The 123,960-nt window shown below is 42.4% G+C and overlaps 1 protein-coding gene across 1 annotated transcript; it reads left to right on the top strand.

The window, feature by feature from the left end:
• Nucleotides 1–12,199: 12,199 nt before the first annotated feature.
• plcl1 (phospholipase C like 1) lies at nt 12,200–104,260 on the top strand. The gene is made up of 12 exons (XM_089003396.1): nt 12,200–12,937; nt 69,779–69,853; nt 73,529–73,816; nt 76,642–76,920; nt 79,315–79,706; nt 81,913–83,020; nt 83,566–83,742; nt 96,136–96,498; nt 97,619–97,822; nt 102,333–102,408; nt 102,555–102,664; nt 102,985–104,260. The coding sequence occupies exons 1-12, from the start codon at nt 12,767–12,769 to the stop codon at nt 103,183–103,185; spliced, it is 3,444 nt and encodes a 1,147-aa protein (XP_088859522.1). The 5' UTR covers nt 12,200–12,766; the 3' UTR covers nt 103,186–104,260.
• Nucleotides 104,261–123,960: the final 19,700 nt, after the last annotated feature.

Genomic DNA, 123,960 nt, shown 5'->3' with positions numbered 1-123,960 from the left:
CTGATGAATCAACCAAAATCCCAACAAAACAACAAAGAATCAAAAAGGGAACATTATGTATAAAACAAAGTAATGACCATTCATCCAGCTCAATTATTTTATTTTAGTTCATTTTAGTTATTTGAGAATTGCATTCTCTTACTGAACTCATTCTGTTGAAAAATCACAAATGAGTTGTCATACTAGTCATGAGCAAGTGCGGGGTGTGTTGGTATTTTAGCAGTGCATAACATATGAGTGTGAAGGGTGAGCAGGGTGCACTAATGGGCCTCACTGGCTGACCACATTCCACAGCTGTGTGGCTCAAGGACTGACACATACTGTACTGTATCTCCTCAGTTTTGCAAGAATTCCACAGGACCCACTCTTGCATGCGTTCAAAGACTTGTTCTAAACAAAAACAACAATTGCTAACTGAATGAACGATAAAAAATAGTTTAAATGTCCCTTCCTTTGATTTCCTCAACTCTGTCTGGTTGGTATTCCACTTTTTATAGCTTGGGTCATTTCTCTATCACATCTCCAGAGAATGAATCCTTGAAAACTGAAACATTTTTGGATGGTTCGCAGGCATTTAAGGGATATTTGAACATAGAAGCAACTAACTGGCCCCTTGAGAAAAGGAATCCATGGGAATCTTTTTAAAAATATGTGTTTTTATAGATTTGTAGAATGGAAATCTTGTATGTCCAATGAAAAGGACACACTGTTTCCAAATGTTGAGAATTTTTAATTGTAATCAATTACAAAAATAACAAAAAAATATATAATCATTTTATGAAATGACAAATGGGAGACCCGGTAGTCGAGTGATTTGCACATTGACCTCACAGTGCAGAGGTCGTGGGTTCAATCCCTGCCGCGGCCTCCCTGAGTGGAGTTTTCATGTTCTCCCCGGACTTGCGTGGGTTTCTCCGGGTACTTCGGTTTCCTCCCGCATTCCAAAAACATGCATGGCAGGTGAACGGAACACTCCAAATTGTCCCTAAGTGTGAGTGTGTGAGTGAGTTCACCGTTTTCAATCCGCTAGCAAAATTCCAATATAGCTTCTCCACACTTCTCTTACTAAACCAGCCTAACATAAAAATGCAAAGGACTGCCCTCTCTATATGTGTGTTTTTTTCATCAGGAAAATGACATGAGCTTGGATTTTATCTATTTGTTTTGGAGAAATCCGTAACAATAACTAACTATTGTCCAATTGCCTTCTGTTAAGCCATAAAGCCATGCTCTGTCCTGCTCCCTTTTTCTGGGGAAGGGAGTCAGCAGAGGAAGTGGATATCATTTGTCCATTCAACATCTTCTTCTTTTCCTTTCGGCTTTTCCCTCAGGGGTCGCCACAGCGAATCAATGTCCTCCATCTATCCCGGTTTTGTGCATCCTCTTCTCTCACACTAGCTACCTTCATGTCCTCTTTGACCACATCCATAAACCTCCTCTTCGGTCTTCCTCTCGGTCTCCTGCCTGGCAGTTCAAGACTCAGCATCCTTCTCCCGATATAGTCCCGATATATGTATATATATACAGTAAAGTCTCGTTATATCGATATCGGTTATATCGATAGTACCGCTTATTACGATACTATTTCTATGAACGCAAGGAAAAAATTACATGCGCGCAGGGTCGGACATATCGATAGTCCCGGTTATATCGATATTTTACTGTATTTTTACTTATCGACTTTACTATATATATATATATATATATATATATATATATATATATATATATATATATATATATATATATATATATATATATATACATATATATTGTTATGCGCTAAGTGACGTCACGGGCGTTCCCTCCGTGACGTTTTATTTTATTTTATTTTTCCCAAGATGGCGGCGCGTGAACACGCAGCGGCTCTCCTATCCCGGCAAATTGCCGTTTTCATTTTTATTATGTTTGTTAAAGTCATTATAAGTGCCTTGCATGCTGGGTCCGAGAGGACAGTAATTTAATCTGTGCTGTATGTCATGCATCTGTCCTTTATTTGACAATAAAGCTCACTTTGACTTTTTGACTTTGACCGAGAAAGCGACACATAATGCATTTTGGGTACCTTTTTTCGTCTGAAAACACCGTGTTGATGGCGAAATTAGAAGGAAAACTACATAAATAACGCCATGGTGAATCGTTGTGTTTTGCAACCAATTGCGGTAACTCTTTTTTCTCATGAGCACCTTGAAACAGTAATTCATGCCTTTGTCACATCTCAACTCGATTACTGTAATGCACTTCACTTTGGTGTCAGCCAATCATCCATGAAGGATCTCCAGCTGTTCCAGAATGTTGCTGCTCGCCTCTTAACTGGCACTCTTAAAGGACAACCGACGCCTCCGAACAAGTTGTGTCCATAATTTGTAAAATCACTTCAAATGACTTCTACTGAGCGTATTTTACAAAGATTCCACCGCATATACTGTAGCTATATTTTACGTTTTAAGACTTGCGCTGAATATTCAGGAAGTCTTGTTTTTAGTTGGTGACGCTACCTACCGTGACGTCACTGTAGGTATTGTCACTGACCAAGAAAGCGACACACAATGCATTTTGGGTACTTTGTTTGTTCTGAAATCTTCGTGTTGATCCGTGTTGATGGCGAAATTAGAAAGAAAACACATAAATAACGTGATGGTGAATCATGTGTTGCACCAAGACAACGATTTGATACGAGCTGACACAAATTCCCAGCAGATAAATCAGCCTATTTCCAACGGAGCTTGGGCGCCATCTTGTGCATTTTCTGGGACGCTACATTTCAGTCCAGATGCCTCAAAATGACACGGAATGACTTCTTTAATCAATTGCAAACATTTATGCTTTCCTCTTCAGAACTATTTGAATCATATTCATAACTGGGTGAGTAACAAGAAACCATCTTTCCGAATCTGAAGCCATTGTTTTGATTCTCGAGCAAGGCAAGACGTCTTGGCGTGACGTCACGAACAAGGGGGCGGGGACCTTCTGAAACTGACCATTTCCGGTTTCATTTTGAAGTACTTTTTGGACACTTAATACAACTAGTTTTTGGACAATTTAAGTCATTTTTATTGGTGTTTTTCATTTGACTAAAAATATCAACCTGCGTGGTTTGGGTATTTTAGATGCTATAAAACATTTTTCTGATGGCAGTTAGGAAACAAAAAACTGGTGTCGGTTGTCCTTTAAGAAGTAGCACATAATTCCAACTCTGGCACTCCCTGGTGCTTTCCATTAACTTTGTGATGGCTTTATTTCCTGTATACGATACCTGTCCATGTTAAGCGCTTTGATGCAGCTTCAGCTCGTGTTAAAGCGCTAAATAAATGTACAGTAAAGTCTCGTTATATCGATATCGGTTATATCGATAGTACCGCTTATTACGATACTATTTTCATTTCCCTTGCGCATTTCTAGTCTTTTTATGTATAATTAGTACCGTTTAGTACGATACCCGGTTATGACGATAATCCGGTTATTATGGTGCTCCTTTTCATCCCCCGCCGGCCATTTTTGTTGTTTATATCGATATATCCGTCGCGCCATTGGTCAACTTGGTCACGTGTCTTGTTACGTGAGCCGCCCTCGGTCGCGCCATTGGTCGACTTGGTCACATGAGCCGCCATCGGTCGCGCTATTGGTCGACTTGGCCGTGTGACTTTGTCACGTGACACGCCATCGGTCGCGCCATTGGTCAACTTGGTCACGTGTCTTGGTTACGTGTCACGCCATCAGTCGCGCCATTGGTCAACTTGGTCAGGTGACTTGGTTACGTGCCCAGCACCCGTGTAGCAGAGCCATTTTCATTTTCAGACGCTAGCTCGTGTGTAGCAGACGAGATTGAAGTGTTTGTGTTAAAAGGTAAAAATGGGAAGCAGAAGAAGATTGATGACTTTTTTAAATTGTATACATAATACAGTAAGATGTAAGCGTTGCAGTTTCCCTGTTGTGTTATGTACATGCCCACTGTACTGTATATGAATGCAATCGTTTTTTGCAACAATGTTTCTTGTTTTGTCTGCTGAAGCGCGATGATTTTGAAAATTATTAACATTCCATACTGTGTATTAAAGGACAGCCGATGTCACTTTTTATTCAAATGCAAATAAAAATGACTTCACGCCAAGACGTCTTGCATTGCTTGTGAATCCAAACAATGGCTTCAGATTCGGATAATATGCTTTCTTGTTACACATCCAGTTATGAATATGTTTCAAATACACTGTAGTTCTGAAGATTAAAGCATACATGTTTACAATCATTAAAGAATTATATGTGCCATTTTGAGGCAACATTGGGGGAACAAAAAAGTGGCCAGCTCCGTTTCTTATATGGCGCTTGGCTGCCCTCTTTTGGCGGCTTTTGTTTAATGCAGTTCGGCGCAGGGTCGGATATATCGATAGTCCCGGTTATATCGATATTTTTTCGGACTCCCTTGAATATCGATATAACGAGACTTTACTGTATATGTGTGTATTGTATTTTCAAATTGCTTGCTGTGACTTCGGAATTTATTTGTGATTTAATTTAGACACGTTCCTCTTATTCTTACGAAGTCAAGCATGACCACTCATGACAACATTGAGATCTTGAGGATAATGTGTATCTAGAAAGCTGCATTTTTCAGTCCTCATTAAATTTAGAATTGTTTGGCCGTGGCTCTGTTCTACACCCCTCTGAAGTTGAATTATATCTAATTGAAAGGTCATGTACCTTTACTGAACGAGTAGAAATTGCTTTTTAAATGATAATCATCCATAATACACAGCAGTTTTTAATAAAATTCACATTGGATCGTGTCGCTAATCTATAATTTTGAAAGCATATACACAATTTAATTTTTTTTTCTTCTTGAATAACATGCATTTACACAATTCAATCCAATCCAATCCTATCCAATACAATACAATACAATACAATACAATACAATACAATACATCTTTATATTGAACTTTCACACTGCTCCAGCTCTGACAAAGCACTTTAGACAGCACTTAAAATAAAATACAATACTATAACATCAGACATGCATGGACAACAATGCAATCATAACCATATTCCAGCATACGCCTTATTGTTTGAAGCTGTTATGAATGAAAGAGGAGAGAATCAATGCGTCCTTTCATCAGTGGATCAGAGACGTCACGCTCCAGATCTGCACCTGTCAGCTACAAGCTAAGAATGTAAACAAGATCTTGCGGGCATCTGCCAACAACACCATCATCTTGATTCATTTTAGTATGTGACTTTCTATAGTGTTTGTTTTGATGAGCAAGTCTGCCTCACAGTTGTGAGGTACAGTGTTTGAATATTAGCTTCCTATATGTCCTGCAACTGATAGCCGCAAGTTCAGGGTGTATTGTGGCTGTTGCCAAAAGCCAATTGAGGCAGACTTCAGCTCCCCCACGGGTCGCTGAAGGCAACCAGTATAAAAAATGGATGTTTGGAATAATAATAATATAAACAATATATTTCATTTATAAGCGCCTTTCAAAACTCTCAAGGACACTTTACAGCATTTTATCTGCGGGTGAGCAGCGAGAGCCCCACGCGCCAGCGTTCACTCAACTAAATTCTGACTCTCTTTTCGCGACCTGTGCTTTTAGGGGTGGGAATCACCACATTTGGAATATTTTGCCTCTCATCATTGGTTGTACGATCTTTGTCAATGCCCCATTATGTTCTGCCCCTGATTCATTTTTTGTCTTTTCTTTGTATGTTGTCATCTGCGGATGAAAATATAGTACAGATTGCAGATAGCTCTTTGAAAAAAAAATTTGCGAGAAAATTAATATTCCAGTAAAAACACACACACACGCACACACACACGCACACACACACACACACACACACACACAAATCACACACAGACACGCACGCACGCACGCACACGCAAACGCACGCGCACACACACGCACACACACACACACACACACACACACACACACACACACACACACACACACACACACACGCACGTGGAAAATCTACGTGGGCATGCAACGATTTGTATTTCGGTTCTTCAGACCAAGTATTTGTACTTTATTACTTCCTCCCATTACAGAAAAGTCAAATTTAATATTTTCTCATGGCACACTGATTGCACACAGTAGTTAGGGATCACTGCTTTAATCGACAAACTATTATCTTATTAAATTGTGGATCAGTGACGTGCGGTGAGGTTCATGGCTGGTGAGGCACTGACGTCATCATAGTCAGATTTACAAACATATGAACTCTACAGAGTAGTTTATTCACATTTGATTGGCAACAGTTAACGTATTTTGTTTAAAATTTCATGTCAGCATTCTTTATATATACAAACTGTAGCATAGAAAAAAATAATTAAAAAAAACGTTTTTATCGTGTTACTGTGGCGGGCACTAGGACCAGACATCTCACCCAGCAGGTGTATGGGAGGGGGCGGGGTTATATCACATATATTTCACTGCAGTTTCCGTTTTGGTTCTCTTTCTACTTGTTAGCAGTTGGAATAAAGACGTACTCCAATCGACCGTGTGTTCTCATTCCTCAACTGCTACACTGGTGACCCAGACGTTCGAAATGTTCATGGCAGCAGACGAAGAGATATCTTCCACGGCCATGCCGCCACGACCGGCGCCTCAGCTCGCAGCTGCCGCCTACGCCGCGAAGCTGCCCGAGTTTTGGAATAGCGACCCGGCTTCGTGGTTCCAACATGTGGAAGCGCTTTTCCACCGACGGGGTGTCACGACAGATGAGCCGAAATATTATCTGGTCGTGGCGTCTCTCAACGAACAGACGACTCGTCGTGTGCTGCCTCTCTTGCGTGCACCTCCACCGAGCGAAAAATACGCAGCGCTCAAACACCTGCTGTTCCGACGGTTCACGTTATCGGCCTCTGAGAGAGCAGACAGGCTTCTTTCTCTTCCCGGACTCGGCGACGGAACAGCAGTGGACCTGATGGACAAAATGTTGTCGCTACTAGGTTCGGATGACGGCGGATTCCTGTTCCCCCACGTGTTCCTTCGCCAGCTACCGGCCTCTGTGCGCGCCGTGCTAGCCAACTCGACGTGCCTAGCCACCGGCGACTACCGAGGATTGGCTGAAGAAGCGGACCGGGTGCTTCTGGCGACACGAAGGTTCGCCGTGCGAAGCGTGACGGCCGAACCCCTCGGCGGAGCGGCAGCGAACATCGACCCGACCCTAGTAGCCGGAGTGGTCACGCGGAAGCGACACGAGAAAGCCCTCTGTTTTTTCCACCAGCGGTTTGGCGCCAAGGCCCGACGCTGCACACCACCCTGCACCTACGAGGCTCCGGGAAACGCCAGCGCCGGCACCCAATAGCGGCCGTGGGTGCCGGCAACGAAAGCGAGCTGCTTTTTATCACAGACTCCTCGTCAGGTAGACGTTTTCTGGTGGACAGCGGGGCACAAGTAAGCCTGCTGACGCCCACGGCCTCGGACAAGACAGCAGGTGGATGTGGGCCTCCCCTGCGCGCAGCTAACGGCTCGCCCGTCGCCAGCTTTGGCACCAGGTCGGTAACTGTGTGTTTCCACGAACGAAAATTCGAGTGGGACTTTATTGTGGCCTCGATTACAGTTCCGATAATCGGCGCGGATTTTTTATGCGCTCATGGACTGCTTGTGGACATTGCTAACCGTCGTTTGATCGACGCCATCTCTTTCGCCACTTTCCCATGTGAGGCTGGAGGGCTTGGAGCGTTGACGCACGCAAATTATTTAACGTCAGGTAACGTTTATGAATGCCTGCTGACCGATTATCCGTCGTTAACCACACCCGCCTTTTCCAATGCCGATACAAAACACGGGGTACAACATTTCATTCCCACGGTTGGCCCGCCAGTTTTTGCCCGCGCTCGTCGCCTCGACGCGGCAAAATTGGCAATGGCGAAAGGGGAGTTCGCGACGATGGAGCGCTTGGGCATCGTGAGGCGTTCCAACAGCCCGTGGGCCTCACCATTGCACATGGTGCCCAAAAGTGACGGTTCTTGGCGGCCGTGCGGTGATTTTCGTCGGCTTAATAATGTAACCACACACGACCGTTACCCAATTCCGCACATCCAGGACTTTTCCGCACGTTTGGCCGGAGCCGTGATCTTTTCCAAAGTTGATCTCGTTCGCAGTTATCACCAGGTTCCGGTACGGGCAGAAGATGTGCCAAAAACTGCAGTAATAACCCCTTTTGGCCTCTTTGAATTCCTCCGTATGCCTTTTGGCCTGAAGGGGGCGGCACAGACCTTTCAGAGACTGTTGGACTCAGTCTTGCGAGGCCTAGATTTTGTGTTCGTCTACCTCGACGACATTCTTGTGGCCAGCCCTTCACCAGAGGAACACCTGTCGCACTTAAGGATGGTTTTCAAGCGCCTTGATGTGCATGGCCTTATCGTTAACCCTGTGAAGTGCCAATTTGGTTTGCCCAAGATCGATTTCTTGGGGCACCGCATTTCTCCACAGGGTGCCATCCCCTTACCCGCCAAAGTGCAGGCTGTGGTGAATTTCCCCGGCCCAGTCACAGTTAAAGCTTTGCAGGAGTTTTTGGGCATGATAAATTTTTACAACCGGTTTCTTCCTCACGCAGCCGACCTCCTACAACCCCTCTACGGCGCCTTGAGAAAAAAGAAGGCTAATGACCCCGTCGAGTGCAGTCCTTTGAACGAGCCAAGGAGGCTCTTGCGGGTGCAACTCTTCTGGTCCACCCGATCTCAACCGCACAGGTGGCCTTGACTACCGACGCGTCTGATGTTGCCGTAGGGGCGGTGGTTGAGCAGCTTGTGGAGAACGAATGGCAGCCCCTTGCATTTTTCAGTCGGAAGCTGCAAGATAACGAACGCAAGTATAGTGTTTTCGACAGAGAGTTGTTAGCACTCTATCTTGCAACGCGCCATTTTCGTTTCCTCCTCGAGGGGCGCCGGTTCACCGCCTACGTAGATCATAAACCCCTTACATTCGCCATGTCCAAGGTGACCGAACCGTGGTCGGCCCGACAGCAACGGCATCTAGCGGCTATTTCCGAATTCACAACAGACAATCGGCATGTGGCCGGCAAATGTAACCCTGTGGCCGATTGCCTGTCACGCACGATCGTGTGTCCAGTCCAGCTCGGGGTGGATTTTTCAGAGATGGCCACGGCCCAATCTGAGGATCCGGACATCCACGAACTCAAGGCAGCAGGCACGGCCCTGAAACTGGAGGAGGTGGCAGTGTGTGAAGGGGGTCCCGCTCTCCTCTGCGATGTGTCTACGGGTCGCACTCGTCCCGTGGTTCCGCAGGAGTGGCGTCGGCGAATTTTTGATTCAATTCATTCCCTTTCACACCCTGGCGTCCGGGCGTCAGTCAAACTACTTGGGGCCAAGTTTGTCTGGCCTGGGTTAAGAAAGGACGTCAGGAAGTGGGCAGCTGCATGCGTGGTATGTCAGCGCGCCAAAGTCCACAGGCACACCCGGGCGAACCTCGAAACTTTTCCGATTCCGGCCAGGAGATTTGACCACGTCCATGTGGACCTGGTCGGGCCCCTCCCTCCTTCGCAGGGTTGCACACATCTCCTCACTATGGTCGATCGGACCACTAGGTGGCCGGAAGCTGTCCCCCTGTCCTCCACAACCTCGACAGACATTGCCCGCGCATTTCTGTCATCCTGGGTCGCACGTTTCGGCACGCCGTCCGATATCACTTCGGACAGAGGCCCCCAGTTTGTGTCCGAGCTCTGGTCGGCCATGGCGCAGTCTTTGGGTGTGCAGGTACACCGCACTATGGCCTACCACCCACAGGCTAACGGGATGTGTGAACGTTTCCACCGGTCACTTAAAGCCGCGCTACGGGCCGCGCTACGGGCCGCACTATCGGACGGTAACTGGGTTGACCGGCTTCCGTGGGTCCTGCTCGCGTTACGTTCAGCTCCTAAAGAAGACCTTAACGCCACTCCGGCAGAGTTAGTACTCGGTCAGCCACTCCGCATCCCTGGTGAATTTCTGCCTGAAGCTTCGGGTGCACCTTCTTTCCCCCTTTTGCCAGGGGAGCCCCTGGCTCCAGCACCATTTCACCACAGCGTCCCCAAAATATTCGTTCCGTCTGCTCTTAGGTCAGCCCGTTTCGTCTTCGTGCGTCATGATGCCCACCGCTCTCCCCTCCGGCCGCCGTATGATGGCCCGTTTACAGTGCTCGAACACGGGGAAAACAGTTTTGTGCTCGATATGGGTGGGAGAAGGGAGGGCATTTCAATAGACAGACTCGCCGGCCCAGGTCCCACGTCGCGGACGCCCTCCAAAACCTCCAGCCTCTCCGCGGCATGCCAGGGTTGAGTGTCGTTCCCCCACTCAGTTCTCACCCGGATCACCTGCCCGAGCAATTTCACCTTCACCATCGAACGACGGGCTGCATAGTCGTTGTGGCAGGCTGGTCAAGCCCCCTGCAAGATTTTCGCCTTGACTGTCCTTCTGGGTGTTCTGGGGGGGGCTGTGTGGCGGGCACTAGGACCAGACATCTCACCCAGCAGGTGTACGGGAGGGGGCGGGGTTATATCACATATATTTCACTGCAGTTTCCGTTTTGGTTCTCTTTCTACTTGTTAGCAGTTGGAATAAAGACGTACTCCAATCGACCGTGTGTTCTCATTCCTCAACTGCTACATTACCTTTACTTGTAAATGAAGTCCATGCGCCGCTCCTTATGAAGAAAGGCATCGATAACTTCTTTGTAGAAGCCTTCCTTATCTTTCTTCAGTTTTAAAAGTCTCTCTGTCTCAACGGAGATCACTGCCAGTGAACAAAGTCGTCCTTGATCAGTCTTGTTCCGACTGTATGTTTTCAGTGCTGAGAATGACAATCTCGTCTACTTCTACAGCAACAAATGGGGCTGCACCGATCTCCTTTTTAATGTCATTTCTAATGACATCACCAACTGCTTCAATGAAATCGTTCTGTATTCTGTTTCACAGGCTAGAAAATATAGTGGATGTCCCAAAATGACTCGCTAGCCTGTCATCTTTCTGAGCGAAAGCATGTAATAGTTCAACATAGTTGCCACGATGAGCAGAGCCTTTACTCATTTCCACGAAATGCCAGCTGTTGTTTGGCAAGGAAGCAGGTGGCATTGATGAGATCTTTTAAAATCTCCCGGTTCTCCTTTACCTTAGCATTGTGGATGCTGATGTTGAGTCTTCGCTCATTCTTGATGAGGCTCCGTTGTAAATTTTTCAGGTCACAATATCCCATTTGAGTCCAGACATTGTCACAAGTTGAGAACAGAAGGCAGGAAAAGCAGAAAAGGCGGTTTCTTGCTGGACATCCACACAGCCAGCCTTTTCGTGTGTACCAGTCCGCCTGAAAAGAGCGAGTATTCTGTCCCGTTGTCTGAAGCAAACCTTTTAGCTCCGGTGTTGGTCTTCCTTTAATTATTACCTCCTACTTCGATTGAAAGTCCAGCTTAGAAAATTATTTCAATTTAGATATGTAATCCTCCATTCTGAAAGTGAGGCCAAGCAACACGAAAAAATGACTGCAGGGTTGCACTTTACTTGCTAACTGTTTACTGTAGCTTTCTGTCTCTAATTCTATTATTCTGCAGACGTGGAGTAAGAAGTATCTCTGGAATCACAAGCGCCCCCTGCCTGTCATGAGGCGGGAGAACTGTGTGCCTCACCTACGCACAGCGTTTTGATAAAAATAAAACACAATAAACACTGGAGTACAGTGTTTATAATGTACAATGACTCTACATTATATACACCAGCTAAACTGTAGAAATTTAGTTCATATACGAAACGTGTTTGAACGCTTTAATAGCGATATGCAGAAGGACAGCAATGCGGTCTCACTGCAGAGCAAGCCAGCACAGTAAGCATAGTGATTGCGCAATCCATGGTGAGGATCAGCCGGCTGGTGCCTCACCACTCGTCTCTACTTAGTATTTGAACGGTAAATGTTTTTTTTTTTGAAAAAAATCCTAAAACGGTGAAGTTAAATGGACAAGAACTTTAAAGTACAAATCACTAAATACATATAACTGTTTAATTTATTTTTTCATTTGATATTTCCATGACAGCTTTCCATTATGACAGGTGAGGCACTGCCTCACCTGCCTCCACTGACTGCACGTCACTGTTGTGGATGAATTGTGCTTATTTCTTGAGGAATCATGCCCATTGGCCAAAATACACGTCAATCACGATTGAGGTCACCGTTAGGGCGGGGTTTGAATGAAGCTGGAGAGGCGGGCGCGTGTCAATTGTTTCGCTTTGCTGTCAAAAGTCGCTCGCTGGTGCCGTCAACCGTGCAACCGAGTCGGTACCAGCAGTACATTTTTTGGGCGATGGGAATCGTGGCCATGCACGAAGAGGAGGCAGAATCGCACCTTTTTCGACTTGTTTCAACTTGGCTTTCTTCGTGCACGTTGACATCGGAGAGGACGCCACATCGCCTCGCGCGGGGTTCAGAACCCGTTGGATCGGATCCACTCGCAAGTGCACCGTGACAGACGTGGGCGGGTTTTGACGCATACTCTTGGACCCCCTCCTCTCCACGATAAAGGACTGAGAGGACTTGTTGCGCTTCAACAGGGGCGCGCGCACCAGTCTGGTTTGCTCAAAAAGACCCAAACACTTCAAGCCAGTCAATGTAGTTGTGATTCAACACAGCGCGTGTGCGCATATTCACACTCGCTAACACACGCTTAATCGTTCTTCTTTCTTTGAACATTTAAATGGCATTCAAGCACAACCGAGCCAAACTTTCCATCGGCTGATTCATTTCCTTTTTCAAATCACCGACACGAGCTGCATCAGCATGTCCGAACGTGATGGACTGTGCAGCGACGGAGCGTCGGACTCTACACTAGCTAGAGTGTCCCGCGGCCGGCGCAGTGGTGTCGTCCTTCCCGGCGGGGGCGATCAGGACCCGGAGACCATTCAACTTGAGTCCGTGAAGGCAACGCCGCGTCGTAGCAGCATCATAAAGGTAAGAATACATACATATATATGACTTATTTTATCTAAGTTGAGTTCGTGGACAAAAAAAAATCTTTATGACTTGAAAAATATACATTTTTAAAATTTGGGTGATAGATGATTTGCTTTTTATTGAATACCGACAATACACATTGTTGCAAAAAAGAAACTGATTTACATATGAATTAAATGGCCTCCAAAAGGTGAAATATATGCATTTAAGTGGACGATGATTTTGTCGCAATTTTTGATAACGTATACTACGACTACCACAACAAATAATAACAATGTGTTTTCATCTGAGAAAAGTGTAATAATGAAATATCGCAAAAATATGGGGATACGTGCTTTTGTTGCAAAGTGGTTAAGATGTCAGGAGCCCCCAAGGCTTGTATGTGGGGCCACTTTAAAACCATTGTAAGCACCACCAAAGCATGCTCAACATGTGGTGTTTTTTATTGAACAGTAGCAGGTTCTGAGCCATCCCATTAACATGCTTGTTTAATTTTATCATAGTCGAAACCTTTTCGTGTTTGGGGAAAAAAGTCAATTCATCCTAATTCATCCAACTTATTTCATGTGGAAATAAGTTATTATATTGGTCGGTGTCAGGCGTAAGACACCGACCGACAGTGCTGCTTTATAAAAACATGTATCACCAACTTTGTGTTTTATCAGGACAACATAAAAATTAATTTCACATTTTTGAAACAAATACGATCCAGTAATTCACGAATGTCTGAGATCCATGCTCTTTCTGGGAGTATCGTACTGCGGTAAATTGTGGAGATAGATTAAAACAGTGAGTAGCCACTTCAAAACTGCTCTTACTTTGCAAAATGGATGCAAAAATGTGAAGTATTAATTAACTTTGTTTCTTTTGAATGTAAAATTTTGTTGTGAGACTTTGAGATTGATGTGTGCGCCATATACTGTATGGGGGCACTTTAGTCTGTGGGCCAATGTGCACTTTGGTAATTGATGAAAATGTTGCCAAATGGTGTAATTTGACTAGCCCTTATCTTTACAATGTGTGTCATTGATGCTTAATTTATTTGAAGCCTGTAAGGGTGGAATTGATCAACTGCTCTTACTGGCTACATGTGGCCCACAAGGCCTCGGTAGCCTAACCCTGGTAATGTTTATTGTCTGGTGGTCCAGTTCCAAAGCTCCCACCTCTTTAAAGGTGGCCACATTCACATTCATCCGTACTCACGTCACAGGTTAGTAAGAAGAAGGGTGAGGAAGTGGGGAAGCGGATCATGTTTGGCCATCATTACATTTCATGTCAGATCCTCATTTGTCACCAATATAGCTCCACTCAATCCAGAACAGAGAGATCTACTGTATGTACACATTACTGCAAATGGCTCCAGATTAAAGGGTTGCTATTTGAAGAAACCCGCTTTATTGTTTGTCATACATCCATTTTCCAATACTGTTTATTTCCATCACGCTTTGTGTAGGCTAGCGCAGCCTGGTAGCTGAGTGGTTAGCATGCCAAGTTCACAGTGCAGAGGTACCTAGTTCAATCCCAGCTCTGGCCTTCCTGTGTAGTGTTTGCATGTTCTCTCCATGCTTACGTGTTTTTTTTTCCAGGTTCTGTTATTTCCTCCTACATTCCAAAAACATGCATGACAGGCTAATTGAACACTCCAAATTGTCTCTATGTGTGGGTGTGGGCGTGAATGGTTGTTCATTTATGTGTGCCTTCTGATTGGCTAGCAACCATTTTATGGTGTCCCCTGCCTATTGCCCAAAGAAAGTAGGGAGAGACTCTACCCACCCCCCGCGACCCTACTATGGATGAAGCATTTCGGAAAATGAATGAACGTGTGTAACCTTTCCCACTGACTTAAAACAAGTTGCAGCCACCCTCAGCAGCAATGACTGAAATCACAAGTTCTCCAAAACTGGAGTTTTTCTCATCGCTGCGCCAGTGTATGTAAAGGTTTTATGATTTTTTTTTTTAAAGCATGAACAGACTTTTTAAGGTCACGCCACAGCATTTTAGTACAAACTTTGAGGAGGCCATTGCAAAACCTTTGTTATGTCTTCTTAAAACATTTAGAAGTTTTAATTGCTGGTGTGTGTTCAATCATTCTCTTGCTGCACAATCTAAGTCGGCTTTTCTATAAGGTCATGAACTAATGCAGGGGTTGGGAACCTTTTTGACTAAGAGAGCCATAAAAGTAAAATATTTAGAAATGTTTTTCAGTGAGAGTCACGCACGCACGCACACACACACACACACACACACACACACACACACACACACGCACGCACACACACACACACACACACACACACACACACACACACACACACACACACACACACACACACACACACACACACACACACACACACACACACACACACACACACACACACACTCACTTTTCAGCAGTGTCAGAATGTATTGTATAAAATAACTTTGTGATAGTACTCACCATGAATGGTTTTCCGTTCCTCGTGATTGGTAAAAATCCAGCCAAACGATCGGAATGAAAGTCAACTTGCCGGGTCCATACGCAAAGTTACTGCTAGCTAGCCTGCACATGTCTCATTAGCTTCCACACTTGCTTTCTGCTGTCTCTCGCATAAGTATATTGATGCTAACGTTAGCATGGGGCTTGTCAAAGTGCCACTAACATTCGACTGTTTAATCGATGGTATTGTTTCATTGCAAATTAGAATCAGAACCTTTTCTCTCCACAAAGGCGAATTCTTAGGTCCATTCAACCAGAAGTGTACGATACTCGTCATTTTTTTTACTCGTCGGGTTTATTTAAAAGGGGCGTTTACCTGTTTCAACATGAACGTCCAGTATCATCGAATTAAAATTGCGCTTTCCGCCATCTAGCTCAGTATCATCAAATAAAAATTGCGCTTTCTGCCAACTGCTGCCCAAACAGGAAATGAACAGCAAAAAAGCGAGAATATGGATTTTGTTTCGGTGAGCCATATGCAATCATCAAAAGCGCCATATATGGCTCGCGAGGCATAGGTTCCCGACCCCTGAACGAATGGATGAACATTCTCCTTTCGGATTCTCTGGTAAAGAGCAGAATTCATAGTTCCTTGTGGGGTGAGAAAATGAGAAAAATGGCCTGAAATATTTCAGGAAAAAATTGATCACATTTTAAATTTGCTCTTTGCTCAGATCATTTTTGGAATCAATAATCAAGCAAATATATGTTTCTCTTATTGATTGTAAATCGTTATTGTGACTTGAAACAGGACAGAAAATTGGTAAGTGACCTGCAGCTCACATTGTTGCGCACCATAACATAGGAGGAGCTCTTGTTTTGTTGAGCATTTGTGTGCTATATTCACTACCCCGTCCCATTGAGGGGCTGATCAGGTTCCAAACAAGCTCGGCCTGAATTAACTGTACCCTCTGCTGGTTGATGCCAAGGAGCAAATTCCATTATGCCTGCAGAGGTTCTCCATGTTTTTACAACACAATAATTCCGCAAGAATTATAAAAGCGTCAAAATCATCAAGACATCAATTTATGATGCCTGCTCTTAATGCAGGTGTTTCAGACCATTTCGGCTCATTTCACACGTAAAGAAAACATCCGTCGTCATAATACCCCATCAACGGTCCGTGACAGCAACCCGTCCATCTGCAAGAGCCAGATGAACAGATCCGCTGTTCTCAGCTCCGTTGACAGAAAGTGGCGGTGAGAGGCGCCATGTCGGTGATGGGCTCAGTCATCTGTGACAATGTTGCCCCATTGGCACCCACTGTGAGGTGTTACCGCGTCATATCACTGTCAATTGGAGGAGATGATCTGGTTGCATGACCAGCCATAAGTTTAAATGTGTATTTTGTGATTGAATTGGCTTTTCAAAGTGTTATTTAGGTGATTTATTTGTTTGGCTTATCACACGTAAAGCATAGTTAATCAAATAAAAATAGAAAAATAAACATCAATCAGATAAATCAATGTGATCGTTGCTGTTTGTGAATACAAATCAAAATGATTAAAAATAACATTGCAAAGGTACTAGTAACAAAAATGAAACCAACAACAACAAAAATACCTTAAATAAATGAATAAACACAAATGTTTAAAGGAATAAACTTTACTTTAAAAAATAACAGATACTTTCTATATTTGTAACCATCTTTTCATAACTAGCAATTATACATTTTGTTATGTCATTAAGTATTTATTGTTAATTGGAATTTGTACTTTGGATTGTACATTCATGCCTAGTGGTTTCAGAATTAGAATCAGAATCAGAAAGCCTTTACTAGTCCCACAATGGGGAAATTTGCAACAGCAGCAAAATTGAAAGTGGGGGGCGGGGATTGTCGCGGTTTGCAAGGTGGTGATGGCGGTTGTGGATCCCAAAATAAGCAGGCAGGAGGGAGCAGCAGGTTGTATTTGAGTAATTGTATTAAAATAAAGTCAGCAGGAACAAAATCTAAAACAATCTAAAACTGCAATGGGGGAAACATCCATTCATCCATCCATCCATCCATTTTCAGTACCACTTCATCCTCATTAGGGTCGCGGGGTGTGCGGAAGCCTATCCAAGCCATCTTTGGTGCTAGGCGGGGGAAACCCTGAATTGGTTGCCGGCCAACCGCAGGGCATACAGAGACAAACAACTGTCCGCACACACACTCACACTTAGGGACAATTTAGAGTGCGCAATTAGCCATGCATGTTTTTGGGAATGTGGGAGGAAACCGGAGGACCCGGAGAAATGCCCCGCAGGCCCGAGGAGACGCAAACTCCACACAGGGAGGCCGGACCGAGTCTTGAAATCATGAGCTCTCCACTGTGAAGCCGGCTTGCTAATCACTCAATACCGTGCTGCCCATGGAGGAGTGCTGCCCATTTTTACTCAAATTGCAGGACCCACAAAATATTGAGTTACTACATAAACATTCAATGCAACCTTAGACTCTCTTCTATCATTCAGAAAAAAATAGTTCATTCCTAAATTATGTGCGTCTTGAGTTATATGAGCTTGAAATGAGGCCGGCTGTCCAAAATACAATGCAATACATACATATTGGTTCATATCGGGTTTTAACAACTTCTGAAGATGAAACAAAGTGCTGACATGGAAAAAAGGGAAATGCTGCCCCTTGTGGAAAGGAAAAAAAACATTGCCACTGGCCATGGCGAGTGCTTTATCGGCACCCAAACAAAAAAAAAATAGGAATATACAATCCCAGCACTCAGTCTTGCATGCATCTTGTGCCATTTTACAACCCCTGTTCAGTGTAGATGAGCTGTTGGAAGGAGCTCTTAATGGTACTCTGTGCGCTGAGCTACAAGATTTTCGTACAATGTGTGCAGTTGCCCTTTAAAGGAAATCTATTCAGGAGAAAGGGTTGCAATGCAGGGAAAATCTCTGAGCTGGTTTTGCGTTACTGCGACAACATGCATGTCTGAGATACCCACATACACACACCGCATGCGCCCGCAGAATTGTTTGTGTCGGTTTTAAAAATGCAAACATGAAAATAAAGGCATGGGCAAGTAGCATCTTCATAAATTTTGAAAGATTTTTCTGTAATTCATGTTTCAAGTTTGTCAGAAGTGGCAATGACATCATCGCTTCCTTTGCAAGCCACGTCAATATGGAGAATGTTATCGTTGCCAAGGTCAAGAAATACAGACTATTATGAAGAAATCTCACAATTTTCGACAATATCTGCAGTCGTTTTCATTGGACATAGGCTCTCTAACCTTCTCAACTCTGACTCAGACTCTCAGGAATGTTTTAACATGATTCTGATCTTACGTAACTCGATGAATTATGAACACTTTTTTGCTGTTCCCGTCTGTGCAACATGGCCAACACCATTTGAAACCACTCAAAGTTTCCAAAAAATGGTCCAATTCGGTTCTCCATAATACAAAATGGAATGCTGGCCGAGTTCTGAGGTGGCTTGATATGCAAATTGTCTTTAATTTTCATGAAATAATTGTATGTTTTGTTACCTGAGACATTTAGCTTATGTTTGCAAAAACAATATGACATTCCATCTGTGTTCACACATGACATGCCCACTCGATGTCGCGATGTGGCCTTTCACGCAAATTGGTGCCCTCCGTGGACAACAAAGCCCTATGCACTATGTGTGTGTGTGTGTGTGCGTGCGTGCGTGTGTGTGTCCGTGTGTGTGTGCGTGTGTGTGTGCATGTGTTTCCACTGCGTGAAGGGAGCGGGGGTTCTAGCCTTAGTAGCACTTGCGTTCACTGGTGAAAAATTAGGGTGCTAAATTGAGTAATTCCTTCAGTTTTAGGAATAAGCATGCATTCTATTTTAACAGAATCATAATTGTCCAAGCAATGCAATTAACCCAAAAATTAAACTGAATGTGAAGGAAAATCCTGTTATGAGTAAGCAGCTGCGTAGGACGATGGAAATTCCACCGCATCGGCTTGTGTAATTTGCGCAGGAATGCTTATCTCAATAGGGTTAAACATCGCAGCTCAGCTTCAGTCTGTCATATCCATGCGAGCCAACGAAGCATCATTCAATTAGCTTGCCATGCTTGCATGGAAACTGCCAGCAGGCAAATATGGCGACAGCTACTGGTAGCACGGGATTAACAAGTACAGTATTAGGGCACAGAACACAGACTGTGAGAGAGTTCTTCACATATGATGCTCTGTTGTTGTGGTTGTGTGGATAAGACAAACGTCCTTGAAATAAACTCTAGACTGAATTTAAAAGGGCTTGTGGTAATCCAATCATTTTGTCATTGAGTCACTTGAGGATTACTAGTAGCTCAGTATGTGATAAAATATATGTTTGTGTGTGTTCAAATGTCACCAGCTCAAGCAATTGGTAGGAGGGCAGTGTGACGTTGATGACATCACTCTGACAGGGTTTTGGATGCCGAGGAGGCATGTGAGGGTGGATGTTCTCTGAAACATCTTGCATCGTTAAGCCATCTGCCGATATGTGGCATGGGCCTTGGATTTGAAGATGGGTGACACTTAAGGGAGGGAACCATTTTCAGTGCCTCAGATATAGATCAAATGACGTTGCTAATGTGTATTATACTCCCCGTATGATACATACAAGCACCATCACCGGCCTTTTTTTCCTAAACCTAAAAACAAGCTGATGCTTTGGAAGCTCTCTTCAGTGGACTATTTGTGAGTCTATATCCTAGTCTATATCCTAGTCTATATCCATCCATCCATCCATCCATCCATCCATCCATCCATCCATCCATCCATCCATCCATCCATCCATCCATCCATCCATCCATCCATCCATCCATCCATCCATCCATCCATCCACTTGAGATTGGTGTATTTTATATTTGTGAAAACACATTCAAAAGTGAGTGGCCCAGTGATGCAGTGGCAAGCGCATCAACCTCACAGTGTACAAGTACCACGTTCGATTCCAGTTCTGGCCTTCCTGTGTGAGTTACTTCAGGTTCCTCCTTCATTACAAAAACATGTATGGCAGGCTGATTAAACACTCGAAAAATTGTCCCGAGGTGTGAGTGTGAGCATAGATGCCTGTTCATCTGTGTGTGTACTGTGGTTGGCTGGCAACTGGTTCAGGGTGTCCCCCACTGACTGCCCAAAGATAGCTGGGATAGGCTCCAGCATGACCATTGTAACGATAAAAGCGGCTGCAAAAAATTAATGGATGGACATCCAAAGGTTAACCATACCGAAGACTTAAAGTTGACCTCGGTTTTGTACAAAAACACATTTTACCAGACATTTTAAATTCTTTATTAGATCAGATAGATAGTATTTGATTAATGATTTGTTTTCACATTTTTTTCACTTGTTTCATTTGTAGTCTAAATTTTCGTGGGTCTTTTATTATTTTAATTTCTACACAATCATTCAACAAATTCTAACCTCCTAACAACATGTGAATAGCTTCAACCAAGCCTGGGATTGTATTTGCATTCCATGTTGGTTATTTCGATGAAAGTGGGGCAGTCAGGGGGAAGTGGGGCAATCAGGCCAGTCGTTAGTCAGCACAATAGGAACAATCAATGGAGCTACAGGGACCTATCATAGCAGTATCCGGCACCGCCATGTCTGGACAGTAGGGATATATATAGGGCCTATACTACCAGTAAGACTTTAGTTCGCTGGATAAGAAGCGAAACGTCCGACACCTTCAAGGAAGTACAGATGACGCCTGAAGAAACCTTTTCATCGATGGACCACTCCTGTACGACTGAGAGCTTACACAGACAGACATGTTGGTTATTTGTTTGTTGTGTGATTTGTGGATTTAGTTCTTTATTTTTTACTATTTTATTTTAGTGTATAGTAGAGACGCTTCCCGACTTACGAACATTCGAGTTACGAACAATGGTCGATAGAAACATTTTTGTCATAACATACTATATATAGTATTCTCTCCAGTTGTGTGTATATCTTTATAAAGCATATATTTTATTAAATGTTTATTTTTTCGGTACAAACCAATACAGGTTACTTATACAAGCCTTAAACATACTTATATAAACCTTAAACACACTTATATAAGTCTTATAAGATACATTCTGTTCGGTTTAAATTCTTGTTTCTTTTCTGGTTCGGTGTTAAACGAAGTTCAGTGATAAAAATATCAGTGACGATGATAGATGGTGAACAAAAAACTACTTTATCATACAAAATATAGCACTGAATTAACTTATGAATGAATTCACTTTACAAATGACCGTTCTGAACGTATCTCACTTGTAAGTTGGGGAGCGTCTTAATTCCAAATTCTGTTATGCCCTTTTGAATGCTTATATACCTTATTTACTTTTTCTCACTTTATTGCATTCAGTCTAGCTCTTGTATCATCTCCCTCAGTGCCAGGCAAAGAGTAATCTTTTTTGTTTACTTGTGGACCTCGTGGACCGTGGTCAACAGTGATGACTGTGTGTGTATGTTTGTGTGTGTGTGTCTGCGTGTGTGCGTCTAGTGCATGGATGCATGCAAAGCAATGCTGGCCACTGAGGGCCCAGTGTGAGTTGGTGTCATGCTGCTGCTGGTGCAGTCACATCAGGTCATCCCAGCTGTTGACTGTTGGGGACAAAGCATCTTCTGTCATGTATGAGGATATCACTTTACATAATCACAGGGCGCAACATTATATATACCTGCATATTCTCTTTTCACATTCCGTTCTGGTTAGTCTTATGCAAATTGAACACAAGGCAGTATATGTCAGCCTACCAGTTGAAAAATAATATATCTGTGTTACAGTTTTAATGATCATTAATCAGTTATCTTACCCTACCTTAGTTGTGCCAAACCTGCTGCAATTTTATGTATACATTTGTTTGAGTTTAAAAAATACTTCATGCGTAATGAACGACTTTGAAAAGTTCCCCACCCCATTCAACCAAACACTGAGAGGTCCTTGATAGTTTCCATAATCATGGATGTGAGCTTCATTCATGACTAAAATGTTTTGAATGCTTCCAATGGTTGCGACTGATTGTGAACATTCAACTTCATTTCTTCTTCTTTTCCTTTGGGCTTTTCCCTTTAGGTCACAGTGAATCGGTGTCATCCATATTCAGAGATTTGATTCGCATGTTTGTTTTGGCCCTTCAACTTAATTTCATTTTATTCATTCATCGATGAAAAGGTTTCTTCAGCCGTCATCTGTACTTCTTTGAAGGTGTCGGACGTTTCACTTCTTATCCAAGAAACTCCATCAGCAAACTAAAGTCTTACTGGTAGTTTAGGCCCTATATATATATATATATATATATATATATATATATATATATATATATATATGAGAAGGTTTCTTCAGCCGTCATCTGTACAAAAGTGAAGGTTTCGGACGTTTCGCCTCCTATCCAAGAGGCTTCGTCAGCGAACTAAAGTCTGACTGGTCGTATCGGCCCCATTTATATATCCCTAATGTCCATACCTGGTGGCGCCGGACACAGCTATGATAGGTCCCTACTCTCAGGTTGGGGGAGGCGCGGGACCCCCCCCTGTGGCCCCACTGATTGTTCCTACATTCCTGACTAACGATTGGCCTATTACACCCACTCCCCCCGGTATCACCTCATCAGCATAACGACCCTCATCAGCATTGCGAAAGTTGCCTAACCTGTTTTGCCTGAGCAGGCTATTGTATGAACGATCCAAATTGAACCTCACACCACCAGACCGGTTTAATGAAGGATTTTGTTGTTTTATAAGAATCGCCTCTTTTACCCCCCTTTCAAACCATCTATGTTCTTTCGCTAAGATTTTAACCTCATTGTCGTCAAATGAGTGGTTAGTAGCTTTTAGGTGCAAATGTACTGCCGATTGAGGCCCACTAGTATTATCCCTGCGATGTTGATAAAGTCTTTTTTTGAGAATTTGTTGAGTCTCCCCAATGTACTGCTCTTTACAATTTTCATTCTTACAATGTATGGAATAAACTACATTACTTTGTTTTTCATTTGGTAGCCTATCTTTTGGATGCACTAATTTTTGCCTTAACGTGTTTATCGGTTTGAAATAAGTAGGAATTTTATGTTGCCAAAGGACTCTTTGTAATTTTTCAGAAACCTTCTCATCGATGGACCACTCCTGTACGACTGAGAGCTTACACAGACGTATATATATATATATATATATATATATATATATATATATATATATATATATATATATATATATATATATATATATATATATATATATATATATATATATATATCCCTACTGACCAGACATGGCGGTGCCGGACTCTGCTATGATAGGTCCCTGCTCTCAGGTTGGGGGGAGCAGATGACTACTCCCTGCAGGTGCTCCACTGATAGTTCCTTTCATTCTGACTAACGACTGGCCTGATTTCCCCACTTCGACCGGTATCACCTCATCAGTATTACTAATCATATGTTATCTAAGCAGGCTATTGTATGAACGATCCAAATTGAACCTCACCTCACCAAACCGGTTTAATGAAGGAATGAAAATCCTTCATTAAACCGACCTGAGAGCAGGGACCTATCATAGCAGAGTCCGGCACCGCCATGTCTGACAGTAGGGATATATATATAGGGCCTAAACTACCAGTAAAACTTTATGTTGCTGACGAAGTTTCTTGGATAAGAAGCGAAACGTCCGACACCTTCAAAGAAGTACAGATGCCGACTGAAGAAACCTTTTCATCGATGGACCACTCCTGTACGACTGAGAGCTTACACAGACGTTTTATTCATTCATTTTCTAAAAAACTGAAAAAACACTTTTAGTTTTTGCTACGTCAAATGCAAATATGATGTCGCTTTTTGTGTTTGAGCAGATAATATGTAATCATGTTTGCAGGAGAATGAGGTTGGGAATGAAAGCGTGTTTGGTTCTTGTATCAGGATGTTAATGCAATTTATGTTAGGTTTATAAAGTTTACCTTCACCCCTTCCTCGCTTATGACATGGAATTAAAACACCATTGGTTAAAAGAGGATTTGGGAGTAAAAAAAAAGTTAAGGTTGTAGTGCGGCAAGGACAACTGAGAGACAACAAGTTGTTTATCTGCAAATCACTTCCTGTCCTGACCACTGTAAACGCATCTCACTTCGTCCTTGTACCACCACCACCACCACCACCACCACCAATTCACGCACTCTCCTTCTCTGTCTTTGTGGATCTGAAGTAGAAAAGAGGATGACAACCTGACAGATGTGTGTGTGTGTGTCTGTGTGCGTGTGTATGTATGTGTGTCTTGCCCTGCGGGCTGAAACTGGAAAGGACAAAACAAGCCGACATGCAGTCTCTGGAGTTTCCCCCGATCTATCCACCCCGAGGTTAATGCTACGCACAGCTGACATACGTGCACACGCACGCACGCACGCACGCACGCACACACACACACACACACACACACACACACACACACACACACACACACACACACACACACACACACACACACACACACACACACACACACAGAGAGGATGATGTAACAGGCTCCCGTGGTTGTGGGTCAGACTGCTGTGTCGAGAAAAAAAAAACATTTGTTTAGATTTCACCAGTTTTTTCCATTGGACAGACAGGATAAGACATTGTACCAGTCAGATTGTCATATCATGAACTGTGGATGGAAATTGAACATGAATATTATGTAAATATATAGCACGAGTCCTTCACGTATAAAAGTAATTGTCTGTAAATAATCAGCTAAAATGAGCCCCCCCACACCCATATCATCATCGCACTAATTCTAACAATTTGACACTATCCAAAAATATTCCTCTAGTTATCACAATATGATAGCCAAGCATAAAATGATACATTGGTGGTTCTTTTTACACTGAATAAAATGGATTCCACCCTAAAATCTACGGAGAGATACATTTGGTAATGACGAACTGCAAATATGTAGAGATGTGTAAACAATGCAAGTCTTTAAAAAATCATTAGTACTGCACATTATTTGTTAGCATAAGAATAACAACAATAACAATAAAAAACCTTTATTCCTCGAACAATGGAAAATCAATTGAGTTAACAACACACACGATTTTTAGAAAAATAACATCCGAATATTAACTAATTCTATATATCTTAACCATATATATATTAACTCGGCAGACGATGTGCAAAAATGTGTCCACTCCAGTGCCAAGGTTTTTGTCATTGTCATTCAAATTGCAGGCTCACAGAATATGTTTAGGACTATATAAACATTCAATGGAGCGGAAGAAACCATTGCCTCGCTTCTTTCATCAGAAAAAAGAGTTTATTCCTAAATTATATGGGTCTGGAGTTATATGAGCTTGGAATGAGGGTGGCTGTCCAAAATCCAATGTAATACATACAGATTTGTTTATAAAGAGCTTTAACAACAGCTGAAGCTGGAACAAAGTGGTAACATAGAAAAAAGGGAAATGCTGGCCCCTAGTGGAAAAATATTACCAGAGGTCATACCATCGCTTTATGGCACCCCTGCAGGAAAAACCAAAACCTGAACAAAGTTGGAAATGGCGCTCCACATCATATTTTCAATTCCCAAATAAATTCGGAGATCGCAGTGAATGAGCTAACTGCCACCTGAGTGTTAAAATAAGTTATAAGTTCAACATTTGGAAGGAAGATGAGTTGCCTTACACATTAAATTTTTAAACCAACGGTTTCATATCCCAAGAGGCTGCTTTGTCCTTTTTCATCAAAGTAGCTTCCTGTGTACAATCTGTCATGAATCACGAAGTGACCAAGCAATTCAAATGTTTGTATGACGGCGGCCTATTGGTCCAGTAGTTGGTGCGTTGACTTAACAGTGCAGAGATCATGGGTTCGATCCTGGCTCTAAAACCATGCGTGGCAGGCTGTTTGAAAAGGCTCTATCGGCCACCACGACCCTTGTGAGAATGAAGCGGATTGGAAAATGGATGGATGGATATTTGTTTGACACTTGAAAACTATGATTATAAACCAATTAAAAGCAACGGTTTTTTTAGTTAATTTTTTTTATTTTTTTCTCTCTTCTGTTTTTTTTCATTTGTTTTCCTTTTATTATAGTATAAAAATGGTTACATAGTTGTATTATTGAGTACATTACTAGTCCTTACATGTATTGTATTACTCACCTAGTTTTGGTTATTTTAAGATGGAACTACTCCAGAGTACTAATAGATGTAGAAGCGAGTTGTATGCTTTTTCTTTTCATTGACTGTATGGACCTGTGAAATCATAATAAACGTTAAGTTGGAAAAAAAGCAGCATTGACTAATTGTGTGGTATTGTTGCAAAACTAAATTTATTACAATAACACTGCATGATTGGTCAACTTCCACTTGACCAAAACGTTCGTATATGTATTTAAAAAAATATTTTGGATGAACTGGAGTTCATGTGAACCTTAATGCTGTGACAAATCAGGTTGGACGTTTCCTACCCCAATGAGCTAAACAAATTCCCGCATTCCTGCAAAGCCCTCGCACCCTCTCCCTGCGTATACACAAACAACAACTGGTCCTTAGCAACAATTTAGATTCGGTGGGAGAGGAAGAACAGATAAAATGAGACAAGATAAAAACCTTTATTTGTCTCACAATCTAGAAATTTACAATTTAAGCAGCAAAGAAGAGGGGAAGCGGGGGTTTGAAAATTGACAAAGAAAAAAAGTATTGCATGCACAACGTTGATTTTTTTTTAAGAAAAATGAACTGTACATAATACGAAATGTAGTAGAAAACATCAAATATTGTATTTGCTCTACTGTGTTCATGAATGGACAAATGGAGCCACACACTTTAATGTCACAGAGCATCATGCAACCATCCACTTGTGACAAGCACTGATCCTCATTGAGTTTGTGCGTAAGATGGATCCGACTCAAGCTGACTTTGGGGAGAGAGCAAAGGTACATTTTGAATTTGGTGTAGTTCTTCTTTTCAAAAGAAACTCTCCAGTATTTTTGATGCACTGTTGCAAGGGTTAGTCTTTATTTCCACTCCATTCACAGATGATCAGGGGTTGGGAATTCTTGTTCTTTTTGCATTTGCATTTTTTGTTTCAGCTTTTCTCCTGAAATTTCTGAAAAGTTACTTATTTGCTGTTGATTTGGTGATTTGGCCCAAGCAATAATAGTAGTATTTTTCTCATACCATCTTGTGGCATCTGCATATCAAAAGCACTACTATATGTTGAAATGATTTGAGGAGTTCCATTTCGACAAATATACTGCTTGTCACTGTTCCGGAGTCCTCTGGTAAAGAATCAGTTTCCAAAATTGTCGATACAGATAAGGGATGATGAAATGTTTACCGTATTGAGGAAAAACAAGGACAAAAGTACAACAAAAGACACTGATAACGAAGAACCATAATAAAAGAAGGCACCAAAAATGCTTGCAAAAGACAAGTACAAATATAAACGGAAATTGCTTGTCACAAAAGGACATGTAAATCTAATGCATTATAAAACAGACCAAGAATAATATCACAATCAAAAAATAAATGAAAATACAAGAAAAATGTGACGAGAGAGAGTCGAGGCAAAAATTAGCAATGTCATACTATACATACTTGGAAACCTTTTTTGGGCTTTCTGCTGGTGCTCTGGTTTCCTCCCACATTCCAAAAACCGGCATAGCAGTCTGAGTGAGCATTCTAAATTGTCCCTAGGTGTGAGGGTGAGTGAGTGAGAGTTGTTTGTCGCTGGGTGCCCTGCGATTGGCTGGCAACTAATTCAGGGTGTCCCCCGCTTCATACCCGAAGACGGCTGGGATAGGCTCCATCACCCCCTGCGACCTTAAATAGGATAAAGCGGTTCGGTAGATGAATGGATGAATGAATGAATGAATGAATGAATGGAGAGTCGTGAGAAAGGCTGAATAATCCGACATGTTGTCGGATTATTAAACTGTGAACATGGTCTGTTGTAATTGTGTGATGTAATGCATTCGTAATTTCGATGCGTTATTAATTTCATTGCTATTAGATATTAATAACTTTTACATTCAGTGAAAATATTTGTTTAATAGATTGTTTTTTTTATTTAACATTGTGGATTCTGTTGTACTGTGTGAAAAGGGCAGCTGGGATGGGGTTCATTCAAGTAACATAGAATACCTTTGTATGATCTGACCTGCCTAGGTGGGATAAATATGATTTGTTTAAATGTTTACATTTTAGTACATGGTCAATACTGGTATGTGTGTGCATGCATATCTGTATCTGTGGTTGTGTTAGCGCCCAAGCTGATGTGGTTTGAAAAGGGTTCAGGTAACTTTTATTTGCGTGCAGGACAGATATAAACTGTAGAGGAACACACAAATTCTTGCTATTTGTCTCTGGTCTACTTTTTATGTTTATGATAACTAATTAGTGATAACATAGTTGGTGTAGCTACAGTTCCATATATGATTAAAAAAACACGTGAATGAGTCATCTGTCGCATAGGAATGAGGTGAAATTAAAGACGTTGATGCACAAATATGATAAGTAATGGCTAACCCCGTAATCTTTATGGACACAATGTTATACAGGTAACATCTGATTTATATGACATATGGGTCACGTTCCAACCAAATGGTCATAAGTCAAAATGGTCGTAAGTCAAAATCCATTCAAAATATTGAATAGAGACTAAATTAAAGAGACTAAACTAGAGTGCTAAATGACTTGCAAACAATGTGATTTGGACGTGGCGGGAGGGCGTGGGTCTGGGTCTGGGTCGCCGGTGTTCGACCGGTTGCCTTCTCCCCGGCCGCACGGGACCGCAGTGACGTTAACGGCATCGGTGGCATTGCATCGGCGGCATCGTGTCGCCGGCATCGCGTTGGCGAGAATGCGTCGGCGAGAACGCGGCGGCGAGAATGCGGCGGTGAGAACGCGATGTGGAGAACGCGGCGCGGTGAAGGTGGCGAGAACGCGGCGGCGGCATCGTGGTCATTAATATTTTTAATGACCTGTATCCTAATCTTCGGCTTCCACGAGTAAAATTGATCCTCTGATTGTCATGTCATGTCAACGAAGGCTGGCACGTGTGGCTCCCGCTGCTCATCCACAGAAAAAAAAAATCCTGTGACTGGAAAGTGATAAATCTCATCTTATCTCATCTCATTTTCCGTACAGCTTATTCCTCATTAGGGTCGCGGGGGTTGCTGGAGCCTATCTCAGCTGTCTTCGGGCACGAGGCGGGGGACACCTTGAATTGGTTGCCAGCCAATCGCAGGGCACACAAAGACATACAACAGTCACTCCCACACTCACAACTAGGGACAATTTGGAGTGGTCAATCTGCCTGCCATGCATGTTTTTGGAGTGTGGGAGGAAACCGGAGGGCCCGGAGAAAACCCACACGGGGTGAACATGCAAACTCCACACATGGAGGCCGGACCGGGACACGAACCGGCAACCTCTGCACTGTGAAGCCGGTGTGCTAACCACTCGACTGCCGGGCCGCCCTGGCACTTGAAATGTATTATTATAAACACATCACTAGTAATTGTACATCCCTTCACACAAATATGAAATGAAAGCACTCAAAAACTTGCCCAGACGCTCACACTGGAATAACCATTTCATGAAGTCATGAATCATTTCTGGTTGAAAAGATGCAGATAGGCAAAAAGTATCGTGCGACTTGTATGAAGATCTCAAATGATTTCATGCATGATGGTTTCATGTTCAGAATTACTCTGACCAGTTCATAACCCTTTTGTGACATCAACGTGAAAACGTTTGATGCCAGTGTGGTTTGTCTGTTTTTAATTAGTCCTGTTTGTACAGTTGAGAAAAGAACCAAACTGGTTTTCAACCACACCTTCAGTTTATGTTGTGGTTATTTCTCCCCCCCTTATGACTGTGGTCACAACATAAATAAGAAACAAAATAAAAACATATTTCAGATTTAGCTTGCTAGCATGCTTGAACTGTAGATCCTGGTCAGAGAATGGCTTTGTTTGCTCTTGGCAACCAATTTTCTCTAAACGTCCACTCATTATTGTGCGAAGCAAGAACTGTGTACATTTTGAGTCGTATTTCCTTGAATAGTGACCTCAAAGAAACGCTGTGTTCCAATTAGTTGTTGGGTGCGGCATCCACCTGTGGGAATGTAGCCTTTTTGAGAAATAGATGCCTCCCTTGACTTATTTGCAATAAAAAATGTTCTCTGTGTATGACTTCACTTCATAGATGACATATACCTAAGCATGTTTTAGTGAAGACGAAGGAAGTGTAATGGGTTTTGTCATTAATCCTTCTCTATTAGTAGACTCTCCAGCTATGTTGGTCTCACTCAGGCTAAAGCAAGAGTTCAGCTCTTGCACTTTGACACTGAGGAATCGTAAGCACTTTATTGATGACCTGTAAGTGTATCACCAGATGATCAAATGACTTTTTACTGGATTATTGGTGACATGGGCAAGTTTTATTTTTCCCGTACTGTGTGTTCTGGTTTATAAACAGTCATCGAAGGCTAATATTTGTTATGTATGACTGAGGCCTTCCATGCAAAGCATCCTGCGGTGTTCATGGGAACATGGGAGGCTAATTAGCATGAAGTCCAACAGTGGCCACATGCAGGGTGAGGAAGGTCAGTGTACAGTACTTACTGTAGGCTCAATACAACTTGAAGTGTGTATCAATAGCTCCCTTGCCTGCCTTCTTACCCCGAAGCATTGTTATCGTCATCTTTCAGGAACATCTTGTACCGTGCTTTTGATAAGATCACACACAAAACCGCAAGAATTGATGAAACCTTACAATATGCAGTGTAACTCAGTAAAGCTGAAATATGAAGGTCCTTTGTGATGTTAATGACTTGTTTTGTTTTTGTTAATATAAATTTGCAAAAAAATATCAAACAAGTTTCATGTTAAAACGGAAAAACAACAAAACACTAGTTGTATCTGACAAATTATGTACAGTAGTTTGAACGTAAAGATAATTTTTGTTGTGAACCATGTTTTGCAGGTTTAATCTTTTTTTTTTTTGCTTTCTTCATTGTCATTCAAGTGGAAACACGAGTTACAGATTGTAAAACATGAACACAAATCTTCCTTAATCTGATAACAAGTCGTTGGGGCAGTTCCATAGAACATAATCATAGATTCTTTCTGGCGGATTACCAAAGGCACGGTGCCCGAAGAATACCTTGGAAAAAATGACATGACACTAACCTATGACCATGATTCACAGAAAGGCCCGGAATCCAACTATGCAACTCTGCACTCCTCTATCGGCGTCTCAGCCAAACACCAAAACGAGCATCAATAACGTGGTGTTTACATCACATTATTGGATTTTTGTGCTGCCACCGCAGCATTGTCTGTGTGCATAGAACAAAAGGCAAAGTTTAATTAGGTCACTCTTGTGTGTATGGCAATATGATCTGGAATTTCAAGCTTGTTTTTATGGTGAATGGCCTTGTCTGGCTGCTGCGGGATATTTTGTTCTCACAAAACTGGGTCCAACGCTTGACAACAATTGAGATTTGCGTTTCATTTATCAGTAACAGTACTTGAAATGTCAATATGGGCCCAACATGTTTGGATATTGTGATAGCTGTACATAGATGTTTTTTATTTTGATAAAATGGATTCTTTAACTGTTCTTCTCAGTACGAACAGGTAGCCTGGAATTAGCTTCAATCCACTTCATCAGACAACTTAAAGGATATTTGCACTGCACTTCACACTGAAAAAAAGCAATCTTTTGCTTCTTGGTAATCTGTAATTCATCAATGTCACCTCTATTTCGACTCCATCAACTTGTAACATCCACCGGTGCTCTCCACCAAGACATAGCCAGAATATTTTCGGCGGGTGGCCAGGGTGACACAACATTTCAGGTGTACATTCACATGCTCTTTCCCCCCCTCAGAATCAGAATCAGAAAACCTTTATTCATCCCACAATGGTGAAATTTGCAGTTCACAGCAGCAATTAGAAACGGGATGTGGTGTGGGGTGAAAGGATAGAAAACAAGATATTCTAAGCATAACAAAATAAAAATGTCAACTGTATAATGTGCAAATGTAAATGTGCAAAACCGTTCATAAAAAACTGTATATAGTGCAAGTATCACTAAACCCATCAACCTATCAACCCATGTTTACAAGTGTCCAGTTTTTAAATAAATACTATCACAACTAAAGCAACATTTTATCTTCTGCTATACTTTCGTTTCTCATCATATACTTCAGAAAGCCTTAAATGCACTGATAGCTCACAAATAGTCAATAAGAGTGATCAGTTGTCACTGACAGCTGACAAAATTTTGCTTACTGCGACTATTTCTGAAATCTCAACTCAGTTCAACTAATAGTCCATTCATTTTAATAATATCTAATCAATCACAATGGCACAAAGTTTTCTTCTTAATCCTTCACAATTCTAACCATTGGTGTTTAGTTGTGTTTCCCAAGAATGGCAAATGTGTAATTTTTTTCATGAAACCCAGACTGTGGAAGAAGTGAGAAACAATGACTTCTCAGCCGTGTTGTTTGCTTGCCGTGACGTGCAAGTATGGATTCAGATTGTCAGTGACACTGATTTTCTTAGCCAAAGATACATTCATGAAGTTTGCTTGCAAATTATTTGCAAATTTCCTTTTTTAAATATACATCTAAGTTAAATGTACACATGCGGCTTGGTTAGCATGTTGACCTCACAGTGCAGAGGTCGTGGGTTCGATCCTGGCTCTGGCTTTCCCATGTGGTGTTTGCTTGTTCTCCCCGGCTGAGAGTGTCCCCCAGCCTACTGCCTGAAGACGGCTAGGATAGGCTCTATCACCTTGCGTTATCCTGGTGCAATAATGCAGATCAAACATTGAAAGATGCAGCGAGTGGGATTTGAATGAGGTCATGATTGGAGTCCCTGATGTGCTTCCGTAATTTGTTGTTTTAACGACCAAGGTGACGATCACAGCGAGCTCATGAGCATATACGTATAATACTGCAAACATTTGAATGGTATTCAAGTTAGTGACTTTTAAACCGTGTTTCATGAGCGACCTGAATACAGGTTCAACTGTGTGACAGTGGTTGTAAAGCAAGCCTTTGGAAGGGTCCAATGCCTACAAAATTCGGGTTTTATGTGAAGCGCTTTGTTACAGCTGCAGCTGTTGTGAAAGCGCCATATAAATTAGGATATTTTGTATTGTATTGTAGTTTGTTGTTAAAACTGTTGCATCAATAACTGAAAGTTATTGATGCCTTTCTTCAAAAGGAGCGGTCCATGGATTAAGTAAAGGTAACACGGCAATCACGTTTTTTTAATTCTTTTTTTCTATGGTACAGTTTATATAAAGAATGCTGACATGACATTTTAAACAAAACATGTTAACTGTTGCCAATCAAATGGTGAATAAGCTACTCTGTAGAGTTCATATGTTTGTAAATCTGACTGTGAAGACGTCAGTGCCTCACCAGCCATGAACCTCACCGCACGTCGCTGTGTTATGGTCATGATATTCAGAAACAAGGTGTTTTTCCATGAATGCTCAGCTATCAAATATGACCAACTTTTTGGACAAATTACGCCAATGTTCTGCAGCCTTCTCACATGGTGTTTAATTAAAGTCTCAAACAGGTTGGGTATTAATGCTGACGAGAAATCCCTTTTGCACACCATTTCTTTGTCACCCAGCCCTTTGGATTTCAACAATACATCCTAGGAGGAGATGGGTCACAACGTCTTGTTGGTAGACGGTTGCTAGCGTCCTACATTGGAGAAGCTGCAATCCCTTTTGTCCCCCCTCCTAAGAGGGACGACAAGTCGCAGACAGAGTTTCATGAGCCACCCGAATCCAGGTTCAACTGTGTGACAGTGGTTGTAAAGCAAGCCTTTGGAAGGGTGCAATGCCTACAAAATTCGGGTTGACTATTATGTGAAGAGCTTTGTCAAAGCTGCAGCTGTTGTGAAAGCGCTATATAAATTAGGATATATTGTATTGTATTGTACAGTATATACCCTGTGCCATCTAGTGGAGTATTTGATTGCCTTGCCTCCTGGTAACTGATATAGATGAACCAAAATCTTTTTGCTGTAAATAAAATAGTTTTAGGACCCAAATAAGAGGCATTGTGGAATTTCCCACGATACACCTGATGTGATAGTTGGGAATCACTGGAGATCCAATATCATCTTGCTCTGTCATATCCATCTATCCATTTTTCGATCTGCTTCATCTTCACAAAGGTGGCATAAAGGCAAAGGAGCCTATCCCAGCTTTCATCAGGCACTAGGGGTGAGGGCCTAGGGGGACTGAGCCAGCCAATCACAGGGCACACATAGACAAACTACCATGCTAGCTCATGCTCACACTGACGGACAATTTGGAGTGTTCCATTAACATGCCACGCATGTTTTTGGAACGTGGCAAGAAACGGGAGGACCTATAGTAAAACCCATGCAGGCCCGAGGAGACCATGCAAACTCCATAGAGGGAGGCCGTGGCCAAAATCAAACTCTGAACCTCTGCACAGAGAGGTTGACACACTAACCCCTGGACCACGGCACTGCTTTTATAATATTCATACTGTAAATGCCAATAATACAGCATTTATTTTTTTACTGACAGTAAACCCACTTATGCAGCTGACTGGCCACCGGGTTTCTTCCTCTAATTTAATGCAATTTATCCTTCTTGAGGAAATAAAACAAACAAGTATATATTCATAAAATCAAAAAAAAGACAGTGTACAACAAAATTCTCTCATTTGCAAAGTAGGGATTTCTTGTAGTTTACATTATAATGCAAACTACAGTGGGGCCTCGGTTTATGAACACCTTGCCTTACGAATTTTTCGGTTTCCGAACGTTAAATTTATGAAAATTAAACCTTGACATACGCATTACTTTTCGGGATACACATGGAGCGCCACCCCACCACGGCTGGCGGAGTAATCTTCGGCGGAAGAACACCAAACCACACGACCGAACAGGGGTCCTACCTTTGCACACCCCCTTTCTTTGAGTGCACACGTCGATCGTCTTCAAGGATTTTTTTACTGATACTTTTGCTGTTATGGGACCAAAAAAGACCCCACCACAGGCTCGTGTTCAGCCGAAGAAGACACAAAACAACACCGGAAAATACGGTACAAGAAAAGTTCCATCACTCTAACTCAGTTTAATACAGTTACATCTCAAAGTCGATCGACCAATCGTCCTCAAACACTTATTAGACACACTTCACTTCAGACAGCAGTTTTACGTGCTATTTTTTGCCAGTTATCTTTTTAATTAACCTGATGTTTGCACATCAGGTTAATTAAGGAAAGGTATGGGTGTGCTCCATGCAGGCTCGGAGATGTTGAAGGACCGGTTTTATTCTGGTAAAAGCTCTACAAGACAGAATATATGTCATAGGCTATCAAATATTTTCATGTAGCAGTGTGACGATTGTTATTTTTTATTACCTACTTTTATTTCTTTTTTATTTCCTTTGTTGTGACGTTACTGTCCTCGGCCAAAGACAGGTTTGGTGGTGCTATTTGCACCAAATTACCATAAACAAATGCATGTCTCGTACCAATCTACGAGGTTATTGTTACTCACTTTTAATTCAGGGTGCAACATAGTTTGCATATACCACATAAAAAACATGTCCAAAATAATCCTGCACTAGCTTCAATGTTGATGCACTATATTAAGATGATGTGCGTTTTCTTAAATAAATATAATATAATAATTATAGGACGGAACAAATCTTCTTCTTTTCCTTTCGGCTTTTCCTTTCAAGGGGTCGCCACAGCGAATCAGTAACCTCCATCTTCAGAGGTATGATACGCATGTTTGTTTTGGCCCAGTTTTTACGTCGGATGCCCTTCCTGACGCAACCCTCTGTATTTATCCGGGCTTGGGACCGGCACAAGAAGACTTATGTCCCTTTGTGGCTACAGAACAAGCAACTCGCTCAGTAAAAGGCTCCCAAACACAAAATGGTCATCAGCGGAGCAACAATCAAAAATAGAATGCAATAAATAAAATACAACTATAAATAAGGAGTCAATATTTGATCCACAATTCGGTTTTCTATGTTTAACCGAGGTTTTCTCATGTTCAGATACCCTGGGACAGAGACTGAGAATTTCTTCTACACTGCTCTGTGTCTCCATTATGCCAACTTATCGTAAACATTTCACTGACACTTCTCTGGAGCCCCGCCTGATTTATTTCGTGCCGCTCTCCATCGCTGCCTCAACCTGTCACCCCTGTCTCAAAGAGTGTATTTTGTATTCATTCTTGTTTGTTACCAAGGCACTGCCACTCCTTGCTTAAGTGCTTTAAGCTGAGGGGTGTCATACTTTTCCTTCGAAGTCCTCTGAGGGCCATACTAAAATAATGAAAAACGTGTGCAATTATTATTTTCTGTTTTATGAAAATTTGTGGATTCATTGTTGTTGGGTTTTTACAACACAGAGATACTTGATACCAAGTTTAATTAAGGCCTTGTGAATGGAATAAAAAGCGTTTGGCACTTCAATCAAATCTTTGTGTTGTATCATAAACACATGCAAAATTCTGTCATGGTCCAGTGAAACCAATTGGCACTTTCTGGCCATAATTTCACAAAGCTGGTCATGGTCATCACTAAAGAAAAAAAACATTGGGTGATGAGTCTCCTTCAGTTGCTCTGGTCTCTGGTGACGCTTCAAGCTCCAGACCAGCTGACACCCATCTCGTTTTGGCAGCGTTTCTCCACTTCTTTGGCCTGCCTCTCTTCCTTTTTCCACCCTCTGGCATCCAGTCCATGGCCACATTTTCTGCTTTGTTTTACTGTGTTGTATTATTTTCTTTTGTATAAAATGCCAGTGTTGTCAATGTTTTGGCCATGGATTATCCATATTTTCCCTCCTGACTCATCCACCTGCTCTATGTTTCTAACTTCAGGATGTCTTCGTCTAGACGTCCTATTAAAATCGATAACATGGTGAGTCTCTGCAACCACAGATGGCTCAAGGTGACATATTCCCTCCTCCACAAGCTCTTTAGCATGCTATGTCTCCATGCTGGACGTGTTAATATTCGTTGAGAAGCCAATTTGTTAATATGGTATTAATCTCAATCTTATCTGAACATCTCATTTAAATTTTCACTTGAGGAATGCACACACACGCACACACACACACACACACACACACACACACACACACACACACACACACACACACACACACACACACACACACACACACACACACACACACACACACACACACACACACACACACACACTCTCTATTACGATAAATTGACTTTGTGGCATGACAGCCATTTAAAACTGTCAAGTAAAGTATCTTTGTCAATGAGAAATGTCTCACTGGTTTAGTATGCCATAAAAATGCATCAACTGGCAGATTCAACACCAAAATCGAAATTAAGTCATTGTACCCTCAGAGTGTATTCTCGACAGTCAATTGCAAAGTATTGGAGGGGAAATGGAACAGTATTGCAAAGTTTGATGAAAACATGTATCTTGTGTTCCCATCTTTGTGGCTGGTCGTGTATTCACCAGAACAGTGCATCCACAACCCCCCAGATTGTTTTTAATGTAAACTGTCATGAAAGGAAAGAATGTGATGTCACGTCCTTGATGGAGCCATCCATTGCACCCAAGGCGAAGAGGATGTTGTTTTTGGCAAGTGGTGATTGTTGTCCTTGTGGAACGGTGCTTTGGCTGTGACATTAATTGAAGGAGAGGATCCTTGATTAATGATCTCACTTTTTCGGCAGCATGTTTGTGTCAGCAACAAATTTAATATGGTGGAATTAAACTGTCGTCTCTTGGTGCCTGCAAGGCACTTTTTTGGGGGGCTATACTTTTTGACAGCCCCATTTTGGAGGTTTCAGCAGTGTTGTAAAGTCTTAAGACAAAGAATGATAAGCATCACTGTGGAGTGTGGCGGTGTGTGTGAGCTATAGAGACTAATATGTGTCGGTATAGTTTTGCTCTTTTGAATGTTGCTGTGCCAATTACCATTTTGTGTTTGGGAGGCTTTTACTGAGCATCTTCATCTTTATTAAGTTCATAGAGTTGCTTGTTCTGTAGCCACAAGGGGACACACGCCGGTGTCTTCTTGTGCCGGTCCTAAGCCCGGATAAATACAGAGGGATGTCTCAGGAAGGGCATCCGACTTAAAAGCTTGGCCAAAACAAACATGCGAATCAAACCTCTGAAGATGGAGGACATTGATTCGCTGTGGCGACCCCTTGAAGGGAAAAGCCGAAAGGAAAAGAAGATATGTCGGCACTTCCAAGTGAAAAGCATATCCAAATGGAACCATTTGTTCTATAAGTACAGCATGTATGTTGCACGCCAAAAGAAATTGCATTTTGTCTTTGTTTTCAAGTTTAACCTTGAGCAAATGTGAATGATGTCACGCGTGATGAAAAATTCTATGCTCTCTGCTTCCATCTATGATTGCTTCAAACAACAAAACAATATTTTGTGTAGGATTGTGTTGTTTAAAATCAGGATGGTATAGTCTCCAGCATGCCCTGCGACCCTTGTGAGGATAAATGGGATCAGAAAATGCATGGATGGACATCAAACTATTTTGATTGTGGGACTCTTTTTGGACTGGTATGATTCTGGTTAGGGCGCCACCTGCGTGTCTGATGTTGTTCACTGTGATACTATGAATGCTCAGGTCGCTTCTGTGAATGCTTAAACACATTAAAAATCACAGTCAACATTGTTTCACACCTGCTCCAGATAGACATAGCGATAGCATAGCATACATAGTTTTCATCATAATGGAAGCACTGGCGATATTGCATGGCATACAGTACTGGAATGCAGCACTGTACACACACTCGCGCAATACCATCACCTACTCACAAAAGTTGACACTAATAATAAATCTACCTGTTCAAACCCCATTGAGACTCTACCAGCCACACAAATACATTATATAACCATGGTCAAGCTGGCCACACACTTTCCTGCATACTCTGATGGAGCACGGAGAGATGCACTTCTTGGTTCTGGCACCAGACAGTGGCGGCTATGTGACCCATTGCCCCCATGAATCTGGAATGGCGGCTCCACCCCCTGCTCCCCCCTGCTTGGGACATTTCCCTCTGCCCAACACCAACATAGAGGGTGTGATAGTGCACAAAAACTTATGAAATATTATCAGTTTGACCCCTATTGTTTTCTTAATTCCCGTTCATGTCTGTCATCTGTCAACTGTCATTCTTTTTTTTTGTGATGGTTTGGCCTAAATTGGGTTTGAAATCATCATAATTATTCTTTTTATTACTGTGTAACTTGGTTCGTTGTGAAATTTATTGTAAATAAATTACATAATGCCTTTTATTTTGTAACAAATTCTAAATATTTATTTCAACTACTTTAAAAAGTATTAACATTTTTACTCCATCATTATTGACTCATATGTTTTAAGTTCATTATGTGGTTTTATGCGGGGAAATATGTTCAACTGGTTCAGCATCACAGTGCAGAAGTGCAAGTTTTGATTACAGCTTTGGCTTACCAGGGTGGACTTTGCATGTTCTCCCCGTGCCTGTGTGGGTTTTCTCCGGATATGCTGATTTCCTTCGACATTCTAACAAGATTAATTGCTAGTTTATTGCACACTTCAAATTATCCCGAGGTGTGATTGTGTGCGCGCACGGTTGTTTGTCAATGTGGCAAGCTGTTCAGGCGTGGACCCTATACGAAGACATCTGGGATAGGATCCAGCACGCACGCGACCCTTATGAGGACAAGCAAATGAAAAAAATGGAGGGATGTTTTGATTTTTGTGAACATTTTGTTATGTAAAATACCCACTAAACCATTAAGAGTTGTTATATTTCTCTATATTGATCCCAGAGTTACTCTGAATTTATGCTCACGCAAAATTGCCCATGCGTCGCTGAAAGCACCGCCAGCACGTTTCTTAAGGTGACTGTTTCAAGGCTAATGGTTATTAGTTCATTCTTCAGTCCCTTAACCATGGCATGAAAATAAATTCTGGACTCATTGAGAAGCTTTTAAAAGGGAGAAAGAACAGTGATATACCTGTAATACATAAATTGTATTTCAAATTAGAATTACTGTACCTTATTTCTTTGAGGTTCGTTGAGGTTTCGTTGAGGTTACCGTTATTTGTTTGGTTGTATTAGTTAAAAAAAAGTGCTGTGAAGACAGACAATTGTAATAGAATTGAACTGCAGTTGAATAGAATTTATTGAACCAGGTATGTACGTTCACCCTTTCATGCTAAGCTGTCCACTGTAGTAACCGCTGTCCTTGAACATGAAAAACAGAATTAAGTCACAGTAATAAACAAAAGCCACCAAGAACAAAGGTTCAACAATGACAACAATTTCTCAAATAAAAACAAGGACATAGAAGAGGTAGACATAGAATGATATAAACAGAATTTATGCTACGAAAGGATAGAGAACGTAGAGAACAAAACCAACAGAAGCACATACATTCATCCAAACAGATAAACAAACAATGAGCACAACCAGCTGGATACTAGCCAAAGCACGAAAGACAGGTCCTAATATAAAAACAATAAAAACAGCACAATAATCCTTGCCCCCATCCCCTCAGAAAGAAAAAAAAGCTTGAGGGATAAACAACAGTGTGTTCTGTTATATTATTGAATGTAAAATAACAAATTATCATGCACACCGAAAGCAAAAATAACAAAAATATATTCTGTTAGCTTCCTTGGGTTCGTGCAAGTCAATAATTTTGTGAACAATTTCAAACAAATATAAGTTTTGATGTCTTACCTAGTCTACTACTTAGAGTACTAATAATGTGGAATACATTTTCGAACGCTTGTTGAGATTATGAATAAGTAGCAGCGTCAATGGTTTCATGTTACAGACACACATACACACTTGTCTTTGTTCTTGGATTTTATAGTATGCCGTTGATTGCTTGGTTTGTCAATTTTGTTCTAATACTAATGTCTCACTCATTGCAGTGTCTATTTACAATTGTGTCGTTGACATGGAACAATATGAGCCAGACAGCAACATATTGATGGAATAAGTTTGATGGTGACCATCATCAGCAAAACGTCTGACACCTTCAAAGAAGTACAGATGACGGTTGAAGAAACCGTCTCATCGATGGACCACTCCTGTACGACTGAGAGCTTACACGGACGTATTATTATTATTAGGCCATTTGGGTATCTGCTCAGGGTTAGTGTTGTGATGCCATCAAAAAATGAAATTGCACCTTCTTTGTGTGTGTGTGTGTGTGTGTGTGTGTGTGTGTGTGTGTGTGTGTGTGTGTGTGTGTGTGTGTGTGTGTGTGTGTGTGTGTGTGTGTGTGAATGTGAGGCATCAAGAGTGCCACATCTGTGCATGGTGGTGGCAGTTATTTCCATGGTTACAGCGATCCACGATGCCCTGTGAATGTGCGCCTCCCGCAGACAATGCTGTGCACTCTCATTACTGCTCGCCACGCGTTCTACATCTAGCTAGGAAGGCCACACAGCAGGAGAAGGAGGAGGAGAGGCAAGCCTACAATGTGAATAATGGAGGGAGGTGTGAAATCACCAGAAAGCTTTCAAAGTGAAATGTGGCGTTAAAATGGGGATGATAGGAGATAGATGCCAAGATGTGACAAAATCAAATAAAAGCAACAATGGGGAGATCAGTTTGTATATCTATTCAAACACTTTTTTAAAAATTGCTTTGTACAATAGAATTTCTAAAGTAGCACAATTTGGAGTTTTTAAAGTGTGCCTAAGGTTGGATATACAAACAAAAGATCGACCAAATAATATGGCTAGTTTCTCATAAAATCATCACAGCCTCGTGGTTAGCACATCCCCTTCACAGTTCCCAAATTCTGGGTTCGAACCTTGTCTCCCGCCGTCCTGCTGTCTGGAATTTGCTGCATGTTTTCACTGTGCTTAACTGGGTTTTACTTCTTAACACCTTTCCTAGATAAATGTTGGACCCTAAATTGACCATGTTTTTCTTTTAGTGTCGATGTGCCCTGCTGGCAACTATTCAAGGGTTAGTGCCTTCTGACTATATCTACCGATCGCGCTATTCAGTCTCCGTCGGAGTATTCAGAAAGCTTACCTCGCGACCTCCCTTCCGTCAGGTCTGCCATCTTTTTCCCTCACTCATCGTCATTTGTTTTGTTTGTGCACATGCTCCCAGTAAAGACTTTTCTTGATTACAAGTATCTGTCTCGCCGTGTACTTTGGATTCGAACCCCCGCTTTCCCTCGTCTCTTGAGTCCTGCCTCCTAGCCTCAAGAGACGCAACATAATACTCCGACCACCTATGGATCCCGCCGGCGAAGACAGATTCCTCACCGCCCTCTCCATGCAAGCGGAGCGTTCGAGCCAGATGGCGCAAGCCATCGCGGAACTCCGCCAGAACACCACCTCGCTGGCTCAACGATTCGAGACGGTCGTGGAGCGTTTGGCAGCCCTCACAACTCGGTCCTCCCCGTCCGCGGATGGGCACCCGCTCCCACTACCCAACCCCTCTCGCTATGCAGGCGAAACCGGGCGTTGCGCGCAATTTCTAATGCAATGCGCGCTCGTGTTCGAACAACAGCCGCAAGCCTACGTCAGCGATGAGGCTAAGGTAGCTTTCATCACCAGCCTGCTCAGGGGAGACGCCGAGACGTGGGTGCTGGCCATCCGGGAGTCTCGACCGGAGCTGTGCACCTCCTACCCGGACTTCGTGGCAGAGATTCGCCGGGTATTCCACCATCCGGTCACGGAAGTCGAGGTAGAAGGAAGACTCCTCGACTGCGTCCAGGGGTCCCGCTCGGCTGTGGAGTACTCCGTCGCTTTCCGGATTCAGGCCGCTGGCAGCGGCTACACCGACCGAGCGTTGAGGGGGGTGTTTCGTCGCGGTCTTAACTCCGATCTCAAAGACGAGCTGGCAACACGCGACTCTGGCACCACCTTCGACGACTTGGTCGACATTGTCATCAGCCTTGATCACCGCCTTCGGGAGCGACGGAGGGAGCTGAGCGGTCGGCGGCCTGATGAGCCACGAACCCGGTCGAGAACAACCAACCCCGGCAGCGAGCGCGTGCGATGTCGGGAGGGTTCCCCCGAACCCATGCTGATTGGTGGGGGGAGCGACCGCATCGAACCCGGGGCTCGTCGCACCCAAGGCCCCCAACCAAAGACCTCCGGCACATGTAAGTCCCAGTCGAAGAAGCGACCTAGGCGACCGCGGGAGGCAAGACCCCCTATCCCCGTAACGCGATTGGAGCTGGAAAGTGAATTGACTGGGCCTTCCAGCTCCCAAACCGTACGGGCATTAGTGGACTCGGGGGCCGACGGGTGCATTATCGATCCCGAGTTGGCAGACTCATTGGGCTGCCAGCTTATCGACCTCCTGCCCCCCAAGGAGATCGTAGACCTGGACGGAGGACTGTTAGCACGAGTCACGCACATCACGGCCCCGCTCAAACTTTGGGTAGCGGGGAACCACGTTGAGCACCGCCAATTTTTAGTCATGCCCTCTCGGAATGCGCCGTTGGTATTGGGTCTTCCTTGGCTCAATACCCACGACCCATCCATCTCCTGGGAGGGTCCCACCATTCAGGGCTGGAGCCCCTACTGCTACGCCAACAGCCTACGGTCGGCTACGGCAGGGCAAGATCCCTCCCGCGTTAGCCCGCCCGAGGCCATCTGCCTCAAGGGCGTGCCACAATGTTACCATGACCTGCGGGAGGTGTTCAGCAAGGACAGCGCCCAATCCCTGCCACCCCACCGACCGTATGACTGTGCCATCGACTTGCAGCCAGGGGCTCCACTACCGGACTCCAGACTTTTTCACATATCACAACCTGAACGGGAAGCCCTGAGCACTTACATAGACTCCTCCCTTGCGGCGGGACTCATCCGGCCGTCACGGTCTCCGTTGGGCGCAGGGTTCTTCTTTATTGACAAGAAGGACGGAACCCTGCGTCCGTGTGTCGACTACCGGAGTCTGAACGACATCACCATCCGTAACAGATACCCCCTCCCCCTCATGGACTCAGCCTTCACGCCCCTTCAGTCGGCTACCATTTTTTCCAAATTAGACCTCCGCAGTGCGTACCACTTGGTCCGCATCCGGGAGGGGGATGAATGGAAGACTGCATTTAAAACACCGTTAGGACATTTTGAATATCTGGTGATGCCGTTCGGACTCACGAACGCTCCCGCCGTATTCCAGAATCTGATCAATGATGTGCTCAGGGACTTCCTCAATGTTTTCGTTTTCGTTTATCTGGATGACATTCTTATTTTCTCTCGTTCTGCAGAGGAGCACCAGCAACACGTCCGACGGGTCCTGGCGCGGCTCCTGCAAAACCGGCTCTACGTGAAGGCAGAGAAGTGCGAGTTCCATGTCCGCTCTCTGTCCTTCCTAGGGTTTGTCGTGGAGCAGGGGCAGCTCAGGGCCGACCCTACTAAGACTAAAGCGGTGGTGGAATGGCCGATCCCGAAGACGCGCAAACAGCTTCATCGGTTTTTGGGGTTTGCCAACTTCTACCGCCGCTTCATTCGCGGGTATAGTCAGAAGGCACTCCCCCTCACTAACCTCACGTCCTCCAAGATCCCCTTCAGATGGACGCCCGACGCTGAGGGGGCATTCAACCGCCTCCGTCTTGCCTTCACTAATCCCCCTGTTCTGCGTCATCCCGACCCGGATCTCCCGTTCACGGTCGAGGTTGACGCATCCGAGTCCGGGGTAGGGGCCGTCCTGTCCCAGCGCTGTCCCACGGACCAGAAGCTACGCCCATGCGCCTTCTTCTCCCGCCGGCTCAGCCCCGCCGAGGCCAACTATGATGTCGGAAACCGAGAACTTCTGGCGGTCGTCCTGGCCCTGCAGGAATGGAGACACTGGCTTGAGGGAGCGAAACACCCCTTAACCGTCTACACGGACCATAAGAACCTGGCGGCCATCCGGTCGGCCAAGAGACTTAACAAGAGACAGGCCGATGGTCACTCTTCCTCACCCGGTTTAACTTTTCTCTCACCTACTGCCCAGGGTCACAGAACACCAAGCCCGATGCCCTATCCCGCATCCATGAGCCGGCAGAAAGGGAGGAGACCACCACCAACATCCTGCCGACCCAACGCATCCTGGGTGCCCTGAGGTGGGAGGTTGAGAGAAAAGTTCATCAAGCCCTGGGGACGACCCCCATCCCCAGGGGCTGTCCTAAGGATCGCCTGTTCGTCCCCCCCCCCTCTTCGCACGGAGGTGCTCGTCTGGGGGCACACCTCCAAGATAGCTTGTCACCCGGGGGTCAACAGGACGATCCAACTCATCGCCCAACGGTTCTGGTGGCCGGGGTTCCGGAGGGACATCACCAGCTTCGTGAAAGCCTGCCCGACCTGTGCTTGTGGGAAAGCTTCCCACCAGCCCCCGGCAGGACTCCTCCAGCCGCTACCGGTGCCGTCCAGACCCTGGTCCCACATCTCCGTCGACTTCGTGACAGGCCTCCCCCCCTCCCGTGGCAAGACGGTCGTCCTCACCGTTGTGGACCGATTCTCCAAGTCGGCCCACTTCGTCCCGTTAACCAGGTTGCCGTCCGCCATCGAGACGGCTCAACTCCTGGTTAACCACGTCGTCTATCTCCACGGGATTCCGACGGACATCGTGTCGGACCGGGGACCGCAGTTCGTGTCCAAGGTATGGAAACGTTTCTGTCGGTCCCTAGGGGCGTCTGCGAGCCTGTCAGCTGGATACCATCCCCAGACCAACGGACAGACGGAGAGGAAGAACCAGGACCTGGAGGAGGCCCTCCGGTGCGTGTGCCTCCACAACCCGGCGTCGTGGGCCCTGCACCTACCCTGGGTGGAGTACGCCCACAATTCCCTGGTCTCCGCAGCCACAGGTCGGTCCCCATTTATGTCCGCCTGTGGCTATCAGCCGCCCTTGTTCCCCACACAGGAGGGCCAGGTGGAGGTCCCGTCTATTGAACATCACCTCAGACGGGCCCACCGAGTCTGGAAGGAGACCAGGGACGCCCTGACACGCACCGCATCCTGGAACCAGCGGTTGGCGGACCGTCATCGGAGACAGGCACCCAACTACCAGGTCAGGCAGGAGGTGTGGCTGTCCACGAGGGACCTTCGGCTGGCAGGGTCTTCAGCCAAGCTGGGCCCACGCTTTACGGGTCCCTTCCCCATCAAGGCCACCCTCAGCCCGGTCTCGGTGAGGCTCCGGCTGCCACCCACCATGAGGATCCACCCCGTCTTTCACGTTTCCCTCCTCAAGCCAGTGGAAACCAGCTCCTTAGCCCCCACGCCCACCCCCCCACCTCCCCCCCGGATTTTGGCCGACGGACCGGTCTACACCGTGCGGGAGATACTGGACTCCAGGCGCATGGGCAGAGGAGTGCAGTACCTGGTCGACTGGGAGGGCTATGAACTGGAGGAACGACAGTGGGTCCCACGTGCCTGGATCCTCGACCCATCTCTCATCCGGGCATTCCATGCGGCTCACCCTTCCAAACCTGGTGGGCCGCCAAGAGGTGTCCGTTGAGGGGGGGGCACTGTCACATCTCGTCGCCGTCCTGGGCGCGCCCCGCCCCTCCTGTCATCTCCTCCGCTGCTCCCTGGAGACGGTCCCTCCCATCATCACGCACCTGGGTTCCCACAGCTGTTTGTCATTCCCGTGATTGTGCCTTCTGACTATATCTACCGATCGCGCTATTCAGTCTCCGTTGGAGTATTCAGAAAGCTTACCTCGCGACCTCCCTTCCGTCAGGTCTGCCATCTTTTTCCCTCACTCATCGCCATTTGTTTTGTTTGTGCACATGCTCCCAGTAAAGACTTTTCTTGATTACAAGTATCTGTCTCGCCGTGTACTTTGGATTCGAACCCCCGCTTTCCCTCGTCTCTTGAGTCCTGCCTCCTAGCCTCAAGAGACGCAACACCTTGTGACGTTGACGAGAACAAACATCAATATGAAATGGAAAGCTAGTAAGTAAAAAAAATAAATGAACCAAATTACATAATCCTGTGACCATAAATTGTGTGTTGATGTGAAAGCTTTCCTTTTAAGTGTATGTTTACCTGTCGTATCGACTTCGCAGTGCAGGTTGTGGGTTCGAACCGGCTAAGGCCTTTCTGTGTGGCGTTAGCATGATCTCCCCGGGCCTGCATGGGTTTTCTCCGGGTAGTCCGGTTTCTATTGAACACTTAAAAAGTTCGTTGCGCTCTGCGATTGGCTGACAATCGGTTCAGGGTGTCCCCCGCCATCTACCTGAAGATGGCTAGCATAGGTTTCCTGAATGCATTGCCAACCATGTGAAATAGATTAATGGATGTAATTAACAAATACCATTTTTTTCTTTGTTGGACTCCATTCTTTTTTTTTACATAAATAATAATGTATTTGGTGTTTTATCTTTTACTTGGGTCAATGCAATAAACGTTTAGCAGTACCTTGGCATCATTTCATGGAAACTTTGTGTCAAGGAACTATGTTGAAGTGAGTTGAGGATGATTTAAAGCAATCTTATACTGTAGTAACAATCTGCAATTATAAACCTTATAAGGGCATCAATTATTGACTCATTTTCGATATTCATGGAAGGACTCGGTTGACTACATTTATATATTTCATTGTAATTGTTGTTTTGTGTGACGATAACATGTTTAGGTAATTTTGACATGAGGGCATTATATGTGCTGTCACATGACGACAGACACCCTTCAGCATTAATGCAGTAAAGTGCCTTTTAAGGGGGACTTTATTGCTTTACAAGTGTATGTGTGTGTCACATTTTTGTCTACAGCACATCAAGAACTTCTTTTGGGTCATGAGTGTCTTTGTATAGTCCATGTGTGTTTGTGATCTCAGTGTGCCTGTGAGAAATAGCAGCTGTTGTGTGCATTGAAGAGATAGAAGAAGTATTGCAAATTGAGTTTGGCGCTGATAAAGAGGTCGTAGCAATGACAAATAAAGCCGCTCTGTTGGACAGAGTCCTATCAGTCCTTACCCTTTTGCCACCACTTTGCTGAGAATTGAGGTACTTTTAGCATCTTGTCCGATTTCCAGAAACATATTTGCTTGCTACAAGAGACAAGTGAGACTGTTTACCAATTAACAAAGCTTGTTGGTGCCTCTAGCTAAACAGGTAGCGGCACGTAAAGCCTAGTTTGCCACTGCAGTCGAGGCTCTATTTCATAAAGTTTTATGTTCTTGAAGTACAGTATTTGCTTGCGTACCGGAAGTTTAGGTGATTTCAATGATGTCAGCAAAAATGTAAATATCAGGCATGGTATTTTTTTTTTGTTCAACATTTGCATTGCAAAATTTCAGAGGTTTATTCACTTCATGTGTTTGTGTCTGTTCATCGGTGGTACATGACCTTGTTTCCTTCAATTTGTTTTGTGTGTTCTATGCATATGTATTTTTGTCACGTAAGCAGATTATGTTATATAACAAGTTGGTTGTTTTTTTTTTTGTCAAGGAGGTCATTATTTACTTGCATGTTAATGCACGTTCAGTGTGTGTGTGCGTGTGTGTGTGTGTGGGGGGGGGGGGGGCATGTGTGTTTCTGTGTATGACCAGAGTATAGCTTCTGCAGCAGCTGGGTGCCACCCGTTGGGGTTTGACCTCCGTGCACACACACCTCCACTGGCAAGGAGCTGTTTTCTGTCACTATTTCCTTCTTTTCACTCTGTCTGTCTGTCTGTCTGTCTGTCTGTCTGTCTGTCTGTCTGTCTGTCTGTCTGTCTGTCTGTCTGTCTCTCTCTCCCCGTTTTCTCTATTTGTCTCGCTCATTCTCTCTCTCTGTCTCTCTCTCTCTCTCTCTCTCTCTCTCGCTCTCTCTCTCTCGTTTTCTCTCTTTGTCTCTCTCTCTCTTTGTCTCTCTCTCTCTCTCTCTCTCTCTCTCTCTCTCTCTCTCTCTCTCTCTCTCTCTCTCTCTCTCTCTCTCTCTCTCTCCCACACACTTAAATGCACGCACACAGACAATTTCCGCAATGCCCACATGCTTCCATTTATGTGTCCATCAGAATTTAATCTCCTAAAATTTCAGCGCAGGCGGTATGGAACGAATAGCCCTGGCTGCAGAGCGCAGGTTGAGGCGTGATTTAACGTGAGGTGGACCGAAACATTTGACTCCACCACCCACAATTCTAAATATCTTCTTTTTTTTCTTGGTGTTTAACAAGTTTTTGAGGCGCTTTTAATGATATGCCACATTCTTATTTTTTTCAAAAAAAATTTAAACATTGATAATTGTGTTGCAGTCAGTCAGACAATTCTATCAACGTTGTCTATCCCAGTTTATTTTGAGAAAAAACATAGATTACAACCTGGATTAGTTACAGGCATAGCTACATTGAGGGAATTTGATCCCTATTGAACTTGATTTGTCACCATTGAATCGAAATACAGTATGTAAAAGGGGGTTAAGAGTGCGAATACTAGAATACTGACAATGGCATTTTGTATTCCAAAAGACAATGTGATTGTATGATGAATGGAAGGAAGTTGATCTCATGCCAGTGAGGCTATTTGAACTACATTTCCGTTCACATTTTCTATCCCATTTTACATTGTGTTTATATGAAGTCAAAGAATCCCAAGGTAGCACAGGACTATAAATGAGGCTTTGTCTCTTGTTATTTGTAGGAGCCGATGAAAAATAGCTCATGTGTCACAACTTTTTGTGGTTCAGTACTGGTATAAAACGGTAGTCTGCTGACATTTTTGCTTCGTCTTGCTGTCTCGCCGTCTCCAATTCTATTCAGGTCGCAACGGAATGGCATTTATCATCATCTATTTCATGCCTGCTGCATGACTGCCTCTTCTTCATCCCTTGTCTCACTTTGCTAGCCTATCAAGTCCATGGTCCAACTTCTTTTCCTGTCACTGCTCCATTCATCATGCCATATGTCTGTCACTTGAGTGGCTCGCTTGGTGGTGCGGTTATTAACTGAGAAGATGATTAACTCTAATCTGCTTGATTAGCTTTGCCTTTCCTTGATCAAATCTTGGAGAGCACAAATAACACCATCACATCAAACCAGGAAACACCAACATCACAAGTTGTGACGACGCTCGAGTGCAAAAAAGGCAGGACTCGAGCGACGGGGTTTGGCGAAGGGGAAGGACCCGAAATACACGACGTGACAGGCTTGGAAGGAGCAAGAGTCTTTACTGAAACATGCATCAAAAATAACAAACAGGGAAGAGTGGAGGAACTAACAATGGCAGACCTGGTAACACGGTAGTGGTGACGGCGACATCCAAAAATACTCCGACGGAGAACGGTAGTGAGCGATAGGCAGATATAGACAGAAGGCACAATCAGTGAATGACAATCAGCTGTGGGAACCCAGGTGAATGATGATTGGAGGGGCCGTCTCCCATGATTGGCGGAGGAGATGACAGGAGGGGCGGGGCGCGCCCAGGATGGCAACGAGATGTGACACAAGTAGTCAATAAAACCAACCATTTATCCATTTTGTAATACTACGTATCTGATTTAGTGTGAATGACGACAGACTACATAAACTACAATTTGAGCTGGTTGCCAATCAACCACAAACCTTAGTGAATGACACATCGAGCTGGAATTGGTCCCATCCAAATTTAGACATGGTCAATTCTTCCTGACTCCAGTCAATTGTAGGGGTTTATTGAGCCTTAGAGTGGGAATTAAGCCCCACCTAACTACCACTGGTGTTTCTCATTCAAGAGACTAACTGCAAAATGCTGACTCCATGATGGACAACCACTCGTAAATTGCAGGACAATTTTGAATTTGGAAAAAAATATCTGAATCTAAATCATCCAGCAATGGGTTGGAAGCTATCCATTGTCAAATTTGCTTTGTTCCTACAAGGATTGCAGGCTTGCTGGAGTCAATCTCATTTGCTTTCAGGCAGTCGGCGAGGTACAGCCAATCACAAGACCAACATAGATGAACAACCTTTTTGCGCTTGCAACCACATCAATGGACAATTTGGAGTGTGCCGTTAACCTGCCATGCATGTTATTGCAATATAGGAGGAAACCAGAATTCCGAGAAAGAAAAAAAACAAACATGCAGACAAAGGCCAATCATGCAAACTCCACACAGGAAGGCCCGAGGTGGAATCGTACCATGCACTTCTTAACGCAATATCTCAAATAGAAGTAGGATGGATAAAAGGAGAGTGTGTGAATGGTTATCAGCAACAAAATCATTTTTAAAATGAATAAAATACCAAAATACCAAATGTTAGTCTAGGGCGTAGAGAGTCTAGGGCAGGGGTAGGGAACCTATGGCTCGCGAGCCATATATGGCTGTTTTGATGATTGCATATGGCTCGCCGATAAAACTAAATACATATTCTCGTTTTTTTCGCTGATTTCCCGTTGGGGCAGCAGTTGGCGGAAAGCGCAATTTTGATTGGATGACACTGGCCGTCAGTCGAAACAGGTAAACGCCCCTTTAAATGAGCCCCACGAGTGCACTTCAGCTTGAATGCACAGGAGCATTAGCCTTTGAGGAGAGAAAATGTTCTGATTCTAATTTCCAATGAAACAACATCATCGATGAAACAGTCGAATGTAAGTGACATTTTAACAAGCCCCAGTTTAACGTTCGCATCAACATACTTCTGGGAGAAGTATATTGCAGATAGCAAGTGTGGAAGCTTATGAGCGTGTGCAGGCTATCTCGCAGTAACTTCGCCTCTAAACCGGAAAGTTGAATTTCATTCCGATCGTTTGCCTGGATTTTTACTAATCACAAGGAACGGAAAGCCATTCATGTTAATGGTGAGTACTATCACAAAGTTATTTTAAATAATACATTCTGATATTTTGTTGAAAAGTGGCCGCACGTGTTTGCGTGTGTGTGCGCGCACGCGCGCGTTTGTATGGGTGCGCGCACGCGCGCGTTTGTATGGGTGCGCACACGCGCGCGTTTGTATGGGCGCGCGCTTGCCCGTGTGTGTGTCTGTGCGCGCGCGCGTGGCTCTCGCTGAAGAACATTTCTAAATATTTTACTTTTATGGCTCTCTCGATGAGAAGGTTTCTTCAGCCGTCATCTGTACAAAAGTGAAGGTTTCGGACGTTTCGCCTCCTATCCAAGAGGCTTCGTCAGCGAACTAAAGTCTGACTGGTCGTATCGGCCCCATTTATATATCCCTAATGTCCAGACCTGGTGGCGCCGGACACAGCTATGATAGGTCCCTACTCTCAGGTTGGGGGGGGGGCGCGGGACCCCCCCCCCTGTGGCCCCACTGATTGTTCCTACATTCCTGACTAACGATTGGCCTATTACACCCACTCCCCCCGGTATCACCTCATCAGCATAACGACCCTCATCAGCATTGCGAAAGTTGCCTAACCTGTTTTGCCTGAGCAGGCTATTGTATGAACGATCCAAATTGAACCTCACACCACCAGACCGGTTTAATGAAGGATTTTGTTGTTTTATAAGAATCGCCTCTTTCACCCCCCTTTCAAACCATCTATGTTCTTTCGCTAAGATTTTAACCTCATTGTCGTCAAATGAGTGGTTACTAGCTTTTAGGTGCAAATGTACTGCCGATTGAGGCCCACTAGTATTATCCCTGCGATGTTGATAAAGTCTTTTTTTGAGAATTTGTTGAGTCTCCCCAATGTACTGCTCTTTACAAGTTTCATTCTTACAATGTATGGAATAAACTACATTACTTTGTTTTTCATTTGGTAGCCTATCTTTTGGATGCACTAATTTTTGCCTTAACGTGTTTATCGGTTTGAAATAAGTAGGAATTTTATGTTGCCAAAGGACTCTTTGTAATTTTTCAGAAACTCCTGCAATGTACGGTACTGCTACTCCTCTCCTTTTAGAATCTTGAGAATTATTGGTTTCGTTCGCTATTCTTTCTTTCTGACATTTGTTGAATGACCACTGAGGGTACCCACAGTTAGTGAGTGCTCTCCTGATATGTTTTGACTCCTTTTCTCTACCTTCAGTGCTAGTTGGTATTAGTTTAGCCCTATGCTGGAGGGTTCTGATAACTCCTAGTTTATGTTGTAAAGGGTGGTTAGAGTCAAAAAGTAAGTATTGGTCAGTGTGCGTAGCCTTCCTAAAGACTTCTGTTTTTCGCGCTCTGTCCTCTTTTATAATTACTTTACAATCCAAGAAGGCTAGTTGGTTCTCTTGAATGTCCTCACGAGTAAATTTAATGTTGAAGTCTACAGAGTTGAGATGATCTGTGAAGGATTGAATTTCTTGTTTCTTAATTATGACAAAAGTATCGTCCACATATCTAAACCAGTGACGAGGTTTTGTCCCTGGGAAGGATGTGAGGGCCTGTTTCTCCATCTCTTCCATGTAAAGATTAGCCACTATGGGTGAAACTGGTGAGCCCATAGCACAACCATGGATTTGTTTATAAAATTTTTCCCGAAATTGAAAATACGTAGTATTAAGGCAGATTTCTAATAATTGGCAGATGTGATCCGGTTTCAGTTTGGTTCTTTCATGCAGAGAAACATCCGCCAGCAGCCTCGTCCTCACCACTGAGACTGCTGCTGGGGTTGGGACAGATGTAAAGAGAGAAGTCACATCGTATGATGCCAAAGTTTCCTCAGGTTCCAATATGAGGTCTTTGATCCTCTCTACAAACCCTGTGGTGTTCTCTACGTGGTATTCTGTGTTACCAACCAACGGAGCTAAAATAGTTTTTAAATATTTGGCTACATTGTATGTAGAGGAGTCAATGCTACAAACAATGGGTCGGAGGGGGAACCCTTCTTTATGTATTTTTGGCAGGCCATAGATACATGGCGTGGCCTCTCCCGGGTATAATCTAAAATACATCTGTTTATCTATATGTTTTCCTTTCTCTAGCTTTTGGAGACAGTCAATCATTTCTTTCTTGTATCTATTGGAAGGGTCCCTTTTTAGTTGCTCATACGTGTTAGAATCACTGATTAACCTATTTATTTTGTCTTCATAATCCATTTATGGCTCTCTTAGTCAAAAAGGTTCCCGACCCCTGGTCTAGGGCGTAGACTAACATTTGGCATTTTGGCTAGAGTCTAGGCCACCTGTGCTCAAATTTACACTTTACATCCTTATCTGGCCTGTCCGCCATTTGAATCAGTTCGTACACACATATCTGTATCCATCCATTGACTTGCATATCCTGTCTTCTGTTAAATGTTCCGTGTGTGAATGTGTATGTGTGTGTGTGTGTGTGGGGGGGGGGGGGGTTGTGTGTGTGTGTGTGTGTGCGCGCGCACACGTCTCCTTGCATTTGTGCCTTCTCATGGTACATATGCTTGGTACTTGACCTCAGTCATGCGTTATATTGATATAAATTTTCTCATGTGTAGCCTACTACTTGTGTTTCAGAGTAATGTCAGTTCATTCTAACCCCAGAAGGAACACCAGCCTTCTAAGACCAGCAGCAGAAAATAACAAATAGTCTGGAAATTAAAATACAGAAGAGAAAGAATATAACCTTTCAGATTGAGATATCTATCTCTTTTTTTACTTCTAATAAGGAAGTGGAGCATGATTAGCTTCTTTTGTAAACTGAGATTTATTTCGACAGAAAGGGCAGAATAAGCTCTGATGCTAATTTCCATGACCCCATCAGCTTTAAACATGTTTTACCATATTTTATTGTGCTTTCATTGATTTAACCGTGTTTAAGGAACCTTGGAGGTGTAAAACAACGTGTGATCTCTCTGTGTAGAAATCAGAATTTTATAATAAAAGAAATTATGAACAATTAATTGAGAAATTGAGTCTTCAGAATTCAGTGGGATGTGTGGAATTCATTCTTGATTAATTGTGTCACGAAACACTGAGTCGAAATTGAGTGTAATACTTGGCTGCAACTACCTGAGCCACAGTTGTGAACATCTCACCTCTAAAGAAAGGACAGCGGTACGTCAGCGGTGAGAAGTTGATCAACCGCTACGTGGTGTAGGGTCCATTTCAAGAATGAGTCACACACATTTGAATTCTCAAGGACGAGGTCCAATGTCCGGTCAGGAGTAAACTTTCAAACAGAAAAATAATATTTTCGGGTGACACATTGGTGAATGCAATGGTGCAGGGTTCACAAGCCAATCTGTGTGGTTTTCTCTTTAAACATGTACTTGATTTCAAAAAATATGCCAGAAAGGTTCAGGGTTATTCTAAATTGTCCATGGATGTTAGTGTGAGTGCAATTGGCAAACAGTTCAGGAAGTACCCTGCCGACCGTCTGATGACAGCTGGGATAGGTTCCAGCATGCCCGTGACCCTTGTAAGGAGAGGCAGAATAGAAAATGGATGAATTGATCATTATGATGCACAGCACTCTTCTTGGATGACAGGGAACCCTTTACTTTATTAAACATGTGTGAAGATAAACAACAGAAGCAATTTCACAAACAGTGTTGCTTTTGTAATGGAGGTCGCACCTTGGAGGGGAGAGACGAGTTGGAGATTGGTCAGCAAAATGCACCAAGCACTACTAAACAGCGCTAAACTCAAAACTAATAAATGAACACAAACTCGGCGCTGTGGCAGGTTTGGCTGTCATTAATTCATTCGCCGTCAGGTTCACCGAAAATATGCCTGTTTTGATCTTCTAAGAAAAACCCTACATTTCCAGGTTCTTTTGAAATAGGTCATTCATATTCAGGGAATAACCCTTTCATTCACCATTAATGATAACTTGTCACCTGATAATACGCTGAGCGGTCTACTATGATAACCGCTGCTCCCGAAATGGTTAAACATAGATGAATTTAGTCCCATTGAAAAACGATATATACAGTCTCGTTCAGTCCAGATCCAGAGTATTATTCCATGGGTGTCCTTCACCTGAGTTTGCCAAGTACCAGTTGCAATCCATAGAGAATAGAAGTAGTATAGTGTAGTGCAGTCTCAGCAGCAAATGCAACGTGACATGCAAGAGTGAATGTTATTGTTCTTTTTAGGGAAATAGTTGCTTTATTACTGTCTGGGCTAGTAATGGAGCCGTTTACCCGGCTGGCTGCTGTTATGCTACGTAACAAGGACATTGGCATTTATATGTATTATTACTTGCTGTTGCATCATTTGTGTCAATTTTGCTTGAAAAATTGTCACTATTTGAGGGGAGGTGGTGAGGGGTCGGTCTACAATTCTAGTCAATAACCACTTTAAACTCAAAGCAGTAGCTATCATGTAACATGTTTGCTTCAAACTGCCACTCACAGTTGCGGTTTACCAGACAATTGACAAAACATTTTTCATTTTTTATTTAAATTTAACATTTAAAAATCAAACAATTTCCTCTCAAGAAAGTCCGCCAAATTAATGCTAACATTGATCAACCTCTGTAAAGCTTTGTCCACTTCATGTTGCAAATGGCAAATGCCGAAGAATAATAGCTAAGATGAAACTAAAGCAATTTCATGAGGTTAAAAAGGGAATTGATGATGGGGGAAATGGAATGGTTCTGGACGAAAACATTAGCATTTGTTTTTTTTGGAGTAAGGGTAACACAAGGGCAAATTCTCTGTGGTGATGTTTATCAACCGAAATATTCAACTTCCTTTATCTCGTCTGGAAAGTCTTATCCATCATAAAGAACCTTTCAAATGTGAAAATGTCATCATGACAGTGTATGTGCTCAGTTCCAACACCTGCAAGCTAATGACCTTACAGTCAATTATTTATCTTCCTCATCCTGCTTTTCGTTCTTCATCTTTTTTCTTCATCTGTGTCTCGTCTTGTGTGAAAGATTCATCCAGCCATTTCACAAAACATCTCCTTTTCTGAAGCATACATGGCTCACATCCAACTCATCTCGGTGCGCTCCTCTTCCCACACGCCCACACATGAACAGACTGCACTCCGATAGCAGTCTGAACTGTCGTTTTATTTTCAAATTTATTAGCTGTCCTTTATTTGACTCCATTGATGAAGTGATTGCCATACAAGGCCTTAAAACTCAGGAAGCTCTATCAGGATGTCTCAAGGAAGAGTGGTTAGTTCAGGAAGTTTGGAAAACAGCATTCTATGCCGGAAAACTTTAATTATTCTTATTCTCACTGGCCAAAATGTCACATTAAGACATGATTCTTTTCCATGAAAGCATGTGTGCCATAATTATGAGCACATCTTATTTTTATACATAATCTTGTCATATAACGTTTCACAAAATGGGAGAATCCAGTCATGATCTGGTTGGCGACCAACGGGTGGCGCTGTCGGCCCCGCCTGCACCCGCACAGGTGCTGGTCGTCCCGAGCCTTGGCGACTGCCACGTTTGGATGGGCGACCACCGGGTAGCGCTATCAGCCTGCCTGCTGCCTCGCAGGTGCTGGTCGTTACAATCAGTGACACTTAAAAGGACTCCTGGAATGACCATCCGGTGTCGAGTCATTGTTGTATGTTTGTTGTTTGTTGTATGATGTATGCAATTGTGTGCACTGTGTATGCATTGTATGCTTTGCATGTGTTTGTTTAATCTTGGCAGACTTTTACTCTTGGTCTTTATTTGATACTTTGTATTTTTCTGTTTGAATGACTATGATGTTTTTGATTTTGTTCCTGTTGACTTTATTTTAATACAATTTCTCAAATCCAACGTGCTCCTCGCTCCTGCCTGCTTTTTGGGATCCACATCCGCCATCACCACCTTGCAAAACGCGACAAATCCAGGATATTGGACCATTCTTCTTTGCACAACCCCATGGAGTCATCCAGTGACTTGGGTGCTCTCATCTGGACTACCTCCTTGAGGTCACTCCAAAGGTTTTCAATGGGGTTGAAGTGTAATGAAATGGCCAGGGCAGGAGCTTGGCTCTGTCTGTTGTTGACCTTTTTCAGAAGGAGAGTACAGTGATACCTCAGTTTACGAACTTAATTGGTTCCCAGAAAGTGTGTGTAAGGCAAAAAGTATGTCTTCCAAATATTACTTTCCTATAAGAAACCATTACAATGATAATAACCCGTTCCCACGTCCCCACAAAACATAATTTCATACTAAATAAGCCTTAAAACTACACAAAATACACCTTATTTTATGTGTAACAAATGTACTATTGTATTGTAATTGAGGAAATAAACTGTACTATATAATACATTTGTTTTATTTACCTTTGTGATGGTCATTGATGGCTTGATGGAATGGGGTGCTAGGGGGTGGGAGGGAGGGAGTTACTGTTCCTACATTCCATAAGGACTGTAGGAAGGAGGGTTAGCCTATGTTTCATAGGCTTATCCCCAGGGAGAAACTTCTCTTCCTGTGTAATGAAAGTCCGGTTCGGAATCTTTTTCCCAAAAGGCCGGTTCCATCATCATTAAACACTTGATGAGGAATGTAGCCTTCTTCTTCCACCATCTTGAGGAATGATTCCTTGTAACCTTCGGCAGCTTTATCATCAGAACTGGCTGCCTCACCATAATGAATGACACTATGAATCTCTGTACGACGCTAGCCTTGAAATCATCAATGGATGACAAACTTCCAGGTTGACTCTTGACGATATCCAAGTTGTCATGCTTTTTCGGCAAAAATACCCTCGCTTTTCATTAATCCAAATTAATAGAAGTTTTTCAACCTCTTCTATTGCCTGAGACCATTGCTTAGACAACACAGAAACACCCTAAGCAACACACACACACCTTTAATAGCTTTCTTGTTCTGAAGGATGGTAGCAATGGTCGATTTAGCATACTGGTACTGGGACGCTAAGTAATAATAATAATAATAATAATAATAATAATAATAATCTTTTTCGGATCCACAATAGCAAATATATCCTTGATTACAAACCACCAATGCACTCAGAGAAAGGGTTGTGGAAAAGTAGTCCGGCAGCCACAGTGGTGCTGTTCGGCCGCGTGGTTTGGTGTTCTTCCGCCGAAAACTATTCCGTCAGCCACGTGGCGCTCCGTGTCTTTCCCGAAAACTAGTTTGTATGCCAAGATTATATTCTCGTGAATTTAATGTTCGTAAGGCGAAAAGTTCGTTAGCTAAAGCGTTCGTATCACTGTACAATACATGCACTTTGTTTTAAGGCTTATTAGTACATCCTCACCGCCATTAATCACCATTCATTCCAGCTCCAATCTTCTTCCACCCAACTGAAATCTGTGGCTCCACTCATACACTCAGTAAATAAATATAAGTGGAGTCGGACGAGCTTGACGCTGTTATGTAACAAACATTCTTTTGACTCGGAAGTGTGTCATCTCATGGGATAAAAGGCCCCTCGGTGGCCACGATCCCCCAAAAAAACCCTCCCCAGAGAATGTTAATGCTTGGATGGTGTGATGGAGGAAGGGAAAGGGCAAGGGAAGGAAAAGGATGAGACAATAACAGAGACTTGATCTACAAGGACTGAGTGAGGGGGAAGGCGGTTGTCGGGGGAGACCGCTATTCTTGAGCAATAATGGGAAGAGAGGCTGGTCGATGAAGAGAAATATTGTCGACATGAATGAGAGCTGGTGTCTCGTCCTTTGTGTGTCTTTACGAAGACAATCATGCTCAGTTTTCTCAATACTGACAGAAATGTGTTCATGGACACAATGCTTTTGCAATTGTTGGTTGTTGCGCTTCATATTGAGAGCTTTTTCTCATATTTTAACCCAATAATATTAGACAAATATGCATATGTCAATCAAAAACGAGCATGATTGTCACCTACGCCTTCCTGAGCTGCACTGGTGGCATACACGGGAGCACTAGATTAGTGTCCGCCTGTAGCAGTAATCTTTTGAGTTAATCTGCCGCCTGTGTGCCTGCGGCTCAGTAGCCGGATTTATGGCATCAGATCATGAGATCCGATTGGCAGCAGAATTACGCAATGGCCAGGTGTTGGCAATGGGCGTATTACTCATGTGTGTGATTTATGCACAAGGATAACTAGTCGCTCGATGAATGGAAATTGAAGTGTGTGTCTGTGTGTTTGTGCGTGTGCCACATCTTGAATTGGATTTTCACGAGTGTTCCATTCACTCCCACAGTTCATTTCAATTGAGAGATTGTTGAAGGTCAATGCAACTCAACTCAAGGCCTTTTTACTGTCGTGCGATGAAACCTTCTTTTGCAAAGCAAGAATCCAAACAAATTATGCAATTTAGTTTTCATTTTGTTAAATTTTCTTGAGACAGAACTTAGTCTGATGTGACCTGTCTGTGGTTACGTCCTGTCACACTCCAAAAACATGGATGTTTTTTTTCTCCGTAGATGTGAATGTGACTGTAACAGTGACGTGCAGTCAGTGGAGGCAGGTGAGGCAGTGCCTCACCTGTCATCATGGAAAGCTGTCATGGAAATATCAAATGAAAAAATAAATTAAACAGTTAGATGTATTTAGTGATTTGTACTTTAAAGTTCTTGTCCATTTAACTTCACCGTTTTAGGAATTGTTTCAAAATCGCTGAATTTACCGTTCAAATACTAAGTAGAGACGAGCGGTGACGTCGTTGATGACGTCAGTGCCTCACCAGCCATGAACCTCACCGCACGTCACTGGACTGTAACTGGTTGTTTGTCTTTAAGTCTAGGCTGTAACTACCTTGCCCAAAGTCAGCTGGGATGTATGTCAGCTCCCCCACAAGGAGGACTAGAATTCTAGAAAATTGATGTATTTTTGTGGAACAATCAAATCAAGTGGTGCACAAATGTGAGATTCATAAGATATTTGAAATCTATTTTGCACAATTTGGTGTTAAAAATGGGGCATGCCATATTTTTCAGCCCCTTGAGAGTCAGTGCAACCCCCAACCCCACACACATAAACACTTACACATAAATTCTCTGAGGATTTCAGATTCGTCCAATGTTGACTGATGGGGTTGAATAGAGTTTATCTGTGTCTCATCTACGGTAGTCTCAGTGTAAACTAACCTGTTCTATGATGGTCTTAGAGGTCTTGAAATGAATACAGTATTGGGGAGCAGACCAAGGACCGCATTTGGCAAGGCTGGGATCAATCTTGAGAAATCATGACGTCCATTTCCTGTGAGGGTCAGACCGCTGTAAAATACCTCTTCTGATAAACAAAGTACATGATGAAACCACTTGACGATAGATCTTAAGTTGGAATGATTTTATTTGAAAAGAAAAATAATTGTACTTGTAAACATATCTCAAGGTGTGTGTAATTTCTTCCACATTATCCAGCTTTTGAAATTGATTACAATATTTATTTATTGCTTCTTTTTGACAAAAACAAAAACAAAAAAAAAACCATAATCATAATTCACAATTGCATTATTGATGAAAAAATTGCAATTTTGTTACGTAATTTTCAAACGCTTTCATCTCTGTACTCCTCGGTTCTAACATTTCACATTTGTTTGTTTGTTTTGCCCCAATGGTAAAGTAATTTTCTGTAATAACAATATACGTCTGTTTAAGTGGGTGTATGTCATGTGAACTCATTCATCTTGAGTGAAGAGCCAGCTGCTGTCCAGACCTACACCATTTACACCACAATGACCTTTCGCTATTTACTTTGACAGCACCTTTTGCTGGCTTTCTGCTGAAGCCCCCTCTCCCTCCATGCCTCTTTTCATCTCCCTCATTCAGGCCTCTCGAGGAGAACTCGTTGGGAAAAAAAAATTGGAGGTGCAAGTGTTAATTCTTCAACATGACACTCATAAGTGCACTGTCTGATTAGGTCCAATTTATATTCCTTCTGGGCAGCAAGGTGAATTAGTGGTTAGCACATCAGTTTATTTGTTCTTCCTTGCATTTTCAACGAAAACATGCGTGGTACATTTACTGAAGACTGAACCAACTGTATGTATTGTGTTATGTAACTGTATGTCATGTATTTTGTTTTTCTACTTTCATTCCTTTCATCACTTTGCTGCTGTGAAATTTAAATTTCTCCGCTGTGAGACTAATAAAGGCATATCCAATCCAATCCAATCCAAACTGTCCAAATATGGAAATGTGATTGTGAATATTGTTTATTTTGTATGGATAATTGAGATAGTCGCAAACTCATATGCAATAATAATGAGGAGAAGAGCTATAGAATTTGTGGTCCATGTTTTTAAACTTATATTTCCTCTGTGATAAAATGATTTGAATATATTGTTCATTTTATTCGCGGTGTGCAGCTTTGAATTATTTGTTTATTAGACCAAATTTCAGTTTCAGTATTTCAGATTTTTTTTTACCCAGGACAATAAATATTGTTAAAGATCCCCATTGCAAGTTAATTTTACAAGCTGTGGTTGCAAAATTCACATTCCCTTTTCAAAATGGCAAAGGCACGATGCGTTATGTAACTTAAAAGTAATAAGTAACTCATTACCCTACATCGACTTTCAACAAACCCATGCAATTAATTTGCTAGCCCTACTTGTCGACAAAATGTCTGCACTTGTATTTTCCTCAAGGCATGTCTGCGTGGAGTAAATATGTACTTCTTCCTTCTATAAATTTAACCTCCAGCAACTGGATTTAGTTGCAAGCTCATGCACGTCAGGCATACTTTGTGTGCATTGCACTATGATATACTATGCAGTGCAGTGAGGGTGAGGGAAGATAACATGTTTCAATGCATACTTGAAAGATGCATATGAGCCCGCACAGGCCTGAATTTGAAGTTCCACTGTTTTCGAATTAATCATATGGAGGTAGAAAGGGTATCTGCTTGTACTGCAAGTGATACGTCAAGGAGCGCCTCACTGGGATTGTATTCTTTCCGCTGAACGATGACGATGAAAGTGTTACACGGCTGCGTTGTGGTTCAGTGTTTGAACAACTGATACGTTCACATATCTTTAAGTTCTTATTTTCAATGGGTTTTCATGGTGTCCCAATTTTGCAGTTCAGTTGTCTAGTGGAAGAGGTGCAGTGTCATGCGAGTAATCGGACCAAGGAAGAGACATGACACGGAAGTTGAAAAGTACAGTCTTTATCGATGAAAATACAAAGTAACTACAGAGAGCAGTGCTGGATTCAGAAGGCACTTTAGTAGAAAGCTTGACGTACCGACAAGCTGTCACTGAGTAATTCAAGTTTACTTAGTGTGAAACATCAGGCCCATTTGAGAGAATAAAGAAAAGGTATCATTGAAGAGTGCGAATAAGAAGAAACACGAATAATAAGAAAAAGAATGAGCAGAGAAGGGTTCCAACTCAAGCCGTCTTTCTTGTTGTTAAACACAGAGAGAAAAAAGCCTGACTTACCAGTGATGTATTCCATCTCTTTTTTTCTATTTATTTAAAGTCACAGTTACTTGAAAGGTGATGATTACTGTTAACCGTGTGCTCATTTTGGTCGCCTATCAAATGTGTTTTGCATTTTATGTTATGCATTACGCCTTACATTGATGATATTATTTTGATGTTTGAATATACAATGTTTAATTCTCTTCTCTTCTGCTTTATGTGATGGTTTTGATGACTTTGAACAGGAAGCGACCCAAAACGTTCAGGCATGTTAGAAAACTGCGAGCGGAAAAAAGCGCTAACAATAGTTCATTTATCAACATGTTGTTGCTTAGAGTTCACAGTACTCGCCTGAAGAACTCCAAAGCGTCTGTTATTGATCACTGGCCTTGCAGCAAGAAGTAACAACAGGGACGGAAACAACTCAATTATTGAGCCAGAAAGTTCTGAGACCTTCACGCAGACGCGGATGATGGCAACTTTGCTTACGAGGTAAACATTGTGCCAGCCAAGCAAACGTATGGATTTCCAATCCCGGCATTTCCGCGTCAGTGAGCGCAGTTTGTCTTTGATCACGTAAGCGTCCCAGAAAACATCTCCATTAAGTTGACCAGACGGAGCCGGAGAGACACGCTTAGTGAAAGCAGGTCAGGGAGTATTTAGGTGGACCGAGTATGAGTGGCCTTGCAGTATGGATGATGCTGAGGCCCTCGGAGGGTAACATTGATGTTGTGTTCTGATAATCCAGTGTTATGTTAACGTTCCTGTGCACGAGACAAAACGCCATCCAGGAAACTGTGTGTACGGTCTGGCAAAGCGTTTAATACAGCACACTGTGTTTGCCTCAAGAGGACATCTATGGGTACTAATCCATTGGTTGCCTTCCTCTGTCGTTTTCTCGCTCTCTTGCTCTCTCTCTCGTTCTCTGTGATGACACTTTGATTGGATTGTTCATCTGCGATTTAATCGTTGGCTTCAGGGATCAGTCGCCACCCAGAGGAAAAATCGGAGAGCAAATGGGAAGTGGAGCAAAGGCTGAGGGAGCCTGAGTCTAGAAAGGTAGAAAAAAGAGATAGAAAAAATATATTGGATTGGCACATTCAAGGAAATACACCCAAGTTACATGCAAATGTTGGTGCAAAGCTCAATAAAACTCCGGATACAAGTGGGAAACAAACAATGTTTTCTCTAGTATTGGGATATGGGCAGAAAATCAAGGGCAGAAAATGAACTAAATTAAAGCATACAGCCTTCCGGTGTGGAGTTTGGATGTTGTCCCTGTACCTACGTGGGTTTCTACACCAGTTTCCTCCCAGATTCCAAATACAAATGTGACACATTAATGGATCATTCTAAATTGTCCCTCGGTTTGAGTGTGAGCGCGGATGATTATTTGTATCTGTATGCCCTACGATTGGCTGGCAACCAATTCAGGGTGTCCCCCACTGCTCGAATACAGCTGGGATAGGCTCCAGAAACCCCCACCAACCCTTGTGAGGATAATGCGGATCAGGAAATTAATGGATGACTGGATGGCGTACAGAAAACAGAGAGGCAGTGCCGACATGGAGAAATGTGAATGAGGGTACTAATGTTGATGGTGTGAGAGATTAAAAAAAAAATAAAAAATATGGACTTGCCACCCCCGAATCAGAACATCAGACTTGTTAATCAAATACGTGAGCAATTACAGTTTGTCGGACATGCCAGTAATACAGATTCACCAAAGCAATTTTTTTCAGCTCTCAGATTAGCCTCCTTGGCTTCCCTTTTGTAGCCTTAATGTACATTATTAATAGTTCTGATGATAATGTCAAGTTACTTTGGAATGTATGTCTGTTTGTGGCATACCTCTACATACACTCCAGAGATACAATCTAACTATTACATGTGTATCCATCTTGGGGCCCTCACACTTGTTGACCATGTTAGGATAAGCTCTCAACATGTTGCAGTTCTGTTGTATACCACTCCAATCCACCACGGTAGTAATACATCTTATACCCCATTGGTAACGCTCTGACAGCAACAGGTATTGAATTATAGACTTAATGATCATACAAGTTATAAAGTGCTTCATTAATAGCGCTTACACTCAATTTGCTCTGTGAGCAGGCCCTTGGGTAACATCTCCTCACCGCATCGCTGATGAAGGTTGTCAAAATAGTGACGTTCGCCCGCCATGCTGCGATGGAGCTGTCAGTCATATGTCTCGGTGGAGGTTAATTACAAGTGCAGGGAGCTGACAAGTGAGCAGGGTGTGTTTACCAACCTATTTTTAAATGACCTAGTATGGTCTTTCCTCACACACACACACACACACACACACCCACACACACACTTTTAATTGAGACACCCCCCCCCCCCCCCCCCCCGCCCAAAAAAGTCCTGTCAACCATGGGTGAAAATCCATCATTCAAGAGAAAAAAAATGTAAAATAGGCTTCGGGGATCAGCAGATAAATTAATTTTGGTTACAATTTTACCCAGCTTAGTTCTTTCACATGCCTCCTTAAAGGACAACCGACGTCTCCGGACAAATTGTGTCTATAATTTGTAAAATTGCTTCAAATGACTTCTACTGAGCATATTTTACAAAGATTCCACCGCATATAGCTATATTTTACGTTTTAAGACTTGCGCTGAATATTCCGAAAGTCTTGTTTTTGAGTCGGTGACGAGTCCTCACGTTGCGTCACTGAAGGAACGCCCCTGACCGAAAAAAGGGCACATTTTAGCAGACCTTCCACATCGTCCATGCATTTTGCTGGACTTTGTTTGGTCTGAAAACTTCTACTTCTTGTCGCCATTTTCTGCCTCTTTTTGGTGCTACATTTCCCGCCCCCAGATACATCAAAATGGCACAGAATAAATTATTTAATCGATTGCAAAGATGTATGCTTTCCTCTTCAGAACTATTTGAATCATATTCATAACTGGATGAGTAACAAGAAAGCATATTCTCCGAATCTGAAGCCATTGTTTTGATTCTCCAGCAAGGCAAGACGTCTTGGGGTGACACCACGAACAAGGGGGCGGGACCTTCTGAAACTGGCCACTTCCGGGTTCATTTTTTTTGCAGATTTTGGACACTTTAAGTCATTTTTATTGGTGTTTTGCATTTGACTAGAAATATCATATTGCGTGTTTTGGGTATTTTAGATGCTATAAAATGTTTTTCTGATGTCAGTTAGGAAACAAAAAAGTGATGTCGGTTGTCCTTAAGTTGTGTCCATAATTTGTAAAATCACTTCAAATGACTTCTACTGAGCGTATTTTACAAAGATTCCACCGCATATAGCTATATTTTACGTTTTAAGACTCGCGCCGAATATTCAGGAAGTCTTATTTTTGAGTTGGTGACGAGTCAATACCTACCGTGACGTCATGGTCGCTATCATCACTGACCGAGAAAGCGACCCACAATGCATTTTGTGTACTTTGTTTGGTCTGAAAACCTCGGGTCGATGGCGAAATTAGAAGGAAAACACATAAATAATGCGATCGTGAATCGTTGTGTTGCACCAAGACTATTATTTGATACTCGCTGACACAAATTCCCAGCAGACAAATCAGCCCATTTCCAACGGAGCTTGGGCGCCATTTTGTGCATTTTCTGGGACGCTACACTGGATTCCTGACGGCTCGAATTAATATGGGAGGACTTCTTTAATCGATTGCAAACATTTATGATTTCTTCTTCAGAACTATTTGAATCATATTCATAACTGGATGAGTAACAAGAAAACATCTTCTCCAAATCTCAAGCCATTGTTTTGATTCTCAAGCAAGGCAAGGCGTCTTGGCGTGACATCATGAGCAAGGGGGCGGGACCTTCTGATACTGAAACTTTCTGAGGTCAATTTGAAGTAGTTTTGGGACACTTTAAGTCATTTTTATTGGTGTTTTTCATTTGACTAAAAATATCAGCCTGCGTGTTTTGGGTATTTTAGATGCTATAAAACGTTTTTCTGATGTCAGGAGACAAAAAAATGGTGTCGGTTGTCTATTAAATCGAAATGACTTCTCGTTTGTCATTTGCACTGTATAAACTGCTGACCTCGTGCAGGGCTATAATAAGAATAGATTTAGCTTTTGACTATGTAATATTCACGGACAGTTTAACCAATGGTGTACATGTAAATTACATTCATAGTAAATGCTGTGTTTGCGAAGTACACATTATTGCTTCCGGAAGAAGGGGAATGAAAACTCTGGCACCAGATCTTGCATCTTACTTTGGAAAAACTGAATCAGGATGTGTATTTGAAAAGATGATCGAGGGAAGACAAAAGACAAGACATAGAAAATGTTATTACGGAGTGAAAGCCAACACTAACAACACTTTTCAGTCTTCATCACTGAAAAGAAAATTGTATTTCCTGCCTTTTCAAAACAAAGCTTTGCCCTCCATTTGTCCATGTTCTACTCAGCGACTGTTATTCCTGACTTCTGACCTGTGTGTCATAGTGTGGCTCATGCTGAGCAGGGCAGGGAGTCAAATGCTAGTCGAGAAGAAATTGTGAAAATGAAAACAATCTCTCACGGTATCAACGATGCAATCATTAAAAACGGCATTAACTGTAATGATAATGACCCCAATGCCAATTACAGACCAATGTAGCTGTTTTTTGAGATGATACACATGTTGAATACCAACGTAGTGCCTCATAGTCGATTTGGAGTTCATTTGTCATGTCACAGCCCGTTTAGCGTGACATACTCAACAATCAGATGCCTCATAATAATGAAAGTCTATCAACTCAAAATTTTTGTTCTTCTTGCTGCATAGTGTAACATATCCATGCTTCAATTGGTTCTTTGGAATTGACCAATAAGATAATGCCCTCATACTTATGATAAGAGAATGGTTATGGCGCACACATTCACAATGTAGTGTGTAGTATTTGTGATTTGAAAAAAAAGGGAAAATCATGGATCATTTCAATTCAGGCTATGTTTGCTCACTGCAAAGGTCGTTGCTGATTCTCAAATGTGGTAGCATTCATTGCAACTTTCCCCACTGTGGTACTATTAAAGACTTTCTGATTCTGATTCGACAAGTTCATTGCCTCAAGTTCTTTTTGGAGAATTGATAGTTCATACCGTCCTCACTGCACCCTTCAGGAATGAGTCCATACTCTGTTTGTTTTTTGTGCCTTTTCTGGACATAGAAACAATGCACATGCACTGTATGCCTCCGTCAACATGACTTTGACATCCGCTTGTCCCACCCTTGAGGGACCTGTGATGAGGAACTGAATCATGATGGAGGCATGCAACAATTGGGCAGAGTCTGGTTGATGACAAACTTGTATGGTGGCATATAATGGTGGCATGTAATGGTGAGATTACATTCCTGGAAAGTACAGAATTCCATGCATCCGTTCTTTTAATCCACTTATCCTCACAAGGGTGGCGGGCATGCCTGAAATTACCTAACTAGCAGAGATGACTTGCACACTGCAAGAATCCAAACTAGGGCGCGGAAAATCCTACTGGACCCTCCGCACCATGCCCACCACCTTTTCCAGCTACTCCCCTCAGGCAGGCGCTACCGATCCATGTGCGCCAAATCCAGCAGACATTTAAACAGCTTCTTCCCCTAAGCCATTAATTGTTTGAACAGTAGCCCAAGTGGAACTGTATAGTGCCTCTTTGTAATTGGTTGATGATGATACTAGTGCAGCGTGTTCGACCGGAAACAAATTCCTTGTGTGTTCTACACACTTGGCAATAAAGATGATTCTGATTCTGTTTCTGATGAAGATGTTAGATGTTGAGGTTTTCTTTGAGAGTGACCAGGTTGAATAGGATCAGGAATAAGTATATCAGAGGCACAACTCATATTGGATGGATGGATTGGATGGATGTTGTCAACTAGGACATGAAGGTAGCTGGTGTGAGAGAAGAGGATGCACAAAACCGGGTTAGTTGGAGGACACTGATTCGCTGCGGCGACCCCTGAAGGGAAAAGCCGAAAGGAAAAGAATAAGTCAAAAACAACAACATCCTTTCAGAAAAAAAATGGTGTCATGATGGTCTCAGGTGATCGGCCGTTAGATATGTTGATAATGAACTGTAGGTGTTCCTACTTCCGTTCCCATTTTCTTTGGCTCGATTGGACTTTCGGCCAGACAAGCAATGTAAGAGCAAAGCATTTTGGTGACTGCCATTTTGCATTTGACAGGAATGCTCAGACAAATGTAAAAAAGAATGATATTTTTTACTAGAAAACACTTGTTTTTCACTGTCATTTTTGTCAAAGTGGTGACGTTAACCCTGGTACAAAATATAAACATCTTCTTGATGCTGCAATGTTTTTTGTTTCCCCAGGATCCTTCAGTGCAGAAGGTGGGTGGAGGCAGAAAGAAAACTGTTTCATTCAGCAGCATGCCCTCAGAGAAGAAGGTACATTTTAAAGCACCTTTCATACCTACAAGCAAATACCATGTGACAGAGTTGAGCGCTTTAATGTGGAATCTTTTTATTTTGTGGCACCTTTGACGTTGAACAGGAATCTGTATTCACTTTTTCACTCAGCTTCTTTGGGAATCACACCCCAATCACTGAAACATGATTTTACCCCATAAAGTCATCATGGGAATTCAATGATTGGGTAGATCTCTGAAAACACAAGCCAAGAGTGTGACATGCGAAACTAAAAGTAACAAAAAACATTTGAATTGATCCTTCCTGCAGTGTACTATTAATAAGTAAAGATAACTTACGCAGCCATTTGTCGAGGTCATCGTCCACTCAGTTGTTACATGGACACCAAAAGTAACGACTTATTTTTCAAGTAATTATTTTTTACACCTGTAAAGGTTCATTGGATGTAAATATTGATCTCGAATACAAATTGGAAATTATACATAGAACTTTGTCTTTGAATGGCAAACAGGTAAAAACGAGGGCCATCATGTCCGACTGTTGTATTCTGGGATAATGTGGACATCACATAGATGTTTGCTTTGAAAATTTAAAAAAGCAAATTTAAAAAGCAAACGATGTGCCTTTGCACTCCTACTGACTCACATGTGAGTACAGACTCCAAATAATAATGTGTGTAACTAGAGTGGAAAAATGTATACATATACAGTAAAGTCTCGTTATATCGATGTTCTCGGGAGTCAGAAAAAATATCGATATAACCGGACTATCGATATATGCCAGGGGTCGGGAACCTTTTTGACTAAGAGAGCCATAAAAATCAAATATTTAGAAATGTTTTTCAGTGAGAGCCACACGCACGCGCGCGCACATACAAACGCTCGCGTGCGCGCGCACACACGCACGCGCCGCCACTTTTCAACAAACTATCAGAATGTATTATTTAAAATAACTTTGTGATAGTACTCACCGTTAACATGAATGGTTTTCCGTTCCTTGTGATTGGTAAAAATCCAGGCAAAGGATCGGAATGAAATTCAACTTGCAGGTCAGGAGGCGAAGTTACTGCTAGCTAGCCTGCATACGGCTCATAAGCTTCCACACTTGCTATCTGCAATCTACTTCTTGCAGAAGTATGTTGATGCTAACGTTAACACGGGGCTTGTTAAAATGTCACTGACATTCGACTGTTTTGTCGATTGTATTGTTTCATTGCTAATTAAAATCAGAACATTTTCTCTCCTCTAATGCTCCGGTGCATTCACGCTGAAGTGCACTAGTTGGGCTCATTTAAAGGGACGTTTACCTGTTTCAACATGACGGCCACTATCATCCAATCAAAATGGCGCTTTCGGCCAACCTAGCTCAGTGACATCCAATCAAAATTGCGCTTTCCGCCAACTGCAGCCCCAACGGGAAATGAACGGCGAAAAAACGAAAATATGTATTTAGTTTTATCGGCGAGCCATATGCAATCATCAAAAGAGCCATATATGGCTCGCGAGCCATAGGTTCCCGACCCCTGATATATCTCATCCTGTGCCGAACTGCATTAAAAGTGGGCAATAAATGGGGGATCTTTGATATGGCATGTAATTTTCTCCTTGAGTTCATGGATTGCGTATCTAGCATGCTTTTGTACTGTAGTGAAGTGAAAAATAAACTTATGGATTAAATAAACACGTCACTTCTTATTTTCATAACGCACTCTTGCAATAGTGACTCTGAGTAGCACTCGACATTGTTCTATACACATGAGAGAAACCACGAACAGCAGCATGTACATACTGTATGAAAAACAGTGCTTATTGCAAGTGATAAAGATATCTGAATACAACACAATTAAATACATGTATGGAAAACAAAAACTGCAACATTTACATTACTTACGTTGATAAAGTATTCTGCGGCACGTTGAACTCTTACACAATGGAGGATTTGCTTCATGTAGGATTTGCTTCATGTAGGATTCTCCTTCACAGCCACTATAGCCTTGTACTTCGTTCCGATGTCACAATTCTTACGTTTTCCTATGGTTGAAATTGGTGTTGAACAACTATATACTGTATAAGAAGACTACAGTATGTTTCAGATACTATTGCAGCTCTGCTACACAGTGCAAGACACGAAAGCTGGTCACGTGACCAACGGTGTTACTGATACAAATTTCGCTAATGGTGGTACTGTATTGAAATCCTTGAATATCGATTCAGCGTAACCTACTTTTGTATCGATATAAGCAGACCAAAATGGCTGGCGGGAGATGAAAAGGGCACCGTAGTAACCAGATTTTCGTAATAACCAGGTATCGTACTAACCGGAACTAATTATACATAAAAGACTAGAAATTTGCAGAGAAATGAAAATAGTATTATAATAAGCAATACGATCAATATAACCGATATCGATATAACAAGACTTTACTGTATTATATTAGCAATATGTAATGTACATTCTAATGTGAAACCCTCAAACTTCCAGTTGACTTTCCAAAGCAGACTCGGTAAGTAAACTCAAAATATATTTGATTATGTAATACTGTAAATGCTTCTATATGTGCTCGAAATGCGCCATTTTCTAACTAATTCCAATAAAGGACGTCAAAGTGCAAGTGCAAAAATAATGGCTCGATAGTAAAGCATCTTTGAGTGTCTAGATAAGCAGTGCATAAATAATAATAATAATAATAATAATAATAATAATAATAATAATAATAATTCTACTACTACTACTACTACTACTACTACTAATAATGATAATAATAATAATAATAATAATAATAATAATAATAATAATAATAATATAGGGAGGAACGGTGGTCTGCTCGTTGGAGCATCGGCTTCACAGTGCAGAGGTTTCCTCAACATTCACTTCAACATAATTTGAGGGGCTCTTTTTTGTGAATACAGTAAAGTCTCGTTATATCGATATCGGATATATCGATAGTCCCGGTTATATCGATACTATTTCTATGCACGCACGGAGAAAATTACATGCAAACAGGGTCGGATATATCGATAGTCCCGGTTATATCGATATTTTTTCGGACTCCCTTGAATATCGATATAACGAGACTTTACTGTAATTGTTGTTGTTCGCATTCACCAACCTATTTATTTATTTTTCATTGACTATAATTTAAGGATGGCTCCAAACTTATTGTGTGGAGTTTGCATGTTCTCCCCACGCATGTTCGGGTTTTGTTCGGGTATTTCGAATTCCTCCCACATTTCAACAACATGCATGGCAGGCTGATTGAACATACCTGCATGGATTTTCTACACCAGTTTCCTCCCGCATTCCAAAAATACACATAGCAGGCTGATTGAACACTCCAAATTGTTCCGAGCTGTGAGCGTGAGCGTGGATGGTTGTTCGTCTTTGTGTGCACTGTGATTAATTGGCAACCAGTTCAGTTCAAGGTTTCCCCTGCCTATTGCCCAAAAAGAGCAAGGGTTGACTTGAGACATTCCTCGCAACCCTTTTGAGGATAACCAGGTTTTAAAACGGATAGATAAATAATGATGATGATGATTATTATTCATTATCATAACTATTATGGAATATTTGTCAACTTTTACAGTTCTGTAAATTTTCCATCCCTTTGCATTCCAAGGCCTAACAGATAATGTGACGTAATTAAATATTGCTGGCCTTTGTCGGTTAAACATAACACTGTTTTTTCTTCCATAGGTGAACAGCGCAGCCGACTGCCTGGCCTTCATGCAGGGTGGATGCGAACTGAAGAAAGTGCGCCCCAACTCCCGCATCTATTGTCGCTTCTACACACTGGAACCTGACCTAAGCTGCTTGCGCTGGGAGCCATCCAAGAAGGATGGAGATCGTGCCCGCCTTGATGTCGCCAGCATCCGAGAGGTGCGAACAGGCAAGAGCACTGAGACCTTCCTGCACAATGGACCCCTGTGTGAACAACTGGCTGAGGAAGCCGCATTCTCTGTCATACATGGGGAGGACTACCAGGTAAGACTGAATGGAATTGAAGCTCTCGCAGCCTTACTTGAATGTGTGAAATGTTCACTTGTTAACCATTGAGTTCTTTTCCGAAGGTGGCGGTGTACTCACCAGTCGTGAATTCATCATTCTTATGGCTGTTACTATCCAATATTTTAGAGAGTCAGTTATACGTTTGATTATTTCAATGATTAATCAGATAATCCTTCGAAATGAGATTTTGTGGTCACTTATACAAATAATACAAAACCATTGTCCCCAAATTACTGTTTATTAACAGTGTCTAAGCAATATCACTCAAGTGAGATTGATGGTGTATTCATTTGCCTTTTTGAATCTGATTGAGTTGATGGTTTTCCTCCTTGCTTTCCAAAAAAAAAGCAGAAACTTTAAAATGTCTTATTTTGATCAAACACAAAAGATATTCGATCTGCTTTGATAAATGCCGATAAAAATCACAGCATGATTATTGATGAGTGGCTGAAATCAGATAGCCTGGACAAATTGAAGTTCAAAAATGGTTCTTATCTTGGGATGAGCGAGTACGCGACTATATTTGTATCTGTGTCAGTATCGCTTCACCCCATAAATATCCATATTTGGAGTCGAAGTGGGTGGTGCTGTCACTGGAACATACATTGTTACATTATCCTAAATCTAAAATTGACTTAGATTGATTGAATGGTAATTGCGATATTTATTTGAAAATTATCTACTCAAAATTTAGATTGAAATTATGGTTTTGATCTTAAAAATCAAAGACAACTTCCATCGAAGACAACTTGCATAACATCAGCCAAATTAGAAGCAAGCAGATGAAAACAAAAACAAGAAAATTGGAAGAGTCACTGACGCAAAACGAGCTATTTGCGGCTTCATCTTGTCAGTTGCAATGTCCATTACAAAACACGTTGAACAACTATCTTTAAAGGACAACCGACGTCTCTGGACAAGTTGTGTCCTAAATTAGTAAAATGGCTTCAAATAACTTCTACTGAGCGTATTTTAATAAGATTCCACCACATATAGCTATATTTTATGTTTTAAGACTCGCTCTGATTATTCAGGAAGTCTTGTTTTTGGGTTGGTGACGAGTCCGTACGTGACGTCACGAAAGGACCGCCCCCGGACTGAAAAAAGACACATTGTAGCAGTCCTTCCATCACGTCAATGTATTTTGCTGTACATGTTTGGTCTGAGAACCGTGTTGCACCCAAAAGCCGCCAGAAGAGGGCATTCAAGCTCCCTATAAGGAATTTATCAGCCTGTGGAAGCGGAGGGGGCCACTGGAGGTTGCCATTTTGTGCCTCTTTTTTTGGGTGAGAGATTTTCCTCCAATGTTGCCTCAAAATGGCCCAAATACATTCTTTCGATTGCAAACATGTATGCTCTGCTCTTCAGAGCTATTTGAATCATATTCATAACTGGATGTGTAACAAGAAAGCATATTCTCCGAATCTGAAGCCATTGTTTTGATTCACAAGCAATGCAAGACGTCTTGGCGTGACATCACAAAATGGGGGCGGGACTTTCTGAAAATTCCCAATTCGCAGCTCAATTTTTTTGCAGATTTTGGACACTTTAAGTCATTTTTATTGGTGTTTTGCATTGGACTAAAAATATCATACTGCGTGTTTTGGGTATTTTAGATGCTATAAAACGTGTTTCTGATGTCAGTTAAAAAACAAAAAAGTGACGTCGGTTGTCCTTTAAATATCAGATAAACTGAAAGAGAGGCGCTCGCCTCTATTTCAGACGCATTTGAAGAAAACTGAGTACTGATTTGAGCAACGTGAGCCAAAGTCTAGCTGAGCCAAGCAGAGAGAGATCATCAGTCACTGTCTGTCATTTTGTAAAAGAGTGAGGCACGGCTCTTTTTGCAATCAGCAAAAGGTCACTCTGTTACTGGCCAATCACAGAGCGCCAAGAGTGAAAACATAAATAGTTACCCAATGAGTCCAGCTAATAACAAAGCTATACTAATTACATGATCATCCTCTGCATAAGTGCATTGTCGAAAACGAGTACCTGACTCAGCCCTTCACGAAAAGATGACATCATATAGTACTGTATATCAATAGTTGTGGATTAATTTGATTATTATGAGGCAATATAGCCACTGTTGTAGCTTTTACTCTATACACCTTTAATGTGGTGTGCCCATTCATTAAAGGTGCACCAAAACCCCAAATCGCCTTATTGTGTGGAAAATATGGTATTTCTGACACCACTTATTAATTCCAGTGGATACATTTTTGTAATACGAGAAAAGCTGTTAGGCCTTGAATGAATGCCATGAATTCAAAACACTCTAATGACCAAGATGTTGTCTGGTGATGTCAAATTGAATCATGAATGCATGTATTGTTTTCACATGAACATGCAAGGCATTCAATTTTGACGAATAATTTTAAAATAGATTCCAAGAAAAATCTACAAATCAATTTGTTCACGAACAACTGCTAATATGTGAGGGTTCAAATTAATAATACTGTACTTCACTCCAACCAACCATTCATCCATCCATTTTGTAATCTACAGTACTTGTTCTCACATGGGTTGCAGTCGTGCTGGAGCCTATCCCAGCTGTCCTCGGTCAGTTGACAAACTGGCCGCCAGTCAATCGTAAAATATTAGACTCTTCCCAGAAATGTTAAACTGTTTGTGCAATTTGTACCAGTTTGCAATCGGAACAAGTTGGACTCTGAACCAAATTCTTACAAATAAATTGGCTCTTTAAGTGAAAGTGCAATTACGGTTGCGGTCAAAGTTCCTGCTGGATGTTCATTGATCATTTCAAATTTTTTTTCATTGCAATTATTTCACCCATACAGTCTCTAGATTTGGTGGCACTCTCATCGGATGTAGCCAATATCTGGGTGACGGGCATCCGCTATTTGTTGGCGCACCCCTCGATCGTTGGTGGCGTACTCGCAGGAGGTGGCGGTCTGGGAGAGGCAGCAACGATGGAGGGCAGTGTGGGCAGCAAGATGAGGAGCGAGTGGCTGGCGACAGAGTTTGCTCGAGTGGACGAAGATGGTTACGGCATCGTGTCTGAGGATGTGGCGGTCACGACTATCATTAATCTTTGCCCTGGCATCAAGGAGGCTAAGGTGCGAGCGTTACCTTTGCTATGGAGCGTTACCTTTGCTTTTAAATGACTATTCACAAAACATTGGTTCATACATCACACATCTGTCTCAATATAAAGTAAAGATATATTCATATGTGGGGGGTACGTTGCAGTAGTAAATTAAATACAGTTATGTATGGGGAGAATTTGAAAATATTAAATGTTCTCAAAATAAGATGGAAGGTTGATTCTTACTGTAAAACAGTAAAAACATTGAATTGTGCCTAATGGGGAAAAATTATGCTAATGTATGAGGCGTAGACAGGCTTAGGGAAGTTGGATAAGATTTGTCAGAGTGGAAAATGTTACTGTAACAAACTTGTGAAAGGAACAAAGTAGAAGAACAAAATTCACAACATTCAACTCACTTCAACACACATGGGACAATAATACATACAAACTTACCTTAGAATAAAACTTACGGGCAAAAACTTGTTTTCACTGTGTCTTTCTTGATCGTGCTGTATTTTTTCCTAATGGACCAATGGTGCTGCCCCGCATTTTGAGACAAAATGAGAAGTTTTTTTTAATTGGCACTTTCCTGTACACTCTAAAACTGGATTACTCATTGACTGCCATTCCCAAATGTGTTCGGTTTTTTTTCTTGCGGGGTGGGTGGGTGTTGGTGGTCCGTTTCAAGGCTTGGTCAGACCTCTGGCAATATTGTTCCTTCCCATGAGGAGGCAGCATTTGCCTTTCGAGAGTCTCAAGGTTTCTTACACTGCATTGAATGTTTATGTAGTCCTAAAACTCAATATTCTGTGGGTCCTGCAATTTGAGTGAAACTGACAAAAACCCTGGCACTGGAGTGAACACATTTACACACTCTTTACACTCTGGCAGTGAAGGAGTCAACATCAATCAGTGCTTTGATCTTCCACAAATGCCATGTACAGTACTTGTTTGTGCATCAAAATGCTTTTTAGATCTCACCATTGATCTTTTAGTAGAACATAATCATTATTTTTAAAATTATATTTATTGTTTTGGGTGATTATTGTTGAAGGAAATGCACTTTTTGTTGTTTGATTGTGGTTTTACGTTTCAAATATCAAATCTTGACGTCAATGGCGCCGTGTACGAATTGTATTATGTTATCAGAATCAAAATCAGAAAGCCTTTAATAGTCCCACAATGGCGACATTTGCAATCTACTGCAGTAAAATAGAAAGGGGTGGAAGTGGGGGGGCGACAAAAAAAGTATTGTATATATGTACAAAATAATGCTAGAAAAAAAGTATATGGACGAAGAGAGGTTGGGTGCGACAAAGCTGCCATTGTGCAGACATAAAATGACATTCATAAGCGATTTGTCTAACAACTACACAAAATGGGTGTTGAACAGTGATGAAGAGATGTTGTGCTGTTATGAGTTATACAACATCCTGCTTTTTGAGGTTCTCTGTAAAAGATACAGGTCCTCTTTTTGATATGTTTTTGATGCACCTACTTTATAAGATTATCATGAGTATTGATGATGATTATTTTGTTTGACATTGAAATCACACTCGTCAAAAACAATTCATTGATATCAACATGTCACATACATCCCCACTTCTATTCATCCTTTGAAATAGAATAATCTATTTCTGAGCACAATTTTCTTTTTTTCTCTGTCAGGTATGAAATTACCCAACTATCAAATGTCATGTGCAATTCCAACCTCTTGCACTTCCCTTCTGCCGCATTGCATCATCGCACCATACAGGATTTATTCATTTTGTTGATCTATTTTTATTTCTGCACGCCTTTGGACTTCCCGGTCTAACCTGATACACGAGCTTTCGTATATCGTTCCATGTAAAAGGCGATGTCCCACACTGTTGTATAAAATAAAATGGGGTCAATAAGCCTGTTTTGTTTGCAAATGTTAAGTAATTAATTTCTTCAGGGAGGCAGGCAGGTATATTTTCACATTCGATTGAAGGGAGAAGCTAAAACGACTTTGATAGAGTGAACATGAATTTGTCTTGATGAGAAACAAAATATTTTCCAATCGGTATTTTCTTCATTTATTGTTTTTTATGAATGGCAGTGACTCTCGAGCTGCCTTCTGCATTTGTGTCCCTTGCTGTCAGAAAGGCAGACATTATTTTTTACTCCCGAAGGAGCACATAACCAGAAAGAATGTTAAGAAGAAAAGGGACAAGATTAACAAATGAGGGCGAGTAGGACAAAGTATGAGTAATACGGATGACATTATTACGGCACCATGTATCTGGGTCATTTCCATTTCCTCTACGAAACAAAATAAACCACTGTTTAATCAGATCTACCAACTTCATGGAAGGGATGAGTCACGAGTTTGTGAAAGTTTGTTAACATTCATCTCACTGATGGCACTCTGTCCTGATCATATGATTTGCCTTCACAGATCCGTCTGCGTTTCAAGGAGATCCAGCGCAGCAAGGAGAAGCTGACCTCCCACGTGACGTGCGAGGAGTTCCAGGAGGCCTTCTGTGAGCTATGCACCCGGCCGGACGTTTACTTCCTGATGGTGCAGTTGGCCAAGGACCGCGAGTGTCTGGACCCTCAGGACCTGCGCCTCTTCTTGGAGACTGAGCAGGGTCTGTCCTTGGCCACTACTGAGGGCTGCTTGGAGCTCTTGAGGCGCTATGAGCCCTCAGCCCAGGGCAAGGAGAGGGGTCTGCTGGGGCTGGATGGCTTCGCTCGCTATCTGCAGTCTCCCGAGTGTCAACTTCTCGACCCTGAGCACGAGGGGGTGTGCCAGGACATGAACATGCCTCTGTCACACTACTATATTAGGTACCGAGTTCATCACACATGTGAAGTAACATTTCAACATTCTTTGCCGACGTACAAGTGTTGTAATAAGGTAGCAACTGTTATAAGAGTACAATGTCAAACTCATAATGCCGACAAAGGCGTCATGCAAAGGAAGCTTCCATCCATCCATCCATTTTCCAGACTGCTTTATACTCATTTGGGTCACGGGAGGTGATGCTTACATCACCAATTGCTCATGCATAACACTTTTAGCATTCTTTGTTTTCACAAGTGTAAAAGGGGGTAAACACTGTAAAACATAAAATTAAAAAAAGAAAAGAAAAGCGTCCTCGTTGTACTTACAAATATATTAGGCCACATTTTAGCATTCATAACTGTGGGGTGTCAAAATAAAATGTGTATGTTAGCATCATCCATAATGGTACACACACGTTCTATAATAAAAGTGTAAAAGTATGAAAATCTTCATAAAAAGGATGTAATGTGAATACATTCACTACAGGAAGACTATAGCCACAAGTCGGGCTTCGTGTTGATACCAACTCAAGATAGGTCTTGTGACTGAAGTCTGCGAATTGCTGCTTGCTTGTGACTTTCTGCCCTCTCGTCAACTCTGTTGCAAATAACGAAAACCCATGAGTATCAACCCCGTAGATGCCACAGCGTGGCTGTCAAGCACTACGTTTGTCTTAAATTTACTCATTCACTGCCATTTCCGAATTTATTTGGGAATTGAGAATATGCCGTGATGCGCCATTGCCAAATTTGTTTCCCGGGTTTTGGTTTTTCTTGCGGGGGTGCCGATAAAGCGCTGGTCAGACCTCTGGCAATGTTTTTTCCCTTCCACGAGGGGACAGCATTTGTCTTTTGAACAGCCGCCCTCACTTGCACCTCATATTATTCCAGACCCATATAATTTAGGAATTAACTATTTTTTACTGATGAAAGAAGAGAGTCTAAGTCAGTGGTTCTTAATCTTGTTGGAGGCACCGAACCCCACCAGTTTCATATGCTTTTTCACCGAACCCTTCTTTAATAAAAAATAAAAAAATAAAAAAATGATTTTTTTTAATGGTGCAGACTAGACTGAGGGGTGGACCTCTGCGCCAGAGGATCCACCGAACCCCTGAGACGACTCACCGAACCCCTAGGGTTCGATCGAACCCAATTTAAGAACAACTGGTCTAATGACTCTTACGCTGAATTGAATGTTTATGTAGTCCTAAAACTCGATATTCTGTCGGTCCTGGAATTTGAGTGTAAATGAAAAAAAAAAAACACTGGAGTGGACATATTTCTGCATGGCAGAATGAGTCATTTCAAACTCTAAGGAATTCCTTGGCATACAGATGATGGTGTATTTTTAATTTCTTTGACCAAAGTAAGGCCTCCTGGTGTTCCAGTGGTTAGCGTGTCACCTTCACAGTGCCGAGGTTGTGGGTTAACTCCCCACTCCAGCCTCTCTGTGTGGAGTTTGTATGTTCTCCCCGGGCCGGCCTGTGTGGCTTTTCTCCGGGTTCTCCACTTTCCTCCCACATTCCAAAAACATGCATAAAAGGCTGATTGCACACTCCAAAAATTCCCGAGTATGAATATGGATGGTTGTTTGACTGTGTGTACCCGGCGATTGGCCAGTAAGTGATTCAGGGTGTCCTCTACCTCCTGCCCAAGATGGCTGGGATAGGCTTCAGCAACCCCCGCCACCATTGTGAAGATAGAGCGGATCGGAAAATGGTGGATGCCCTTAGCAATGGAGGATAAATACAAAAATCAGCAAAATATTGACATGCAAATAGCATTCCTTATAGAAGAGGTTCACTCCATTTTTGGAGCGAGTGTTTCTAGAAATACCAAAACAAGCAAAAATAAAAATAAAACCTATTGTCCCCCAACTCAAAAATAGAAAGTAAAATAACCCAACAAATAATTTTGGACAACTTGCTTTGTTGTGCTAATGGACACTATTTCCCTAAATGTCTCTATCCTTCTCGGTGGTTTAAAGTTGTTCCAACAATTAACCTCACCCTTCATAAATATTACAAAATATTTGACTATATTATTGTTGTTGTTATTATGAGAACCTTCTGTGCGACATAAAAAGTTTGGGCAGAATTGCATTAAACTCAAAAACTTTTCGAAACATTTCGTTGGATCGGCAAGAAAGAAATTACCTAAAGATCTGTTCAACTGTGGTTTTAACAAATTCTGCTGGTTGTTTCGTCAGCTCCTCATACCGATCCTACCTTCTGGATGATCAAGTCCATGGCAGAGCAGACCTTGGTGGGTTGATCAAAGCCCTTCAGTCTGGCTGTAGATGCCTGGAGCTCGGAGTAACTGATGGCCCAGAAGGGGAGCCCCTACTTGGGGTTGACTATGGTCCAGACATTTCTTGCCACCATCATCAGCATTATCACCATCACGCACCCGTCACCATCCGCTCCGCTTTAGAGGTGGTCAACAAGTACGCTTTTCTGACCTCGCAGTACCCACTCCTGGTCTACTTTTGCCAACGCTGCTCGCCTGCCCAGCAACGCACGATCGCACAGCATCTGAAGAAAGTACTTGGCTCCCGACTTTATACTCCGGAATCCCTACCAGTCAGCTTGGGGGGTCGAGCCACCACCTTACCGTCCCCTGAGCAACTGAAGGGACGTATTCTAATAGTGGGTAAGAAGCTCCCACCGGATCACGAAGGATCTGACGGGGAAGTGTCTGAGGAGGAAGAAGAGATCGGAGGAGGCGGTCCTTTGGCTGGGCGGCGATTGACCATCCCGGGTGAGGAGGATCTGGGCGTGGTTTTAGTGGTACCGCCACCCTCTCAACCGAGGAAACTACGCCTCCACAAAGAACTCTCGGACCTGGTGGCCATCGCTCGGACAGACAGCCGGCACTTTTACAACCAGCGAGCTGTTCGCAAGCAGCATTCGCCACCCAGCAGTCCCGCCTCTCCAGGAACTCCCTTGGTGAACGAGACACCCTATTGGACGCTGTGCTCCTTGGGTGAAGGGGAGGCCGGGCGACTGACCACAGAAAGTCCGGAAGACCTCGTCATGTTCACCAAGCGCACTTTAACAAGGGTGCGGCCCAGCTCGGTGCGTCTGGATTCCAGTAATCCAAACCCGCAGGGATACTGGAAAGGTGGTGTGCAGCTCGTGGCCTTAAACCAGCAGACCCCCGGTGCCATGCTGGACCTTCACAAGGGCCGCTTCTCTCAAAACGGAGGGTGTGGTTATGTCCTCCGACCTGCTGTCATGAGGGATGAAGTCTCATATTTCAGCGCCCATACACATGGCTGCGTACCTGGTGTCCCGCCGCAAACTCTTCGCATTAAGGTTTCTTTCCATATTGTATTATTGAACACTTCATTTCCATATTTCCCCTTGTAGTGGTAAGCACTTTTCATGTATTTACTGAATTTCAGTTGGACAAAAAGATTGTCTTTGTGAATGTGGGCGTAAATGTTATTTTCTCTATATGGGATGAGCTGGCGTGGTAGCTCATTGGTGACTCTAATAGGGATAAAGTGTGCAGATAATGGATGAATGGTTACAAGGCAAAAGAATTAAGCGACCTAGTTACCTGAAACATAAAAATTGATGCACATGTGCAGTGATCAGTGTCTATTCAAATGCTCACTAAATTCCTTTAAAGAAATAGAAAAACATAAAAAACATGCCTTGGCAAGTGCTGCTGTTTTGGTTAGTAAAGTCTGATCAAGGAAAGAGGGAGGCATCGACGATATTTGATGAAAGGTGATTATTTGTCTGATATGGCATGTAGTGCCTAATTTCGTGGACACTACAGTATTTGAGGAAATGTGGAATTTTCTTATACACTACCTCCTGGGTTCCCACTGATGTCATGTTCTGCCAAACAGGTTATTAGTGCACACAACCTACCCAAACCTCAGGGATCTGGCGCCAAGGGAGAGGTCATTGACCCCTACGTGGTTCTGGAACTCCATGGAGTACCTGCTGACTGTGCGGAGCAGCGCACACGCACTGCTCTGCAGAACCAGGATGATCCCCTCTTTGACGAAACCTTTGAATTCCAAGTAAGACATGTGCTCCCCTGTCTCTGAATACATTTTGAAAATATAATAAAAAGCAGGGACATTGGCTTGTTAAAAGATGGCATAGAGAGTGTGGGGTGGCAACAGAATGTTATATTATAAATCTCATGATTCAAGCACAAATCACACCTAAAGTCTTTTTGAGCAATTAAATTATTCGGAATATTCTTATTACAATAACAATTGGCAGATCTATCTTGAGTATCAGAAAATTTACATTTAAGTCATGAAGCATTAAAATGACAAATATATACAATGCTCATAAAAATGCACCTTTTGTATGGATCAATTGTAACTGAACTGATTTGATTAATAGTTGTACAAAAGTACAAAGGAGTGATGGGGCAAAAGCGAAAGGGAAAAAAATGGCACACCTAGATTGAAATTGGCTTTTTTTTTATCTAGAATGGATAAAAAAAAAGGATTGATTGGAAGTCACACATACATGTTGTGAGCTAAAGGCCGAAACATTGGATTGGATTGGGTTCACCTTTCATAGTCTCTCAGTTGATAAATTTACATTTCACAGCAGCAAAGTTATGGAAGGAAGAGGAAAGGAAGCAAAGAAGTAGAAAAACAAATTACATGAGCTGCTGTCAAGGCAGACACTCTTGCAGCACCATCTTGAAGTAAAAAACAAAAACAACTATCCATTCATCCTTCTTCTGCCACTTATCCGGGGTCGGGTCGTGGGAGAAGGAGCTTCAGTAGGGAAGCCCAGACTTCCTCTCTCTTCTTCTCTCCTGGCGGATCCCGAGGCCTTCCCAGGCCAGCTGGGAAATATAGTGTCTCCAGCGTGTCCTGGGTCGTCCACGGGGTCTCCTGCCACTGGGGCATGCCCAGAACACCTCACCAGGGAGGCGTCCAGGGGGCATCCTAATCAGATGCCCGAGCTACCTCATCTGGCTCCTTTCTATGTGGAGTAGAAGCGGCTCGACTCTGAGCCCCTCCCAGATGACAGGCTTCTCACCTTATCTCTAAGGGAGAACTCGAACACCCTACGGAGAAAGCTTGCTTGTATCCGGGATCTCGTTTTTTTGGTCCCCATAGGTCGTGACCATAGATGAGGGTTGGGACGTAGATCGACCGGTAAATTGAGAGCTTCACCTTTTGGCTCAGCTCCTTCTTCACCACGGCAGATCGGTACGAAGTCCGCATCACAGCAGATGCCGCACCTATCCGCCTGTCCATCTCTCGCTCCCTCGTAACCTCATTCATGAACAAGACTCCCAGACACTTAAACTCCTCCACTTGAGGCAAGATCTCCTCCCCGACCTGGAGGGGGCACTCCACCCTTTTCCGACTGTGAACAAACAACTAAATAACAAATAATGTCACACAACACAGAAGACACAGACAGTCATTCAATATTAAGCAGTTTTTGCACCCTCCGTTGCATGAAGCAGGTCTAGATGAAAGAGGAGAGGATCAAAGCCCCCTTTTCACCAGTGGATCAAGGATTTCATGATGGAATGTGCACGTCTGCTACAAGCTAAATGTTGAAAGCAAACACGAAGCTGTGGCATCCATTGACGAAAAGAGATTTTCTCACTGCTCCTGTCTAACCTAAATTCGCTTCAATTACAAGCTGCAAAAGTTACACATACGAATCGGCACTCTGCGCTGGCGCTTTCTTTTCATCGCAGTCTCCTCAATGTATCAAGCCAGCTGCAGACTGTCCAACAGCTCAGCATAGTGTCCTCCTTGGTGAATGTCATGGCCAAAAATGCTGAAGAACAATCCGTATCCGTTCCATCTGATGCACAACACAAAGTGATAAAAGAAAACACACAAACAACACAAAAACAAAACAAAGCAATGGTCGTGATTAACACACTTGATTACTTACCCGTTGTCTCTATAATGAAGTTTCTTAACTGTCGGGTCATCCAATACACAGCTGCCGTTCTTTCATTGCAGAGCTTTAGTTGTACACTCCTTGCAGTGTATTTTATCAACCGAGTTAAATTTAGATGTGGAGGAGAGAAAAAGACTCAAAGTAAAATGTCCTCAGTTTTCTTACAGTGTATGGGAGAATTTGCCTCTCCTATCTATTTGGATGGTCATCAAAGTTTAATTATCATTTTGGAGGACTGTATAAAACCAACAATCAAGTGAAAAACAGGCCACAGAAAAGAGTGTTGTTTATGCCCTTGTCAAAACTTAAATGATTAAAAAAGTCAAAGACAGTAAATTTGATAGATTATTTTTTTTAGAGTCCCTTATTTCCCTTGAAGTTGGGAGGAAGCCTTCAGAATGGATCAAAATCACTCAAACTCTTATGTTTGTTTGTTTGTTTGTTTGTGCAAACGGTCCACTTTATTCAGGTATTGCTGCCTCAGCCCGGTGCAGGGTGGTTCTAACAGCATTTGACTTTCATAAGTAACACTTTCCCCAGTAACTTCAGCCCTATCTGTCAAGTGTTAACTTCGGCTTACAAAATAATTGCACACACCATAGATTACTGTTTAACCTTTGTTTGATGAAGAATCTGAGGTCCAAATTTCATTTGTAGAGATGTGAAGGGGGTTTGTCTTTTTCTTTGTTGTTTTGCTCTTTGCGTCTTGCACATCAGAGAAAATTACTAGCAATCATGCTTTGCCATAATTTAACTGTTGCCATGGTACCACAGGATAATTTTGTCAAGACAGAGCCGTAGGTGGCTTTCCTGAGTGTTTTTCCCACTTCAAAATACTTTTCTGCTTGCATTTGCAGTTGCACTTTGGAATACTAACCTGAAAGCTTTCATAAACAACCAGACAATAAGTCACCCATCCCTCCATTTAACCATCCCTGATATGCATAATGGGTGTTCATGGTCTAATGTGATTTGGAGACTATCCCAGCTGACTTTGGCGATAGGCGATGCTGGGTTCCAATCAGTGGCATGGCACACACAGACAAAGTCAGCCATTCAAATTTGCACTGTAACTCAGAAGCCTCTCATCCCACTCTGTCTGCAACCATATACCATGATGCCATCAGTGACTGCCGCAGATAATCAAGTATATGTTGTCCAAAAAAAGGAATTGGAATTGGAAGGCAAAGTGAATTAATCTGCGGTGGGCACAAGTTGTCATTTATTTACTTCAAGACAATGCTGTTACTGTAGTAAATTTTTTAATATAAGGAGATATTAAGCACTTGATAATAAATCTCACATTTTGAGGAACCCCACACTGAAGATTGGCAGCTTAAATGAAGGGGCCACAGTTTTTCTACAGTGCTACTCGGGCCACCACAGACAGAAGGACTGCATACTTTCTCACCAGATGGACGACAAAAATGGCATTTTCAATCTGGCCGAATATTAGGAAAACCATTCTCAATGCTAATGAGCTGCCCCGATGTGATGTGTGTCTTCCAATTCAAATTTAATGTGCTTTCCCCAACTCACAATCCCTCAACCGCACGGAACATCCGCCCAGTACAGATCCACACCCATCTGCGTGAACAAATTGACTTTCACAAGAAAAGTTCCTACTTGCATTTCGTCTGTCCACAGAATTTGGTTTTGGCAATTGGTTGCTCTAATTAAGAACATTGTCCTCAAGCAGGCTGAATTGCCTCTTACCATTTCCTGTGCGACTCAACATTGCCGCATCATTGAATTAAATGTCACAGAGCTATTCTGTTCAGTTACTGAGAATGCGCGTGCAAATACATGCACACACACGCACACGCATATGCACGTACAAACACATGCACACACACACGCTGGCACATAACACACAGTTTGCTGGGGTTGTCTGTCTGATTTGTACATGCATGAATCATTGCGCTCTGCTTAACTGAGCACTGACACACACACACACACACACACACACACACACACACACACACACACACACACACACACACACACACACACACACACACACACGCACATGCACAGAAAATAGAATTAGACAACGAAGTTGGAAAAACTAAAAGTTCTCATTCAACGACATGAATTGGCAAATAAAAAATTGTAATGTTAACCATAGAAGAAGTTATAGTGGTCTAGGAAATGCTCTGAATGCTCAAGAAAACACAGACAACACAATTGATTCCATATCAGTTCGAATACACAATATTCAATACTTAATTCAATAATATGCTAGCAGGTACGTAGTATGTTTCTCAAAGTATAACGGCTAATGACGGCTAATGAAAACTTGGAACGGTAGGTGACGACACACAGCACACATTTAGGACTGGGCGGTGCTTTATTTGGTGTGGTGCTTTATTTGAGTGTCATTTTACAATACCAATGTGGTTAACTTGTATTGTATTTGACATTTATGAACACAGTTCTACTACATTTGACAATGTAGTAGAACTCTTGACTTGTGTTTGTGTGCACTATTACACTTCCTAATTGAGCATTGCTTGCTCGTCTTCATGCACACAAAGCAATAATGGAGTCACGCTGCCGAAACACTCACCGTTCCGCCACTTTCCCTCTCCTGCCACCTTATTAATGCTGAGGCTTCCTTGAAAATGTGTGCAATTTAATAATGCGAGCCCCTGTCCGGTGCGGTGGGTCGTGCCTTTTATTGTAGGCTGTAATTAAAGTGGATGCTGTGCCTCGATGGCTTGGCAAGTGACAGCTCAGAACAAGGAACGCTGTTTAAGCCTCCGTGTGGCTCCACGTTCTTGCGACATGATCTCAACGTGAGCAGTCAATGTAGTTTTTATTTCTTTGCTTTCATATTTGTCTCACTCTCAAAACTGAAGGGGCAATATGTGGAAGAATCATTTGTGTTTTTCTTCCTCACCGATGATTGACAGAGTTGCACATATAGCTATCTAGCTGGCTATCTAGATAGCTAGCTATCTAGCTAGCTTTTTAACTTGTCCTGTGACTGTGAAGTGACCTTGAGAGTTTTGAAGAGAGCTTGTAAATGAAATGTATTATTATTATTATTATTATTATTATTATTATTATTATTATTATTATTATTATCCCTTAGCTAGCTAGCTTTCTATCCATTTGATTTACTTTAGAGTTGAGTGAACGCTGGCGCCTGTGGCTGTCGCTGCTCACCCAACTTATCCTGTGACTGTAAGGTGACCTTGAGAGTTTTGAAAGGCGCTTATAAATTAAATGTATTATTATTATTATTATTATTATTATTATTATTATCATTATCATTATCATTATCATTATCATTATCATTAGCATTATCATTAGCATTATTATTCAGTGTGTCCCGAGTGAGGAATAAGCGGTATGGAAAATGGATGGATGGATGGATTATCATTATGTGTGGTTTTGTGACACGCCACATGCCTGAGCATGTGTACACAATGCATGGTAGACAAGGGCATGCTTGGATGACTGATGACATCACCAATTTCAAACAATTCCCACAATGTCTACTGTGCTGAGTGTGTCCTCATAGTTACTCAGTGAAATTAAATCACATTCATTTGTCATCATATTTTCTTCACTTTTCGATATTTTCAACCATATAGTGTGTATTACATATGTCTCGCTACAAGATTCGCAGGGCGTGTCTGCAGCCTATCCAGGCTATCTTCGGGCACCTTCATGTGGTTGCCAGACAGTCGCAAGGCATACAGAGACCAAGAACCATCCACTCTCACACTCACACCTGGGGACAATTTAAAGCAGTGGCGGTCCGTGCATTTCACACCTAGGCCTTCAGTGAAGTCCTGCTTAGTCCGACTTGAACAAATATCCCTCGTAATACCATAATTTATGACACAACGGCTGGAGATATCATTTACAAAAGCACACGCACGCAGTACTGGGCGTGGCTTCACCTTAATCGTCTACAACACAGGCTATTTTCCGGAGCAATTACACATCAATAAATCTGCATCAGCAATTAGAACTGCAAACACTTAAAAATAAAAGGAAATTTAAAATCATTTGTCCACAAAGTTTTATGAAGTCCACCAAGAATATGCAATCTTTAACAAGATTTTACGCTAAATTACAAAATGTCAGTTTAATATAAGAAAAATAACAAGACATTCACAAAACGAACTATTTGTTGAAAATAAAAGTAAACAAATCTTTTTCATTTGTTCTTGAGAATAGGCTTACCTACATGCGACAGCGAGTTGTCCTCTCCTTCAGCCATTGTGGGTTAAAAAAGCGAGTAGATATACTTGGTTTTTTCTGCTAAAGTTTCCGGGTCTGATCTGTTGTAGCTTGGTTGATTTGCATAGCGCTGCCTCCGCTGAGGGCTGAGGTAAAGTGAGTATCCAATCACAGGACGCGTACGTCATGTTCAACGCGAGGCCCTCTAGCTGGCCTTACTGTGCCAACTCGTGATCTGATTGGCTATCGCAACTGTATATCAACTACATGTGCCCGTTCATGTACAGCGCACAGACGCCCTCACTGTTGATTCTGAAGGCGTCGGTCAGATTTCATACAGCCTGGTGACACAAACTAGCTGAATTCTGATTGGATTAAAAACTCTGACCTAAAACTACAACACTGTAAGGAGCATAACCAAATGGATATAATATAACATCAAGAAAACTATGTAGAATAATTATATATATATTTAGAAAAAATACTTTTTTAATGAAATTGACTTTTATTATACTTATGATAATGATGTCTGATTATGTTAGGCCAACAGAGAAGGCCTTGCTGGCCCTAACGGCCCACCACTGATTTAAAGTGTTCAATCAACCTGTCATGCATGTTTTCGGAATGTGTGAGGAATCATGAAACACTGGACGTGATGTTATTCTGTCCATTTGTGCCAATGGATAGTCCTCACATGAGATTAGCCTTGATTTTGAGAGTGGTGTGGGAGCTGTGCCTCAGGGATGGGAGGTTGTGAATTTGGGACATCGTAGATGACACACATCGTCTGTCGTGTGCCATCGTCAGTAGTGAGAGGGCTATAGAGAGAGATGTAAAGATAGATACAGAGAGAGAGAGAGAGAGAGAGAGAGAGAGAGAGAGAGAGAGAGAGAGAGAGAGAGAGAGAGATCTAGAGATAGAGAGGTAGAGGTAGAGATAGAGAGGGTAGAGGTAGAGATAGAGGTAGAGAGATAGAGAGATCGAGAGGTAGGTAGAGATAGAGAGAGAGAGAGGTAGAAATACAGATAGAGATATAGAGAGAGATTTAGAGGTAGAGGTAGAGATAGAGAGAGATAGAGAGGGTAGAGGTAGAGAGAGATAGGGAGATAGATTTAAAGAGAGAGATAGAGATAAAGAGAGAGAGATAGAGATAGATAGAGAGAGGTAGAGAGATAGAGAGCGTAGAGGTAGAGATAGAGAGAGAGAGAGTCAGATAGATAGATAGATAGATAGATAGATAGACAGATATATATATAGATATATATATAGATATATATATATATAGAGAGAGAGAGAGGGAGAGAGAGAGAGATATAGAGATAGAGAGAGAGAGCTAGAGATGGATAGAGAGAGAGAGGGAGAGAAAGAGAGAGAGAGAGCTAGAGAGATAGAGATATACATAGAGAGAGAGAGATAGAGAGAGAGATAGAGATAGAGATAGAGATAGAGATAGAGAGAGAGACAGAGAGAGAGAGAGAGAGAGAAGAGAAGAGAATCATCATAGATAGATAGATAGATAGATAGATATAGAAAGAGAGAGATAGAGATAGAGAGAGAGAGAAGAGAATCATCATAGATAGATAGATAGATAGATAGATATATATATAGAGAGAGAGCTATATATATATATATATATATATATATATAGAGAGAGAGAGAGAGAGAGAGAGAGAGAGAGAGAGAGAGAGAGAGAGAGAGAGAGAGAGAGAGAGAAGAGAATCATCATAGATAGATAGATAGATAGATAGATAGATAGATAGATAGATAGATAGATAGAGAGAGACAGAGAAATATATATATATAGAGAGAAAGATAGATAGATAGATAGATAGATAGATAGATAGATAGAGGGGGAGATAGAGGGAGAGAGAGAGAGAGAGAGAGAGAGAGCGAGAGCTAGAGAGAGATATAGAGATAGAGAGAGAAATAGAGATAGATAGAGATAGAGAGAGAGACAGAGAGAAGAGAATCATGAACCACTGGACGTGATGTTGGAGCTGTGCCTCAGGGATGGCAGGTTTTGAATTTGGGACACATCGTCAGTAGTGTGCCAAAGAATCATTGGGTGTTTCGGCCTTTTAATCACTAGACACCCTCATCGATGGTGGCCAGCGCCAGGTTGATCACGCCTGCGCTTGTGTCTCATGCCCAATCAGATGTTCAGAAGCTGGTAGGGGGGGTGGGGGGGTCTTAGGTTGCTGACCTATGAGCCCAACAAGGGTCCTTCCTCTTCATCCGGAGCCAGTGGCTGCTTCTTTCTGCCGCTTCAGAGAGTGACTTAACTGTGTGCCGCAGAGCCTGTCCATGGATACCCAGGTCTTTTAGCAGCCTGATGGTGGAGGAAGCCACAAACCCTCTGCATCCAACTTCAATTGGATATACTTTGGTTTTCCATCCCCGCTGTTGCGCCTCCACTGCGAGTTCTGTGTAGCGCAGCTTCTTGCGCTCATAGGCGTCTTCAACAGTTTTCCCACGGGACTGTGAGTTCTGCAATGTAGACAGCCTCGAGTGACGAGGACCAGAGCACCAAGTCTGGTCTGAGGGTGGTGGCTGCAATCTCCGCTGGGAAAACCAATTGCTGGCCAATGTCAACCCGCATCTCCCAATCGCGGGCCCCGGATAGCTGTCCAACTTCTGGTTTAGCAGTAGGATGGTTGGGCTTTTCCTGTCCCTCTCGGATGAAGGTCAATGGTGCTGTGCTGGACGTGGTGGCTCGCATTGGCAAGGAGTTGATGGTATTCCTCTTGCTCTCAAGGACAACTGCCAAACTCTTTAGGACCTGGTTGTGCCTCCAGGTGTAGCGGCCTTGTGTGAGGCTGGTCTTACAACCGGTCAGGATGTGTTTGAGAGTTCCTTGCGTTCGACAGAGGTCACAGGTTGGATCTTCGCCATACCATTGGTGGAGGTTTTTTGGAGATGGGAGCACGTCATTGATAGCTCTGATGATGAAGCTGATGTTGCTTGCCTCCATTTCCCAGAGATCCTTCCGGTTGAGCCTTCTCTTCTCCAGGCCTTCCCACCTCATCCATTGTCCCTGCTTGGCAAGAGAGACAGCCCGTGCAGTTCTTTCAGCTTCCTCTTGGCGGCGCACCTCTGCTATCTCCATTTTCCTTCTTTCCGATGTTGAAGCCTTACGCCAAGAAGGTTTGTTTGTAAGGCCAAACCCCCCTCTTCCGAGCTGAACGTGTCCCACAATGTCGCTGTGCCTTAGAGCTGCTGTGGCCTGCTGCACTGCAATGGATGGTGTCCATTTCCGTCCCGTTGATAGGGGGGGTGCAGCTTGACTGATCTTCCGGTCTCTGGAGTCTGTGAGGGTCATCTGAAGTCTCACTTTAGCGCACTTGTACTCTTCGGTGAGGCTTGTGATTGGAAGCTCAAGGACCCCTTTGCCATAAAGGCCGATGTTAGACAGACAGCTTGGAACACCAAGCCAGCGTTTCACATATCTAGTGATGGTTCGCTCCATCTTCTCCACAGTTGAGAGTGGGGCCTCATAGACTGTGAGTGGCCACATTACCCGAGGGAGAAGTCCAAACTGCAGACACCAGAGCTTGAGCTTTCCTGGCAGCTCAGTCTTGTTGATGTTTTCCAGACTATTGGTGATTTCCTGCTTGAGTTGCTGCACTTGATCTTTGTCTCTGAGGCTTGCATTGTACCACCTGCCCAGGCTTTTGACCGGTTCCTCAGACACCGTTGGTATTGGGTCATCACCAATGCAGAACTTCACATTTTTTAGCTGTCCCTGACGATTGAGATGCTGCGTGACTTGCTCGGCTTGATTTTCATCCGGGCCCATTTAATGTTTTCCTGCAGTTTTCCAAGTAGCCGCCTGGTGCAAGCTGCGGTAGTGGTCAAGGTGGTCATGTCATCCATGTATGCCCGGATAGGTGGGAGGTGGATCCCATTCCTTGTTCGCTCACCTCCCACCACCCACCTTGAGGCCCTGATGATGACCTCCATGGCCATTGTGAAGGCCAGGGGTGAAATCGTACAACCTGCCATGATGCCGACTTCTCCACGCTGCCATGATGTTGTGAAGTCAGGTGTTGTGAAGCAGAGTTGCAGGTCTTCGAAGTAGGCTTTTACCAAGGCAGTAATGGGTAGTGGAACATGGAAGAAGTTGAAGGATTCCCAGAGAAGGTTATGGGGAACTGAGCCAAAGGCATTGGCCAGGTCAAGGAAGATGACATGAAGATCTCTCTTGTCTTTCTTTGCCGCTTGGATTTGGTGCCAGATCATACTCGTGTGCTCCAAGCAACCAGAAAACCCAGGGATGCCAGCCTTCTGTACAGATGTATCGACGTACTTGTTCTTCTCCAGGTAGGTGGAAAGTCTCCGTGCTAAAACATTAAAGAAGATTTTCCCCTCAACGTTGAGAAGGCTAATTGGACGGAATTGACTGATGTCTGCCGCATCCTTCTCCTTGGGAATTAGTACGCCTCCGGCTCTCCGCCATGCCTTTGGTATTATCCCTTTCTGCCACACAATCCTCATGAGTCTCCAAAGATAACGCAGAACATCTGGTGCGTTCTTGTAGAGCTTATATGGAACTCCATTTGGCCCCGGGGCTGATGCTGATCTTGCACGCCGTATTGTATTGTCCACTTCCTTCCATTTTGGAGGGCCAGTCTCGAGGTTGAATTCTGGTGGTTCAATAGGGGGGATGTCATGTGTGATAACTTGTTTTTCCTGCCTTTTTGTGTCCTGGTGAACCTTTTCCAGATGCTTTTCAAGTTCCTGCTTGGAGGTTTTAAGGATTCCGCTTTTGTCCTTCGCGAAGAGGTCTTTGACAAACTTGAAGGGGTTTTTATAGAACCGTGTTCTTGTGTGTTCCTTGTTCTTGCGATGTTTTCTCAAGTTTTCTGCCCTTCGTAAGGTTGCCAACCGGCATTTCATGTCCCCTTGGAGCAGCATGAGACCTTCTTTCTCTGCATCAGAGGCCTTCTTCCACTGTTTTCGCAGGTCCCTTCTTTCTCTGACCAGTCTGTCTATCTCTTGCTGCCTCCTGGATTTGGTTGGTGGTGGTCTTGCATTGGCGGTTTTCTGGATGTACACTCCAAAGCGCTCCTCCCCGTAGTGATAGATGATGTCACCAATATTTTCCAGCTTTTTCTCTGCTGTGCCCACTTGTTGCTCCAAGATATTGGTCACATCGTTGTTGACGGTTTCCCACTCTCTTTTCTCGATAGCTTTTGGCCACTTCACACTTGGTCTGTGCCCTTTGATCTTGTCTTCCTTAGGAGGTCTCTGTGGTTGCGTGGGCTCTTCCACCTTTCGTTCTGTGAGTGCATTACCATCGTCCCTGACAGTGGTGTAGACGCTCTGCGAACTTTGGTTGTCGTCCCGCCGCTGTGCTTCACTCGACTTATTTGACGTCTGACTTCGTAAGAAATATTGGTCAATGCGAGGCCCTTGTCTCTGCTTTCCCAAGCACTGTCTCTTCCCTTGGTGGATCTTTAACCCGATAGCTGATGTTACTTTTGCCCAGCCACAGACGCACACCTTGAGTGAGTATCCTGCTGCCGTTGTCTCATGTGCCATGTTCTTGCTCGTAGTCAGGTTCGTTCCTGGGTCGGTAACCGTGTTGTCAGTCATTGAGCCATCTTGCGCCCCCGCTCTCGCAGGCTCTAGGGGTATCTTTCTTTGTATTCTTTCTGTAGCATTTAGCGGGTGCCTCCAACAAACTGAACCAGCGTTGGTGACTGCCACCATGGGTAGCTAGCCCATGACAGCCCCAGTGGGGTCTATTCCCTCCTGTCAGCTGTCTCTCCAAGCTGTCACACAGACTTTCCTATGTTGTCAGCTGTCCTTTCACAGCAGTCACTGGATAGCATCCAGATACGGAAACTAGAGTAGCCGGAGAAAACCCATGCACGTATGGGGATAAAATGGAAACTCTACAAAGGAAGATGGCTTTACATATCACAAAATATATTTTGGACACCGTTTTGAAAAATATATAAATATTTTTTAATGTGTTTTAAAATAATGATAATACATTTCATTTATAAGCGCCTTTCAAAACTCTCAAGGACACTTCACAATCACAGGATATTTTTTCTGCGGGTGAGCAGCGGCAGCCACACACACCAGCGTTCACTCAACCCGAAAGTAACAAAGTAAAAAAGAAAAAAAAAAAAATAAATAACATGTAATATGACAACACAAAGACACAGAGCACTTTCTGCACGCTGTTTGTAAAAGAGCCCTGACATATGTTTGCCTATTGCTCACAACGTACAGCTTGGCAAAATACACTTTTGTGTACGCGAACTAATAAAAGCAATTAAAAACATGTTTGTTTTTCATCACATCTGTAGGTGAACATGCCCGAGCTAGCTCTCCTTCGTTTTGTCGTGCTGGACGACGACTACATTGGAGACGACTTCATTGGCCAGTTCAGCGTGGCGTTCGAGTGCCTTCAGTCCGGCTACCGCAACGTGTCCCTACTGGACTTAATGGGGGCGCCCTTACCCTACGCCAGCCTCTTTTTGCATGTGGCCGTCACCAACAGGCGAGGGGGCGGCAAGGCACACCGCAGGGGCCTGTCGGTGAGGCGGGTGAGCCGGCGCGGGCGTGAATATGTCACCTTGAGGAACACAAATATCAAGGCAGTGGATGAAATTTTCAAACTGGCCAGTGCACCTTTGAAAGAAGTAATGGACCTGCGGGAAGAAGCTCAGGTAAAGTTCGCTGTCATAAGTTTGACTCATGTGGGCTTATCCACCTCAAAAAGACACAAAAGAAGTGTGCCAATGATTCCCAAATTGTTTCCCAGAGTGTTTCCCAAATTGACGATTTGTCACCAAAAATGTTATTGGATTGAATAGAATGATAATCGGTATTTACGTCTGTGTAAGCTCTCAGTCGTACAGGAGTGGTCCATCGATGAGAAGGTTTCTTCAGCCGTCATCTGTACAAAAGTGAAGGTTACGGACGTTTCGCCTCCTATCCAAGAGGCTTCGTCAGCGAACTAAAGTCTGACTGGTCGTATCGGCCCCATTTATATATCCCTAATGTCCAGACATGGTGGCGCCGGACACAGCTATGATAGGTCCCTATGATAGGTCCCTACTCTCAGGTTGGGGGGCAGGGGACCCCTCCCTGTGGCCCCACTGACTGTTCCTACATTCCTGACTAATAATCGGTATTGTTCATCAGAGGTATAATTTGTTGTATTTCTGGTTTGTTGATTTTATATCTGTTCTGTGATTGATCATATTATGGCGATATGTAATGTATTTTAGTCAGTTTCGGGTTCTATGGAGGAAAAGAAAGTTGTCATTTTGTTTTAAATTGCAATATCTGGGAATATCTATCTTGACCTTAAATACAAAAGATGACATAATGGCACAAAAATTCAGCTGTGAAAAGAATCACAAAAAAAGAGGATGATTTTGTGTATGTATAAATAGCAGAAACATTGGAAACCAATCACCTATTTTAACACTTGCACACACACACACACACACACACACACACACACACACACACACACACACACACACACACACACACACACACACACACACACACACACACACACACACACACACACACACACACACACACACACACACACACACACACACACACACACACACACACACACACACACACACACACACACACACACGAGCACACGCAGTGGGCTCATCTGCCACAGTCCATCATTCATCTTGCCTTTACTGCAAATCACACACATGCTCAAACTCGCACTCAGGTGGCATGTGGTGTTCTTCTCATTTGGTCAGGCCAGGTTTTTTTTTGTTAATATGATTCATATTCTGTTGCTGCTTTCAGGGCACCATGGCCAGTTTCAAAGAGCAGTGTGGGCTCCCTGCTGTGGCCAAACTCAAGCAGTGCATCCAAAGCCTGGCCACCAGGCTGCAGAGCCCAGAGGGCACAATGGGGGCCACCATGGTACTCAAGGATGGCTACCCGTGTCTGGAGGCCCTCATCAGTGTGTCCGAACCCACTCGCAAACTGCTGTCTGCATATGACACGGTCAGTGCAAAAGTCTTTTGCTGAGTTGGAATTTTAATTACCTTACATTGGCCGGTCTGTATCTAGACTTCGCAGTGCAGAGGTAATGGATTAAATTCCAGCTCCGGCTTTCTTGTGTGGAATTTGCATGTCCTGCGCAGGCCCGTGTGCGTTATCTCCTGGTCCTTCAGTCTCCTCCCAAATTCCAAAAACATGCATGGCTGACTAGTTTGAACACTCTAAATTGTCCCTAGCTATGAGTGTGAGTGAAATAGGGAGAATGTGTCGCAGGGCATACAGAAACGAGTTGTTCGTTTCTGTATGCCCTGCGACACATTCTCCCTATTTCACAATTATACCTTTTATGTTCCTTTTATGTAACATAAAATAATGCGACAGTTGTTTGTCCCATCAGCTTTATGATTTATATTGAAAGGAGCTTTCAGTTATGATTATTAGCTTTTCTGCAAAGCTTCTTAAAAACAGGATTTTTTTTTGCTCCTACCTACTCACATTATTTTTATTGTGAGTTTTACTTTTATTATTATTTTATGTGAGTTGTTGCTGTCTTTTGAGGCAGTGTGGCAAGACACTTATTAAATCATCCATCCATCCATCTTTCAAACCGCTTATTCCTCACAATGATCATTGGTGGTGTTTGAGCCTATTCCAGCTGTCTTCGGGCAGAAGGCAGGGGACACCCTGAACTGAATGCCAACCAATTGCAGAGCACATTTGTTAATCTACATGTGTAATTCACGACGATGATGTACGATAAATTAACATGCTATAATGCTAAGCAATCACATAATTAATCAATGCGAAACACTAAACAGCAATGCAATAGCACTGAAATGAGTCCTTATGAGTCATCACGGGTATCCTGGCTGGCCCACTAACATAATGCTCTCACACAAGAAGCCAGTGTAGCAACAATATGAGTTTGTAGTTGTATTTTTTTTACTTTAACATAAATTCAAATGTTAGCACATGATGACTCCCGGAATGTAAATCTTGAACGTGTTGTTGTTCTGTGTAGAAGGCACTGAGATGGAATGTCAGGACGAAAACGTTTGACCTTTGGAGGTGGTATCGGAGCCATAACAGAGACCCATTTATGTGTTTTGGGCTGCTATTCGTGTAGGGTAGGAACCAAGTTATGCCCTCCGATCCAGAAAGGCTATTAGTTGCCCATAAATGTCGCAAGATGGTTGCAAATGTCGATAAGAAACACCTCAACTCGCTTCCAATACATTATTGACACAAAGATGCCATGTGATTGTACCAAAATAATACTTTTATAGCTTTGCCGAAGCAACAGCTCTCCAAAATATGTGAAAATGTCAGTGAATATCAGAGCTCAAAGGAAAAAAAAAACATGCGAGTTGATGACTCTCAAACTGGAACGATGTGTAAGCACATGACGCTGTACAGTACTTGTTTTTGCTGTTCATTATTGTTTATGTGCAAAGATGAATTATTTTGCTGTCCAAGATAAGGTATTGTTGTGGCAAAATCTCTTGAGTACAAGAGGCTTCAGTCTTTTTACATCAGGCTGATAATTGAACAGAGCTAGTTTTGATATTTGTTAATTTATACAAAACACAATTCAGCATCTTTACAATGTGTGATTAAAATCCATCTAGGCGTGTTACTGGACCGAAAAAGTGCAATATTATAACATCGCCCCCGAGCTGACACTCTATAATGTAAAAACATCAAATTGCACCCCTCCCACACACACAGACGCGCACACACACATTTGTGGATTTGAGTATGCAGAGACAACTGACACGCGTGAAGCAGTCATCCACACGCCTCCTCGGCGTCCAGCTGCTCCCTCTCCATCTCCATCTCAGGATGCCTCCCTCCCACCTGTATCAGCACTCAGCTGTTACACCTCCACACATTGTCATGCATGGATTCATATTTTTGCTCACAGGACCAGCAGTGTCGATGATCAGACCTAGAAAAGCCGACATATAATCTAATTGCATCTGGGTAGACGATATAAAGAGTTTGATGTTTCTCTTTAATCGTAAGTAAGTTCGTTGTCAGATCTCCCAGGCAAGTGACACGTAGATGTATCCCAGAGCTTGATCATGGCGTGGAGTCGAGCTAGTCGTGCTGTGAAACTCCGTCCGATGCTGAGCGGGTCTCTGCGAGCTGCGGGTCAGTCTGGGTCTGAGTCCGAGATGATTCTGCCCCCTGATTTCCCCTCAATCTCTCTGTCCCACGCTGGCTACTTATATACCCTTGGCCTGCGTGGGAATGAGTCAGGCTCACTTGAAAGACATCAAAGACATCAAAGGGTTGAAAGGCGCACTTCTGCGTGACGCCACAGGGCTCCCCTCCTGGATCCGAAATCGGTGAAAGCGATGAAGGAAAAAGAAAGAAACAAAAGGCGTCGCGGGACAGAGAGAATCAGAATCACACGGACTGCCAAAGAATCACAGAGACACGCAGAGACCCGCACAGGCACTCAACCCGGAAGTAACATACTGGCTTATTCCCCCTTGTGACTACAGAATCAGAATCAGAATCATCTTTATTGCCAAATATGTAGAACACACAAGGAATTTGTTTCCGGTCGAACATGCTGCACTAGTATCATCGTCAAAAAAATGCAAAGAGGCACTATACAGTTCCATCTGGGCTACTGTTTAGAGTTAATGGCTTGAGGGAAGAAGCTGTTTAAAAGTCTGCTGGATTTGGTGCGCATGGATCGGTAGCGCCTGCCTGAGGGTAGTAGCTGGAAAAGGTGGTGGGCAGGGTGCGGGGGGTCCAGTATGATTTTCCGCACCCTAGTTTGGATTCTTGCAGTGTGCAAGTCCTCGAGAGTGGGTAGGGCGGTGCCAATGATTTTTTTCCGCCGTCCTAACTGTCCTAAAAAAGCAAAACTGTACTCACCATTTGATGACAATGCTCTGATCTTACCTTGAAATGGGCATCTCTTTCCCTACATAGTACAAGTCTTCCAGTCACAGTTCCGGAGAATTTTATTTCCTAAAAAAACCTATTCATATGCCATATGGTGGTTAATGAGTTGAGTTTAAATTGAGTTTAAATTTAGGTGGAATAATAATAATAATAATAATAATAAGAATAATAATACATTTAATTTCTAAGCGCCTTTCAAAAGTCTCGAGGACACTTTACAGTCACAGGATTTTTTTTTGTGCGGGTGAGCATCGGCAGCCGTGAGCGTTCTCTCTACCCGGAAGTAACACAGCAGCACAGTTATGAAAGGAAGAGGAAAGGAAGGAAAGGAAACAAAAAAACCTATAATAAAAAAATAACAAATAACTCAGCCTACTGCTTGCTTTGCACGTCACATCACAAGTGAATGGCGCAGCCAACATGCAAAATTAAACAAAGCAGAGAAATCCACGGTGATCCAGCGCAAATGTGTAAAAACACGTCAATAAGAGACGTCATTGGCGTGCCCAAATTACACCCTTCTATTTGGAGAAAACTCTATTAAAGTCAATTGGATGTCGCGCAACTTTCACGTTTATCCTTGAAAGGTAAATACAATATGTGTACCGGTATATCATGTTACTTGCTGAAGAACATCACTTTTGAAATTGCATTCCTTCTTCATTTTTTTACACACAACTATCCTCATTGGATCAATATTTCTATTTCTTATGCAGGATAATAACGGCGGCGAATAATAAGAATGACAGAAGGCAACACAAATTGCTGGAGATCATTTTACTGGGAGAGTCAGTACTACATAATGGCGGCTGTGCAGAATACAATGCAAATGTACTGTAAATAGCACACATGTTGACTCAATATAGTTACATCTATCAAATATGCTTTTTTTATACTTGCACTATGTACATTTCTTAATGAAACATTTTTGCGCAGTTACAGTATACATCGCAGTCCTCTGACATTTCTATTATGCTTAGAATACTTTGTTTTTTTATCTTTTCAAACCCCCACCACCCTTTCAAATTGCTGCTGTGGACTGCAAATTTACTGATTGTGGGACTATTAGAGGCTTTCTGATTCTGAATACATACATATTGGTTTAAATAGCACTTGAACAACGGCTGAAGCTGGAACAAAGCGCTAACATGGAAAAAAGGGGAAATGCTGCATCCTTGTGTAAGGAAAAAACATTGCCAGAGGCCATGGCCAGTGCTTTATTGGCACCCAAACAAGACAAAACAAAACCCGAAAAATGGCGCTCTCCGGGAGCGCCGGGAATGGCGCTCTCCGTCATATTTAAAATTCCCGAATAAATTCGTGAATGGCAGTGAATGAGTTCATCTTTGTTGCAATACACTACAATTGGATTGGATTGGATTTGGATTTGCCACTATTAGTCTCGCAGTGGAGAAATTTACATTTCACAGCAGCAAAGTTATGAAAGGAATGTAAGTAGAAAAACAAAATACATTAGCTGCTGGAAAGGCAGCCACTCTCGCGGCGAAACAATACATATTGATTTCTATAGAACATTGAGTTAAACCTATGGAAACTTTTTTCCACGCAATATATGTATATTTTTTTTCAGATGATTGCAGCACAGAAACAATTAATTGAAAATGCTGACGGGGTCCAGAATAGGATTGCTCAGGTGCAGAAAGAAGGTAAACAACAATAATCCTCACTTGTGATCAACACTGAGTATTAATTTTATTTATGCAGTTGTAGTTTGAAGCGTTGTGCAACCGAGAGCTCATTTTGGATCACAAACCAAGTAACTTGATTGTGTGTGCAACATTGTATTTTGTAGGAATGGAATTCCACGAAGATCTGTCTCGGTTAGCGGAGAAGGAAGGAATGAAAGGATGCAAACTAAGCAAAGCTGTTGAAAGTTTTACCTGGAACGTCACCGTGCTCAAGGTACGCCAAGTGAAACACATGAAGTACACAAAAATTAAACATTTCATGCGCAAATATTTCTAACCTGCATTAGGATTTTTTTAAATCAGTCTTTCAACATGAAAAAAAAAAATCGGCAGGGAAAGCCAACAGGCGTAAGGGTCCAATGCCGTGCTTGATTAACCACTGTGACATGAAGATTAATTAATATAAGAGAAAAGTTGTCTACTCTGGTAACTAAATTCATATTGAGTGCAACTGTATATTTTGACTATAATGGCAACCAATTTAAAAAAAAAGGGTTTTTGCTAATCATTGATGTCCTCTTAATGTTGCATCAGGGTCAGAGCGACCTGCTGCGCAGCGCCAAGATGGATTCCCTGGATGCCCTGAGGCAAGTGGCACTGGCCTGTGAGGCATCCGGACTCACAAATCCTCCCGCCAACAACTCTGCAGTCACTTTCTCTGCAGCTGAGCTGCACTATACCTCTCATAACTTGAGCAGGCGCCGAAGTAGCACGCACAGCAACGGGCGTATCTGATGTAATTTGTTGACAAGCACGATGCATCCCTTATTCCAGTGGAGCATGAGTTCCCTGACTAACCCTGTTAGTCTTATCCTGGTTCGGACTGAACAGAGGCCTTTCCTGAATGACGCAAAATGACTGCTTTATTTTCTGACAGAACATTGCGCCTCAGTTTAACCCAACTCAATTTTTGTCGGAATTAGTAACGTATAAGCAAATATTCTGAGATTTTATTTCATTCTTCATATTTAATATAAGCATCATATGGAATCAATAAATTATTTTGAAATTTGAAATTATTTTGAGTTATTATTATTTTGATTATTTATTTTTTCAACATTTCAATCACGGTGGTATTGGGAGACCAAATGGATTTTTATTATTTTATTATTTATTGAATCAGTCCTGAATACTTGCTTCTGGATTTAAGATCTTTAACCCACACACCTCTAATCCTTATTTGCTGTTTTTGCATTTTAACCCCTTGCACACTGCCACTACGAAAAAAAACACAAAACAAAAAAAAAACATCTAATAATTTTGTATATTTGTATATTATGGCTTCTATATTCATATGAAGCTTAGTCTAATTAGATTTTCTGGTTTCAGACGCAGTAATCAGTAATATCTTAACAAAAACGGTTATTTCACGGATGATCATGTGACATAAATGAAATGTATGCAAACGTGAAATAAGCAACCACATTATGATGCAGGTTGTTCGGTGCCTTTGGTGCCTGTCATGTTAACTTGGAGAAGTTGAAATGCGGGGACGCATAACTGGAGAGGTTGTTTGCTCAAGGTACACATGTGGATCACATGACTCCCCGTTTCCAGCGACATGCACAACAATGTGAAAAGCAGTATGACGCTCTCTGTGATGGATGTAGTGGCAATAAAAGCAATAGAAAAGTGTGTTGAAAAAAGATAGATTCGGCTGTGTTGTGTCTTTGTAATTGAACACATTGAGTTTTTGAATGTTTGAAAACATCAACTGGTTGTTGATGATGGTTGGTAAATTTGTCTTTTATTTGTATTGTTATGTCGTCTTTTAACCCAAACTTCTAAAGTATATTTTTACCTCCAAGTTTTTGCTTTGGGAGAACACAAAAACAGCACACAAAAAGGCAGGAACCCAGATTTGAACAAAAAACTTCCGAAGCGGGAGGCAAATGTGCCAACCACATTATTTGGAATCAATAAATACAGTGGAACTTCGGTTTTCGAACGACTCAGTTCGAACAAATCGGAGTCCGAACAAAAAATTTGAGGAATTCTTGCTTCGTAGTTCGAACAAAAATCGGAGTTCGAACGCCAGTACGACGCGTGAGTGCGTACGCGAGGGTGGGATGCTGAGCGGCGTACGGGTGTAGATCGCTCTCTTCGTGACCAACTGTGTCACGTTCCGATGTCGACAGTGGCAGCTGATGAGTCGGAACGTTAATTGTTGGGGAGGATCGCTAAGCAGGTGGCAGAGACGTTGGTGCTGGCAGGTGATTTATTAACAAAAGGCGCAGGTTCGAGATGACGCGGACCCGGAAAAAACTGGTTGAACAAAAAGTGACACAACAGAGCCCCGCGAGTGGCTGAGCGGGGTGATCCGTACAACCTCACTCACTCGGGAAAAATAAAAATGCACACAAGGGTGCAAAACAGCATATGATCTCGAGAGTATCAACTGACGCGATCGAGGCTAATAAATACCTCGGGCGAAGCAACTCTCGTACCGATAGCAGTTCAAGGCGAGGTGCGAGGCGTAGTATCTTCCGACGCTGGGTGAGTGCCAGCGTCTGGTTTAAATGTCCAAATGTCTGTGATGAGGGAATTGACAGCTGCTGGCGGACGTCGGGAGCGGAGGCCCCGCCCAGCTGTCAACTCGCTCGTGACAAACTGTTGTCGTGTGCGGACGTGCTGCGTTTTGCTCTCGCGTTTAATATAGGTGTACGAAGTGTTTTAGCTCCTAATCATGCCTCCAAAGAAAGTCAGTGCAAGCAGCAAAGCTGCTACAAGTGAAAGCCTGGGTTACATTTATGTTTGTTATTTGTGTCTTTGCCATTTTGCTTAACATTTTCTGAGATACACATTGCTTTTTATGTGTTGGTCAGCATTTTAATGTGCAATTTCATGCATACAATAATGTATACAATACTAAAAAGGTAAACATTCAGGGTATTGGAACGGAGTAAAACGATTTACATTATTTGTAATGGGAAAAGTGATTTTAGTGTTCGAACAAATCGCTTTTCGAACAGGGTTCTGGAATGGATTATGGTCGAGAACCGAGGTTCCACTGTAATTTGAAGACTTAGTTCCTGAAATAATTTCCTACGAGGTGCATGATGATGATCCCCCATGGCACTGATTTGGAAACCTTGAATTGTTCGACTGAAAAAAGTCTGTATGTCGCTACATCATCAGATCATGCTAGTTACGTCATTACCAGACTGCAATGAAAACGCACGCCCAACGGATGGATGCAAGACAGGACGCCACTGAAATCAAAACAAAGTCAATAACAAGCGTTTAGAATGAGACCATTTGCTACACCAACCAGCTGATGGCAAAAATAATTCTGCTGCAACTTGTTAGCTGCTTACAATGGTTGCCATACAATGGTGTGAACACTGAAATAGTTTCAGCGCGGTTTCAAATTTCTTAAAATATCTTTTCATCTAAAAAGTAATTTTCAATCTGTGTCTTTCTTGATCTTCGTACCTGGCAGACGATCTTTGACATGAATAATGCATCCACTACCATCAAACCAAACCACATAATTATATATATTTCCATGTCTGCTTCGTGAGCGGGGGTTGGAAGTGTGTATGTGTGGGCGGGGGGTTGAAAAAAAAGTCATTATGTGAAGAAATTGTACCCCAAAGAATGAAAAAAGTAAAACAATTGATCATATTTGGCATTGTTTTTCTAATCTGTGTAACAAAGATGTAGGCATATGTCTCTGCTATTCATCATGAGATAGGGGCTGAGCCCTACTGCAGAATCAAAACCTCTTAAAAATGCTTATATTTGCCTCTAGAATCTAGATGGAACAAGATGGCAACAAAAAGGAATATGTTTATCTCAGAGTAACTCCGGATCTCCTTTGCTTGAGGATGCCACTTGAGGTTGCAAAGTACAGTGATACCTGAGCTCACAAACTTAATTGGTTCCCACAAAGTGTGTGTGTGTGTAAGGCAAAAAGTTTGTCTGCCGAAAATTTATATCCCATAAGAAACCATTAAAAATGTGAATAATCTTTTCCCAGGTCCCCATAAAACATAATTTTCTACTAAATAAGCCTTAAAACTACACAAAATATACCTTATTTTATCTATAATAAATAAATATGCTATTGTATTGTAATGAAATAAATAAACTGTATTGTATAATAAAGTCATTTTATTTACGTTTGTGATGGTCGTTGATGTAGTTGCCTCTTGATGAAAACCGAGTGAAGTTGCCGTGCTTTCTCACCGATAATAATCTCACTCACACTGTCCCCTGCTATCTGATTTTCATTAATACAAATCAACAGATGTTTTTCAACCTCTTCTATTACCTGAGACCGTTGCTTAGACAACATAGAAAAACCCTTAATTGCTTCCTTGTTCTTAAGGATGGTAGCAATGGTCGACTTAGTGTACTGGTACTGGGACGCTATGACACACAAACGCACACCTTGTTTGTGTTTTTCGATGATCTCCTTCTCCTGCTCAACCGTAATTTTCTTTTGTGTCCTCTTCGGCTTAACACTAGCCTGTGGTGCGGTCTTTTTCGGTCTCATAATAGCAAAAGTATCCTCGATAACAAACCACGTCCGCTCTCAAAGAAAGGGGGTGATGAAAACTAGTCCGCCAGCCACCGTGATCTCCTTCTTCTGCTCGATCGTACATTTCTTTAATGTCTTCTTAGGCTTAAAACTAGCCTGTGGTGGGGTCTTTTTTGGTCCCATAATAGCAAAAGTACTCCACTCAATAACAAACCACGTCCGCACTCAAAGAAAGGGGGTGACGGAAACTAGTCCGCCAGCCACCGTGGCGCTGTTCGACTGTGTGGTTAGGTGGTCATCCCCCGAAAACTAGTCCGCCAGCGCCGTGGCGCTGTTTGGTTTGGATCGTCTGCCGTTCGTCAGCCAAGACTATCGATGAAAAGGTTTCTTCAGCCATCATCTGTACTTCTTTGAAGGTGTCGGACATTTCGCTTCTTATCCAAGAAACCTTGTCAGCAAACTAAAGTCGTACTGGTAGTTTAGGCCCTATATATATATCCCTACTGTCCAGACATGGCAGTGCCGGACTTTGCTATGATAGGTCCCTGCTCTCAGGTCGGGGGGAGCAGAGGACTACTCCCTGCAGCTGCTCCACTGATAGTTCCTATCGTTCTGACTAACGGCTGGCCTGATTGCCCCACTTCGACCGGTATTACCTCATCAGTATTACTAATCCTATGTTGCCTAAGCAGGCTATTGTATGAACGATCCAAATTGAACCTCACCCCACCAAACCGGTTTAATGAAGGATTTAGTTGTTTTATGAACATCACTTCTTTTACTCAACTTTTAAACCATCTATGTTCTTTTGCTAAGATTTTAACCTCATTGTCGTCAAATGAGTGGTTGCTGGCGTTTAGGTGCATATGTACTGCTGTACATATTAAATTAACTACATTACTTTGTTTTTCATTTGGCAGCCTATCTTTTGGATGCACTAATTTTTGCCTTAAAGTGTTTATCGGTTTGAAATAAGTAGGGATTTTGTGTTGCCTAAGGACTCTGTAGTTTTTCAGAAACTCCTGCAATGTAAGGTACTGCTACTCCTCTCCTTTTTGTATCTTCAGAAGTTTTGGTTTCATTCCCTATCCTTTCTTTCTGACATTTGTTAAATGACCACTGAGCTTACCCAGAGTTTGTGAGTGCTCTCCTGATATGTTTTGACTCCTTTTCTCTACCTTCGATGCGTGTTGGTATTAGTTTAGCCCTATGCTGGAGGGTTCTGATAACTCCTAGTTTGTGTTGTAAAGGGTGGTTAGAATCGAAAAGTAAGTATTGGTCAGTGGGCGTAGCCTTCCTAAAGACTTCTTTTTTAGCGCTCTGTCCTCTTTTATAATTACTTTACAATCCAAAAAGGCTAGTTAGTTCTCTTTAATGTCCTCACGAATAAATTTAAAGTTGTTGTCTATCGAGTTGAGGTGATCTGTGAAGGATTGAATTCCTTGTTTTTTAATTATGACAAAAGTATCGTCCATATATCTAAACCGGGAAGGATTAGATATATGGACCTCACATCCTTCCCGGTTTCCCGGGAAGGATGTGAGGGCCTGTTTTTTCCATCTCTTCCATGTACAGATTAGCCACTATGGGTGAAACTGGTGAGCCCATAGCACAACCATGAATTTGTTTGTAAAATGTCTCCCTAAATTGAAAAGTATTAAGGCAGATTTCCAATAATTGGCAGATGTGGTCCAGTTTAAGTTTGGTTCTTTCATGCAGAGAAACGTCCTCCAGCAGTCTTGTCCTTACCACTGAGACTGCTGCTGGGGTTGGGACAGATGTAAAGAGAGAAGTCACATCGTAAGATGCCAATGTTTCCTCAGGTTCCAATATGAGGTCTTTGATCCTCTCTACAAACCCTGTGGTGTTCTCTACCTGATATTTTGTGTTACCAACCAATGGAGCTAAGATAGTTTTTAAATATTTGGCTACATTGTATGTAGAGGAGAGGTGTACCCTTGTCTGCTGGCAAAATAGTAATATTTTTATCTTTTTGTAGAGTAGTTAACACCTTTCTCTCTTCTAATGTTATGTTGGACGGAGTTGGTTTGGCACTTCTAAGAAGGGCTGAAAATTTAATGCGCAGACCATCTGCCTCTGCATAGGGAAGTTTGTCTGGACAGTAGGGATATATATATATATATATATATATATATATATATATATATATATATATATATATATATATATATATATATATATATATATATATATATATATATATAGGGCCTAAACTACCACTACCAGTAAGACTTTAGTTTGCTGACGAAGTTTCTTGGATAAGAAGCGAAACGTCCGACACCTTCAAAGAAGTACAGATGACGGCTGAAGAAACCTTATCATCAATGGAACACTCCTGTATGACTGAGAGCTTATACAGACATACAGCCAAGACTGTATGCTCGCGAATTTAATGTTCGTGAGGCAAAAAGTTTGTGAGCTAAAGCGTTCACAAGCTGACGTATCACTGTACTACTACTGAATTAATTTCAACTTATGTTGGTTCCTTGGCAGCAAAAAGCCACAAGATGGCATTGAAGTGTTAGATATTGCACTGACTTGAGAACAAAAAAAAAGCAAAGGAGTTTTCAACAAATTATACAGGATATTGTAATGTCATGAGAGGCTAGCTCTCAGCGGGACAGGACAAGGAGCGCAATGGGCGACAGGTTTGAATACAAACAAAGGTTTTAATAAGGGTTTCAGGGGGGAATTCACAAGTAACAAAGGCAGGAATAGTGTCTCTTTCAATATTTAAATCATAATAAAGTCTCTGCTGAGGTGACACTGAAGACTGAGTTCTTTTCTAAGAGTTTCTAGGCCTCACCCCTCTTGACGTCCTCCTCAAGTAGCCTAGCCACCTTTAGCAAGGTCCGAATCCAGTGTCCTGTCGTGTGGTCCCAACTGGCAATCAATTTCTCCACAGAGCTTGTCTCCCCCCGGGGCCCACACTCAGAGGCTCTCCGCCTTAAAAGCCTTGCCTGCCAATCAAGCCGTGATCAGCCGCAGGTGTGGTGTTTGAATTGCTGCCTTCCACCAGATGGGGCCAAAACTCTCTCTGGGTGAAGCGATCTTAGGGGGATGTATTTGCCCTCCAGAACCCAGCCTGTCGTGACATCACAATATGTTTTTAAAAAGAAATTCACAAATTGGTGAGTTTATGAATGCCTAACTGCAGGTGTATATTCATATTATCTACAGAAATGTAGTACCTTCTCTGCAGTAATCAAATGTAGCAAATTAGTGAATTTTTATGATCAAAGAATAAGTTTACATCGACTTATACAAACAACACTAATGCCTTATACTAAGATGTGTCTATTATGTTAGGTCAGGTCTCTGCAGTGTAATACAAACCCAATTCTAATTTAGATGGGTCATTGCGAAAAATACAGGGATTTTACATACTATCCACAACAGAGACAAGTTATTGAATTCAAACTGATATTTTGTATTTTGGCAAAAGTCTGGAATCTGTATTTTGCTCTTCATGATGTGTTACAGGTTACACATTTTCAATGTGAGACAGGCCTGGACTGCCGGCAGACACCCATGGCCACACTGCTGTAGAATGTGACTTGCTTTGTCTTGCTGAAATAAGTTGATGTCCATGAAAGACACTGCTTGTTTGGCAGCGAATGTTGCTCCAACACCCGTTTTCACCTTTCGGCATTCATGGTGCCTTCGTCAATGCACAATTTACCTAGGCCATGGGCACAAACGGCATCACAGATGCTGACTTTGATTTATTTTTTTCCAATTCTAATGATCTTTTTCCTCTTTGACACAGAGGAGACAAATTTAAAATGTCAACTTAGACAATAGAACACCTTTTAACGTTGATTCAGTCCATCTCAGACGGTCTTGGGTCCAGAGAAGCTGGCAGCGTGTGCATAGTAGACTTTTTATTGATGTAGTGCTGTACTATATTTACTGACATTGATTTTCTGAAGCGTACCTGAGCACACATGTCAATAGGATTTAAACAGTTATGCCGTTTTTTTCCGTTTTGCTGGAGTGATGTCTGAACAGTGGAATGTCGCAAATATTCAATGTTGCGTTTTGCCTTGCCACCCTCTCACCGATATTTCCCTTGAATCTTTGAAACCTTTGATAATATGGACTGTAGGTGATGAAATCCCTCATGTCTTTGGAATTTTAATGTTTGAAGAACTTTGTTCTCAATACTCTCGATGACAATTTTTCTTTTCTTTGCAATGTATTCAATTTGATATGTTGAAAAGGGTGTGAAAACTTTTTTTAGGTTTTACACTACATCCTAACATCATTGCAATTGTGGTTTGTTGAATAAAAACTGACTAGTCCTGTGAATGTTTAAATTTAGTGTTTAGGACCTTTGTCAGCATCTGCTGGTTTTCTGTACTTGAACACGCTGCCCAACATACAAAGTTCCAGTGTTGAAAGTCGGAGATTTAACTTCTGCAAAGGGCGGCATAAACAGGCATAAACTCACTGCAGGTCGCAGCTCCGGTGCCGCCTGGATATCCTACACAACCTCAGAAAAGAACCGCTGAAGCGATGACTCTTGACTGTTAATTAATTTTGAGTTTCCTGAATGATCATTTGAGATAGGGACATTGCGTTCAGGTGTCTGCATTGCCTATGTGTCTTAAACCTTTAGAACCTCTCTATGATCTCTTCTTGTGTGATGCTACCTATTATTGTTGTGTGGTCCAATAGTGCTTGATGCCTTTGCACCATTTGTGTTTTTCTGCAGAGGCAAATACTTAAAGTGTACTTGTACTCGTCAGGTGATGTAAACCTGTTGAAAATGTATAACAGTAATGCATTCATGGCATCGACATTGACTATGATGGCTTTTACGTTTGCCTAAATATTGGTCCTTGAACTGTTCTAACATTCACTGTATGGTGTTTTTGTTTTTGTAAGCTAGAATGAAGACCAAAAGAGATGTAAAATATTTATTGATGTGTATTTGAAAAGCTATAAATAAATAGAATGAATGACTAAATGTACATTGCTTATATTTTAAAAAAGCTATGGTGTTTTCTATCTAACAGCAATGTATTATGTTATAATAATAAACTTATCTTTTTGTGACAAGACCTTTGTGAAAAACTTTTCTTATTTCCCGACTTCCTTTCTACTATTTTAGACTCAACTTTCTTTGTTCTTGACATTATAAACAATCAAATACAATACATTTTCATACATGTGAAGTTTCAGAAATCATAAATCGGGAGATTTTTGTACTCGCGACTGTGGTGCGTGTTAAAATGTAAAATGTGAGCGTTAAAAAAAGTGTCAATTAAAAGTAAATAAAACACTAAAATGCTTTCATTGTTGATACTGTACATTCAATTAATATAAAAATGTATTTTTTTTTTAATATTTTTTGTTTCACCTTACAGATGAACTGTCTGTCTTGTGTCAATAGTTGCTATACAAAGTGAGTATTGTGGTCAAAATCGGGAGTCTCCCGACCAAAATCGTAAGATGCATTTTCAACGGTACAAGTTATCTGATTCCGAGTGTTTATGCGAATGTATCAGTCACCAGTCATGCCAGCAGGGGGAGCCAAGAGACAACAAATTATTTCCTGAATCCATGTCAAATAGAACAGAATACAGTAATTGTCAATTTGCTCATACGCGGCAACAATTATTTCTCAATTTTACCATGTATGTGTCTCGATAATTGAATGTAAATAGAATTTTATGTGGATAATTTCTAATAGGGCAAACATATTAAGGTGCCGGTGAGCAAATCTCAACTCACTGTACCTGTTGTAAAAATGAGTTTTACAACTGCAAACAAGAAGACAATAAATAAATGAAAAAGCACAAAAACAGTCAAAGCAAAATCAAGTCTTATCCCAAATCAAAAACAAAAGCATTTTCCTCACAGTTATGAGAATCACGATTTGAATTCAGAGTTTTTAGGGGAAAAAAGTGTGTTTCGTTCGGTCGTTCACAACTCGAAATTGTTTATAGGTGTCAATGGTTGTTTTTCTATCTTTGCCTTGTAATTGGCTGCCGTGAAACCTGCCTGTCGCCCAAAGTCATCTGGCACAGGTTCCAGTTCAGCTATGATCTTAACCAACAAGTACAGAAGAAAATCTTCATGATTTCTACTGCTATTAAGATGTGTGCATCTTAAACAAATTACTTGCTTCATCTGCTGAAGGTTGACTTTTTGCTTTAATGGCGTAACTTTAATATAGTGTCTGAGTGGCATGACAGAAAATGTATGGGGAACATCTGTCAACCTTATATGGTACATTCGGCGTATCGTTAAATGAGTGCTTTCTCAGCACACGTGTTAATGAGCTGAAGTATTGTCCTCCCAACCTCCCAGAGATGTTGGGCACCAGATGGGAGGTGATGGAACTGTATGGTTAGCGTAGGTGGTGACATGACAGCCTGTCGTGCCCTAATGCAAGCTAACATCTGGAGGTTCGCAGACCACGTTGCTCCTTGGCCCTGCGGCAGAGTCCTCTAGCCCAGGGCCAAACGCCACCACGGGTGAGGCGCACTCGCGGTTGAAGTTAGTCCCCTGAGAAAGGATGTGGTAGCTCTGATCACTTCAGTGGAAGTTAAAGTCAAACTTGTTTTGCTATATGACAGGTGATGTATAGAAGTCATTCGTTTGCACATGAAACATTCGTCCACACTCTGATAAAAAGCTGTTTGAATCAATCCGCTGTAATTTCAAAAGTAATTGGAGCTGTAATGACACTCGGTAGGATTGATGGATGGATGGATGGATGGATGAAGATGAAGATTCATAGATAGATAGATAGATAGATAGATAGATAGATAGATAGATAGATAGATAGATAGATAGATAGATAGATAGATAGATAGATAGATAGGTAGGTAGGTAGGTAGGTAGGTAGGTCGGTCGGTCGATCGATCGATAGATCGATAGATAGATAGATAAATAATTGTTGTCAAGAATTGTTGTCAAACAATGTGTACTACTTTTGCCCCTCCAACAGTTTCAATGCTACAAATTGACAAAATCTATTTTATAGGGTTCTGGACAGTCACAGCCATGTGTCATGAATTTTCATGTCCATTAAGCTTCTGTGTTTACAGCCAAAGCCAAATAAAAAGCAAAATGTATTGCTTTTTATTTGGCTTTGGCTGTAAACACATTGTAAACATTTTGATACTCACTGAACAAAATTTTAGAGAGTGAAATTTTGTCCCACTTTTTTTTTTCCTGATACGTCAGTTCAATCGTTTCAAAGGCTTTTGACTTTAGTTTGGCTGCACTGTAAATTAATTTTAGTAGTCATAAGGGATTGGTTGTCTGGTTTGTTTCAGTCTATCTCCGCTAAAAAAACAGTGTAACATGCACACAGACATGCGTGCTCCCCTCTATCCTGACAGCCACCCCCCCCCCCCCCCACACACACACACACACACGAGTGTATGGCAGTTCTATGGAGGCTCTTCACATTGTCCAGACGGCCCAGTGTCAGGCAGCTAAATGAATGGCTGTTTATATTAGCAGGCTGCTTTAATGAATTAGAGCCACGGCTCGGCTATGTCACAACAAGCAGGCTCATACACACCAGACACGCTCCACTCCTCACTCTCTATTTAAGGTAAGGGGAGGGAGCTCAGGCGTCCTGATTGCGTCCGTCGGGACCAGGTGAACCAGGCGGCCCGACGGCGCCCCTCCAAGGGCTTTCTGCTTATTTACAAAGGGCATCTGGTGAAAAAGGACACATATAACCTCACCAGTTGTGTTGCCATCTCGTTGCCTGCGATGGGCAGAGGCCTACCTGTTTGTAGATGTGTGTAGGAGAGCGGGCATGATTACAGAAGCATCACCCACACGTACACACACACACACACACACACACACACACACACACACACACACACACACACACACACACACACACACACACACGCACATACACACTCGCACACAATTGCACAAATATGTATACAAGCTGAGGTTTGCCACCCAGCCGCGTACGTATACACTGGTGACAGGCCTCTGATGAGATTGCTTCTGGTTCTGCTCACCCTGGGCCACATACGTCAAGGACATGGCCCTGGGGCCAAATCGAAAGATTCTTTTCAAATATACATTTATTCGGCCTGAAAGAAAACAAGTCCCACAATGCATCCAGATATAATATCCAACTCTCAGAGGCAATTTAAAAAAACAAAGTATACCATATTCATCACTTGCCCTTTTCCCACGGGCCATACCTATTTTCTGGTTTTCTGTGTGTGTACAACATACTGATGTGGGTTTGTGAATAGTCGGGGGATGGATGAATTCAACCTAGTGCAATGTGAGGAAAGTTCATTTCTCACAAATTTAAAAATGAACCCCCCAACCCCACACATATATCTTGCTATGAGCTTTATGTTTTTCTTTTTGTTGCCACCCATTCATTCCACACGAGTAGCAACTTTCATCCTCTCACAGTCTCAAAAGCAAGATGCACTATTTTTAGATGAAGGATAAAAGCAAAACCAGGAAAATAGACCTTAATGTGCAAGCAAAAAGTCTCAAGTGAGCAACTGGACTACTCGATTCGTCTGACAGTTTGCATTTCATCTTGGAAGAATTCCTCAGTTGATGTAACAAGGCTTGCTTGCAACGGAACAGCCTGGTTTGGTGTGGAAAAACCAACCAGAGCAGTTTGTGATTAATTCAATGATGGGAGAGAGAAATTAATTAGACTAATGATGACAGATGAATATCCACAAGCACAATTTGTGTATCTGTAAGGAGGAACAAGGCTGATCAAGGTCCGACATTAGCTATCACACACTCTAAATTCTCCTTCCAGTTTTCAGGTGAGCATAAAATGGCCACCCACCTACTTCCCCACATTTATTCACCATACTATGCAGTCTTTGACCCAGCGAAATCCAAAGTGAAAACATCTTAATGCTTCCCTCACTAAAATAAGTAAACATCTATTATGCTATTTGTCACCAAGTAAAACATATATATTTTTTATTTGAACCAATTGAGCTGACGCCATCACTCTCGACATGTTTATTTTATAGCTAACCTTTACGTAAATGTGTTTCCATCAGAAGATAAATAACGTGTGCATTACTTGTACTGTTGAAACCCCTTTATTTCAATTTAGTAGATGCGTTTACTAGTGTATTAAAGTGTTGCTCACGTACCTTCTGTTTGAACTCACTTGCAAATATTTATCTAATAAATTGAATACATTTACAAGGATCTATTTTAATAGACAGATGTGAGTGCTAAAAGTGTGTAGGGGTGTAAAAACTGGCCCATCTTTGATATTTGTGCCTGATCAAATCAAATGTACCATGTTTGTGAATTTAGCAGACCATGTTGCGAACCATGTGTGTTTTCTTTTACACGCCCTTGCACACATTACAGTTTGGTGACAGAAAGTAAAATAGACCTCAAACCAGGAAAAGGTAGGTCTAAATTATGGCGCAGGTGGTGTCACAAAATTTTAATGGCTTTAACCACAGAGCAGGCAGTCAAACTCGGTGCTCTACAGACATGTGTGAGTCTTTGCTTTTCATTCCTATGTATGACACTGAATCATTTTTGAAATTAATTTAACACATATTACTATCATCAACTTTGTATTGGTATTTAAAGAAAAAGGGCAGTGTCACAGCATGTCTGTTATAATGGGTGGGTGAGTGGCGGTAAGGTTTCCAATGTTCCTGCTAGGACCTGCAAACGAAGGTTTAGCTCCAATTTATTCTAGATGTACGTGATGCATTTCGATCTTTGAGTCAGTTTAATTCAACTTCTGCAATGCCGAAAAAAATGCGAACACCTCTGCCATGCTGAATTCAAAGGGAATGAGTGGTTCTGTGTTAATAACCACAACCGTGAAAATGCCAATAGAAATAAAACGCCAACCACGCGCGCAGTTAGACTGCACTTTGCGCTACACATGCACAGGGAATGTAACCAGGGCCCAGAGTCTAAACACAGTGAGATAAAACTGACTGACTCCTATGCGCTAGTGTGTAAGAGCATAGTTGTCAGTTCATCTTATCATATTAGTTTGTTGCTTTGAGCCTCGGGATAGAAAAAGTAGAACAGATGGAGACAAGGACAGAGAAAAGGAGAGAAAACAAGTTTGTTCTCTTCTCTTGGGGAGCGTGAAACTCACTCATAGTAGTCGCAACTCGTACAATCAAGCAAAGCTTCTCCTTACGTACATTTAAGTGAAATTGGCCACGGCTCCTTTTTTTCCGTCTTGTTCAACTTGACTTTCCAGGCCGGCAATTATTTCCTGCTCTCATCTTGCCTCATTTTCTTTTGTTGTCTCCCTTTCTTTTACACTGCTAAATTAGCCAGCATCCTGCAGCATGCGGTAGCTCCTCAAATTGCTTTTGTCCTTTTAGCGGCGCGTAGCTGGCAAGCATGCACGTTGCGTGTATTCGCAGCGACTAACAGCGGGATGGAAGGTTAAGATTGCTGTAATCATGGAGGGCTACCTGTTCATTAAAAGACCCGGCGGGGGTTTAGGGGTTGCTATTTACAGCATTTAAGAACAAATTAAAGTGGCACAAGCTATTAACATGTGCAACATTAACGGAAGATCGAAAAGAGACAAAAGAATCCATGTTTGAGAATTTTTAACATTTATTTGTTAGCAGACTCTTCGAAACTGGAAAGTTTTGACTTGGACCGAACGAACTGGTGGTGAGAACAACCGACACAAAAAAAAATCATTCAAACTTGTGAATGGCTGTAATTATCGTATAATGTGTCTGAAGATGGCGTGTGATTGCTCAGGTAGGGGGTCGGGAGGAGAAGAGTTCGACGAGGTGAAGCAGACAATTGTCATAGTAATTGCCAGAACGCGCCTATTCATAATAGGCTGTGATTTGATGCACGCAAGATGAGCAAGATTCCTTCTTTCAAAAAAAAACACAGTCTGATGAGAGTGAGTTGCAATTTGATCTTTTTTTACGAACTTGTTTGAATGGACATTTACTCATCAACCTCTAAATAAAATGTCAACTGACAACTTTCACTTTTTCACTTGCTTCAAATTTTTGCATGGCTGGTGCATTTTTTTATGTGAATTGTTGCACCTAAAAATTGTATGAGGATCTTTTCTCAAAGTTGTCTCTGTTTCTAAATTTTGATTGATTTTTGAGAGATGTGCAAAATGATACAGAAAGGGTTTATTGATAAAGTATCATACACTTTTAGACAAATTTACTTTCAGTGCATCACCACAATAGAAATATATATATTTTTTCCCGGTGAAGTGTTAAGTATCTCAAAAGTTTTGAATGCACAAAAACATTTTGTTATTATTATTTGTATTTTATTTTTTATGTACAATTTTACTAACGGTATGTTGTACCGTCAGTATGTTGTTTCTCTGATTGGCATTAAACATCTCCAAAATTGCCACAATCTGTTCACAGCAGTTTGAAACTTGTGCCAATGACAGTTTAGGACTTAATGTAGAACAGCTCAAAGGGACTGTTTCACTTGTTCGTTTTGACTTTCCGCAGCAGGCAAGTCATCCTGGTAAGGGTGCAATGGATCCGCTCATCATTAAAGCCCATTTGCACAGAAAAAGACACATTTGCATCAAATGGCTGAATTGCGAGAAATAAAAAACAATTCTCATCATTTAAACTTTTCCATCAAGGCGTAATGCTGTCATCAGCTGGATACCTCATTTAATGCATGTTTAAGAGAAGAGCAGTTGATTCGTCGAGCATAGAAAACATGTGGCGCTATTGTGCGACGCTCTTTTGTTAGTTATCTAAAAGGGTGATAAGGAAGACGGAATTTGGAACACTTTTAAAAAGGCTGCTGTGATGGTGGTGAAATTACCTCTGGGTGAGGGCTGTCATTAAAACTGGACAGGCGCTGGCTTCTTGGATGCAAGAATGGCTAATAGCACCGAGGCTCCACGCCGTTAACATTTTGAACCAGCCCCGATGAGAGTCCTTGTCCGCGATGTCTATTCCAACATGTACAAAGGTGGAACTTTGATACATTTACCTGCAAAGACTATTTTCACAGACAGTTCATGTCTGCCTTCCTTTTACTATTTTGAGATATACACAAATAAAATTCAGGAACACACTTAACATATATTTGCATTTAGCAGTTCAGTAAAGCGGCGTCCTGGGGGTCTAGTGTTCAACACCACAAAGTGCAGAGGTTCGTGAGTTCGATCCATGGCCTCCATGTGTGGAGTTTACATGTTCTCCCGAAACTTGCATTATTATTATTAATTTTATTGTTTTTTTTTTATAATTTGCATTCCAAAGTGCATTATTGAACAAACTAGTTTGTCCGTCAGTGCAAGTGTGTGTGCCCTGCAATTGGATGGCAACCTGTTCAGGGTGTCCGTCGAATATTGTTCGAGGGCTCCTGCAGTTCCAGCAACAGCAAATGGATGGATGAACGTTCTGTCCAGCGGGCTGTCCAGGCCTGCAAAACCTTCTCTGCTGGCCTAAAAATATCTGAATCACAGACTGAATTATATTTTGTCCGTGAATTCTTATTAAATAGTTCCAAATTGTCTTTCAGCTTCCTTTCATTATTTTTCCCTGTTTCGCTGCTTTCAGATGTGTATTTTCGTATTTCAGCATTTAACCAATCACATTTCAGCCATCATTTGTTACCACGGTCAGAAATCTACCTGGATGCCTTCACTATCTGTTCTGCAAGTATCAAATATGTCGATCAAACTGTTGCTTTAACCAATCAGATTTGGAGTTGGTCACCCAAAAAGCCATACCAGCGCCTTTTGGGTTGCCAAAACTGCTCTTATCAATAGCCGCTAGTGACAAGAGCATACTGGCCAGAGCTAGCACAATGTATCGGCAGCGAGCTGCATAAACATATGTATTATATTTATTTCATCTCAGTTTTATCAACTCACAGTGGCTGAAGGCGGAGAAGAAATGGATTTGGTTGTAGATACTGTATACTGTTAAAGCCATTTTCAAGACGAACTTTTTAAAAAAAGTTGGACATTGTTAAGAAAGGTCAGACTAGCAAATATAGCAAATAATCTTGCAATTTTATAAGATTATTATTGACGCTTGGCCATCCTTCGCCAATCATCTTCTCTGCAGTGTGAAAGAGCGACTTCTGACCCGGCGTAAAAGAGCGACTTCTGACCCTATTCTGTTTTATGAATCCATACGTTGATGGTAAAAACTTGAACAGTTTAATGGCAGTATTTCTTCCTTCATAAGTTATTTCCTGGCTAACTGTGACCCTCTTGTACAGTACAGGACGTGTAGTAAATCACACCACATTTTTTTATAGTGGCAGCTGCGGATTGATTCAGACATAGCACAACTGAAGACCTGGGAGTGACATGCACGGCTCGCCACTGTGTTCTGTTGTTACAATTGCAGTTGTTATGAAAGCACCACGTAATGTATTGTATTGTACTCTAACAGTATACCTTTCAAAAACTTTTATTCCAGAATTGAACTGCTCCTATTGCATGTATGAATAATGTTTTAAGCGGTTGACTCTACTCGTTATGAGATTTCCTTTAGAGCACAGATTTATAAGCCATTGAAGACAAAAATGAGTTGAACTTCGACAACTTTTTATTTGTTGTTGTCTTGTATAAGATTATATGACTGCATATATAAATATACGTATTTTCTGCGTATTTTCTGCATCCACAGGCCGACTTGTGAAAATGCTACAAGTGGCAGTTTGTCTTTTTTTATTCATAAAAGGTCTCAACACAGAGTGGACTGAGATTTAAACAGAGTGAGGCTGTTATTGTGCATCCGCAGGGGATCGCATGAGGGGAAGAGAAATGATGACTAATAGCAAGCCGACGCAAAAGCGACGTCTACAAGTTTGGATTCATTCATTTCAATGAGTTCATTTCATCACAGTATCCAGATGATGGAGGATAACATCCATCCATCCATAATCCGTACCGCTTATTCCTCATTAGGGTCGCGGGGGGTGCTGGCGCCTATCCCAGCTATCTTCAGGCACGAGGCGGGGGACACCCTGAATTGGTTGCCAGCCAATCGCAGGGCACAAAGATACAAAAAATCATCTGTCCTCACACTCACCCCTATGGACAATGTGGAGTGTTCAATCTGCCTGCCATGCATGTTTATGGAATGTGGGAGAAAACCGGCGGACCCGGAGAAAACCCACGCGAGCCTGGGGAGAACATGGAGTATAACAGTATTGTAAAATATTGTGTTCTAAATGTTAACAAACAATAAAGATAGATCGCTGTCCTCGTCTGCACATAAACACAACAAAGGTCCAAAGATTTGATCTTTAATTTTTATTTTAGTTCCATACAGACAAAAAAAATACAAACATGGCCACAGACAAAACCGAATTAGGCCAGACTCCTCTAGTGCAAACACTAAACACCATTTCTACCTTTGTGAAAATCACTTTCTCATGTGGTTTGGAAAACTCTAAGAAGATGCCACATCATTGGAACCCTGCCTGCGTTAAATTCAACATTAACTCATGCGGTCTGTTTCCTTTCCGGCTAAACCCACACTGGATATGGAATTGAGGTCTCCAAAAAGTGTTACGAGAATCATTTGGCGAAGACTCATCATCATATCTGGAGAAAAAAATATCAAACTCCAAAATCATTCATGCTGACACATTTGCTACATTCGGGGATGATGCTCCATCTTCATCAGCTATGCACAAGTGGGCAGCTGAATTCACATGCCACCTCCCCAGAAATTAATGGAGTTCACATCATGGTGATGGATGACAGACATTTAATTGTTAAAACCGGAGATAATGCTCAAGGCATCTGTGAAGGACTGTGTAAACTAGTGTCTTCTGGCCCACGAAGAAGCCCAAGGCGTTGTCTTTGGCTGGAAACGTTTTGGCCTTTGTCTTCTGGGTTGCAATGTTCATTGACTTCCATCGGAAAGAGATAACGATGCTGACAAAGGTCCCCTATCAGGTTGATGACTCTGTGCAGACTCTTCATCAACACTTTTGTGGACCTTATTTTGTGTATTGCTGGTGGTAGATGGTGTGAGAGATGAGGATGCACAAAACTGGGTTAGATGGAGGACACTGATTTGTTGTGGCGACCCCTGAAGGGAAAAGCCGAAAGGAAAAGAAGATTTTATGCACTGCTGGACAAACGTGCCAACTCCACACTGTTCCCCAGTATACAGTCCATTTCTATTATGCTTAGATATTTTTTTTATCTTCACCCCCCTCACCCCTTTTCAAATTGCTGCTGTGGACTGCAAATTTCACCATTGTGGGATTATTAAAGGCTTTCTGATTCTGACTAAGAGGTTGATGCACCCGCTGACTCTCAATGTGGAATAATGTGGAATGCTGGTATTTACTGGATAACAACTGCATGCAAACGCACGCACGCACTCTCTCACACACACACACACACACACACACACACACACACACACACACACACACACACACACACACACACACACGCACACACACACACACACACACACACACACACACACACACACATACACTCGCACGGCTGTGGTACATATGCAAAAACAGGCACATAGACACTTTTCTCACTTACCCATCTGTCTTAAATACACACACACACACACATACACACACACACACACGAACACGCATAACCCACACACCCACACACACACACACACACACACACACACACACACACACACACACACACACACACACACACACACGCACACACAGGACAAGGAATCTGTGACCACTAATTGTGTCTGGCCTGAGCAGTCCCTCGCAGACCGGGTCATGGGAGTAGTGCGGTGCAGGACAGGGTAGCCATTGTGGTAGCCTCAAACATAGCTTATACTCAAACCTGTTATTACTCTGAGAAACTATCATCACCATTTTTTTTAATATTACTCCACCCTTTTACTTCCCAGTGTGTTTAATAAAGCAGCAAAAATTATGATTGTTGCTTTATTCTGTCGTGGGAAAGGCAGTAGTTTCTCTCATGGTCATTTTTGCATGTTCACCTCTGGGCTTGGAGGGCCGCTCTCAGGCCTGCTTTTCTATCTCTCTCGGCTGCAACACCTCTGATTCAAATGATCAGCTCATGAGCCATCTCTGAGGCAGCATTAGAACGATCTTGACAGCGGCAGGACAGCAGTTTGGACACCCCTGGCCGAAAGGGTGTTGCTTATAGTGTCTGAAAATTGCAACCGCTTGTTACCAAAATTGACATGGGGATTTCAACTTGCGCTGACTTCGGCCTCTGAAAATACCATAACCATGCATAACAATCTCAATTGGTGCTCACTATAAAAGAACGAAGAAATGAGCTGATAATGTCATGCATTTAAAAACACAGACCGATTTTTACCTGTTTAAAAAAGAAAAAGGGTTCAATTGACCACTCTAGGGTTCAATTGACCACTCTTGACCCCAATTCTGAATGTTTGTTGACTGGCTGCAACGATGGCGACGTCGTGGGGAAAGTTGGGGGAGGATGACTCGGGACAAAAAAAGGGAAAAAAAACCCAGCAAGGTGATTACAATTTTACAATACTGAGCCCCGAATGGAGATCTGTTGTCCTTCTACATTGGTGACACGCAATTCAGTGCTGTCAACATATTTGATTATCTTTGCTGTCATTGCCTTTTATTGAACATCTTCATCTTTATTAAGTTCATAGAGTTGCTTGTTCTGTAGCTACAATGGGACCAAGTTCGGATAAATACAGACGGTTGTGTCAGGAAGGGCATCCGACGTAATTGCGAATCAAACCTCTGAAATGGAAGACACTGATTCGCTGTGGCGACTTCAGAAGGGAAAAGCCGAAAGGAAAAGAAGAAGCAATGATGGGCCAAATCACACTAAACTCCCTTGGTTGCATTGTTTAGCTTAATTCTTCATCTTTCATGAAAAAATAAAGCAGGTAATGAGAAAAACAATTGTAATTGGATTAGATTAGATTAGATGACCTTTTATTTGTTTTACAGTGGAGAAATTTACATTTCACAGCAGCAAAAACAAAATACAGTAGCTGCTGTAAATGCAGCGACTCACGTGGCACCAT

The sequence above is a fragment of the Hippocampus bargibanti genome, linkage group LG08 (assembly GCF_051943395.1).
Source record: "Hippocampus bargibanti isolate YZ-2025 linkage group LG08, ASM5194339v1, whole genome shotgun sequence".
Taxonomy (NCBI): Eukaryota; Metazoa; Chordata; class Actinopteri; order Syngnathiformes; family Syngnathidae; genus Hippocampus; species Hippocampus bargibanti.
The sequence above is the reverse complement of the archived record's forward strand: the minus strand, read 5'-3'. Positions and strand labels throughout refer to the sequence as shown.

Coding starts and splice junctions, on each gene's coding strand:
- plcl1 (XM_089003396.1), top strand. CDS start 12,767: ATGTCCGAACGTGATGGACTGTGCAGCGACGGAGCGTCGGACTCTACA. Junction 12,938..69,778: donor GTCGTAGCAGCATCATAAAG/GTAAGAATACAT, acceptor TTGTTTCCCCAG/GATCCTTCAGTGCAGAAGGT. Junction 83,743..96,135: donor ACGAAACCTTTGAATTCCAA/GTAAGACATGTG, acceptor TCACATCTGTAG/GTGAACATGCCCGAGCTAGC.